The sequence below is a fragment of the Hyperolius riggenbachi genome, chromosome 8 (genome assembly GCF_040937935.1).
Source record: "Hyperolius riggenbachi isolate aHypRig1 chromosome 8, aHypRig1.pri, whole genome shotgun sequence".
In the NCBI taxonomy this organism is placed as follows: Eukaryota; Metazoa; Chordata; class Amphibia; order Anura; family Hyperoliidae; genus Hyperolius; species Hyperolius riggenbachi.
Genome location: NC_090653.1, coordinates 280,280,969 through 280,425,147, shown reverse-complemented (window position 1 = coordinate 280,425,147; position 144,179 = coordinate 280,280,969). Strand labels below are relative to the sequence as shown.

The following is a 144,179-nucleotide window of genomic DNA, read 5'->3' as shown; positions in this document are numbered from 1 at the left end:
AGGTCCAATTCCAGAGTCAGTCCACCCGAAACCGACCTCATCAGAAACAGAAGCCACCGAAACATGCCCATCAGTACTACCAGTCTCAGTATAACACCCATCAGGACTGTGAACGCCAGAGAAGAAGCCATCGACACCCTCCAGACAATACCCACCACCTTCCAAGGAGCATCCGAAAATACCAAACCTGCCACAATACCTGTTCGAAGTGTCCCTTACAACACAAAAGCCACCGTTGATCTTTTCCAGGGGACCAAGCAAAATTTCTCCCGGAATCTCCCAGAACCTTTTGAAGCTCCACAGAGATCCCAAGAGGGCAGAACAATCACCAGGCTCACATGGAGAATTACCAAGAACCCCCATGGAACCAATGACAATTCCGGATTCAGAATTACGAGGACACCCATCAAGATCAAGACTTTCAGGGTCCACTTCTGGGCATGCAAGAAGGCAGGCTAAATCAGAACATGTCTCCACCGAGGAAGCATCTGAGTATGCTGGTAACCGAGGCACACTTGGGCTTTCTGGATCACAGAGCACACTGGGGTACACCAGCACAGGAGAAACCTCAGGACATGTCGGGGAACTGCCAACCTCAGAGTCCAGCACGAGGAAACCAAAACCAGGACCGGGCAGAGAATCATCACGAGCATTGGTCTCAAGCACTGGACTTTCAAAAGAAGACTCGGATTCAAATTCGGAAATTTCTATGACTGCAATATCATCATTGACTACACATGACTGAAGCTCCACCAGAGCTGAAAAGGTAGCCAGCAAGGCAGCAATGCCTACGGAAGAGGGCAACACCTCAGAAGGACTTGGGGGACAGGAGACATCTCCTACAAGTTCTGCACCCTTTGGGAGGAACTCGGGGACCTCCAGAACATCAAACAAGACCTCAGGAACATCATTTTTCAAGTTTTCTAGGAAGGATTCTGAACTATCCATGTTACAGGGCAAAACTGGAACTTTATTTTGTGGACAGGGCAGATGTCCCAGGAATGGTTCCACCATAACCTGAGACTGGATCTCATCATCATGAGGGGAATGTACAGGTATATTTACTGGAACACACACTGACTCCCTAACTTCATTCTCACTGTACCCAGAATTCTGTGTGGCAGTCAAACTAGCTCGTAACTCCAAAACTGCAGAAAAACAGGTAAAAATAGCAGCAATACCTAGATGAGCCTCTAGGGGCAGGGCAGGAGATATTGTACAAAGCAATATTGACTCATCCAGAGTACAGGGTGGAGAGTCAGAACTTCCCTCAGAGCAAGAAAGGGGCTCACAAACGTCAGTGTGAAAGGAAAACATGTTTTTGTTCATGGTACAGGGCAGGTTCAGAGAAAGCGTCTCTGAATAAGGCAAAGAGGGTTCAGCATCAGATTCGCAAAACCGAAGCGCTGTCTCACTCTTAGATTCGGCTAACAATGTCGAATCCGAGGAATCAGAACGCAAAACCTACGAATCAAAATTCACTTTAGGTTGTGAAACTGACGCTTCTATAGCGCAAACCTCCGCGATCTGCGGAGCAGCCTGCAAGGCATCTAGGACCGAAACGCTGGAGCAACTGTCTCCAGGCAACGGGCCCTTACAGGTGTGAACAGGGTGAGACAGAGACTCATTTGCAGAAGAAATGGCGACATCAACAGGATAAACTTTATTAGGCATAATAATTTTACTTTTGACGCTGCATAGTCGAGAAATTTTCCCCATAGCAGGGTCACAGACGGAAGATCTCAAAGATCTGTTTCTAAATGACAAAGGATCCCACACATCCTTGAGGAAACCGGCAGACTCATGCCGATCACAATCTGCAGGAACATCCGAGAAACAGGCATCAGATCGCACAGATTCAAACTGCACACTGTCAGGAGCGAATCCTTCAGGATTCGCACAGGAATCAACCACAGCGGCACACTCATTCATTTCAGATTGCACAAAGTCAAGACTCACATGCTTTACCCCAGAAAGGCAGGAACAATCATCCGACAAAGATGTCTCTTTATTGGAATCAATTGGTTGGTGTGTGTGCAACTCATCCAAAATCGTTTGCCATACATAGATCACCAGATCCACATCATCCTTGTCACATTCATCGGAATCAATCAGAAGGTACATAGAGTCAAGACAAGCATTCAAGACATCTTCGCTTTTTGCGATGTAAAAATCGCAAAAAGCTTTCCAATCCAAATCGAATTCCTTCAGCAAGGCCCCAACATCCCAGGAAGCAAATGGGGGTTCAAACAGGCCAGTATCCACATAATCTCCATAGGGTTGGAGTTCAGGAACAAGAACAGATTTTCTAACTACTTTAATGTAGTGTGCGATCCTACCTATAGCAGGATCCACATAAGCTTTGGATTGGGGCAAAAAAGCCGGAGACGGAACAACATCATTACAAACATCAATAGGGAGTTTTTTATTCCGATGCTTGCGTTTTTTAGTTTTTCTCTTTTTCGCCACTTTGCATGTCTGCTGTTTAAAACCTGAAGTGGCAACAGACACATTGAACTGATTGTCATACTGAAAGGTTTTGCATGGAAGGGAAAGATCAGCTGACTTATCAGCAGCTACACACTCAATCAGAGCAGGTGGTAAGCCAGGCAGTTTAAACCAGTGAGAGAATATCTCTGCAAGCAACTGATACAGATTACCATTCCAAGAATTGATTTTTAACAGATTATATGCCCAGGTGAACAAATCGTCTTTTAAGAGCACATAGGCAAACAGAAGAGCCGACGTAGACGGATCAGAAATCTGAAAGGTGGGATTCAGGCAAAACCTCACACATTCAGAAAGAAATTCCGCCTTGGTCTCTGAATTAAGCCTTTTAAAGCTCTTAAAGACACAGGACCCAAACTCGACAAAATCATACAAATCGGAATTTCCGTCTACACTGGGGTTTTGGGTTGGGCTGTTCATACCGTAACGATTGTGGAACTTTCCCCGTGATCAGCACACAACGCGAAACGCAGAACGCAATCGCAAGAGAGGCGATTGCGAATGAGAATGAGCAAAGGGACAGGTTGTATGTGTGTGCGCCAATCCAGTCGCCACCCCGCGACCGCACACACACAACAGCAGATATGAAATAGGAACGCGATCACGAGAGGTGCGATCGCCAGACGAGACACAAGGCAGATCAGGACAGAATACGAGGTTAGCAAAGGCACAGCAAATAATACAATGAGGAGATACGGAAAACAACAAACGCTAGCTAACCGCGAACACCGCACTCATTCGCAACAGTGCGTGCGGTTATGCGCGGTCTCCACGTGATAAGCACAATAGAGACAAGCACGCCTAACTAACCATTACCAGACAAACATGAAACAGAGGACGCGAGCGCTTGCTTAACGGTTACCTCACCGAGCCTCCAGCAAGCGTAGCAGACAGACACACGAAAACAGGGACAAGCGAGAGATAGGATCCACAGCACTAGCGAAAAGTGGCTAGCGCGATCCAAGTACAGAGTAGCAGGACAGAAGGATCCCCAGCGCTAGCGAAAAGTGGCTAGCGCGATCCCAGAAGACAGAACAGAAGGATCCCCAGCGCTAGCGAAAAGTAGCTAGTGCGATCCCAGGAGACAGAACAGAAGGATCCCCAGCGCTAGCGAAAAGTAGCTAGCGCGATCCCAGGAGACAGAACAGAAGAGATAGCTGGTAGCAACCGCTGCACCAGCTATACTCCAAGAACAGAGATCAGAACCATTTCCTGTCGACCACCATAGGGACAGGACAATGGCAACAGGCAAGACAAGACAGAACAGGCAATACAATCCTAACTGCACTAGGGAAATCTGCCTAGCGCAGATTCAGGAATTACTCTAAGCTGATGTTCAAACAGAGAGCAAGGCTGACACCCCACCAGGAGTGTTACATAGGACGAAATCCTTATGAACAGCGAAGCATTGTGGGAAAGACATAGTACTTATAGTACACACCTCCAATGAATGTGGCCAGGCAATTTGCATGACAACGTATGCAAATTCCTCTGCAAGCACAAGCTGCAAAACTGACAGAAGCTCTTCTTTCCAGAGTCCTGCAGCATGCAAACCTACACAATGATCAAAAGGCTGGCTGCCTGCACAGGGAGCTGAGCAAATCATCACACTGTGCAGTTGATAGCATCTCCCCTTTGCAGAGACATGGTCTAGCCCTCTTGGAGCTCAGTATTAGATACATTTTGTATCCAACACTGACGCCAAAACTGACGGAGGATTTTACAGCTGAGAGGAACAGCTGTGTGAGGAATCAAATTGCTCCTAGTACTTGCCCTAATGTGTGCCACAACATACAGCATTTAAAAATAAATGTATTTTTATATAGCTTTTAAAACTTGTGTTGGAGGTCAGTGATGCATGATACCACCTTTTTTATGAAGAAAAACATCAAGTGATTATGTGGTGATGTAGTAGTTATAAAAAAGGTATCAAAATAGTAAATTATCTTCATGAAAAGTGTTTGCATGAGAAGGTGTGTCCAAAATGGTTGTACGTTGGAAGTCTTCTTCTCCTCCTCCTCCTCCTCCTCCTCTTCCTTTTGTAATATTTTTTTTACTTCATTTGTGGAAATATTTTATTTTAATAACACCATAGTTATATTTGTGTTGCTGGCATAACAGTACTAGTGGCACATTGCAAGCCGCAGCGCCTTTTTCTGTGTACCCTGGCGGTGGTAAAACACAGACATCAGCAGGAGGAGGAAGTAGTTGCAGCTATTGTAGTGTGGTAATATCTGGTAGGAGAGTAAGTGGCAGCAGAAAATAGTTCTTCTTCTGTTCTCCCTGGCAGTGGTAGCAGCACACAGACAGCAGAAGCTCAATGCAGCTATAGGAGGAGGAGTAGTGTGTGTCAGGCAGTGTGATGTGACTGACATAATAGGCCCTGGTTCCTAGCGGTGGTACCAGGGCCGTAAATGAACATCATGAGGTTCCAGACAGCGGTCGTGAGGCCCACATTGTGTCCAATACACAATTGGGACAGCACAGTTTTCAACCCGGACACCTCTAAAATATTTTTTTTTTCAAAATAATGCAGCTATTTTTGAGCATAAATAGCTGGCAGTGGAGACACAGACAGCAGGAGGAAATACAACAGCAGGCAGCGTGAGGAGGATGAGTGCGTGGCAGTGGCAGCAGGCAGGCATACAGCGAGTGAGACATAGCTGGTGGCGCATGGGCAGCAGCACCTTGTAATGTGTTCCCTGGCAGTGGAAACATACAGACAGCAGCAGGAAATACAACAGCAGGCAGCGTGAGGAGGATGAGTGTGTGGCAGACTGGCAGCAGGCAAGAGGGCAGGCAGCGAGACATAATAGGCCCTGGGTCCTAGCGGAGGTACCAGGGCCATAAATGAACACCATGAGGTTCCAGACAGCAGTCGTGAAGCCCACATTGTGTCCAATACACAATTGGGACAGCACAGTTTTCAACCCGGACACCTCTAAAATAATTTAATATTTTTTTTTCAAAAGAATGCAGCTATTTTTGAGTGTAAATAGCTGGTGGCGTATGGGCAGCAGCACCTTTTAATGTGTTCCCTGGCAGTGGAGACACAGACAGCAGGAAGAAATACAGCAGCAGCAGCAGGTGTAATGTGTGTGTGCCACTTCATGTCCCCCTTTCGCCAACAACAGGGGCCAGGAATTCGCCTTCCACCCAAGCCTGGTTCATTTTGAGAAACGTCAGTCTGTCCACAGACTTGTGAGACAGACGAGATCGCTTCTCAGTGACGACTCCACCGGCTGCACTGAAGCAACGCTCTGCCATTACGCTGAAAGGGGGGCAGGAGAGCACTTCCAGGGCGTACTGCGCAAGCTCGCTCCATTTGACAGGTGCTTGCCCCAATACTCCATGGGATCAAAAGGGGCAACGCTGTCAAGCCCGCTGAAGGACCCCATGTAGTCAGCCACCATGCGGGTCAAGCGCTGTCTGTGACTGGAGAAGGATGCTGCTGCAGGCACCTCCTCTCAAGTCCCTGGCAGCTCTACACTCATGTAGAGCTCGTTGGTCAGAGACAGCAGGTCTGTGGTGCGCGTGCGCTTGCTGCTGGTGGATGCAGGCACCTGCTGCTGCCTCTGTGCTGGCTGGACAGTGGAGGTGGATGGCTGAGGGAAGGCTTCCTCCAAGCGCTCAACAAGGGACAGCTGCAAATCCCTCATTTGTTGTGCACAGTCTCCTCCTGCAGGCAGGAACTGGCTGAGCTTCCCCTTCAGACGTGGGTCCAGCATCATGCAGATCCAGATGTCCTCCCTCAGCTTCATCTGGATGACCCTTGGGTCCCTGCGCAGGCACCTCAGCATGTGCGCTGCCATTGGGAAGAGTCTGGCCACGTCTGCTGGCACATCATCGGCAGCCCCAGAGCCGACAGTGCTGTCCTCCTCATCCTCTGCCTCCTCCACCTCATCCTCTCTCCACCCCCGCACCACTCCAGCTGCGCTCTGCTGCTCCCCCTCATCAGCAGCAAGGTCAGGGACCTCCACCAACTCCAAACCTGCATACCACGCCCACTTCTGATCCTGCCTATGCCTGCGATGCTGATCCTTCTAGCAAGGCCCACAGACGCATCCTCCTCCTCCTCCTCAGAGCTGATGACATCCTCAGGATCTGCCACTCAGTCTCTGTCCTTCACCCTGTCATCATCATCCTCCCCCTCCGCAAACATGTCCTGCTGGGATGACCCCACAAACTCCCCTTCTGCATGCATGGGCTGAGGGACAGTCACCACTGTCTGACTGTCCAAAGCATCATCCCCCAAAGTGCCCATCAGCATTTCTTCCTCCTCCAATTCTGCCGCAACAGCACTCCATAGCCCTGCTGTGCTTGGGGATAACAAGAAGGTGCTGCTGAGTGAGAGGGTGCTGGTGTTGCCCGCTGGGGCTGGAGTACTGCACTCCTCCTCCTCCCCAGGCAGTGCTGGGTGGCTGCTGCTGCTCTTGCGAACAGGAGTGGTGGCGGGGGTGGAGGACTCAGTTCCAGAGCTAATGGGGGACTGCTCATCCACCATCAGTTCCACCACAGAGTCTGCGTCCTTCTCCTCAATAGGACGGCTACGACCTGGCGGTGGGAGGAACATCTGCGCCACACACTGCTGCTGTGTCTCTGCAGCGTGACTCCTAGCTGTTGGGTGGCCAAGGCGTCCACGGCCAGTGGCTAATGGCGGAATAGCCACTGGTGCAGACGCAGAACTGCACATGGTGGTGGTGGCGCGGCTGCCACGACCTCCTCTCTTGCTGATGCCCTTGCTGTCCCTGCCCAAACCGCGGCTGCCAGTGCCAGACATTGTATATTTTTTATTATACAAATGAAAAAAAAAAGTTAGGTATGTAAAGGCGGGTGGGACAAGTGGGGTACTTTAATGGGGTGGGACTGGTGGTGGTGGGTGTGTGAGGTGACGGACAGGTGTACTACTCTACAGCAGAGATCGGTGTAGCGCTAACGAGAGAGTGTGCAGTGCGCACACAAAGACCCTAGCTGACGCTGACTGACGGTGTCCCTATACACAGACTACAGTACAGTACAATTCAGCGAATACACAATACAAGTAATATAAACAATAGGACGGGTGTAGCACTAACGAGAGGGTGCGGACATCGCAAACGTGCACTGCGCACACAAAGACCCTAGGTAACGCGGTGACGGACGGTCCCTATACACAGACTAGAGTACACTACAGTACTAACTAAACAATAGAAGAATCTAGCTAAACAATAGAACAGGTGTGACTAGATTACAGAGAGCAGATACAGGACAGGTATATAGCAGTAAAGCTGGGCCTGCTAACCAGGGCTGTGGAGTCGGAGTCGTGGAGTCGGAGTCGTGGAGTCGGGCAATTTTGGGTGCCTGGAGTCGGAGTCGGGAAAAAATGCACCGACTCCGACTCCAACTCCTAATGAAATTGTAACTGTAATTAAAATAGAAAATATGATAAAATGTTCTATTTCTCAGATAATAGTCATTAAAAATAATGTATATATACAGTATATATACAGTAAAAGCTGTGCTTTGTCCACAAAAATGAAATAAACCAATCAAAATTAGTTACTTGTGCTGCTTCAATAAAGCAGTCCCCGTATTTTTAAGGTCAGATATACATATCTGATTGTGACTGTATATATGATGTGTACACAAGAATCTCTTATATATACGAAATAACATCTATGCTGTAAGAATAAAGCCTGATGTGTAGCCGTGTCACTAATAGAGATGGTCAACGAGATGGAAATAATTCTGCACTGATGCTGGTTTATGCAAATGTATGCACTCCCTTTGCTGATGAAATAAAATAATTTGATATGTTGTTAAAATTTGGTTTGGTGACTACAAATTAAAGGGTAACTGAGACGGATGAAAAGTAAAGTTTTATACATACCTGGGGCTTCCTCCAGCCCCCTTCAGGCTAATCAGTCCCTCGCTGTCCTCCACCACCCGAATCTTCTGCTATGAGTCCTGGTAATTCACCCAGTCAGCGCAGTCCGGCCGCATGCCGCTCCCACAGCCAGGAACATTCTGCACCTGCGCAATAGTGCTGCACAGGTGTAGTATGCTCCTGGCGGCGGAGTGTGTGCATGCGCACTACGCCTGACTGGCTCAAGTACCTGGACTCATAGCAGAAGATCCAGGTGGTGGAGGAGTACAACGAGGGACTGATTATCCTGAAGGCGGCTGGAGGAAGCCCCAGGTATGTATAAAACTTTAATTTCATCTGTCTCAGGTTTACTTTGTTACACAGTAGTACTATACTCTACATATGCACTCCCCACAGAGCTGCAGGCAGGGCCGGGCCGAGGCATAGGCTGGAGAGGCTCCAGCCTCAGGGTGCAGTGTAGGAGGGGGCGCACAATTCATTCTGCTGTCATTCCTAATTGTGTTTGAAGCAGAAATAAATAAGAGAAGGGGATACATAGCAGTGACTGCAAGCCAGATAACTAGATATTAAGGTGTTGGGGAGGTTGTGGGCCCTGGAGCACCTCTTAGTGTAATAGCAATCAGTGTGTGACAGCTGAAGTGGGAGGGATGGAGGGGCGCACTTTGGTGTCTCAGCCTTGGGTGCTGGAGGACCTTGTCCCGGCTCTGGCTGCAGGGAATCCACTGAGAATGCTGTGCACATTGAACACAGAGGTGTTGCCTGTTTACAATCTCCTCATTCCCCTGCAGAGTACCTGCACATCATTCTTACATGTACCCACACTTACATTGCCTAGGGCCTGATAGATGTTCTTTGTTCCGGTTTGTACCTTTTACAAGTACTCTTACCAAGGACTAGTTTTAGTCTAAAGGGAATAAATATAGTAGTCTACATATCCTTCTCACTTCAGTTGTCTTGTAAAATTCCTAAGCGTTGGCAGTTAAGAGACGAATTTCATGTTACAAACTTTTAATCAACAAAATTGTAATATGCAAATTAGAGGAGTCGGAGTCGTGGAGTCGGAGTCGGTGGAATCCTAAACTGAGGAGTCGGAGTCGGTGGATTTTTGGACCGACTCCACAGCCCTGCTGCTAACTACAAAATAGTACAATAATCTATCTAGCACAGAAGTAGTACAGTAGAGTAGGACAGGTGAGAGCACAGGTAACTAGAGACTAGAGCACAGAGCAGGGCAGGCTGCCTTGCCTAGGCACAGGGCCTAGCTGCTGCAGCTGCAGCAGCACCAGTGACAGTCTCCCTCCCTAGTCCCTAATAGTGTTGGGCGAACATCTAGATGTTCGGGTTCGGGCCGAACAGGCCGAACATGGCCGCGATGTTCGGTTGTTCGAGCCGAACTCCAAACATAATGGAAGTCAATAAGGACCCGAACTTTCGTGTTTTTTAAAGCCTCCTTACATGCTACATACCCCAAATTTACAGGGTATGTGCAGCTTGGGAGTGGGTACAAGAGGAAAAAAAATTTAGCAAAAAGAGCTTGTAGTTTTTGAGAAAATCGATTTTAAAGTTTCAAAGGGAAAACTGTCTTTTAAATGCGGGAAATGTCTGTTTTCTTTGCACAGGTAACATGCTTTTTGTCGGCATGCAGTCATAAATGTAATACAGATGAGAGGTTCCAGGAAAAGGGACCGGTAACGCTAACCCAGCAGCAGCACAAATGATGGAACAGGAGGAGGGCGGCGCAGGAGGAGAAGGCCACGCTTTGAGACACAACAACCCAGGCCTTGCATGCGAACAAGAAGCGTGTGGATAGCAATTTGCTTTTTGTCGGCATGCAGTCATAAATGTAATACAGATGAGAGGTTCCAGGAAAAGGGACCGGTAGCGCTAACCCAGCAGCAGCACACGTGATGGAACAAGAGGAGGCGCAGGAGGAGAAGGCCACGCTTTGAGACACAACAACCCAGGCCTTGCATGCGGACAAGAAGCGTGCGGATAGCAATTTGCTTTTTGTCGGCATGCAGTCATAAATGTAATACAGATGAGAGGTTCCAGGAAAAGGGACCGGCAATGCTAACCCAGCAGCACACGTGATGGAACAGGAGGAGGCGCAAGAGAAGAAGGCCACGCTTTGAGACACAACAACCCAGGCCTTGCATGAGGACAAGAAGCGTGCGGATAGCAATTTACTTTTTGTCGGCATGCAGTCATAAATGTAATACAGATGAGAGGTTCCAGGAAAAGGGACCGGTAACGCTAACCCAGCAGCAGCACACGTGATGGAACAGGAGGAGGGCAGCGCAGGAGGAGAAGGCCACGCTTTGAGACACAACAACCCAGGCCTTGCATGAGGACAAGAAGCGTGCGGATAGCAATTTGCTTTTTGTCGGCATGCAGTCATAAATGTAATACAGATAAGAGGTTCCAGGAAAAGGGACCGGTAGCGCTAACCCAGCAGCAGCACACGTGATGGAACAGGAGGAGGCGCAGGAGGAGAAGGCCACGCTTTGAGACACAACAACCCAGGCCTTGCATGCGGACAAGAAGCGTGCGGATAGCAATTTGCTTTTTGTCGGCATGCAGTCATAAATGTAATACAGATGAGAGGTTCCAAGAAAAGGGACCGGCAACGCTAACCCAGCAGCAGCACACGTGATGGAACAGGAGGAGGCGCAGGAGGAGAAGGCCACGCTTTGAGACACAACAACCCAGGCCTTGCATGCGGACAAGAAGCGTGCGGATAGCAATTTGCTTTTTGTCGGCATGCAGTCATAAATGTAATACAGATGAGAGGTTCCAGGAAAAGTGACCGGTAACGCTAACCCAGCAGCAGCACACGTGATGGAACAGGAGGAGGGCGGCGCAGGAGGAGAAGGCCACGCTTTGAGACACAACAACCCAGGCCTTGCATGCGGACAAGAAGCGTGCGGATAGCAATTTGCTTTTTGTCGGCATGCAGTCATAAATGTAATACAGATGAGAGGTTCAATAAACAGGGACCGGAAACGCTAACCCATCACAGATGTTCATTGTTCATGTTACTTGGTTGGGGTCCGGGAGTGTTGCGTAGTCGTTTCCAATCCAGGATTGATTCATTTTAATTTGAGTCAGACGGTCTGCATTTTCTGTGGAGAGGCGGATACGCCGATCTGTGACGATGCCTCCGGCAGCACTGAAACAGCGTTCCGACATAACGCTGGCTGCCGGGCAAGCCAGCACCTCTATTGCGTACATTGCCAGTTCGTGCCAGGTGTCTAGCTTCGATACCCAATAGTTGAAGGGTGCAGATGGATTGTTCAACACTGCTACGCCATCTGACATGTAGTCCTTGACCATCTTCTCCAGGCGATCGGTGTTGGAGGTGGATCTGCACGCTTGCTGTTCAGTGGGCTGCTGCTGCATGGGTGTCAGAAAATTTTCCCACTCCAAGGACACTGCCGATACCATTCCCTTTTGGGCACTAGCTGCGGCTTGTGTTGTTTGCTGCCCTCCTGGTCGTCCTGGGTTTGCGGAAGTCAGTCTGTCTGTGTACAACTGGCTAGAGGAGGGGGAGGATGTCAATCTCCTCTCTAAAGTCTCCACAAGGGCCTGCTGGTATTCTTCCATTTTGACCTGTCTGACTCTTTCTTCAAGCAGTTTTGGAACATTGTGTTTGTACCGTGGATCCAGAAGGGTATAAACCCAGTAATTGGTGTTGTCCAGAATGCACACAATGCGTGGGTCGCGTTCAATGCAGTCTAGCATGAATTGAGCCATGTGTGCCAGAGTCCTGCCAGAATCCTCATCATCCTCTTGTGAGCGTTGTGATAGTTGTTGTGATGCATCATAGTCGTCACCTTCTTCCTGGTCTGCTTCTGCTGACCATTCGCGCTGAATTGTGGAAGTCCAACGTGCACCGCTCTGGCCCTCGTCAGTGGTGGCATGAAATTCCTGCTCCAACTCCAGCTGTTCCTCCTCCTCTTCTTCGTCATAGCTGCTGGGGCCAGCGTTTCCTAAAGCAGATGGCCTGATGTTGGTATCATCACGCTGATCGTTTTCTCCTTCAGATTCCCCCAGTTGCATCATGACAGCTGTTTCCTTGATTTTCAACATTGACTTCTTCAGTAAACACAGCAGTGGTATGGTAATGCTGACTGAAGAGTTGTCACTGCTCACAAGCAACGTGGATTGCTCAAAATTTTGGAGGACTTGGCAGAGGTCCAACATGTTGGCCCAATCGGATCCACAGAAGCTTGGCAGCTGTCCGGATGCGGCTCGGTACTGCGCCGTCATGTACTGGACCACTGCACTCTTCTGCTCGCAAAAGTGGGCTAGCATGTGCAGCGTAGAATTCCAGCGCATAGGGACATCACACAGCAAGCGATGGTGGGGGAGATTGAAGCGCTCCTGCATCTTGGCGAGTGCCCCCGAAGCAGTACTGGAATTTCTGCAATGTTTGGCCACTCGTCGCACCTTCAACAGAAGATCGGCCACGCCTAGGTATGTCCTCAGGAACCGCTGAACTACTAGGTTCATCACGTGCGCCAGGCAAGGGATGTGTGTCAGCTTAGCCAACCTTAAAGCACGAATGAGATTACTCCCATTATCACACACAACCATGCCCGGTTTCAGGTCCAGCGGTGCCAGCCACAAATCCGTCTGTTCCTTTATTCCCCTCCAAATTTCCTCCCCTGTGTGCTGCTTATCCCCAAGGCAGATCAGCTTCAGCAAAGCTTGCTGATGCATGCCAACAGCTGTGCTGCACTGCTTCCACGATCCTACTGCTGCTGGGTTAGCGTTTCCGGATGAGGTACAGCTTTGAGATGCGTTGGAGGAGAAGGAGTCAGAGAGGTAGGTGCTGCTGTTGTTATCCAGTGGGAGGGACGGCGGTACAGCTGTTTGCGGCGTGGGCAACACCCGCGCCGTAGCAGGTGAGGAATCGCTGCCAGGCTCCACAAGGTTCACCCAGTGCGCGGTAAGGGAGATGTATCGACCCTGGCTGAACGCACTCGTCCAGGTGTCAGTGGTGAGGTGAACCTTGCAGGCAACGGCATTCTTCAAGCTTCGGGTTATTTTGCTGACCACGTGCTCATGCAACTCAGGCACTGCAGAGCGCGCAAAGTGGTAGCGGCTGGGAACCACGTAACGTGGAATGGCCACTGACATCATGCCCTTGAAGCTGTTTGTCTCCACCACTCGATATGGCAGCATTTCGCTGGCCAGAAGCTTGGCTATGCTGGCTGTTAGTGCCACGGCCCGGGGGTCATTTGCTGGCAATTTCCTCTTGCGCTCAAACATCTCCGAGACAGACAACTTAACCGTAGGGCTGCACACTGAAGGGCTGTTGGTTGTTGTGTTTGATGAAGACTGGGAGACTAAAGAGCACTATTCCGGAAAGTGACAGTGTCAGCGTCGTCTGATGTTTGTGAATGTTGTCGTGAACCACGCAATGGCTGGGCTACTGCTGCTGCTGAGGAGGGTCTGGTGGTGAGTCTGGTGACGCCAAGGGAGGCAGTGTTGCTGGTACCCTGTCCTGGCGCACACAGAGTGGGATGTTTGGATACCATGTGGCGGGTCATGCTGGTGGTGGAGAGGTTGTTAATATTTTTCCCCCTGCTCAGGCGAGTCTTGCACACCTTGCAAATCACCATGGTACCATCCTCACTGCAGTCTTCAAAGAGAGGCCAGACTTTGGAGCACCTGCCTTGCTGGCGATTTCTGTTTGCACCTCTTTTGCGTCTCACTTGAACTTCCACGCTTGTGGTGCCTGAAATTTCGCGCCGCCTACCTTGTGGCACAAGGCGAACTCGTGCAGCAGTGGGTTCTTCAACAGACTCATCTGTGCTGCTGCTACGACGGCGATGTTCTCCTTCACATACAAAATCTGGGTCTCTGTCAACATTGTCCATACCCTCCTCCTCTTCCATCTCCTCAAACTCGTCATATGTGATTGTGGGCCGCCGCCGTGGAGTAGAGCTCCCCAGAACAACCTCTGCGCAGCTCACTCCAACGTCGTCTTCCAGATCTTCTCGGCCGACCTCCTGCAATTGAAACCCCTCCTGCCCAACTTGCTCTGGGATTTGGGTTTCAAAGTCCTCGGACTCGCCTTGCATTTTAAGTGCGCGGTGCATTTCCCACACTAAATGGTTGTGAATCCGGGCACAAAATTTCTGGCTGTTCCATTGACCTTTGAAAGGTGGAAGTTTGTTGGGCTGGGAATAGCTCCTGCGAATACCCCATTGTGTCCTGAGGAAATTCTTCGGACTGGTTATTTGGCAGTTGTGTGCATGGTGTCGCTGCCGGTTGTGTCAGCTTTGTGCCCACTGGCTCCTTGTAACTGGCTGAGGACTCGGACCTCGTGCGTGATGTACTGGTGCTGCTTAACCCACTGCTGGACGCTTGAGAGGTCATCCAATTAATTATCTGGTCCTGTTCTTTTGGATTTGTGAGGGTTGATTTCCTGGACAACATGGGCGGTATTGAGTGGGTTTTCTTCGGTGCTCCACTGTGGCCTGTACGTGAACAATCAGGGGAAACACCTCTTCCCTTGCCCCTCCCTCTTTCACAGGATTTCTTCTTCATTTCACTTATCCTTAAAGTACACGCTGACTGGCAGCAGTACAGTGGCAGTACAGAAATGCTATACAGTAGCGGGTGAGCGGTGTTCTACTATTCCCAGCAGCGACACAGAGCACAATGCTATACAGTGGTGGGTGAGCGGTGTACTACTATTCCCAGCAGCGACACAGAGCACAATGCTATACAGTGGTGGGTAAGCAGTGTACTACTATTCCCAGCAGCGACACAGAGCACAATGCTATACAGTGGTGGGTGAGCAGTGTACTACTGTTCCCAGCAGAGACACAGAGTGGCAGTAAACACAATGCTATACAGTGGTGGCTGAGCGGTGTACTACTGTTCCCAGCAGCGACACAGAGCACAATGCTATACAGTGGTGGGTGAGCGGTGTACTACTGTTCCCAGCAGCGACACAGAGCACAATGCTATACAGTGGTGGGTGAGCGGTTTACTACTGTTCCCAGCAGAGACACAGAGTGGCAGTAAACACAATGCTATATAGTGTGGGTGAGCGGTGTACTACTGTTCCCAGCAGCGACACAGAGCACAATGCTATACAGTGGTGGGTGAGCGGTGTACTACTGTTCCCAGCAGAGGCACAGAGTGGCAGTAAACACAATGCTATACAGTGGTGGCTGAGCGGTGTACTACTGTTCCCAGCAACACAGAGCACAATGCTATACAGTGGTGGGTGAGCGGTGTACTACTGTTCCCAGCAGCGACACAGAGCACAATGCTATACAGTGGTGGCTGAGCAGTGTACTACTGTTCCCAGCAACACAGAGCACAATGCTATACAGTGGTGGGTGAGCGGTGTACTACTGTTCCCAGCAGAGACACAGAGTGGCAGTAAACACAATGCTATACAGTGGTGGCTGAGCGGTGTACTACTGTTCCCAGCAGCGACACAGAGCACAATGCTATACAGTGGTGGGTGGGTGAGCGGTGTACTACTGTTCCCAGCAGCGACACAGAGCACAATGCTATACAGTGGTGGGTGAGCGGTGTACTACTGTTCCCAGCAGAGACACAGAGTGGCAGTAAACACAATGCTATACAGTGGTGGCTGAGCGGTGTACTACTGTTCCCAGCAGCGGCACAGAGCACAATGCTATACAGTGGTGGGTGAGCGGTGTACTACTGTTCCCAGCAGAGACACAGAGTGGCAGTAAACACAATGCTATACAGTGGTGGCTGAGCGGTGTACTACTGTTCCCAGCAACACAGAGCACAATGCTATACAGTGGTGGGTGAGCGGTGTACTACTGTTCCCAGCAGCGACACAGAGCACAATGCTATACAGTGGTGGCTGAGCGGTGTACTACTGTTCCCAGCAACACAGAGCACAATGCTATACAGTGGTGGGTGAGCGGTGTACTACTGTTCCCAGCAGAGACACAGAGTGGCAGTAAACACAATGCTATACAGTGGTGGCTGAGCGGTGTACTACTGTTCCCAGCAGCGACACTGAGCACAATGCTATACAGTGGTGGATGAGCGGTGTACTACTGTTCCCAGCAGAGACACAGAGTGGCAGTAAACACAATACTATATAGTGTGGGTGAGCAGTGTACTACTGTTCCCAGCAGCGACACTGAGCACAATGCTATACAGTGGTGGGTGAGCGGTGTACTACTGTTCCCAGCAGAGACACAGAGTGACAGTAAACACAATGCTATATAGTGTGGGTGAGCGGTGTACTACTGTTCCCAGCAGCGACACAGAGCACAATGCTATACAGTGGTGGGTGAGCGGTGTACTACTGTTCCCAGCAGAGACACAGAGTGGCAGTAAACACAATGCTATACAGTGGTGGCTGAGCGGTGTACTACTGTTCCCAGCAACACAGAGCACAATGCTATACAGTGGTGGGTGAGCGGTGTACTACTGTTCCCAGCAGCGACACAGAGCACAATGCTATACAGTGGTGGCTGAGCGGTGTACTACTGTTCCCAGCAACACAGAGCACAATGCTATACAGTGGTGGGTGAGCAGTGTACTACTGTTTCCAGCAGAGACACAGAGTGGCAGTAAACACAATGCTATACAGTGGTGGCTGAGCGGTGTACTACTGTTCCCAGCAGCGACACAGAGCACAATGCTATACAGTGGTGGGTGGGTGAGCGGTGTACTACTGTTCCCAGCAGCGACACAGAGCACAATGCTATACAGTGGTGGGTGAGCGGTGTACTACTGTTCCCAGCAGAGACACAGAGTGGCAGTAAACACAATGCTATACAGTGGTGGCTGAGCGGTGTACTACTGTTCCCAGCAGCGACACAGAGCACAATGCTATACATTGGTGGGTGAGCGGTGTACTACTGTTCCCAGCAGAGACACAGAGTGGCAGTAAACACAATGCTATATAGTGTGGGTGAGCGGTGTACTACTGTTCCCAGCAGCGACACAGAGCACAATGCTATACAGTGGTGGGTGAGCGGTGTACTACTGTTCCCAGCAGAGACACAGAGTGGCAGTAAACACAATGCTATATAGTGTGGTTGAGCGGTGTACTACTGTTCCCAGCAGCAACACAGAGCACAATGCTATACAGTGGTGGGTGAGCGGTGTACTACTGTTCCCAGCACAGACACTGAGTGGCAGTAAACACAATGCTATACAGTGGTGGCTGAGCGGTGTACTACTGTTCCCAGCAACACAGAGCACAATGCTATACAGTGGTGGGTGAGCGGTGTACTACTGTTCCCAGCAGCGACACAGAGCACAATGCTATACAGTGGTGGCTGAGCGGTGTACTACTGTTCCCAGCAACACAGAGCACAATGCTATACAGTGGTGGGTGAGCGGTGTACTACTGTTCCCAGCAGAGACACAGAGTGGCAGTAAACACAATGCTATACAGTGTTGGCTGAGCGGTGTACTACTGTTCCCAGCAGCGACACAGAGCACAATGCTATACAGTGGTGGGTGAGCGGTGTACTACTGTTCCCAGCAGAGACACAGAGTGGCAGTAAACACAATGCTATATAGTGTGGGTGAGCGGTGTACTACTGTTCCCAGCAGCGACACAGAGCACAATGCTATACAGTGGTGGGTGAGCGGTGTACTACTGTTCCCAGCAGAGACACAGAGTGGCAGTAAACAGAATGCTATACAGTGGTGGCTGAGCGGTGTACTACTGTTCCCAGCAACACAGAGCACAATGCTATACAGTGGTGGGTGAGCGGTGTACTACTGTTCCCAGCAGAGACACAGAGTGGCAGTAAACACAATGCAATATAGTGTGGGTGAGCGGTGTACTACTGTTCCCAGCAGCGACACAGAGCACAATGCTATACAGTGGTGGGTGAGCGGTGTACTACTGTTACCAGCAGAGACACAGAGTGGCAGTAAACACAATGCTATATAGTGTGGTTGAGCGGTGTACTACTGTTCCCAGCAGCGACACAGAGCACAATGCTATACAGTGGTGGGTGAGCGGTGTACTACTGTTCCCAGCACAGACACAGAGTGGCAGTAAACACAATGCTATACAGTGGTGGCTGAGCGGTGTACTACTATTCCCAGCAACACAGAGCACAATGCTATACAGTGGTGGATGAGCGGTGTAGTACTGTTCCCAGCAGCGACACAGAGCACAATGCTATACAGTGGTGGCTGAGCGGTGTACTACTGTTCCCAGCAACACAGAGCACAATGCTATACAGTGGTGGGTGAGCGGTGTACTACTGTTCCCAGCAGAGACACAGAGTGGCAGTAAACACAATGCTATATAGTGTTGGCTGAGCGGTGTACTACTGTTCCCAGCAGCGACACAGAGCACAATGCTATACATTGGTGGGTGAGCGGTGTACTACTGTTCCCAGCAGAGACACAGAGTGGCAGTAAACACAATGCTATATAGTGTGGGTGAGCGGTGTACTACTGTTCCCAGCAGCAACCCAGAGCACAATGCTATACAGTGGTGGGTGAGCGGTGTACTACTGTTCCCAGCAGAGACACAGAGTGGCAGTAAACACAATGCTATATAGTGTGGGTGAGCGGTGTACTACTGTTCCCAGCAGCGACACAGAGCACAATGCTATACAGTGGTGGGTGAGCGGTGTACTACTGTTCCCAGCAGAGACACAGAGTGGCAGTAAACACAATGCTATACAGTGGTGGCTGAGCGGTGTACTACTGTTCCCAGCAACACAGAGCACAATGCTATACAGTGGTGGGTGAGCGGTGTACTACTGTTCCCAGCAGCGACACAGAGCACAATGCTATACAGTGGTGGCTGAGCGGTGTACTACTGTTCCCAGCAACACAGAGCACAATGCTATACAGTGGTGGGTGAGTGGTGTACTACTGTTCCCAGCAGAGACACAGAGTGGCAGTAAACACAATGCTATACAGTGGTGGCTGAGCGGTGTACTACTGTTCCCAGCAGCGACACAGAGCACAATGCTATACAGTGGTGGGTGTGGTGAGCGGTGTACTACTGTTCCCAGCAGCGACACAGAGCACAATGCTATACAGTGGTGGGTGAGCGGTGTACTACTGTTACCAGCAGAGACACAGAGTGGCAGTAAACACAATGCTATATAGTGTGGTTGAGCGGTGTACTACTGTTCCCAGCAGCGACACAGAGCACAATGCTATACAGTGGTGGGTGAGCGGTGTACTACTGTTCCCAGCACAGACACAGAGTGGCAGTAAACACAATGCTATACAGTGGTGGCTGAGCGGTGTACTACTATTCCCAGCAACACAGAGCACAATGCTATACAGTGGTGGATGAGCGGTGTAGTACTGTTCCCAGCAGCGACACAGAGCACAATGCTATACAGTGGTGGCTGAGCGGTGTACTACTGTTCCCAGCAACACAGAGCACAATGCTATACAGTGGTGGGTGAGCGGTGTACTACTGTTCCCAGCAGAGACACAGAGTGGCAGTAAACACAATGCTATATAGTGTTGGCTGAGCGGTGTACTACTGTTCCCAGCAGCGACACAGAGCACAATGCTATACATTGGTGGGTGAGCGGTGTACTACTGTTCCCAGCAGAGACACAGAGTGGCAGTAAACACAATGCTATATAGTGTGGGTGAGCGGTGTACTACTGTTCCCAGCAGCAACCCAGAGCACAATGCTATACAGTGGTGGGTGAGCGGTGTACTACTGTTCCCAGCAGAGACACAGAGTGGCAGTAAACACAATGCTATATAGTGTGGGTGAGCGGTGTACTACTGTTCCCAGCAGCGACACAGAGCACAATGCTATACAGTGGTGGGTGAGCGGTGTACTACTGTTCCCAGCAGAGACACAGAGTGGCAGTAAACACAATGCTATACAGTGGTGGCTGAGCGGTGTACTACTGTTCCCAGCAACACAGAGCACAATGCTATACAGTGGTGGGTGAGCGGTGTACTACTGTTCCCAGCAGCGACACAGAGCACAATGCTATACAGTGGTGGCTGAGCGGTGTACTACTGTTCCCAGCAACACAGAGCACAATGCTATACAGTGGTGGGTGAGTGGTGTACTACTGTTCCCAGCAGAGACACAGAGTGGCAGTAAACACAATGCTATACAGTGGTGGCTGAGCGGTGTACTACTGTTCCCAGCAGCGACACAGAGCACAATGCTATACAGTGGTGGGTGTGGTGAGCGGTGTACTACTGTTCCCAGCAGCGACACAGAGCACAATGCTATACAGTGGTGGGTGAGCGGTGTACTACTGTTCCCAGCAGAGACACAGAGTGGCAGTAAACACAATGCTATACAGTGGTGGCTGAGCGGTGTACTACTGTTCCCAGCAGCGACACAGAGCACAATGCTATACAGTGGTGGGTGAGCGGTGTACTACTGTTTCCAGCAGAGACACAGAGTGGCAGTAAACACAATGCTATACAGTGGAGACTGAGCGGTGTACTACTGTTCCCAGCAGCGACACAGAGCACAATGCTATACAGTGGTGGGTGAGCGGTGTACTACTGTTCCCAGCAGAGACACAGAGTGGCAGTAAACACAATGCTATACAGTGGAGGCTGAGCGGTGTACTACTATTCCCAGCAGCGACACAGAGCACAATGCTATACAGGGTGAGCGGTGTACTACTGTTCCCAGCAGAGACACAGAGTGGCAGTAAACACAATGCTATATAGTGTGGGTGAGCGGTGTACTACTGTTCCCAGCAGCGACACGACTGGGGGGACCCTGGCTAGCCTGGCTAGAGAGAGAACTACCCTGCCTGCCTACCCAAAGCTAAACCCACAGACAAATGGCGGAGAAATGACGTGGATCGGGTATTTATTCACCCGAACCACGTGACACATTCTGCCAATCAGAGCGCGTTCGGGTCCGAACCACGTGACCTGTTCGGCCAATCACAGCGCTAGCCGAACGTTCGGGGAGCGTTCGGCCATGCGCTCTTAGTTCGGCCATATGGCCAAACAGTTTGGCCGAACACCATCAGGTGTTCGGCCGAACTCGAACATCACCCGAACAGGGTGATGTTCTGCAGAACCCGAACAGTGGCGAACACTGTTCGCCCAACACTAGTCCCTAATCACACAAACTAAACTGCCTAAAATACAATCTATTTATAATACAAAGCAATACAGGTGAATATCAAGTGTTGGAGTGTAAAAACGCTTGGTGTATTGAACAATAAATGCACTACTTGCACAGACAAAAAGCACTGGAGCAGTCTCTCAGTACAGTCAGTCAGTAAGTCGCAAGCAGGACGAGTGAGGCAACATGGCGCCTGCTATTTATAGAGGGGGGCTTGGCCAGGCTCCACCTCTGTGATTGGCTGCAGTCAGAGGGCTGGGAGCCCTCTGATTCGCTTGTGAGGAGTCGAGGTGACGTGATGCTATCCGAGCGGATGACGCTATCCGAGCTCGGATAGCTAGGATATCTCCGGATAGCTGCTTGCTATCCGAGTGCGCTCGGATAGCACAGCCCGGATAGCTAATACTATTCGAGCTCAGTATTCGAGCTCGAATAGTGAAAAAAGAGCTAGGATATCCGTGTACCTCGGATATCCTAGCTCAGATGAGCATCACTGATGACAATTACATAAACATTAACTACTGTACACAAAAATATACATTACATTCAACAATTAAAAGTCTACATTTATGGAAGGGACAGTACCTCTTTGCAAAGCCTGACCCTCTTTTTACCTCCTTTTCCCTTCATTCCTGACTTTGTCCCTGTTTCTATGTACACATTTTTGATTATTCACATTAAAAAAAAATTGCAGCCTTCACAATCAACCACTATTTGTCAAGGACAACCACAGTGTCAGAGGTCATACAAGTGGATATAAAACAGTGTTTACCTCCTCACTACTAATATAAGCATCTACAGAAAGGAGGATTACAAGCAGATGAACTATTACAAGATAATACTGCAGAAGACGATGCCGCAAAAGGGGACCCTGTAGTCCAAGGGCCCCAATGTGCTCACTGTATCTACACCCCCTTTTGCTAACACACTCTATTTAATGGTAATACATTACAACCATTAACAATATATTTACCAGCTTACACAAACTACAAAGGGAAAAAACAAAAAACCTTGACACTTGCAGTACAGATGGAACTCAGGAGAACACATGTAATGTTTGGTGCATCTGTAGACATACTATATCCAAACATTTTACTTTGACGACAGGGAAAAGTAAACACACACACAATACACAACACATTTGATTAGCAAATATCAATAGGTAAAAAATTCAAAACCTGGTTTGACATAAACCCACACACAATTAACAACTACACTTACTTGCTCAATGGAAATCCAGTCGAAAACTAACTTTGATAAACAGTGGTTTTATAGGGGAAAAAACGCTTAAGCAGGTTAATCTGCATTCATTATTGCAAACACATGCATTTTTGCTTTGCGTGCACGCTTAATGCGCGCACCACGTTGTGCTGCGCGCGCATTTACTACTACGCGCAATAAATTACATGCTGATCGCGCGCAAATATCAGAACACGCGCTCTATCCTCTGATCGCGCTATATGCATCCATACCACGTGGTAACAATTTTAGCACTCCATGGGTACTATTTGCACGCGCAAACGACTTATGACATGCTAGACTACTTAGCACTATGGTGCTAACACTTAGCACGGTTTACTGAATCGAGCCCATAGTGTTATATTATAAATTAACTCATTACCTCCCACACTCCCAATTTATTTATTTTTTGTAATAAAAAGAAAAAAATTACAATAAAAAAAAAAACATAAATAGTTGCCTTAGGGACTGAACTCTTTAAATATTTATGTCAAGAGGGTATAACACTGTTACTTTATAAACTATGGGCTTGTAATTAGGGATGGACGCAAAACTGGAAAAAATGCACCTTTATTTCCAAATAAAATATTGGCGCCAAACATTGTAATAGGGACATAATTTAAACAGTGTAAAAACCGGGACAAATGGGCAAATACATTTCATGGGTTTTAATTACAGTAGCATGCATTATTTAAAAACTATAATGGCTGAAAACTGAAAAATAATGATTTTTTTCCCACATCTTTTCCTATTTTCCCATTAAAACACATTTAGAATAAAATAATTCTTGGCATAATGTCCCACCTAAAGAAAGCCTAATTAGTGGCGAAAAAAACAAGATATAGTTCATTTCATTGCGATAAGTAATGGTAAAGTTATAGACGAATGAATGGAAGGAGCGCTGAAAGGTGAAAATTGCTCTGGTGCTCAAGGGGTAAAACCCCTCAGTTGTGAAGTGGTTAACCACTTGCTGACCGTGTTACACCAATAGGCGTGGCCATGGCGGCAGCCCCAGGACCAGCTAATGCCGATTGGCGTAAAGTCCTGGGGCAGCAGTTTGCAGGAGATCGCGCGCGGGCTGCACGCGCATCTCCAGCTTGGTGGGCGGAGAGGAGCTCCGCCTTCAGTCTCCGTGCGGTGATTGCCGCTCAGAAGACTGTTACACGGCGAAACCGCCATGTATTTACATGTACAGTGCTGTGATCAGCAGCAGCGCTGTACTGGGGACAGCCGTGTGACGCGGCTGTCCCACTAGAGGACAAGAGAGCGATCGGCTCTCATAGGCAGAAGCCTATGACAGCCGATCGCCATGATTGGCTGGCTGGGAGGAGGGAGGGAGAGATACAATTTAAAGCAACAGGTATTTTTATAAAAAAAATAAAATATATTTGTTGAAAAAAATAAAATAAACATGGGGGGAGCGATCAGACCCCACCAACAGAGAGCTCTGTTGGTGGGGAGAAAAGGGGGGGGGGATCACTTGTGTGCTGTGTTGTGCGGCCCTGCAGCTTGGCCTTAAAGCTGCAGTGGCCTATTTTACTAAAAATGGCCTGGTCACTAGGGGGGTTTAGCACTGCGGTCCTCAAGAGGTTAAACATAAAATAAAACTGGAACGTCTAAAAAAGTCATTTTTAGGAGAAGGAAGATAGATACAATCATTTATTTTCACGTCGGGTGTCCTTTAAAAATAAATAAATATGGCAGCCTTCATATGCCTCTCACTTCAGTTGTCTTTTAACACAACGACAATGCAAGGCAATTTGGCATTGCGTTGCGGTGCGCTAGAAGTTCTCTATCTGCCGCTGACCTGCTACAAAGTCAACAGCACGTTACCATGGTAATGCAGTGGTGGCGGAATGCATGTAAGTCAGTGGGCGACACAGAAAATTTAAATACAGTGGGTTGCAAAAGTATTCGGCCCCCTTAAAGTTTTCCACATTTTGTCATATTACTGCTACAAACCTGAATCAATTTTATTGGAATTCCACATGAAAGACCAATACAAAGTGGTGTACACGTGAGAAGTGGAACGAAAATCATACATCATTCCAAACATTTTTTTTTACAAATAAATAACTGCAAAGTGGTGTGTGCATAATTATTCAGCCCCCCTTGTGCAGTCAGTTGCCTATAGACATTGCCTGATGAGTGCTAATGACTAAATAAAGTGCACCTGTGTGTAATCTAATGTCAGTACAAATACAGCTGCTCTGTGAGGGCCTCAGAGGTTGTCTAAGAGAATTTTGGGAGCAACAACACCGTGAAGTCCAAAGAACACACAAGACAGGTCAGGGATCAAGTTATTGAGAAATTTAAAACAGGCTTAGGCTACAAAAAGATTTTCAAAGACTTGAACATCCCACGGAGCACTGTTCAAGCGATCATTCAGAAATGGAAGGAGTATGGCACAACTGTAAACCTACCAAGACAAGGCCGTCCACCTAAACTCACAGGCCGAACAAGGAGAGCGCTGATCAGAAATGCAGTCAAGAGGCCCATGGTGACTCTGGACTGGGCGAGCTGCAGAGATCTACAGCTCAGGTGGGGGAATCTGTCCATAGGACAACTATTAGTCATGCACTGTACAAAGTTGGCCTTTATGGAAGAGTGGCAAGAAGAAAGCCATTGTTAAAAGAAAGTATAAGAAGTCCTGTTAGCAGTTTGCCACAAGCCATGTGGGGGACACAGCAAACATGTGGAAGAAGGTGCTCTGGTCAGATGAGACCAAAATGGAACTTTTTGGCCAAAAGGCAAAACGCTATGTGTGGCAGAAAACTAACATTGCACACAGGGCCGGGCCGAGGCATAGGCTGGAGAGGCTCCAGCCTCAGGGCGCAGTGTAGGAGGGGGCGCACAATTCATTCAGCTGTCATTCCTAATTGTGTATGAAGCAGAAAGAAATAAGTAAAGGGGATACATGGCAGTGACTGCAAGCCAGATAACTAGATATTAAGGTGTTGGCGAGGTTGTGGGCCCTGTGGCCCTCTTAGTCTAATAGCAATCAGTGTGTGACGGCTGGGGAGGGAGGGATGGAGGGGCGCACTTTGGTGTCTCAGCCTTGGGTGCTGAAGGACCTTGTCCCGTCTCTGATTGCACATCACTCTTAACACACCACCCCCACTGTCAAATATGGTGGTGGCATCAACATGCTCTGGGGGTGCTTCTCTTCAGCAGGGACAGGGAAGCTGGTCAGAGTTGATAGGAAGATGGATGGAGCCAAATACAGGGCAAACTTGGAAGAAAATCTCTTGGAGACTGCAAAAGACTTGAGACTGGGGCGGAGGTTCACCTTCCAGCAGGACAACGACCCTAAACATAAAGCCAAGGCAACAATGGAATGGTTTAAAACAAAACATATCTATGTGTTAGAACGGCCCAGCCAAAGTCCAGATCTAAATCCAATCGAGAATCTGTGGCAAGATCTGAAAACTGCTGTTCACAAATGCTGTCCATCTAATCTGACTGAGCTGGAGCTGTTTTGCAAAGAAGAATGGGCAAGGATTTCAGTTTTTAGATGTGCAAAGCTGGTAGAGACATACCCTAAAAGACTGGCAGCTGGAATTGCAACAAAAGGTGGTTCTACAAAGTATTGACTCAGGGGGGCTGAATAATTACGCACACTCCACTTTGCAGTTATTTATTTGTAAAAAAATGTTTGGAATGATGTATGATTTTCGATCCACTTCTCACATGTACACCGCTTTGTATTGGTCTTTCACGTGGAATTCCAATAAAATTGATGCATGTTTGTGGCAGTAATGTGACAAAATGTGGGAAACTTCAAGGGGGCCGAATACTTTTGCAAGCCACTGTATGGTGGCATGGCGGTGCGCATGCGCGGAACAATGCAAATACGATGAGGAAGCCAGGAATCCCAGTGATGTACTTCTAGTCCAGCAGGGAGTACATCTCTGGATGAGGGGCAGCGATTGGTGGTGAGGGGCCTGGAGGGGGGGGGGGGGGGTAAGGTGCTATGCATATGACCCTGTTTGCGCACTCTTTCATATGAATGAAGTTTTTAGCGTTGCGGTGCTTAAACAACATAAGGACATGTGCTGGTATCATATAATATTTCTGGCAGAATTATCCTAGCAAGGGTTAATGATAAACCCTTGCAGGAGTTTGACCTGGGTCATAGGTACCTCAATAACAGTGGTGTATAATTCACAGTGCTTGTACTTTGTAATACATTAAAGAACTATCAAACTGTAAACCCCACATTCCTATAGAGCTTTTAGCCAGCAACACTAGAAAGCTTATCAGAGGTCTCTCAGCACAGCCTGTGCGAAAAAATAGCTTTGTTTACCCAGCTGTATGTAACCATTTGTTGTGTCGGCATCAGGGGAGGGGGAAGCAGAGCTGTAATATGTAGCTGGGTTACACTTCTCCCTGGCTATAAACTGTTTACACACAGACAGGCACAGGTACAGAGCTGCAGGTGATAATTACTTACACACATTTGAAGCCGTATTTATAAACACCCAGGAGGTCAAATCATATGAACCCAACCGATGCTGACAGATAGGGTAAGACCGATGTAGAAAATAGTGAGGAGATTAAATTTTGCATACGCATAATTTTGCATTGTAATTTGCAAATACAATGCGAATTCGTAATGCATAATTTTCGGCAAATTTGTAATTAATTTTGCATTCATTCGTTATTTGGCATAGTAATTTAACATTCAGTTTTCGGCCATTATAGGTTTAAAATAATACATGCTACCCTACCATAATTAAAATCCACGTATTTTATTTGCCCATTTGTCCCGGTTATTACACAATTGAAATTATGTCCCTATCACAATGTATGGCGCCAATATTTTATTTGGAAATAAAGGTGCATTTTTTTGCATCCATCACTATTTACAAGCTTATAATTTAATACATTTTAGTAAAATACCTTCTTCCCATGCATATTAAAAAAGTTCAGCAGACCCTTAGGTAACTATTTATTTAATAGTCTTTATTATTTGTTATTTAAATTATTATTATATATTTTTTTCTTATTAAAAAAATGATTTGGGTATTTTTTGGAGGGGGGGGGGGGGGGGGTGTTACAGTTACTATTTGGCCACAAGTTAGCAACAGTCAAAAATTATTTTTTTTAGTCCTGTAAGCGAGCGCTCTTTCTTACAGGATGTGAATCTAGGATGGGAATTTTTTTTTTCTTCAGAAAGATTGTGGCCTTTCTAACGGGGACTAAAATCAATGAATGGGAACTGTGTTCCCATTCATTAACCTCTGGGCTAATGGGCGGCACCACAGGAGCGCACGGGCGCGTGCAAGATCAGGCACGTGAGTGCGCAGCAGCATTAGAGCAGCAGTTTAGACGTAGCAGCTACACCGAAAAGGCAAAAATGGTTAACAAAGTGTTTTCCATAGCCTAGTTCCACATAGGCTATACACGCAAAATTATTGTGCACTCCTCAACTCAGTGAAAAAAGATCTATTGGGATGGAGAAAAATAAAGCTCTCTATGACGGGGAGAACTAGCCTACTGAAAATGAACGTAATGCCAAGACTATTGTACATTTTCCAGACACTTTCCATCCCGGTCCCGGCAGGGTCTTTCTCCGATCTGAGAAGAGAATTCACAAGGTTTGTCTGGATTGACAAGCCCCTCAGAGTGAAATTTGCTCTTATGACTCTTAAACAAAAGCGCAAGGAGGATTAGCTCTACTAAACCCTTATTTATATTATATCTCTGCCATTAGAGATGGCTCGAACTTCAGATTTTGGGTTCGCGAACTGTGAACGTGCACTTACGCAAAAGTTTGAGTTTGCGTGAACCAGGTGAACCGCCATAGACTTCAATGGGCAGGTGAATTTTAAAACATACAGGGACTATTTCTGGCCACAAAAGTGATGGAACAGTTGTTTCAAGGGGTCTAACACCTGGAGGGGGTCATGGCAGAGTAATATACATGTAAAAAGTCCCTCGGAAAGTTACGTATTTGACGCAGAGTAGGGTTACAATCCCTAAAGGGCAGAAATTGCATTGCTAAATTGGAGGCATAAAGTGCTTTAAAACATCCTGCGTGTGTATACATCGATCCGGTAATGTACTGCTTCACACTGACAGACCAAACTCACTGTTTAATGCACCGCAAACAGCTGTTTGAGTTGTGACGGCTGTGCTGGACTGGTGCGCACGTTGGCGAGAATGCAGGCGATGGCGGTTTTCCAGCCCATATGGTCGGGCTGAGTTAGCTCAATGACAGAAGAACAGTGACTTGTGGTTTGCTTGCAATAGTTAGAAGAGTATAGAAGAACTACAAAGCCCAGCAACTGACTGGGAACTGTATGCAGTGTGTGTAACCCACACAGACAGATATCAATAACAGATACAGTTGCAAGCTAAGCACAGCTTATGATAGACAGTGTTCTCGCTTGCTTTCAATAGTTAGAAGAGTATAGTAGAACTACAAAGTCCAGCAACTGACTGTGGATTGTATGCAGTGTGTGTAACCCACACAATAAGATATCAATAACAGATACAGTAGCAAGCTAAGCACAGCTTATGATAGACAGCGTGCTGGGTTGCTTGCAATACAGATAGAAGCATATAGTCATATTAGTTAAACTACACAGCCCAGCAATGACTGTGGCCTGTATGCAGTGTGACCAGTGACACACATACACACACACACACACACACACACACACACACACACACACACACACACACACACACACACACACACACACACACACACGCACACACACACACATATACACACACACACACACACACCACACCACGCACACACACACACACACACACACACACACACACACACACACACACACACACAACAATATGAGCCCTCAAAAGTGCTTTTGATTTGGGGTGCTTTCAGTAATCAGCAATAAACAGAAGCGCCTGGCTAACTGTCCCTGTCTCTGTAGCTGCTGCACTAACTGTCTAAGGGTGAGTGCAGCCTGATTGGTTGCCATGTGTCTGCTGACTGTGATGTAGGGGGTCAAAGTTTAGCCCAATGACGAGGTATAGGGGGCAGATCAAACCGCAGCAAACGTGAACCCGCCGCGAACGTGAACAGCTGATGTTTGGGCCATCTCTAATTCTCTTATCGCAAACTCAATAGAAACATGGCAAGCTTACCAAAATGTACTTTCACAAGTTAGGTTAAAATGTGTTTGTGGATTCTAAAAATGTAATTTTTCGTAACTTGCAACAAGATTACCCAAGAAATTGTAATTACGAACCACAACTGTGCAAATTGCATATAAAATTGTGAAAACTAAATGGATCCTTATGAACAACTTTTCCTTAAAGGACAAGTATCGCAAAAAAATTGTAAAACTTAAAATGCATACATATTAATGTACATTTCTCCCAGAGGGAAATGCACTATAAATTACTTGTCCCGTGTGTTCCTGTCACTTACAGTAAGTAATGAAAATCTTCACAGATCTCACTGATTTTGGATTAGTCCGTCTCCTCGTGGAGGATTGTCAGTCATTTCTTTATTTAACCTGTAATCCATAGTTGTCCAGATAGGAGCTGTTGTGTTCTATCTAGACGCATATTTGCATCTAGTTTTGCCGCAGGGTAGGCACGCACAAGAGCGCGCCTGCCACTTGTTCCCTGCATTTTATGTGGCAGCGATTGGTGAAGGGGAACAAATGTTCCCCGAGCCAATCGCAGTGGTTGGCATGAGTGGACATGATCCCGATCAGAGGCCACGTCATTTTATAATATAGGAAGTAAAGTTAAATGTTAAAAAAAAAAAAATGAACACTTCTTGGTAACCCAGGATAGTGGTTTTAGCGCCATCTAGTGAAAAAGTAAAATTATTGTAAAAACACATTTTTAATATGAATTAATTAAATTAATCCCCCACAGTTATCAAACAGACTTGTTAAAAAAAAAGAATAAAAAAATAACAGTTTAAAAAAAATACATGCATAGTTGCCTTTAAATTTTGTGATAGCCTGGCAAATAAAATAAGTGGGTTATATTTATAGTAGCTTTGCTTATTTTAAAACTTTAGGGGATAGAATTGGAGAAATAGTGTATTTTTTATTTTTTCCCCTGTTTTTTCCTATAAAATGCATAGAAAATAAAGTAATTACTGAAAACAAGTATCGCCTGCAAAAAGCCAAATTTGTAGCAGAAAAAAACAAGCTATAGATCATTTAGGTGTGATAAGTAGTGATATTGTTATTGGCAAATGAATGGGAGAAGCACTGACAGGGGAAAATATTTTCCGTCCTTGAGGTGAAAACACCCATAGGCTGAAATAGTTAAAAGAGAACTTACTGAACTGCAGTTACTCAGTCAAACTGCCAAAATAACAAGTAGGGAATTTGGGTGACATACAGTAGCAAGAAAATGTATGTGAACCCTTTGGAATTATATTGATTTATGCACAAATTGGTCATAAAATGTGATCTGAACTTCATCTAAGTCACAACAATAGATAATCACAGTCTGCTTAAACTAATACCACACAAATAATTCAATATTTCCATGTTTTTATTGAACACACCATGTAAACATTCACAGTGCAAGTGGGAAAAGTATGTGGCCCCTTTAAATTAATAACTGCTTGCACCTCCATTGGCAGCAATAACTTCAACCAAACATTCCTGTAGTTGCAGATCAGATGTGCAAAGCGGTCAGGAGGAGTAATTTTTGACCATTCCTCTTTACAGAACTGTTTCAGTTCAGCATTATTCTTGGGATGTCTGGTGTAAATCGCTTTCTTGAGGTCATGTCCCAGCACCTCAATTGGGTTGAGGTCAGAGTCCTGACCTCAACCCAATTGAGATGCTGTGACATGACCTCATGAAGATGCTGTGACATGACTCCAGAAGGCGTATTTTCTTCTGTTTAAGCCATTCTGTTGTTGATTTACTTCTATGCTTTGGGTCGTTGTTCTGTTGCAACACCCATCTTCTGCTGAGCTTCAGCTGGTGGACAAATGGCCTTAAGTTCTCCTGCAAAATGTCTTGATAAACTTGGGAATTCATTTTTCCTATGATGATAGCAAAATTCCGTCCAGGCCCTGACGTAGCAAAGCAGCCCCAAACCATTATGCCCTCACCACCATACTTTACAGTTAGTCTGAGGTTTTGATATCGATGTGCTGTGTCTCTTTTTCTCCACACATAGGCCTCAATTCACTAAGCTTTATCAAAACACTTTATCGAACGTTTGATAATTTACCCCATGAGTACAATCTAATTTTGAATTCACTAAGGTGTTATAGATTTCTTGAATGGTTTATCGATAAAACATTCAATAGATCTATAACACCTTAGTGAATTCAAGATTATATTTTACTCATGAGGTAAATTATCAAACGTTTGATAAAGTGTTCGATAAAGCTTAGTGAATTGAGGCCATAGTGTTGTGTGTTTCTTCCAAACAACTCAACTTTGATTTCATCTGTCCACAGAATATTTTGCCAGTACTGCTGTGGAACATCCAGGTACTCTTTTGCAAACTTTTACATATCATAGATTCGCTAACATGGATGTTAGCATATGCCAGAGACTATTGTAAGTCGTTAGCTGACACTCTAGGATTGTTCTTCACCTCATTGAGCATTCTGTGCTGTGCTCTTGCAGTCATCTTTACAGGACGGCCACTCTTAGGGAGAGTAGCAGCAGTGCTGAACTTTCTCCATTTATAGACAATTTGTCTTACCATGGACTGATGAACTGCAAGGCTTTTGGAGATACTTTTATAACCCTTTCCAGCTTTATGCAAGTCAACAATTCTTAATCGTAGGTCTTCTGAGAGCTCTTTTGTGCGGGGAATTATTCACATCAGGCAATGCTTCTTGGGAAAAGCAAACCCAAAACCGGTGTGTGTTTTTATAGGACAGGGCAGCTGTAACCAACACCTCTAATCTCATCTCATTGACTGGACTCCAGCTGGCTGACGCCTCACTCCAATTAGCTCTTGGAGAGGTCATTAGTCTCGGGGTTCACATACCTTTTCCACCTACACTGTGAATGTTTACATGGTGTGATGAAGATCAGACCACATTTTATGACCAATTTGTGCAGAAATCCATATAATTCCAAAGGGTTCACATACTTTTTCTTGCTACTGTAAATGTATACAGCAAAGCCGGCATGCCTGAGGGGATAACAAAGACTGTTATTGTGTGTGTGTGTATGTGTGTGTGTGTGTGTGTGGGGGGGGGGGTTTGCCTTGCGGTAAGCCCGAGCTGAGCGGTAAGCTCGGGCTATGCCATGCAGGAGGATTTCTCAGGTCCTGCTGGGCCGTTTTTTTTTGGTACACGCAGCTAGCACTTTGCTAGCTGCGTGTACTGCCCGATTGCCATCGCTCCGCGCCGGTTTGCCGCTACCCGCCGTGCCACCCTCCTGACCCCATGCGCTGCCTGGCCAATCAGTGCCACACAGCGCTGAGGGGTGGATCGGGACTCCCTTTGACGTGACGTTGGTGATGTCATCCCGCCCGTCGCCATGGTGACGGGGTAAGCCCTAATGGAAATCTCGTTCAGAACGGGATTTCCAGACGGACTTGATCGCCAGAGGCGATTGAAGAGGGTAGGGGGATGCCGCTGCACAGCAGCTGTCATGTAGCTAGCGCTAGGCTAGCTACATGATTAAAAAAAACTAAATTAAAAAAATAGTGCTGTTCTGCCCCCTGACAGTTTTAATTAACCGCCAGGAGGGTTAAAATACAGATTTAGCCTGCAGCGACGCCCTATAGCTCCTAGCGGCTTCCGGCATCCGTCCACAGCTCCTGGTGGGTCACGCGGGTCAGGTGACATGGCGGGAGGTGTGGACGCTCGGTGGGTATTCTATCCTTCCCCGGCAGGTGGAGGAGCTTGTGCTCAAGCAGCCGGCAAGCACATGTATCCAGCATCAGGCAATCCCAACCGGTGCTGTAATAAGGAGAGGAAAAGTGTCTTTCTCACGTTAGAGAAATACCTCAGTATTTGTTTTATAGTCAACAAACCACTAGCGGCACAATTCCAGATGGATATAACACCATTAGCAATATATCACAGATAGTAGAAAACATCATAGTTTGTGCAGTTGGTGACCCTCCTGTTCATGTCCTTTACGGAATACTTCCAATAGAAGCAGCAGTTTCGTAGTGAGGATCATTGATTTTTTTTTCACAAGGTGAATAACAGTTTCCTCAGCAGAGGAAAGATCTAATAATAGGCTGTAATAACACGCCTGCAACTTCAGGTCTCAGGTGTCGTTCATCAAATCTGAGGGCGGAGAGCCACCACACCTGTCCTCATCTCCAGCTGAGAGACCAGCAGGTCCCTCATCATTGTCAGCACAGCAAGAACCTGCTGGGTCCTTCAGTGTACTCAGCACAGCCAGAACCTGCTGGACTCTTCATTCTACTCAGCACAGCCAGAACCTGCTGGGTCCTTCAGTGTACTCAGCACAGCCAGAACCTGCTGGACTTTTCATTTTACTCAGCACAACCAGAACCTGCTGGTTCCGTCAGTGTACTCAGCACAACCAGAACCTGCTGGACTCTTCATTCTACTCAGCACAGCCAGAACCTGCTGGGTCCTTCAGTGTACTCAGCACAGCCAGAACCTGCTGGGTCCTTCAGTGTACTCAGCACAGCCAGAACCTACTGGACCCTCCACTTTTGCAAACACTATCAGAACTTGCGGAATGCTTTATTGTTGCCAACACAGCCAGAACCTGCTGGAACGTTTGTTGTAGTATGCATAGCCAGAAGCAGAAGGACCCTTTATTGTAATCTGCATAGCCAGAACCTGATGGACCCTTTGTTGTAGTCTATACAGCCAGAACCTGCTGGACCCTTTATTGTAGCCAGTATAGCCAGAACCTGATGGAACCTTGATTGTAGTCAGTATAGCCAGAACATGATGGACCCTTTGTTGTAGTCAGTATAGCCAGAACCTGATGGACCCTTCGTTGTAGTCAGCACAACCAGAACCTGTGGAATCCGAGCTAAAGATCAGCCCTGAAAAAATGTACCTGGAGAGATGTGAGTACATTGAATAAAATGCACAACTGTACAAGGCCATTTGGTAAATAACATAAATGGAACAACTAGGGACACTTTAAAGGGAATGTATGGCAATTTATTTAAATAGTTATATTTTCGGTTAAGTACCAGATTAATGGTAGGTTCACTCACTGCATGTTTTGTAGATAGTTAAGGTTCTTTACAAAAAACATAAGATAACATATGATAACGGCAAATGGCATCTCTGGCCCCTTAAAGGACAACCGAGGTGACATGTGACATGATAAGCTAGACGTGTATGTACAGTGCCAAGCCCTCAAATAACTAGGCTGTGTTCCTTTTTTTCTTTCTCTGCCTGAAAGGGTTAAACATCAGGTATGCAAGTGACAGTCTCTGTCTGGGTCAGACTGGGTCAGACTATAGCATCACCCTCACTGATAAGTAATTACAGCTATAACATACTTTCCAGTCAGTAAATTGCTTCCTGCGGCAGGAAATAAATAAAAAAGGTCAATAATTCATAGATTTTAGCTCTGACATTCTTCAGTGAAGGTGTCATTGAGCAGAGACAATGAAACAGTAATAACTTAAAAACTATATTTAACTATAAAATAAAATTGGGGGATGTCAAAAAAAAAAAGTCATCTTTAGGAGGAGGAGGATACATATACATTTTCTCATCAGTTTATTTTCACCTCGGATGTCCTTTAAAGTGCCTTCCTGGAACTGGTTAAAGTGATGATGGGGACTTGTCTACTAAAGAGTAATATTTTTAAAGGTACCCTGGCTCAAAACGTACACAAAGCCAGTGGATGCACTCTGCACCTAAACACCACCCCCCCCCCAAAAAAAAAAATTCTGGGGTAGACCGCCAGTAGAATCCTTGGGCCTGATTCACAAAGCGGTGCAAACTGTTAGCACGCTGGTGAAGTGCCCCTTATCACGCCTAAACTCAGTTTAGGCATGATAAATTTAGCCATGATAAGTTTAGGCATGATAAGTTTAGGCATGATAGGTTTAGGCGTGATAAGTTTAGGCGTGATAAGTTTAGGCATGATAAGTTTAGGCATGATAAGTTTAGGCATGATAAGTTTAGGCGTGATAAGTTTAGGCGTGATAAGTTTAGGCATGAAAGTTTAGGCGTGATAAGTTTAGGCGTGATAAGTTTAGGTGTGATAAGTTTAGGCATGATGACTATAGCACCAACTGCGTTAGCACCGCAGTACACAGCTGATCAAAAGTTTTGCGCCAGCAAAGTCTGGTGCGCGAAACGTCGCATAGAGTTTAATGGCACTGCTTTGCGCGCGAGACTTTGTGATCTAAACTTATCACGCCTAAACTTATCACGCCTAAACTTATCACACCTAAACTTATCATGCCTAACCTTATCACGCCTAAACTTATCACGCCTAAACTTATCATGCCTAACCTTATCATGCCTAAACTTATCATGCCTAAACTGAGTTTAGGCATGATAAAATGGTTATCATGCCTAAAGTCTAACTGGGTTATCACTGCTTTGTGAATTGAGCCCCTTGTGTGTGTACTGCATTTACTATATCAAACATTGCAATGAAATGGTAGTCTATGCAGTCAGGCTGATAACTAACGGGGCTTGGCAGATATCAGAGGAAAATTTAAGAGGTCCTCCGCTAAAACCTCACAGGGTACAGCTAAAATGGGAAGGGGTACTCCAAAAGAATTCCAGTGATCCCTTTTTTCACCTCCCCCTTGTCTACCACAACGTTAAACACCAGTTTCTCTATTCACCACATGTTCCAAACAGATTCAAAATATTCCATTAGCGATGATCGTAATCAGCTAACTAGAATTACGCAAATTTACGCATACATTTTCACAATTACGCATACACCTAATTACAAATTCATAATTCAATTGACTTTGTGTAATCATTCGTAATTGCGCATTAATTTATGCGTAATTTACGCGTAATTCATGCCGACTTTGGTGGTGAATAGCAAAGCTCCCTACACATGCCATTGCTACCAAAAATGCCACATATGTTAAAGAGAAAAGTGGGTACAAGTCAAAAAAATAATTTTTTCAAAAAGACCTTAAGCATTTTGAGAAAATGGAATTTAAAAATGCAAAAAAAAAAAATGGTTTTTAAACCTAGAAAAATAACAGTTTAAAAACCATTTCTTTGTAGTTTTAAAATCGATTTTCTCAAAAACTACAAGGTCTTTTTAAACAATTCTTTTTGTAATGTGTACCCACTAATCTCCTTAATATATGTAGCAGTTTTGGTAGCAATGGCATGTCTTGGAGCTTTGCTATTCACCGCCATATTTGGCATGAAATTATGCATAAATTACTTTTTGCGTAATTAAGAAAGGGAACGATTAACTACGAAATTGGTTACACTATTCCCCCGAACTTTCATATTACAATTACGATGCGTAATTACGCATGGACGTAATTTCTGCTCATCACTATATTCCATTATAAGGCCCCTTTCACACTTAACTCTAGCACAGGGCACAAGGAAAACAGAGAGAAAAGCATTTTTAGAGAGTTTAGCCTGTCTAATCCCCCCTCATCTGTAAGTAACCACAAGTGTAGTTTGTTCTCACAGCTGTGTCAACACAGAAATTTGGCAGTCCTTGGCAGACACAGCTAATAGGTACACACAGGATGTTAACCCTTTCTCTGCTTCCATGAAAGCAGGAAGTAGACACACTGAAGATTTGTGTCAGACACAGGATGTGTCATGCGGAATTGCGATTTTACCTTTGTTGCACATCTACAGTTTTTCAATGGCATCATATTGAAATTGCATTTTTGTGGGAATATTTTTGGTGTTTTTGAAAGGGCAGTGTCGCATTTATTTGCATACAAAGTTCAAATTGCATGTACTGAAAGTAAATGCAAACGCATAAAATTTGCAGTCGGAATGTAACAATTTTCCCGCGAATGTAAAGTTAATTGCATTAAATTTCATGTAAATTGAGCTTTTCTAGTAGGCACAAAAATCGCATTGTGAAAATCGCATACACAACGCACACAAACAAATTAAATCTCAACCGACAAAATTGCAAAACAGAATAAAAAACGTGGCTGAGCTTTTCCACTCATCCCTGCAATTCCTGGCTGCTTTTTCTCTTTTCCGATTCTGTATTTTGCCATTATTCTTTTAGTTGTGAGGGTTTTTATGCAAATATTCAGAATGCAAATTTTTCATGCATACCAATGAAGGTAATTTACATGAAAATGTATATAATTAACTTAATATTTGCATGCGCATTCCTCATTGCTAGTTCATCATTCCCATTGGCTTGTGTTTTTTGCATTGTTAATTCGCAGTTCCCATTGGCTTATACTTAATTAACATCACGTTTGCATGCATATTTCACCATTGCTAATTTGCAGTTTCCATTGGCTTGAATTGGTATGCAAATCAATGTCCGTCGCAAAAGAAAGTGCATGCTGGGTGATTTTTTTGCAAAAAAATTGCCATTGACTTGCATTGGATGTGTGGCAAACACAAATTCATAAGAAGGAAACACTTTGACCGATTTCTACGACACTTGGTATATAGAGCCCTTACTACCTGGAAAGATGTTTTATGCGGGTCTCACACCCCCTCTGAACACCTGGGAGGAACCACAAACAGACAATCAGATTTCACCCATTAACGTCAATGGGAAAATTTAAAAGGCTGCCATTCTCACAGTAAGCCCCCAAACTTGGCACAGTTGGTCACTTGGTGGCCAAGGTTAAAATTTCAGGGAAAGCGGGCGGAGCATAAAATAGCCAATCCGTTTTCAGCCATTCATTTTACATGGGAAAATGTAAACTGCAGCCATTTTAGACTATTAAATGAAGATCCTTTTCTTGCCAGGGTTCTCAAACTTGGCACACTTTCCATCTGGGTGATTGATTGGGATTAATATTCAGGAAAGTGGTAGAAGTCACAAACAGCCAATCAGATTTCTTTGATTGATAAACTGCTTCCATGTTCACATTATTGATGCCAAGGACCTCAAAGCTCACAAACTTGGTCATTGAGTGACTGTGTGTCAAGGTTACAAAAAGTGGGTAGAGCCAACAACAACCAATTTTTTCCCTTGGAAAATGTAAACTGCAGCCATTCTTACACTATTAATGGCAGAGTTTTCAACCTTGGCACTCTTGGTCACTGAGTGACAGGAATTAATATTTAGGAAACTGGGTGGAGCTTACAACAGCCAATGAAAATTCACCTATTGATTTTCAAGGGGAATATTTAAATTGCTGCTATTTTTACACTGTTAATAGCAGAGGCCTCAAACCTGGTACAGTCGGTCATTGGATGGCTGGGATTCAAATTCAGAAAAGGGGGCAGAGCCACAAACAGTTTGATTGATAAACTGCTTACATTCCCACATTAATGATACCAAGGACCCTAAAGCTCAAAAACTTGGCCATTGAGTGACTGTCTGTCAAGTTATGAAAAAGTGGCAAAATACATATTTAGCACAGGGCTGTCAAACTCAAATACAAAGTGGGCCGAAAGTGTGCTCTGGGATCAAGTCGCAGGCCAACCTCAATGTCTAGTGGCCACCTCTCTCCCTTATAAAGTTCCTTGGTGTTTAGTGGTCCTCCCTCCCCTATACAATTCCCTGATGTTTAGTTGTCCTCTCTCTGCCTCCCCTATACAGTTTTCTCGTGTCCAGTGGCCCCTCCTTACCCTATACAGTTTCCTGGTGCCTAGTGGCCTCTCCCTCTCCAATACAGTTCCCTGGTATCTAGTGCTTTCCCCTTCCCCATTTGGCTTTCCAGGTGATCTAGGGCTTCACCTCCAATATAGCTTTTCTGGTGGTCTAGTCTAGAGTAGGCCAAGCAAAATGCAAAGTGGGAAAACCAAGGCTAAATCTGATGGCTCTGAGGGCCAGATTTGGCCCACGGGCCGGAGTTTGACATGTATGCTCTAGCAATGCCGGGTCTGCAGCTAGTACTTCGTATTTTCCAAATTCTATGCTTAGCTAGCATGAGAAATATTTTACTAGAGTCAACAAAGTTTTTCTTGTGATGGAGAAAATCTCATGCGTAAACCACTTACGTGAGTAATGTTTTGTGTAGTCCCACGAAGGTGTGAGGGTGGGTCATTGATCACTTACTCAGCAGCGAGACAAAGGAAAACAGGCATTGTGCTTTAGTTTATGCTTCAGCAGATAGCGGGTTTGTGCATGAATCCTAATTTTTTAGAATGCACACACCCTAGAGATATTTATAGACAGACACAGATATAAATAAATGCAAGTAATCCCATCCTTTCAGGAGAAGCTACTACAGTAATTAAAAGAGAGACAATATTTGGGGGAACCGCGTTTCAGATTTTTGTGGGTACATTTTACATACCTGTTTATACATTTCTCTGTCCAGGGTGGGTGCGCTAGGAAACCAAAAGGTTAATTCACAAAGCATCGATATGCTTTAACGCATGGATTCATGCAAGTTATGCTAAAGCAACGTGGATGCGTAACAGTTTATTTTTTACGTTTGTAAAGTCTTTCCGCTCAAAACCTAAAGGACTGATAAGGTGATCCAAAAAAATCTAGTTTTACTTACCTGGGCCTCTTCCAGCCCCTTCAAGTCAGGTGTGTCCCTCACTCCTCCGGTCTTCGCTGGCAGCCTCTGAAGTGTGCCAACCCCCGAATGAGGGTCTGCGCAGTACACTCCCGATGACGTGGGCGCATATGCAAAAGATGCCGACCCTTCCGGGGGTTGGCGATCCTAAGAAGCAAAAGCTCAAGGTTAGTAAAACTAGATTGTTTTTGGTCATCTCGTGAGTCCTTTACAGGCACCACAACAACATATAGTAGAATTTAATATATTTTTCAGGACCCCCCCCTACCTCCGTCGAAGCCTAACCCTAATCACCACCCCATGCCTAGACCTAACCACTTCCCTTCCAATGCCTAACCCTCTCCCCGCTGATGTCTAACCCTAACCACCTCCCCACTGGTGCCTAACCCTAACCACCTTCCCATCAATGTCTAAACCTAACCACCTACCCTCAGATGTCTAAGCCTAACCACCTCCCCGCCGAAGCCTAACCCTAACCACCACCCCATGTCTAGCCCTAATCACCTCCTCACCAAAGTCTAACCCTAACCATCTCCCCTCCAATGTCTAACCCTAACCACCTTCCCACCAATGCCTAACCCTAACCACCTCCCCGCTAATGTCTAACCCTTAGGGTTAGGCACCGGCGGGAGGTGGTTAACCACTTCTCTGCCGATGCCTAACCCTAACAACCTCCCCGCCGGTGCCTAACCCCAACCATCTCCCCGCCGATGTCTAACCCTAACCACCTCCAGCCAATGCCTAACCCTAACCACTTCTCCGCCGGTGCCTAACCCTAACCAAACCCCTCAGAGATGCCTGGCTTTAAAAGACTCCCTCCCCCTGTGACGAACATTACGGAAAGTCGTGCGCAATCGCCGGCGACTTGCGTAATGGTCCAGCCCATTACTGTCAGTCCTGTGCAGATTAAAACAAATGTCTTTCTTTTCCCTCTCTTCTCTTAAAAACAAAGTACAGTAACTTCCCCCCATGTCCTGTGAGGCCAGCAAGGAATTTCACACGTGGCTCGACCTCCTAGGTAGAGCCATGTGCTGCACAGCTCATGTCCCAGAAACTAGATCCAACCACTAAGATAAGAGATTCCCTCCAAACTCGTAGACTCAAACAAAGGAAACTTTATTGTATCTATTTCAAAATAGGCTTGTCAGAGAAAGACAAAAATTACATTTTCGGATACCCATAAGCCAGTTCTGTAATTCCACCGAATTACAATTTTCCAACTGTCAGGAGTCAGTAGGGAAACTGCTTTATTCAGCCTACGTAGAGCGAATGCGATAGAATAGGCATGTGTAGCCTCATTTGATACAGGGTCGCAGGCCGCTTATGAATATACCCTCGGATTTGCGATGCGCCAATCTGGGGCGGAGTCACACAGATTATTAATAAATGCTACATTTTCTTGCTCTGAGTCTGGGGGTGGTAACCTTGCTGCCAGGAGATAACCCCGCCTTCCCTCCACCTAGTTTGGAGGTAACCCAGCCCCAATTCTAAGATTGTATAAATCTGGGGCCAGCAGACCCGCCTTGTCCTTCATAATTTAATCTGCTAAAGAAGAGCTTGGAGCATGCGTTCCACAGAGGGACCGACACATGCATTTTTCCAAGGACTCTTAAAGCTCGTTTAAACTGGACTCTTTCTTCATTCTCCAAATGGACTGCTCAGCCGCAACTAAGTAAGAACTTTCTAATTTTATCCCTTTTATTTTTAGCTATGTGTCTACGTGTTAATCTGTGTAAATGTATGTAATGCAACTTTGTTATAAAAACGTTTAAAAATCGTTATGGTTACAATCTGTTCTGAATATACACAATCGTACCTATTCTCCTGAAACCACTACCGTGTTTAATAGAAGTGTACCTTTATAACCCGTATGCGAGAACCCGGCCCAGATACAAAGATCTGACCCAGGTTCCTGCATACTGCTAAGGGTTAATAGAGCGTTCTCGAAGTACTAGTATAATTACAGTAGCGGGCTGTGTAACCCGCTTGGTGGCAGATCTTTGAATTGTATGTGTGTGGTGAATCCTTTGGCGTCCGAACGCCCCTCCACTAGTCAGTTCATCAAATTGCGAAGTCAGGTTACCCTCTGTGATGAGCAAAATGACAGTGTCAGAGGATTTCTGACACTGATCGATTGACCCCATCTGCAGATCGGCCTTGTGGTCTGTGACACCCCCCACTGATGCCTAACCTTAACTGCCCACTCCAATGCCAAGCTGTCTATATACGTACCGCATAAAACAAAATATGGGGCTCTGCAGAAGTTTGGGCACCACCATAGGCCCCATAGACAATTACAGCTATGGGGAGAAATTTGGGTGGCGGATGTGCTCGATAAAATAGCTGGCACTGGGCCCTCCCGCTATGCAAATTGAGGCTACAGCGGCTCCTCCTTATAGACGTCATAAAAAAAGAACGAAGTGTGGGTGGTTAATGAGATGCAAATAATCTCGAGCTGATGCAGAGTTAGACAAAATTTTCTATGAACATTAATGCAGCATTCAAATAGTCCAATCAAATTCTACATCTTTAGAATTAGATTCTGTCCATTTTTCATTCTGCATAATTCTCCATCAATCACGGAATGACTTGGATCCTATTAACCATCCTGTGAGGTGTATACTTCATTCCTGTGGCCGCCCCCGTTCCTGGTAGCTGTAGCTTGTGACAGTGGGACAGATGAAGGATGGTTATTATGAGGGGTGGCTCCAGGATTTTTTTTATTGCGGGTGCTTTGCAGGTGCTGGATTCACTGGTGGGGTAGATGCTGAAATAGGTGTGCCCATGCACTGGAAAGTGAGCGTGGTAGTGAATCTCATGATAGGAAACTGACTGATGACGAAGAAGAAACGGAAGCTTCGGGGCAGGAGGCGAGCAGAGAGGTGAGTGACTCTCTCTCACTGGGCTGGCTGCTGCTAATCCTCTCTGCTTTATCTGCCGGGCTGCTGGGGGTTCTATAGCACCGTGTGTGATTATTACATGATCTGTGCAGCTGACTCTCACTCGCTGATGCAGATTGTTACGTACTGTCTCTAGAGACGTCTTCCTGAACCAGCGGGAAATGCTGCAAGTCTCTCGCACCTGTGCTCCTCTCTGCTGGGAATGCCGAGGTCCGAGCTGCAGTGCCTGAGTCATACCATACATGTGCTCCTCTCTGCTGGGAACGCCGAGGTCCAAGCTGCAGTACCTGAGTCATATCATACCTGTGTGCCTCTCTGCTGGGAACGCTGAGGCTTGAGCTCCAGTACCTGAGTCATATCATACCTGTGCTCCTCTCTGCTGAGAACGCCGAGGTCCGAGCTGCAGTACCTGAGTCATATCATACCTGTCTGCCTCTCTGCTGGGAATGCCAATGTCCGAGCTGCAGTGCCTGAGTCATACCATACATGTGCTCCTCTCTGCTGGGAACGCCGAGGTCCAAGCTGCAGTACCTGAGTCATATCATACCTGTGTGCCTCTCTGCTGGGAACGCTGAGGCTTGAGCTCCAGTACCTGAGTCATATCATACCTGTGCTCCTCTCTGCTGAGAACGCCGAGGTCCGAGCTGCAGTACCTGAGTCATATCATACCTGTGCTCCTCTCTGCTGGGAACGCTGAGGTCCGAGCTGCAGTGCCTGAGTCATATCATACATGTGCTCCTCTCTGCTGGGAATGCCAAGGTCCGAGCTGCAGTGCCTGAGTCATATCATACCTGTGTGCCTCTCTGCTGGGAACGCTGAGGTCCGACCTGCAGTACCTGAGTCATATCATACCTGTGTGCCTCTCTGCTGGGAACGCTGAGGCTTGAGCTCCAGTACCTGAGTCATATTATACCTGTTCTCCTCTCTGCTGGGAACGCCGAGGTCCGAGCTGCAGTACCTGAGTCATATCATACCTGTGCTCCTCTTTGCTGGGAACGCCGAGGTCCGAGCTGCAGTACCTGAGTCATATCATACCTGTGCTCCTCTCTGCTGGGAACGCCGAGGTCCGAGCTGCAGTACCTGAGTCATATCATTCCTGTGCTCCTCTCTGCTGGGAACGCCGAGGTCTGAGCTGCAGTACCTGAGTCATATTATACCTGTTCTCCTCTCTGCTGGGAACGCCGAGGTCCGAGCTGCAGTACCTGAGTCATATCATACCTGTGCTCCTCTCTGCTGGGAACGCCGAGGTCCGAGCTGCAGTACCTGAGTCATATCATACCTGTGCTCCTCTCTGCTGGGAACGCCGAGGTCCGAGCTGCAGTACCTGAGTCATATCATTCCTGTGCTCCTCTCTGCTGGGAACGCCGAGGTCTGAGCTGCAGTACCTGAGTCATATCATACCTGTGCTCCTCTCTTCTGGGAACGCCGAGGTCCGAGCTGCAGTACCTGAGTCATATCATACCTGTGCTCCGCTCTGCTGGGAATGCCGAGGTCCAAGCTGCAGTACCTGAGTCATATCATACTCCTCTCTGCTGAAAATGCCGAGACGTCTTCCTGTACCAGCGGGAAATGCTGCAAGTCTCTCGCACCTGTGCTTCTCTCTGCTGGGAACGCTGAGGTCCGAGCTGCAGTGCCGGAGTCATATCATACATCTGCTCCTCTCTGCTGGGAATGCCGAGGTCCGAGCTGCAGTGCCTGAGTCATATCATACCTGTATGCCTCTCTGCTGGGAACACTGAGGTCCGAACTGCAGTACCTGAGTCATATCATACCTGTGTGCCTCTCTGCTGGGAACGCTGAGGCTTGAGCTCCAGTACCTGAGTCATATTATACCTGTGCTCCTCTTTGCTGGGAACGCGGAGGTCTGAGCTGCAGTACCTGAGTCATATCATACCTGTGCTCCTCTCTGCTGGGAACACTGAGGTCCGAACTGCAGTACCTGAGTCATATCATACCTGTGTGCCTCTCTGCTGGGAACGGTGAGGCTTGAGCTCCAGTACCTGAGTCATATTATACCTGTGCTCCTCTCTGCTGGGAACGCCGAGGTCCGAGCTGCAGTACCTGAGTCATATCATACCTGTGCTCCTCTCTGCTGGGAACGCCGAGGTCTGAGCTGCAGTACCTTAGTCATATCATCATGCTGCTGCATCTGCTGAACATTCCCGGCAAACAGTATGGAAGCCCAGCGCCATGGAAGAGTTAAGAGAGGAACTGTAACCCAGGAGTGACCGTCATACCAATCAGTAGCTGATACCCCCTTTCCCACAAGAGATCTTTCCCTTTTCTCGAGTAGATCACCAGGAAGGTCTGTATGGCTGATATTGTGGCAAAACCCCACCCACAGTGTGAGGTCATGACCATGGTTCTGACAGTTTCCTGTCTGTGAACCTCATTGCATTGTGGGAAATAATGGCTTTCTCCAACTGACAAGCAAGCAGTATTTCCCTCTGTGTATATGTATAAATATTAAAAAAACAACCTTTTAGCCTATTTATCGTATTGTTAGGGGGTGTGGTTATAGATAATGGCAGTTGGTGCTGTCTAGTTTTTTTTTCTGTCTGCCAGTAGTAAAGGTGATGACCTGCAGGCTCATTGTGGATCCAAGAATATGAACAAATGACATGGTGAATATCACCAATTTCTTGATCTCCCTTCTATTTTTTTAACTTCTCACTTTGCATTGATTTATTTTTCCCCCCTTTTTGCTACACTTCCTCTTACAACTTTTTTCCCCTCCCTTCCTCTGAAACAAGGCCTTTGCCCTCCAGAGTAGGCATTATATGACCACACTTGTTATGGGTGGGGGTGGGTCATGGAGGCCGGACTTGATATATGGGAAGCGGGAAAAAAGGGTGCAGGCAGCTAGTGGACAAAAAGGGCGCCGCCATTCACTCTCATAATAAATAATGTTTAATGGGCGCCGAGCAGGAAAAAAGGGCTCCGGAGATAAATAACGTTTACAAACGGCGCCCGGAGATTTTTAATGATTTATAACTGTGCTTGTGGTGATTTACGTTTATAAAATGCACCCGTGCCGAATAACGTTTATAAAAATACTAAACATATTTATCTTATTTAACTAATTAAAACATTATTTAAAGTTTTATCCCTTACTGTTTGTAAAACATTATTATTCACAAAATAAAGCGATCAGTACGTAACGTAAATTGCAATATATTTTTTGCAGCCACAATTAGTAAAACATTATTATCCTCATAATAAAGCGATCAGTAAGGGGGGTCTTAGGTTTAGGCACCACCAGGGGGGGTCGTAGGGTTAGGCACCACCAGGGGGGGTCGTAGGTTTAGGCAGGGCCGGCGCTACCATTAAGGCAAAGTAGGCAGCTGCCCCAGGGCCCCAGAGCTTGTAGGGGCCCCCAGTAGCTACAAGAGGAAAAAAAAAAAATTCAAATCGGCCTTATAGTTTTTGAGAAAATCGATTTTAAAGTTTCAAAGGAAAAAAAAATACACATTTAAAAACCTGCCGACTTTAATGGTTAATAGCAAATCCACCTTAAATGCTAGAAACCCTAAATTTGCAGGATATGTTAAGGAGATCATTAGGAATAAGAGGAAAAAACAATTTTTCAAAAAGACCTTATAGTTTTTAAATGCGGTAAATGTTACTTTTAGTAGCAAACCTAACGGTAGTGTAATTTTACATGCATCAAACGAAAGCGCAATAAATTTCCTGACGGGGTTTCCAGGGGGTCCATACGCAGCCGCAGCGCTTTGGCCAGGGATCGCTATACAGCCGCAATATGGCTGTATGAAGATCCCTGGCATTTTTTCCTATTTTCCCAATTTTTTTTTTATGTTTAGAGTGTGGGATTTTTTTTTTTTTTTTAAATTATTTTAATTTTTTTTAAATTATGTGCGGTCCCTCCTCCTGAAACTTTTTAACCCCTTGTCCCCCATGCAGGCTGGGATAGCCAGAATGTGGAGCTCCGACCGATTGGGACTTCACACCCTGACTATACCAGCTGCAAAAAAGGTCCCCTAATGCCGATTTTTGTTCCGGGGTATATGTTGGGGGGGCCCCCCAGGTTTATTTTGCCCTGGGGCCCCATTGTTGCTTAAACCGGCCCTGGGTTTAGGCACCACCAGGGGGGTCTTAGGTTTAGGCACCACCAGGGGGGTCTTAGGGTTAGGCACCACCAGGGGGGTCTTAGGATTAGGCACCACCAGGGGGGTCTGAGGTTTAGGCACCACCAGGGGGGTCTTAGGTTTAGGCACCACCAGAGGGGTCTTAGGTTTAGGCACCACCAGGGGGGTCTTAGGTTTAGGCACCACCAGGGGGGTCTTAGGTTTAGGCACCACCAGGGGGGTCTTAGGTTTAGACACTTAGGTTTAGGCACCACCAGGGGGGTCTTAGGGTTAGGCACCACCAGGGGGGTCTTAGGGTTAGGCACCACCAGAGGGGTCTAGGAGTTAGGGATAGGTACAGGGAGGGTTCTGTGTGAGAGTAGGCTTAGGTATAGTTTTAGTAAAATTTTAGTAATACTTACTAATGTTTTACAACACTTATTACGAACGTAGTTATATTTATATCATCGTTATAAAGAATATTTTCAGATTTTATTATAAGAACAAACCATAAATGAAGGTTATTCAGAATAATAAATAATTACAACAATTAAACATATATTATCGTTTTTTTAATAAACGTAATTATAAGTTTTACTTTTGAAACAGGGAAGATTAACGTTTTCACAATTGCCGATTTCATAAACATTATTTAATGATTTATAATTTTGTAAAACATTATTTGTAAACGAAATATAGCACACTATTTTTATAAACGCTATTAATGATTAATTATTAATTAGCGTTTACACCCCGCGCCCTTTTTGTCCAGGCGCCCTTTTTGTACGTACGCTGCTATATGAGCCCTGGTAGACGTGCCCCCTGGCCTAGGTGGTCACAATTAAAGGGGTTCTTTCGCGAATGAGGAAAAAAATAAAAAGTGGTTTATGCACAAACTATTAAACATCCTTCTAAAATAGTGTAAAAAGTTTTTTTTTTAAAATGAATGGTGTCATCAATACAACATGTAATGTAAATAGTGACGGATGACGGCTGGGAGGCTAATCCATTTGTTAGGGGTGTTTTTTTTTTTTTTACTTTCTTTTCACAAACATAACTCCTGCCTAAGTAGTTTTCAGTGGTATAACCCACTTCTAGCAGGAATCGCTGTTATAGCCCTAATGGCTGAGCTCTGCTGAGCTGCTGAATATGTGTTTACATTGTTGCCAGGCAACCAGAGGCCTTGCAGAGACTCATTTGTGAAAAAGAGTCATAAGCTGCTGGGAAAATGAATCAGTCCCATCTACACCATATGATTCTTTGTCAGATTCGATTCAATTTGATTTGATTCATTGATTTGATTTGATTCAATCTGACATGTCCGATTCATGATTCGTTTCAATTTGAATCGAATTGAATCGAATCATGAATCGGACATGTCAGATTGACTCAAATCAATGAATCAAATCAAAATGAGATTTTCAGAAAATCAGCAGAGCTCAGCTATTAGGGCTATAACCAGGGGCGTAGCAATAGGGGGTGCAGAGGTAGCGACCGCACCGGGGCCCTTGGGCCAGTGGGGCCCCGAAGGGTCCACCCTCTATCACAGTGTTAGCTCTCTATTGGTCCTGTGCTGGTAATAATCACTTCTATAGATGTTTTGAATAGTAGTAATCCTTAACACACTGTTCCCAATCCCCTTCTTGCACTTCTGACACTGTGGTTGTCCTTGGCAAGTTTTGGTGCGCTGTATCAATTGCTATGTATAAAGTTCTTGGGGGGGCCCCATGTAAAACCTGCACCAGGGCCCACAGCTCCTTAGCTACGCCACTGGCTATAACTGTGATTCCTGCTAGAAGTGGGTTATACCACTGAAAACTACTTAGGCAGGAGTTATGTTTGTGAAAAGAAAGTAAAAAAAAAACACCCCTAACAAATGGATTAGCCTCCCAGTCCTTCATAGTCACTGTTTACATTACATGTTATATTGATGAAACCATTCATTTAAAAAAACAAAAACAAAAAAACCTTTTTACACTATTTTAGAAGGATGTTTAATAGTTTATGCATTAACCACTTTTTATTTTTTTTCTTCATTCGCGGAAGAACCCCTTTAAGGGCAAAGATGGGTTAGGATGAAATTGGGCCCTAGGCAAGGTAGTAGCTGTGGCTCCTCCTTATGGTTCTAAAATGGTTTTAAAATGAGACAAAGGTTAGAGAAAGTGGCAGTTGGGCCCACTGACACCCACCGGGCCCCAGGAACCTGCCAAGGCTGCCTTGTGAATGATCCTGCTATGATGAAGGGAGAGAACAGAGTGTATGACGGTGGAGGGGGTCCTCATCATTGTTTTGCTGTGAGACCCCTCATTTGTACATACGCCACTTCTAACTACAACTCTTCTTTGTAGCCATGCACCTGGCAGCCAATCACCATGCTGCTCATGATACCTGTCACATGACAAGAGCCACATGGTGATTGGCTGCACAGTGCAAAGCTACACAGAAGCGGGGTGTGAAGAGAACCTGTCCTGCCGCTGGAAGAAGGTAATGTATAATTCTCAGCTGCTCTGAATTTCCGGGGCTCTCCGGCACCCAAATTTCCTGCTTCCGTCAGTGGGGTCTCTACCTCACCGCACTAGTATGAGGAGGGGATGCGTCAATCAGCAGAGGGTGGGGCCAGTGTCAGTAGGTTTGATGGAGTGCCGCCCCATGTTTCACATGCGCCAACCTAATTATGCAGCGTGGTCCCGGAGGGGATCAGAGTGTCGGAGTCTGTGCCGGACTAGATCCAGCGTTGGTACAGGCAGGAGGGAGCCCAAATGCACCCGCACATTATTTATATCACGTGGCACAGCGGGGAGTGTGGGGCTGGATTTAGTCGGAGGGGCTGCTGCCATGATGGGCTAGGTCTGGTGTCGCCAGCTCTAGCGGTTGAACAATGGTGGCTCCAGCTTCAAATTTGGGGGGTACAAAGGGTGATGGCTGGCTGGTGAGGCCCATTTGGGTGATCAAAAGTGCTGTTTGTTTGGCGAGCTTTAGATAGTTTTTGCCTGACTCAGGTGATAAAATTAAGGCTAACTAGTTCCGCAATGATAGGAACCAAATGTAAACCATCACAAAGAAAACTTGGAGGCTTTTGAGCAGAACAAATTGTCCAAATGATGGTGCTATTATTGAAGAAAAGTTACCTGCTGATTTACTTGGCTAGTTGGCTGGCATGCTTAATCCTAATGCCTGGTACACACAATGAGATTTTTTGGCAGATTTACAGCCAGATAGATTATTTCCAACATGTCCGATCTGACTTCCGAACGATTGTCCGTTCACTTCTATGGAAAATCGATTGTTCACTGTACGCTGCTGGAGCCTGGAAACAGCTAATGGTATGTTACTGAGCAGATGGGGCACTCAGAGGGGCACAGTGATTTCCAGGGGCAGAGCCGGCCTTTGGGGGGGGGGGGGGCAAGTGGGGCAATCGCCCCAGGCACACCGATAATGTAATATTCACTGGCACTGGCTGCGGGCCGGCGATGGCCGATCGCTCACTCACCTGAATGCCCATGAGGCTTCCTGTATGTGGAGCGCATTGGCATCCGGACGGTGCGCAGCATGTTCCTGGGCTGCTGGGTGCGCTCTGCGAGTGACGTCACGAATGACGTCTTGCGCATGTGCAGAGAGCGCTCCCAGAGGGACGGCGGCCCGACCTGAAAAGACGACCCGACAGAGCCTCTGTCTGCAGCAGCCTGCCGCCGGACATATTGCAGATGAGATACCGGTCCGGTAGGATTATGAGGGACACACAGACAGGGGCTATTTAGTAAATTTGGTCGGGGCACTGGGCCTGGGGGAGCAATAATTCCCTGCAAATTCTGCAATGAAAGTGCAAAGAAGTGCAGTGTTCATTGCAGCACTGCACTTGTTTGCACTTTCATTGCAGAATTTGCAGGGAATTGCTTATAAAATCACATAGAACATACTGTGCACTGACTGAGCGTACTGCATTATTAGCAGTGAATGTTATCCATTCCTCTCAGTGTAACAAAGTAATACATATATTATATATGTTACTTAATTATAAATCCACTTCAAATAATATGGAAATTTGTAGGTTCATGTTTCACAAAAGTGAAAAATTCACATTGTTGTTGTACCTTTTTGTCTTTCAATGATTTTTGCCTCTCACTTCTCGTGATACTTAAATTACAGTGACCAGATTTTTCTTGGCTCAACCTGGGACGGAGGTGGTGTGTGTGTGGGTGGGTGGGGGTGGGGGGGTGGGTAGCACGCTGCACCAAAATATGGGCGTGCCCGAAAATGGACGTGTCCATGACATGGTGTGGATGGAGTGAACTGTAATGTAACTCTGAGGCAGTGGCCAGAGTTTCCTCCCAAAACACAGACAGGCAAAGTGACCCTAAAGGTAATTAGGCAATGTTCCCCAAACACATAAGAAAAAGCAGTGTTCCCACAATGATGTGGTGAAATGGGAGATTTGCATCATGGATGTCAGTCCACGACATGACATGACTGTTTAGTCTGTAAAGTGCTGCAGAAGATGCAAGTGCTACATAAATACATAATAATGATATGGCGGGACATTAGACTTTGACTATGGCTGGGATTGGATTGTAAGCTCCACCAAGGACATGACTACATTCTCTGTCAAGTGCTGCCTTAGATCAGTGGTGCTCACCGCCAGGTCATGATCACGCTTACGCGTGGATTCACGACCATTTTGACGCATTCCGCCTCGGACACGCTAAGCCGTGAATAGATTTTCAACCACGAAAATCTACTTCGGCTTCGCGTGAATGCGGACAGAAATCCGCATTCACGCTCGTGAAACCCGGGGCTGAAGTCGTGGTTTGCGGAAATGCGTCAAACTATGCGGAAGTGACACATTGCAGGCCAATCAGAGTGCCCCAGCCAGGCCCTAGCAACCAATCACAGGAGGGGAGCTATGCCCTCCCCTCCTGAATATAAAGCGGCGGCCATGATGGAAAAGCTCTGTCCTTGTTAGACTGTGGTGCTGAGAAGATTATCTCCAGGCCATTGTTGTTTGAGCAAGTGCATTTATTGTGTTAAAAACAAAGCGTTTTTTTTTGCTAACACTGTTCTTATACTGTACACAATTAGCTAGTCAGTGAGTGATTGCTGTAGTTAGTTGTAGTCAGTGTAGTGTAGTGGGAGTGTGGGAGTCTAGTGATTATTTAACTGTGTGTAGTGCTGTGCAGGCAGGTTCAGTGCTGCAGTGTAGTGGGAGTGGGGATTATCTGTGTGTAGAGTGCAGGCAGGGAGGTTAGTGCAGCTGCAGTGTTCACTTGTATATTCCAGTGACAGTTATATACTTGTACTATTTGCAGGCAGCCAGTCACACCACCGGCGCCGCCACTCTCTGCCAGCGCTGTTCATTCATTCTGTCAGTGACCTTGTGCCGTGCCCAGTGCCCACTGCTCGCTCGCTCGCTGGCATATGAGCATCTCGTTACACAGTGTGACATCCTTGTGTGCCCACTGCATCCTTCAGTGACCTAGTTGTATATCCAGTGCCCACTGCTGTGCCCACTGCATCCTTCAGTGACCTTGTACTGTGGCCACTGCATCCTTCAGTGACCTAGTTGTATATCCAGTGCCCACTGCTGTGCCCACTGCATCCTTCAGTGACCTTGTACTGTGGCCACTGCATCCTTCAGTGACCTTGTACTGTGCCCACTGCATCCTTCAGTGACCTTGTACTGTGGCCACTGCATCCTTCAGTGACCTAGTTGTATATCCAGTGCCCACTGCTGTGCCCACTGCATCCTTCAGTGACCTTGTACTGTGGCCACTGCATCCTTCAGTGACCTAGTTGTATATCCAGTGCCCACTGCTGTGCCCACTGCATCCTTCAGTGACCTTGTACTGTGGCCACTGCATCCTTCAGTGACCTAGTTGTATATCCAGTGCCCACTGCTGTGCCCACTGCATCCTTCAGTGACCTTGTACTGTGGCCACTGCATCCTTCAGTGACCTTGTACTGTGCCCACTGCATCCTTCAGTGACCTTGTACTGTGCCCACTGCATCCTTCAGTGACCTAGTTGTATATCCAGTGCCCACTGCTGTGCCCACTGCATCCTTCAGTGACCTTGTACTGTGGCCACTGCATCCTTCAGTGACCTTGTACTGTGCCCACTGCATCCAGTGATTCATTACTAGCAACATGTCTGGCAGGGTTTCGCGGGGCGAGAGGAAAGGGAGTTCAATTGCCTCAGCCACTTCTGGGACTGCTCCATGTCCAGGGAGAGGACGCCCAGCTGTACGTGGTCGTGATGCAGCAGAAAAGGGGGCAGCAAAGCCTTGGCCGAGTCAGCGGACGCCATTGTCCAAATATTTTAAAGTTTCTGGTCCCCGTGTGGTGGTTGAGCAAATGGAACCTGACGTACTCATGGACATCATGACTTCCTCTCAGACCTCTACTGTGAGCACCACTCTAAGCAGTAGCAGCAGCAGCCAACATCCCACGCTTGTTGTGACATCCACCCCAGCACCCACTGGTCAGCAGCCCTCCCAGGATGACAGCGTTCTGTCCCTCAGTCCGGCATCTGGGAACCTGCTGATGCAAGAAGCACAGGACTTACTGGGGACTGATGTGGCAGAGATTGAGATCGGGCCACAATTAGTGTTGGGCGAACAGTGTTCGCCACTGTTCGGGTTCTGCAGAACATCACCCTGTTCGGGTGATGTTCGGGTTCGGCCGAACACCTGATGGTGTTCGGCCAAACTGTTCGGCCATATGGCCGAACTAAGAGCGCATGGCCGAACGTTACCCGAACGTTCGGCTAGCGCTGTGATTGGCCGAACGGGTCACGTGTAGTGTTGGGCGAACATCTAGATGTTCGGGTTCGGGCCGAACATGGCCGAACTCCGAACATAATGGAAGTCAATGGGGACCCGAACTTTCGTGCTTTGTAAAGCCTCCTTACATGCTACATACCCAAAATTTACAGGGTATGTGCACCTTGGGAGTGGGTACAAGAGGAAAAAAATTTTTAGCAAAAAGAGCTTATAGTTTTTGAGAAAATCGATTTTAAAGTTTCAAAGGGAAAACTGTCTTTTAAATGCGGGAAATGTCTGTTTTCTTTGCACAGGTAACATGCTTTTTGTCGGCATGCAGTCATAAATGTAATACATATAAGAGGTTCCAGGAAAAGGGACCGGTAACGCTAACCCAGCAGCAGCACACGTGATGGAACAAGAGGAGGGTGGCGCAGGAGGAGAAGGCCACGCTTTGAGACACAACAACCCAGGCCTTGCATGAGGACAAGAAGCGTGCGGATAGCAATTTGCATTTTGTCGCCATGCAGTCATAAATGTAATACAGATGAGAGGTTCAATAAACAGGGACCGGAAACGCTAACCCATCACAGATGTTCATTGTTCATGTTACTTGGTTGGGGTCCGGGAGTGTTGCGTAGTCGTTTCCAATCCAGGATTGATTCATTTTAATTTGAGTCAGACGGTCTGCATTTTCTGTGGAGAGGCGGATACGCCGCCGATCTGTGACGATGCCTCCGGCAGCACTGAAACAGCGTTCCGACATAACGCTGGCTGCCGGGCAAGCCAGCACCTCTATTGCGTACATTGCCAGTTTGTGCCAGGTGTCTAGCTTCGATACCCAATAGTTGAAGGGTGCAGATGGATTGTTCAACACAGCTACGCCATCTGACATGTAGTCCTTGACCATCTTCTCCAGGCGATCGGTGTTGGAGGTGGATCTGCACGCTTGCTGTTCTGTGTGCTGCTGCATGGGTGTCAGAAAATTTTCCCACTCCAAGGACACTGCCGATACCATTCCCTTTTGGGCACTAGCTGCAGCTTGTGTTGTTTGCTGCCCTCCTGGTCGTCCTGGGTTTGCGGAAGTCAGTCTGTCGGCGTACAACTGGCTAGAGGAGGGGGAGGATGTCAATCTCCTCTCTAAAGTCTCCACAAGGGCCTGCTGGTATTCTTCCATTTTGACCTGTCTGGCTCTTTCTTCAAGCAGTTTTGGAACATTGTGTTTGTACCGTGGATCCAGAAGGGTATAAACCCAGTAATTGGTGTTGTCCAGAATGCGCACAATGCGTGGGTCGCGTTCAATGCAGTCCTAGGCCGAAGAGGTCATAGCCTAGGGTCACAAAACCTGTTTATTGGGCAATTTCAATGGTGGCGAGTCTGACGTACATAAATCGCAGCAATGGCCGTTAGCAACGTCTGAATCTCACGAAATGTCTCATGCAGGTAGAAGACATATTGTTAGACTTGGGCTCCAAAGATGGGTTCCCTACATCTCTGCAAACCAGAGTTACAGGGCTCCAAATTTGGTAAAATCCCCCATAGGCTTTCATTGGGCCTCCTATTTACAGTTCCAAAATTTCACATCTTTTCAAAGGGCAATTACTCAGCAGTGGCAAATTTTCTAGCATTGTAGGGACCCTTAGGGGGAACATGACTGGTGAGTTTCGGGCCCCTAGACCAAAGAGGTCATAGCCTAGGGTCACAAAAACCTGTTTATTGGGGCTATTTCAATGGTAGTGATGGTGACGTACATAAATCGCAGCAATGGCCGTTAGCAAAGTCTGAATCTCACGGAATGTCTCATGCAGTTAGAAGACATATTGTTAGACTTGGATTCCAAAGATGGGGTCCCTACATCTCTGCAAACCAGAGTTACAGGGGTCCAAAATTGGTAAAACCCCCATAGGATTTCATTGGCTCCCTATTTCACTTTCCAAAATCTCACATCTTTTCAAAGGGCAATGGCTCAGCAGTACCAAATTTTCTAGCATTGTAGGGACCCTTAGGGGGAACATGACTGGTGAGTTTCGGGCCCCTAGGCCGAAGAGGTCATAGCCTAGGGTCACAAAAACCTGTTTATTGGGGCTATTTCAATGGTAGTGATGGTGACGTACATAAATCGCAGCAATGGCCGTTAGCAAAGTCTGAATCTCACGAAATGTCTCATGCAGGTAGAAGACATATTGTTAGACTTGGATTCCAAAGATGGGGTCCCTACATCTCTGCAAACCAGAGTTACAGGGGTCCAAAATTGGTAAAATCCCCCATAGGATTTCATTGGCTCCCTATTTCACTTTCCAAAATCTCACATCTTTTCAAAGGGCGATGGCTCAGCAGTACCAAATTTTCTAGCATTGTAGGGACCCTTAGGGGGAACATGACTGGTGAGTTTCGGGCCCCTAGGCCGAAGAGGTCATAGCCTAGGGTCACAAAAACCTGTTTATTGGGGCTATTTCAATGGTAGTGATGGTGACGTACATAAATCGCAGCAATGGCCGTTAGCAAAGTCTGAATCTCACGAAATGTCTCATGCAGGTAGAAGACATATTGTTAGACTTGGATTCCAAAGATGGGGTCCCTACATCTCTGCAAACCAGAGTTACAGGGGTCCAAAATTGGTAAAATCCCCCATAGGATTTCATTGGCTCCCTATTTCACTTTCCAAAATCTCACATCTTTTCAAAGGGCAATGGCTCAGCAGTACCAAATTTTCTAGCATTGTAGGGACCCTTAGGGGGATCATGACTGGTGAGTTTTGCCACTGCTGAGCCATTGCCCTTTGAAATGGTGTGAGATTTTGGAACGGTAAATAGGAGGCCCAATGAAAGCCTATCGGGGATTTTACCAATTTTGGACCCCTGTAACTCTGGTTTGCAGAGATGTAGGGACCCCATCTTTGGAATCTAAGTCTAACAATATGTCTTCTACCTGCATGAGACATTTCGTGAGATTCAGACGTTGCTAACGGCCATGGCTGAGGTTTATGTACGCCACCATCACTACCATTGAAATAGCCCAAATAAACAGGTTTTTGTGACCCTAGGCTATGACCTCTTCGGCCTAGGGGCCCGAAACTCACCAGTCATGTTCCCCCTAAGGGTCCCTACAATGCTAGAAAATTTGGTACTGCTGAGCCATTGCCCTTTGAAAAGATGTGAGATTTTGGAAAGTGAAATAGGGAGCCAATGAAATCCTATGGGGGATTTTACCAATTTTGGACCCCTGTAACTCTGGTTTGCAGAGATGTAGGGACCCCATCTTTGGAATCCAAGTCTAACAATATGTCTTCTACCTGCATGAGACATTTCGTGAGATTCAGACTTTGCTAACGGCCATGGCTGCGATTTATGTACGTCACCATCACTACCATTGAAATAGCCCCAATAAACAGGTTTTTGTGACCCTAGGCTATGACCTCTTCGGCCTAGGGGCCCGAAACTCACCAGTCATGTTCCCCCTAAGGGTCCCTACAATGCTAGAAAATTTGGTACTGCTGAGCCATTGCCCTTTGAAAAGATGTGAGATTTTGGAAAGTGAAATAGGGAGCCAATGAAATCCTATGGGGGATTTTACCAATTTTGGACCCCTGTAACTCTGGTTTGCAGAGATGTAGGGACCCCATCTTTGGAATCCAAGTCTAACAATATGTCTTCTACCTGCATGAGACATTTCGTGAGATTCAGACTTTGCTAACGGCCATTGCTGCGATTTATGTACGTCACCATCACTACCATTGAAATAGCCCCAATAAACAGGTTTTTGTGACCCTAGGCTATGACCTCTTCGGCCTAGGGGCCCGAAACTCACCAGTCATGTTCCCCCTAAGGGTCCCTACAATGCTAGAAAATTTGGTACTGCTGAGCCATTGCCCTTTGAAAAGATGTGAGATTTTGGAAAGTGAAATAGGGAGCCAATGAAATCCTATGGGGGATTTTACCAATTTTGGACCCCTGTAACTCTGGTTTGCAGAGATGTAGGGACCCCATCTTTGGAATCCAAGTCTAACAATATGTCTTCTACCTGCATGAGACATTTCGTGAGATTCAGACTTTGCTAACGGCCATTGCTGCGATTTATGTACGTCACCATCACTACCATTGAAATAGCCCCAATAAACAGGTTTTTGTGACCCTAGGCTATGACCTCTTTGGCCTAGGGGCCCGAAACTCACCAGTCATGTTCCCCCTAAGGGTCCCTACAATGCTAGAAAATTTGCCACTGCTGAGTAATTGCCCTTTGAAAAGATGTGAGATTTTGGAACTGTAAATAGGAGGCCCAATGAAAGCCTATGGGGGATTTTACCAAATTTGGAGCCCTGTAACTCTGGTTTGCAGAGATGTAGGGAACCCATCTTTGGAGCCCAAGTCTAACAATATGTCTTCTACCTGCATGAGACATTTCATGAGATTCAGACGTTGCTAACGGCCATTGCTGCGATTTATGTACGTCAGACTCGCCACCATTGAAATTGCCCAATAAACAGGTTTTGTGACCCTAGGCTATGACCTCTTCGGCCTAGGAATGCATTGAACGCGACCCACGCATTGTGCGCATTCTGGACAACACCAATTACTGGGTTTATACCCTTCTGGATCCACGGTACAAACACAATGTTCCAAAACTGCTTGAAGAAAGAGCCAGACAGGTCAAAATGGAAGAATACCAGCAGGCCCTTGTGGAGACTTTAGAGAGGAGATTGACATCCTCCCCCTCCTCTAGCCAGTTGTACGCCGACAGACTGACTTCCGCAAACCCAGGACGACCAGGAGGGCAGCAAACAACACAAGCCGCAGCTAGTGCCCAAAAGGGAATGGTATCGGCAGTGTCCTTGGAGTGGGAAAATTTTCTGACACCCATGCAGCAGCACACAGAACAGCAAGCGTGCAGATCCACCTCCAACACCGATCGCCTGGAGAAGATGGTCAAGGACTACATGTCAGATGGCGTAGCTGTGTTGAACAATCCATCTGCACCCTTCAACTATTGGGTATCGAAGCTAGACACCTGGCACAAACTGGCAATGTACGCAATAGAGGTGCTGGCTTGCCCGGCAGCCAGCGTTATGTCGGAACGCTGTTTCAGTGCTGCCGGAGGCATCGTCACAGATCGGCGGCGTATCCGCCTCTCCACAGAAAATGCAGACCGTCTGACTCAAATTAAAATGAATCAATCCTGGATTGGAAACGACTACGCAACACTCCCGGACCCCAACCAAGTAACATGAACAATGAACATCTGTGATGGGTTAGCGTTTCCGGTCCCTGTTTATTGAACCTCTCATCTGTATTACATTTATGACTGCATGGCGACAAAATGCAAATTGCTATCCGCACGCTTCTTGTCCTCATGCAAGGCCTGGGTTGTTGTGTCTCAAAGCGTGGCCTTCTCCTCCTGCGCCACCCTCCTCTTGTTCCATCACGTGTGCTGCTGCTGGGTTAGCGTTACCGGTCCCTTTTCCTGGAACCTCTTATATGTATTACATTTATGACTGCATGCCGACAAAAAGCATGTTACCTGTGCAAAGAAAACAGACATTTCCCGCATTTAAAAGACAGTTTTCCCTTTGAAACTTTAAAATCGATTTTCTCAAAAACTATAAGCTCTTTTTGCTAAATTTTTTTTTCCTCTTGTACCCACTCCCAAGGTGCACATACCCTGTAAATTTGGGGTATGTAGCATGTAAGGAGGCTTTACAAAGCACAAAAGTTCGGGTCCCCATTGACTTCCATTATGTTCGGAGTTCGGGTCGAACACCCGAACATCGTGGCCATGTTCGGCCTGTTCGGCCCGAACCCGAACATCTAGATGTTCGCCCAACACTAGCCACAATCACAAGCGTTGTTGAGTTCTGGTGATGAAGAAGAGGGGTCTGTGTCTGGGGATGTAGGGACAGAAGAGGAGGCGGGGGAGTCAGAGGAAGAGCTGGATTATGATGATGCTGCTGATGATGACGTTGTGGACCCTAACTATGTGCAGCCTGCTGAGTCCGTGGAAGAATGGTCAGAGCAGGATGACGAGTCACCTCGGCCTAGGCAAGGATATCGCCATATGTCAGGCAGGGGCAGGGGCATTGGCAGCAGTGGGCGTGGAGGAAGTAGACAGGACACTGCTTCAGCCGGCACCACCACCATGCAACCCCCGGCAACTACTACCACACATTGCTCCGCTGCACCCTCTGCTAGTGGGGGCCGCAGTAAATTAAAGTCACCAGTGTGGGATTGCTTTGAGGAATGTACTGATGACAAAAGGTATGCGGTGTGCAGGTTATGCAGCAAAAGATTGAGCCGTGGGAAAAGTCTGAGCAAGATGGGTACCTCATCCCTCCAGGGCCACCTGAGAAGCCGCCACTGCCGCGAGTATGCGGACTTTAAGAGGAAGCAGGCACTGCTGGCAGGGGTTCCTGAGAGCAGAAGGCCCACCAGCGCAGCAGCATCATCCCTCCCTCAGGGTCGTGAATCCCCCACAGCAGCAGCAGCAGTAGTAGCACGCAAGCGCTCTTCCACCTCGGCTGCTCAGGACACAGACATTGAGGCTGGCAGCCAGTGTTCGTCTCTCTCCTCTGTCTCCCCTGCATCCCAGCGTCGTCAGACCCTGCTGAGCGACACCTTTCAGGGTCTGACCAAGCCTCTGCCTCCAAGCCACAGGCGGATCCGCAAACTAAATGGCTTGCTGGCCCGGGCCATGGCATCACAGCTGCTTCCCTACTCCCTGGTGCAGGAGGGGAGCGCCATGCGGACGCTGCTCCAATTTGGCATCCCCGAGTGGCAAGTCCCCAGTCGCCACTATTTCAGCAGGAGCGCGATCCCAGCACTCCACAAGTTTGCGGTGGAAAACGTGGCCCGTTCCCTGGACTACTCTGTGGGCAAGCGGGTCCACGTGACCATGGACTCGTGGAGTAGCAGATTTGGGACAGGTCGCTACCTGTCCTTTACGGCCCACTGGGTGACACTGATGGAAGGGAGGGAGGACAAGAGCGCATCAGCCCAGCTAGTGGTGCCACCACGCGGGATCAGGGGGGATGCAGAAGGGTCCTGTCACGACACTCCCTCAGCACCCGGAAAGCAAGCCCGCCTCGGCAGCAGCAGCGCCAAGCCTCGGCACTGCCAAGCCCTTTTAAAATTGGTGACCCTGGGGAAGGAGAGGCTTACGGCCACCAACGTCCTGGCCGCCCTCAGGAAGCAGGAGCGGAGGTGGCTGACCCCCAGAGGCCTGGAAGTGGGGTATGTGGCAGCCGATAACGGGGCCAACCTGGTGGCAGCAGTGCAGCAGGGAAACCTCCAGCACATCCCCTGCTTGGCCCACGTGCTCAATCTTGTGGTGCAGCGCTTCTTGCGCACCTACCAGGGGATGAGCGAGCTGCTGCAGGATGCCCGGGCGGTGGTACGCTTTTTCCGCCTGTCAGCCACTGCCTCTGCACTCTTGTCCACCTTACAGCAGCAGTATGGAAGGCCCCAACACCGGCTGATCATCGACATGCCAGTTCGCTGGAATTCGACTCTGGCCATGTTGGAGCGGCTGTGTCAGCACAGGCTGGCTCTTAGGGCCTACATGCTAGACCCAAGTGTCCCCAGCAACCAGCAAGTCCCCATGATTACTGCCACTCAGTGGACACTGATGCAGCAAGTATGCCTGGTGCTGAGTCCCTTCCTGGAGGCAACCAAGATGGTCAGTGAGGAGCGGGCCTCTGTGTGCCAGTGGGTGCCCTTGGTTTGTCTACTGGAGCAGGCAATGGACAATTTAATTGAGCGTAGGGATGAAGCCCTGAGGCAGTTGGAAGAACAGGAGCAGATGGCAGCACAGTCCAGCTCAGAGGAGGGCTCACAGCAGGTAGTGGAAGAGTTGGAGGTCCCTAACCTGAATGAGGAGGAGGAGGAGGAGCAGAGTGCAGCAGGCGTTGTACGTGGATGGCGGTTTGAGGAGGACAACGACATGGCACAGGAAGAGGACAGGCATGCGTTATGGGACAATGGCGAGGACGAGGAAGATCTTGCTGGCAGGGCCCACTTGTTTCCCATGGCTGTGCACATGTTGCGCTGCCTTCGCAGGGACCCCCGGGTGATCCAGATGCGTTCAAGGGAGGACATCTGGATTACCTTGATGCTTGATCCCCGTCTGAAGGGGAAGCTGGGAGACTTAATGACGCCATCCACCACCGAGCAACGCACAAGGGAGTTGAAGGAGGCCCTTGTGCGCAGACTACTGGAAGCATTCCCCCAGCCTTCCACCCCCACTGTAACTGCTCTGCCAAGCCAGCAAGAGGTGCCTGCCATTGCCACTAGCAGCACAACAACAACCACCAGCAGCAGCAGCAGCAACTGGCGCCCCGGAGACCTGAAGAGCCTAAGCAAGAGCCTGTATGCAGTGCAGCAGCCCAGAACAGAGGTGCCCGCCACAGCATCCACCACCAACCAGCACAAGCAACGACTGACCACCATGGTGTCTGACTATATGGGGTCATCCAGCGGGCTCAATGACACCGACAGCCCCGTGGACCCCTTGGAGTACTGGGTCAAGAGACTGGACATCTGGAGCGAGCTTTCCCAGTACGCCCTGGAACTCCTATCCTGCCCTCCTTCCAGTGTCCTCTCAGAGAGATGCTTTAGTGCGGCCGGTGGCGTGGTCACAGAGAAGCGCTCTCGGCTCTCCCACGCCTCTGTGGACAAACTCACCTTCCTGAAAATCAACCAGGCTTGGGTGGAAGGTGAGTTCCTGGCCCCTATTGTCGGACACAGGGGGACATGAAGTGGCTGCTGCATGTGCTGTTGTTAACTATGCCTGCCTTTATAAAGACATTTACTACCTGCCTAGTGCCTACCTTGGTTAATTTTTTGGTGTTATGGTACTACTACCAGTAAGTTGCCATGGTCCTCCTTCTGAGCTGCTGAACTGACCGCCCGCTTTGTCCTCCTGACTCAGTCGCTACTACACTCTGCATTCACACTGCCCGGGTCGCCGGGTGCATTTAATTTTTTGGCCAGCACTATGACGCTGTGCTACTACTACTGTGCTGCTGCTGCTGAACTGACCGCCCGCTTTGTCCTCCTGACTCAGTCGCTACTACACTCTGCGTTCACACTGCCCGGGTCGCCGGGTGCATTTAATTTTTTGGCCAGCACTATGACGCTGTGCTACTACTACTGTGCTGCTGCTGCTGCTGAACTGACCGCCCGCTTTGTCCTCCTGACTCAGTCGCTACTACACTCTGCGTTCACACTGCCCGGGTCGCCGGGTGCATTTAATTTTTTGGCCAGCACTATGACGCTGTGCTACTACTACTGTGCTGCTGCTGCTGAACTGACCGCCCGCTTTGTCCTCCTGACTCAGTCGCTACTACACTCTGCGTTCACACTGCCCGGGTCACCGGGTGCATTTAATTTTTTGGCCAGCACTATGACGCTGTGCTACTACTACTGTGCTGCTGCTGCTGAACTGACCGCCCGCTTTGTCCTCCTGACTCAGTCGCTACTACACTCTGCGTTCACACTGCCCGGGTCACCGGGTGCATTTAATTTTTTGGCCAGCACTATGACGCTGTGCTACTACTACTGTGCTGCTGCTGCTGAACTGACCGCCCGCTTTGTCCTCCTGCCTCATTCGCTACTACACTCAGCGTTCACACTGCCCGGGTCGCCGGGTGCATTTAATTTTTTGGCCAGCACTATGACGCTGTGCTACTACTACTGTGCTGCTGCTGCTGAACTGACGGCCCGCTTTGTCCTCCTGACTCAGTCGCTACTACACTTTGCGTTCACACTGCCCGGGTCGCCGGGTGCATTTAATTTTTTGGCCAGCACTATGACGCTGTGCTACTACTACTGTGCTGCTGCTGCTGAACTGACCGCCCGCTTTGTCCTCCTGACTCAGTCGCTACTACACTCTGCGTTCACACTGCCCGGGTCGCCGGGTGCATTTAATTTTTTGGCCAGCACTATGACGCTGTGCTACTACTACTGTGCTGCTGCTGCTGCTGAACTGACCGCCCGCTTTGTCCTCCTGACTCAGTCGCTACTACACTCTGCGTTCACACTGCCCGGGTCGCCGGGTGCATTTAATTTTTTGGCCAGCACTATGACGCTGTGCTACTACTACTGTGCTGCTGCTGCTGAACTGACCGCCCGCTTTGTCCTCCTGACTCAGTCGCTACTACACTCTGCGTTCACACTGCCCGGGTCACCGGGTGCATTTAATTTTTTGGCCAGCACTATGACGCTGTGCTACTACTACTGTGCTGCTGCTGCTGAACTGACCGCCCGCTTTGTCCTCCTGACTCAGTCGCTACTACACTCTGCGTTCACACTGCCCGGGTCACCGGGTGCATTTAATTTTTTGGCCAGCACTATGACGCTGTGCTACTACTACTGTGCTGCTGCTGCTGAACTGACCGCCCGCTTTGTCCTCCTGCCTCATTCGCTACTACACTCAGCGTTCACACTGCCCGGGTCGCCGGGTGCATTTAATTTTTTGGCCAGCACTATTACGCTGTGCTACTACTACTGTGCTGCTGCTGCTGAACTGACCGCCCGCTTTGTCCTCCTGACTCAGTCGCTACTACACTCTGCGTTCACACTGCCCGGGTCACCGGGTGCATTTAATTTTTTGGCCAGCACTATGACGCTGTGCTGCTACTACTACCACCAGTATGTTGCCGTGGTCCTTCTGTGCTGCTGAACTGACCGCCCGCATAGTCCTTCTCCTGACTCAGTCGCTACCACCACTGCACTCTGCGTTCACACTGCCCGTGTCCACTGACAACTCTGCTGCGATGTCATTGCTAATTGCTGCAAAAAAACAAAAAAAAAATTACAAAAACCTCTCTGGAGCCTTTTTGCCGTCAGCCACTCATCCTCCTCCAGCGGTACCTTCGCCGCCAAGTGCCATTGGAACTCGCCTTCACCTCTTTGACTGCTTAACGCGTATATCCCTTTTTAAAACCACTTATTACCAATTAATAGCCCCATTTAAAGTGTTGATTTCACTTTAAAATCCATTTTCTCTAGAAAAAATTTTTTGGGGGGAATTTTTCATGTTGAAGTTATGTTGCCCCTTATCACCTCGATAATCCATGCTATTTGGGGGACTGTAGCATGTATGGGGGCTTTGTTATTAACGTTAAAAGAAAATCCGCCTCCGGGCGTGAATCCGCGCGTGATTACGCCATTCACGGGAAAAAATCCGCGTGGTTGCGTGGACGCGGACGAAAATCCGCATGCGGCGGGGCCGAATGCGGATTTTTTTTTGCAACCACGCGGATTTCCGAATTCGTGGATGAGGCACATCCGAGCATCCCTGCCTTAGATGCCAGTGCTATATAAATCTATATATATAAAATCGGATGTATGTATGTATGTGTGTATGTGCCGCGATCACGCGAAAACGGCTTGACCGATTTGAACGAAACTTGGTACACAGATCCCTTACTACCTGGGATGATAGGTTCTGGGGGTCTCGCGGCCCCCCTGCACACCTGGGCGGAGCTACAAACAGCAAATCAGATTTCACCCATTCATGTCAATGGAAAAAATGGAAAAGGCTGCCATTCTCACACTAATCAAGCCAGAGTCCCCACACTTGGCACAGTTGGTCACTTGGTGACTGAGGTTACAAATCCAGGAAAAGTGGGTGGAGCATAAAACAGCCAATCAAATTTCAGCCGTTCATTTTTAATGGCAAAATGTAAACTGCAGCCATTCTTAGACTGTAAATTGCAGGGTTTTCAAACTTGGCACACTTGGTCACTGGGTGAAAAAGAATAAGATTCAGGAAAGTGGGTGGAGCATACAACAGCCAATCAAAATTCACCTATTGATTTTCAAGGAGAATATTTTAACTGCTGCCATTCTTACACTGTTTATGGCAGAGGCTTCAAACTTGCTACAGTCGGTCATTGGGAGACTGGGGTCCAAATTCACTAAAGTGGCGGGACCACAAACAGCCAATCAGATTTCTTTGCTTAATAAACTGCTTCCATTCACACATTTTTGATGCCAGGAACCTGAAAGCTCACAAACTTGGTCATTGAGTGACTGTGTGTCAAGGTTACAAAAAGTGGGCGGAGCCAAAAACAAAATTCACTGGTCAAATATAAACTGCAGCCATTCTTACACTGTCAATGGCAAAGTTCTCAAACTTTGTACAGTTGGTCACTGGGTGCCTGGAATTAATATTTAAGAAAATGGGTGGAGCCTACAACAGCCAATCAAAATTCACCTGTTGATTTTCAAAGGTAATATTTAAATTGCTGCCACTCTTAAACTGTTAATAGCAGATGCCTCAAACCTGGTACAGTTGGTCACTGGGTGACTGGGGTTCAAATTCAGAAAGGGGTGGAGCCACCAAACAGCCAATCAGATTTGATTAATTTCAATGGGAATATACAAATGGTTGATACCAAGGACACCAAAGGTCATAAACTTGGTAATTGAGTAACTATATGTCAAGGTTAGAAAAAGTGGGCGGCGCCAACAACTACATTTTTAACATGGGAAAATATAAACTGCTACCATTCTTACACTGTTAATGGCAGGGTTCCCAAACTTGGCACAGTTGGTCACTGGGTGACTTACTGGGATTCATATTTAGAAAGTGGGTGGAGGCTACAACAGCCAATCAAAATTCACCTGTTGATTTTTCAAGGGGAATATTTACATTGCTACCATTCTCACACTGTTAATGGCAGAGGCTTCAAACCTGATACAGTCAGTCATTTGGTGACTGGGGTCCAAATTTACTAAAGGGGTGGAGCCACAAACTTCCAATCAGATTTGTTAGATTGATTTCAGCCATTCTGTTATTGGCAGGGTTCTCAAACTTGACACAGTTGGTCACTGGATGACTGGGATTAATATTCAGGAAAGTGGGTGGAGCCTACAACAGCCAATCAAAATTCACCTATTGATTTTTAAGGGGAATATTGAAACTGCTGCCATTCTTACACTGTGGCAGAGGCCTCAAACATGATGCATTCGGTCATTAAAGAGTAACTGTTAGGCATAATATGTTAAATCTATTCTCTCTTTTAGCCTATTACATACACAAAAAGGATTGTAATAAGGCAATGCAAAAACTTAAAATCCTTCTTACTTTTTTTCCTGGGAGGTTTTTCTCTCCCCATGCCTGCAGGACGCAAGCCGCAGAACAGAAATGACAGGCAGGCTGATTGGCTGAAGCCTCTGTCAATCACCGCTCTGCTCTGCGATTGGCCGCCTGCTCTCCCCTTGTCTGCAGCGGTGTAGCCGCTGTAAGAGCGCACGGAGGGGGGCTAGAGGCTATCTCCTCTCACTGTCCTCTGCCCCCCTCCTCCAGTGTGATGTCCGCGCCCCCCTTCTGCCCTTCTGCCGCCCGCCGCCGCCGCATTATCCTTCTTCCCCGCACAGAACTTTGGGGAAGGATAAAGGCAGCGCACAGACTCCAGGAATAATGTTCCCAGGCGCTGCAGTTCCCCCCATACTCTCTGCACTGCCGCCGGTGGTAGTGCAGAGAGTATAGGGGGGAACTGCAGCGCTTGGATCTATTGTTAGGCGAGTCTTTGCCAGCTGCAGCTTTTCCTCCCCGCTGTGCTGGGGATAAGTGCGGGGAGGAGGGGGGTGCGGGGAGGGGGAAGAATATACCCGAAGGAATCAAGATGGCCCCTGCCATGAAAAGGATGACCCTTTATTTGTACTATCAAATTATATTGAAGGAAACCGAGGACAGTGCAATACATCAGTTATGTAAGTAGAGGAAGTATTTATCTACTTACATATGTGTTTACTTTGATGGGCATGTTTTTGCTAATAGTGCCTCTTTAAGTGACTGGGGTTCAAATTCACTAAAGGGGCGGAGCCACAAACAGCTAATCAGTTTTCTTTGCTGGATAAACTGCTTCTTTTCACAGTCTTTGAGTGACTGTGTGTCAAGGTTACAAAACTGGGTGGAGTCAAAAACAGATTTCCCTGGGAAAATGTAAACTGCAGCCTCTCTTCACTGTTAATGGCAGGGTTCTCAAACTTTGCACAGTTGGTTACTAGGTGACTGGGATAATTATTCAGATAATTGGATGGAGCCGAAAAAAGCCAATCAATATTCACCTGTTGATTTTCAAGGGGATATTAAAATTGCTGCCATTCTTGCACTGTTAATGACACAAGCCTCAAACCTGGTACAGTTGGTCATTGGGTGACTGGGGTTCAAATTCAGAAAAGGGGGCGGAGCCACACACAGCCAATCAGATTTGTTTTTATTGATGCAATGGACCCGAAAGCTCACAACCTTGATCATTGAGTAACTGTGTATTTAAGTTACAAAACGTGGGCAGAGCCAAAAACAAATTTCACCTGGAAAATATCAACTGCAGGCCTTCTTATACTGTTAATGGCAGGGTTTTCAAATTTTGTCCAAATGGTCACTGGGTGACTGAGATTAACGTTCAGGGAAGTGGGTGGAGCCTATAATATCAAAATTCACCTGTTGATTTTCAAGGTGAATTTTAAATTGCTGCCATTTTTACACTGTTAATAGCAGATGCCTCAAACCTGCTACAGTTGGTCAATGGGTGATTGGGGTTTAAATGCTGGAGAGGGGAGGAGTCACAAGCCGCCAGTCTGATTTATTTAATTTTTATGGAATATACAAATTATTGGTCATTGGGTGTTTGTGTGTTAGGGTTTGAAAAAGTGGGTGGAGCTGACACCAGCCAAATACATACCCGGGCAACGTCGGGTCATCAGCTAGTACATAATAATATCGTAGGATATTAGACTATGACTATGGTGGGATTAGATTGTGCATGCAATCTGCAGAAGCTGCTGATGCTACAGTATTAGCATACCATTTAATAATCATAAGCCCACAAAATGCTAAATGCTGCAACAATAACCCCAAAGTAACAAATGCAGTCTAAATGACCATCAAATTATAACTGCAGCAACTGTTAACTCTGACACAGGAACTGCAATAACCGTTACCTCTGACACATGAAATGCATCAGAAAACGATTACTCAGACTCCGCAAATGGTAAGTGAGGCAAACATTACCTCATGCAGCTACAGAGTCTCACGGCAGGGACACCTAGCTGCCAAAAGTGGGACATAACCTGGGACACATTGCAGCCTGGGACAGGGGACCCTGAACCTGGGACGTGTCCCAGGTAAAATGGGACGTCTGGTCAGTGTACTTAAAGTGACTCCGAGCTCAGACTAAAAATAAAATTTGAACTTACCCGGGGCTTTCTCCATCCCAGCCCTGGTCGGGACGTCCCACGCCGGCCTCCTGGTTCTTCTCCCCGCGGTCCCCCGGGCGACACTGGCGAGTGTCGGGCCTTCTCCTTCCCTATACGTCACGAATGACGTCACACGCCGGCCGCCACGCGTCATGACGGCGGCCGGCGTGACAGCACGGCGCATGCGCGGTTTAATTGCACATGCGCCGTGCTGTCACGCCGGCCGCCGTCATGACGCGTGGCGGCCGGCATGTGACGTCATTCGTGACGTATACGGAAGGAGAAGGCCCGACACTCGCCAGTGTCGCCCGGGGGACCGGCCTGTCCGCGCTATGCGGACAGCCGCCGGGAGAAGAGCCAGGAGGCCGGCGTGGGACGTCCCGACCAGGGCTGGGATGGAGAAAGCCCCGGGTAAGTTCAAATTTTATTTTTAGTCTGAGCTCGGAGTCACTTTAAATGTGTCATCCGGCAATGTTTAATAAAATAAACGCTACTTACCGGGGGCTTCCTCCAACCCCAAGTTCCCAGCACGTCCCTCGCCGCAGCTCTCCCCGCAGCCGTTCGCCGCAGCTCCGTACCGGTACCTGGCGATGACGTCAGGGTGACCTCCAGGTCGGCCTGTACTGCGCCTGTGCAAGCGGCGCTGTCAATCACCGCCACGTGGGCCGGAGCGGACTGTAAGGCGTACTGAATTAAAGGCGGACAAGCCCATGAAGGTGGTGAAACGGTATATGGCCTACACTTATGGCTCTATGCCCCGCATGTGACACTCGCCCCAGGCCCCACATACTCTAAGGCCGCCTCTGCCCGGGGGGGGGGGGGGGGGGGGCAGTGCCCCAGTGTAACACCACCACTATCTAGCGGCAGCCATATTTATCTTTGTCAGACTATGTCCGACATTGGAGCTGAAGAGGAATGCACCGATGTCAGATATAGTACGACTCCAACACAGAACTGGAAAGGGTTAAGAATGTGCTTGTTTTTTTTATAGCTTTCCAGGCAAACTAAACATTACACCTATTAAAAAACCTCTATTGTACAACCAGCTGAGTTATGGTGCTTTCTGTATCTATTAAAAGCCTGCAGTCTGGCCTTTTGTTGGATGAGGGAGAGGCCTGTTACCCTTTCCCCTATTCTTTCCATTATCTGTTACCACAGAATGGAAATCCCATTTATCTCATATAGGTTCCTCTTCTGTGTTATTTCAGGGGTTGTTTGACCTTTTCCAGACCGCATGAAAGAGACCGCTGCGGGTGACGTAATTACTGATACTGTGTATTCAAGTGCGCCAGGTGTAGCTCTCAGTATCTACTCTTATTCTGTATGTATGGAGGCTGCACAGTATGACTTCTCTTGTCCTGTATGCCGGGTGTAATTCTCAGTATCTACTCTTATTCTGTATGTATGGAGGCTGCACAGTATGACTTCTCTTGTGCTGTATGCCGGGTGTAATTCTCAGTATCTGCTCTTATCCTGTATGTATGGAGGCTGCACAGTATGGCTTCTCTTGTCCTGTATGCCCGGTGTAATTCTCAGTATCTGCTCTTATTCTGTATGTATGGAGGCTGCACAGTATGACTGCTCTTGTGCTGTATGCCGGGTGTAATTCTCAGTATCTGCTCTTATCCTGTTTGTATGGAGGCTGCACAGTATGGCTTCTCTTGTCCTGTATGCCGGGTGTAATTCTCAGTATCTGCTCTTATTCTCTATGTATGGGGCTGCACAGTATGACTTCTCTTGTCCTGTATGCCGGGTGTAATTCTCAGTATCTGCTGTTATTCTGTATGTATGGAGGCTGCACAGTATAGCTTCTCTTGTCCTGTATGCCAGGTGTAGCTCTCAGTATCTGCTCTTATTCTGGATGTATCTTCTCAGTATCTGCTCTCGTTCTGTATGTATGGAGGCTGCACAGTATGACTTCTCCTGTATGCCGGGTGTATTTCTCAGTATCTGCTCTTATCCTGTATGTATGTAGGGTGCACAGTATGACTTCTCTTGTCCTGTATGCTGGGTGTAATTCTCAGTATCTGCTCTTATTCTGTATGTATGGAGGCTGCACAGTATTACTTCTCTTGTCCTGTATGCCTGCCGGGTGTAATTCTCAGTATCTGCTCATATTCTGTATGTATGGAGGCTGCACAGTATGACTTCTCCTGTATGTCGGGTGTACTTCTCAGTATCTGTTCTTATTCTGTATGTATGGAGGCTGCACAGTATGGCTTCTCTTGTCCTGTATGCTGGGTGTAAATCTCAGTATCTGCTCTTATTCTGTATGTATGGAGGCTGTACAGTATGACTTCTCTTGTCCTGTATGCCGGATGTAATTCTCAGTATCTGCTCTTATCCTGTATGTATGGAGGCTGCACAGTATGGCTTCTCTTGTCATGTATGCCGGGTGTAATTCTCAGTATCAGCTCTCGTCCTGTATGTAGGGAGGCTGCACAGTATGACTTCTCTTGTCCTGTATGCCGGATGTAATTCTCAGTATCTGCTGTCATTCTGTATGTATGGAGGCTGCACAGTATGGCTTCTCTTGTCCTGTATGCTGGGTGTAATTCTCAGTATCTGCTGTCATTCTGTATGTATGGAGGCTGCACAGTATGGCTTCTCTTGTCCTGTATGCCGGGTGTAATTCTCAGTATCTGCTCTTATTCTGTATGTGTGGAGGCTGCACAGTATGGCTTCTCTTGTCCTGTATGCTGGGTGTAGTTCTCAGTATCTGCTCTTATTCTGTATGTATGGAGGCTGCACAGTATAGCTTCTCTTGTCCTGTATGCCGGGTGTAATTCTCAGTATCTGCTCCTATTCTGTATGTATGGGGGCTGCACAGTATGACTTCTCTTGTCCTGTATGCCGGGTGTAATTCTCAGTATCTGCTCTTATCCTGTATGTATGGGGCTGCACAGTATGGCTTCTCTTGTCATGTATGCTGGGTGTAGTTCTCAGTATCTGCTCTTATTCTGTATGTATGGAGGCTGCACAGTATGGCTTCTCTTGTCCTGTATGCCGGATGTAATTCTCAGTATCTGCTCTTATTCTGTATGTATGGAGGCTGCACAGTATGGCTTCTCTTGTCCTGTATGCCGGGTGTAATTCTCAGTATCTGCTCTTATCCTGTATGTATGGGGCTGCACAGTATGGCTTCTCTTGTCCTGTATGCCGGGTGTAGTTCTCAGTATCTGCTCTTATTCTGTATGTATGGAGGCTGCACAGTATGGCTTCTCTTGTCCTGTATGCCGGATGTAATTCTCAGTATCTGCTCTTATTCTGTATGTATGGAGGCTGCACAGTATGGCTTCTCTTGTCCTGTATGCCGGGTGTAATTCTCAGCATCTGCTCTTATTCTGTATGCATGGAGGGTGCACAGTATGGCTTCTCTTGTCCTGTATGCCGGGTGTAATTCTCAGTATCTGCTCCTATTCTGTATGTATGGGGGCTGCACAGTATGACTTCTCTTGTCCTGTATGCCGGGTTTAATTCTCAGTATCTGCTCTTATTCTGTATGTATGGAGGCTGCACAGTATGGCTTCTCTTGTCCTGTATGCTGGGTGTAATTCTCAGTATCAGCTCTCGTCCTGTATGTAGGAAGGCTGCACAGTATGACTTCTCTTGTCCTGTATGCTGGGTGTAATTCTCAGTATCTGCTCTTATCCTGTATGTATGGAGGCTGCACAGTATGGCTTCTCTTGTCCTGTATGCTGGGTGTAATTCTCAGTATCAGCTCTCGTCCTGTATGTATGGAGGCTGCACAGTATGGCTTCTCTTGTCCTGTATGCTGGGTGTAATTCTCAGTATCTGCTCTTATCCTGTATGTATGGAGGCTGCACAGTATGGCTTCTCTTGTCCTGTATGCCGGGTGTAATTCTCAGTATCTGCTCTTATCCTGTATGTATGGAGGATGCACAGTATCACTTCTCTTGTCCTGTATGCTGGGTGTAATTCTCAGTATCTGCTCTTATGCTGTATGTATGGAGGCTGCACAGTATGGCTTCTCTTGTCCTGTATGCTGGGTGTAATTCTCAGTATCTGCTCTGATCCTGTATGTATGGAGGCTGCACAGTATGACTTCTCTTGTCCTGTATGTAGGGAGGCTGCACAGTATGGCTTCTCTTGTCCTGTATGCTGGGTGTAATTCTCAGTATCTGCTCTTATGCTGTATGTATGGAGGCTGCACAGTATGGCTTCTCTTGTCCTGTATGCTGGGTGTAATTCTCAGTATCAGCTCTCGTCCTGTATGTAGGGAGGCTGCACAGTATGACTTCTCTTGTCCTGTATGCCGGATGTAATTCTCAGTATCTGCTGTCATTCTGTATGTATGGAGGCTGCACAGTATGGCTTCTCTTGTCCTGTATGTATGGAGGCTGCACAGTATGGCTTCTCTTGTCCTGTATGCCGGGTGTAATTCTCAGTATCTGCTCTTATTCTGTATGGATGGAGGCTGCACAGTATGGCTTCTCTTGTCCTGTATGTATGGAGACCTTTATGAGAGTCCTACATGAGGGTTGGAACCCACTAGAGCGATTTTTTGAGCGTTTGGGGAGCGCTTTGAATCGCTATCGCTTTCCCTAAACGCTCTGCCAATGTAAATAAATGCAACAAATTCCACAGTAGCGAATTGCGATTAACAAAATCATAATCGCAGGACATGCAGCATTTTGAAAGCGTTTGCGCTTCAATGTAATGTACTGAAGCGCTGGCAAATCGCTCATGAATCGCTACACATAGTGATTTAAGTGCTATTGCAAACTGTAAATAAAATTATGATACATTGAAAGGACCAATCAGAATTAAAATCACTAATCGCTACACAATCGCTGGGAAAAAGCTTACACTTTGTAAAATCGATCCCAAAAGCGCCGGAAAACGCTCATGAAATCGCTTACAAATCGCTTATTAAAAATGCTAGAGATTGTACTAGCAATTTGCGATTTGTAGTGGGTTCCAGGCCTGAGAGGTGTAAGGCCTAAGACTAGGGATGATCCATGAGATGCAAATATTTCCGAGTTCATGCAGGATTATGTACATTTTTATGCAAATATATGCTGCTTGAAAATGGACCAATCAATTTAAAGTAAACCTGAGATGATAAAAGGAAGTGTGATGGGGGAGCAAGTGCGGCCGACCTGCGTCTGTGCCGAATGGCCAAATTGCTGGGACCCATAGCGGAAGATGCATGCGGTGGAGGAAGACAGCGAGGGACCGATTAGCCTGAAGGGGTCCGGAGTAGAAATGGCCCGAACCTCCGATTTTCGGTTTGCGAACCGGGTTCGCGAACTTCCGCAAAAGGTTCAATTCGCGCGAACTTTCGCGAACCGCAATAGACTTCAATGGGGATGCAAACTAACTAGAAACATTTATGCTGGCCACAAAAGTGATGGAAAAGATGTTTCAAGGGGTCTAACACCTGGAGGGGGCATGGCGGAGTGGGATACACGCCCAAAGTCCCGGAGAAAAATCTGGATGTGACGCAAAGCAGCGTTTTAAGGGCAGAAATCACATTGAATGCTAAATTGCAGGCCTAAAGTGCTTTCAAACATCTTGCATGTGTATACATCAAACAGGGAGTGTAATTAGAGTACTGCTTCACACTGACACACCAAACTCACTGTGTAACGCACCGCAAACAGCTGTTTGCATAGTGACGGCCGTGCTGGACTGGTGCGCACCATGACGAGAGTGCAGGCCGTGGTGGTTTTCAAGCCCATATGGTTGCCGGGCTGTGGTAGCTCAATGATAGAGCAACAGTGACCGTCCAGCTGATCAAATTTGGTCTGTCCACAATGAAGCAACGACCTTATTATCTTCTTGTATGCAGGTAGGTATAGGTAGGTGCCCCAGTATAGGTAGGTAGGCATAGGTAGGTTCCCCAGTAGTTAGCTAGGCATAGGTAGGTGCCCCAGTATAGGTAGGTAGGCATAGGTAGGTGCCCCAGTAGTTAGCTAGGCATAGGTAGGAGACCCAGTATAGGTAGATAGGCATAGGTAGGAGTCCCAGTATAGGTAGGTAGGCATAGGTATGTGCCCCAGTAGTTATCTAGGCATAGGTAGGAGTCCCAGTATAGGTAGATAGGCATAGGTAGGAGTCCCAGTATAGGTAGGTAGGCATAGGTAGGTGTCCCAGTATAGGTAGGTAGGCATAGGTAGGTGTCCCAGTAGTTAGCTAGGCATAGGTAGGAGTCCCAGTATAGGTAGATAGGCATAGGTAGGAGTCCCAGTATAGGTAGGTAGGCATAGGTAGGTGCCTCAGTAGTTAGCTAGGCATAGGTAGGTGCCCCAGTACACACACACACCAAACTCACTGTGTAACACACCGTAAGCAGCTGTTTGCATAGTGACGGCCGTGCTGGACTGGTGCGCACCATGACGAGAGTGCAGGCCGTGGTGGTTTTCAAGCCCATATGGTTGCCGGGCTGTGGTAGCTCAATGATAGAGCAACAGTGACCGTCCAGCTGATCAAATTTGGTCTGTCCACAATGAAGCAACGACCTTATTATCTTCTTGTATGCAGGTAGGTATAGGTAGGTGCCCAGGTGTATAGGTAGGTAGGCATAGGTAGGTGCCCCAGTAGTTAGCTAGGCATAGGTAGGAGTCCCAGTATAGGTAGATAGGCATAGGTAGGAGTCCCAGTATAGGTAGGTAGGCATAGGTAGGTGCCTCAGTAGTTAGCTAGGCATAGGTAGGTGCCCCAGTATAGGTAGGTAGGCATAGGTAGGTGCCCCAGTAGTTAGCTAGGCATAGGTAGGAGTCCCAGTATAGGTAGGTAGGCATAGGTAGATGTCCCAGTATAGGTAGATAGGCATAGGTAGGTGCCCCAGTAGTTAGCTAGGCATAGGTAGGTGCCCCAGTATAGGTAGGTAGGCATAGGTAGGTGCCCCAGTAGTTAGCTAGGCATAGGTAGAAGTCCCAGTATAGGTAGATAGGTATATGTAGGAGTCCCAGTATAGGTAGGTAGGCATAGGTAGGTGTCCCAGTATAGGTAGATAGGCATAGGTAGGTGCCCCAGTAGTTAGCTAGGCATAGGTAGGAGTCCCAGTATAGGTAGATAGGCATAGGTAGGAGTCCCAGTATAGGTAGGTAGGCATAGGTAGGTGTCCCAGTAGTTAGCTAGGCATAGGTAGGAGTCCCAGTATAGGTAGGTAGGCATAGGTAGGTGTCCCAGTATAGGTAGATAGGCATAGGTAGAAGTCCCAGTTGAGGTAGGTAGGTATAGGTAGGTGCCCCAGTAGTTAGCTAGGCATAGGTAGGAGTCCCAGTATAGGTAGATAGGCATAGGTAGGTGCCCCAGTAGTTAGCTAGGCATAGGTAGGAGTCCCAGTATAGGTAGATAGGCATAGGTAGGAGTCCCAGTATAGGTAGGTAGGCATAGGTAGGTGCCTCAGTAGTTAGCTAGGCATAGGTAGGTGCCCCAGTATAGGTAGGTAGGCATAAGTAGGTGCCCCAGTAGTTAGCTAGGCATAGGTAGGAGTCCCAGTATAGGTAGGTAGGCATAGGTAGGTGTCCCAGTATAGGTAGATAGTCATAGGTAGAAGTCCCAGTTGAGGTAGGTAGGTATAGGTAGGTGCCCCAGTAGTTAGCTAGGCATAGGTAGGAGTCCCAGTATAGGTAGATAGGCATAGGTAGGAGTCCCAGTATAGGTAGGTAGGCTTAGGTAGGTGCCCCAGTAGTTAGCTAGGCATAGGTAGGAGTCCCAGTATAGGTAGATAGGCATAGGTAGGAGTCCCAGTATAGGTAGGTAGGCATAGGTAGGTGCCCTAGTATAGGTAGGTAGGTCGGGTCTGGCTGGCACAGTAATAGCAATTACCAAGGTCCAGCTGCAACAGATAGGGCTGTATAATGCAGTGTCAGTGGGCAACACAAAAAAAAAAAACACATCAGGAGAACATTAGCTCTCAAAAGAGCTGTTGAGGGGTGCTATTTTAGCAATAACAATCAGCCAGGAGCAAGTTAACAAGCCTACAACAGCCTAACTAATCTTTCCCTATGAGAGTCTGCCAGAAGCTGTCCCTTCACTAATTACTGCAGGTACACGAGTGAGTGTAATGGCTGGCGCTGCCTGCCTTTTATAAGGGGGGGGGGGGGGGGAAGTGGCTCCAGGAGGGAGTGTAGCCTGATTGGCTACAATGTGCCTGCTGTAGAGGGTCAAAGCTGACCCTAATGGCGCACTGTGGGGGCGAACCGAACTTCCGCGAAAGGTCGCCTTCGCTGGCGAAAGCGAACCACCGAAAGTTCGCCTGGAACCGTTTGCCGGCTAACAGTTCGGGCCATTTCTAGTCTGGAGCCCCAGGTATGTGTATATATATATATATATATATATATATATATATATATATATATATATATATATATATATACAAACTTTTTTTTATCAACTCTGGTACACTTTAAATCTTGGTGGAACTTGATTGGTGCATTTTCAAGCTGCATGTATTTTCATTAAAAAATGACCTATTCCTGCATGGACTCAGAAATATTTGCATCTCATTGATCATACCTATGTGAGACCCACTAGAGACTTGCCCGAAGACACCTTACTTTTTTACTTGAGCTGGGATTTGAACCCTGATCAAAGGCTCAAATCCCACATCAACAGCAACAGCCTTACCCAGGGCCGCACCTAGACTCCTGAGGCAAACTTGTGAGGATGCGCCCCCTGCCGCCGCTCATCCCCCCACTCGCCAACCAATCGGAGACCGAAGCGTAGCGTCCACTGCTCTGTTTCCCTCCCTGCTTGTCGTATCACGTCCTCTGCTTGGTCTATTGCAGCAGGGCTGCAACAAAACGGCCGCCGATGTCTGCAAATGCGCTGGTGGGCATTTTCTTGTAGCTCTGCTGTAATAGACGGAGCGGAGGACACGATATGACAAGAAGGGAAGGAAACAGAGTGGGGGATGCAGCGAAACATACCCAGGACTGCCATGTCTGGGTGGCCTTTCTTCCAGATGGGCGGCGGTAAGGCGGTCGGTGGCAGGCCAGGTGCACTCTTCTCTTCATGGCGCCACCCCCACACTTCTGCCACCTGAGGAAGCTGCGTCACCCTGCGTCATGGGTGGGATGGCCCTGACCTTACCAGTATGCTATCCAGCTGACCCGTGAGGAGATGGACTAGTCTAAAACCTGCTCACATGGCCCTGACCTTACCAGTATGCTATCCAGCTGACCCGTGAGGAGATGGACTAGTCTAAAACCTGCTCACATAATACCACCCACAAACACATCAAACACAGCTTGAATTTTTTTCTTTAATAAATAAATGAACGATCCTAACATTATAGTCCCTTTCAGGGGCAAGCCCAGGATTTTCAAGGTGGGGGATTCCTTAAAGGTTTCCCAACCAACCACGCACAATGCAATATAATAATATGGTAGGGCATCATCCTGGGTACACATAATGCAATTTCCCGTCCGACTGACAGGATCTGACGATTATTCCCTAAATGTCCAATCTGCTCCCGATCGACAACGGAATCGATCAGGAGCAGTTTGGATACAGATAATAATGAGGACGGCTGACATTGGTAATGAATGGGAAAGTGAAGCATGTTAAGTTCCCCAGAGCTGCTCCATGCTCTGTACACATGCTGCTGCTCCATGCTCTGTACACACACTGCTGCTCCATGCTCTGCACACATGCTGCTGCTCCATGCTCTGTACACACACTGCTGCTCCATCCAAAGTCAACTGTAGCAGGGAAAGAAAGTGGGCAGTGCTGTGAGCTGCAGGATACCTGCAGATACTCTGGTGACTTAACTTGTGCCTGTCCCCAGACACTGCAGCAGCCCTGATCTGAGGGGGGATTCTGGGCAGCTGTAATCCCCCCCTGCATTTGCCTATGCCTTTGTTTGATATTTTCCCATCATCATCTATTTTTATATCTTGTATGAAATAGGAAGACTCCTTTGTATTCCATGGAATTGAAATCGGAAATTGGCATTTTGGATCGTAATTCGGAAAACGGAAATCTGAAATTGTAATTCCATGAAATCCGATTTACCACAACTCGGTAATTTTAGCTCAGTCACAGGACTCAGAAGTATTGGACCAATCAGAGGATGCAGAATTTTTATGCAAAAATCGGATCACTGCAGTAATTTTACATCAATCACAGGACTGATTTTCCGTTTTTCCGATTTTCTCTTTTTTCTTTTTCCCGACCCCTGAAAGTGTCCATAGATGTCCCAGCGCAGTTGTAATAGATGGAGGTAGGGGGTGCGTCCTTGTTCTGTGGGGCGGTGGAAGATCTGCAGTTGTTTAACTGGAGTGAAAGATGGATGTTTGAAATTTGAGATATGTTTTCTGTCCTTCCAGATGACAAGAGATGGAGAAAGAAGCCGTTTTTCCTTTTAATCTGTCTGCTGCTCATCCTGCTGTGCTCACTTATCTGGTAAGATAACACCTCCAAACATCACATCCCTGCAAGGGACAATTACCACCATGTCCTGGTCCCGAGGGTTGCCTCAATGGTTGATGGACTTTATTGTTAGTGGCCACCATGTGCTGGTCCTGAGGGTTGCCCCAATGGTTGATGGACTTTGTTGTTAGCGACCACCATGTCCAGGTCCCGAGGGTTGCCCCAATGGTTGATGGACATTGTTGTTAGTGACCACCATGTCCTGGTCCCGAGGGTTGCCCCAATGGTTGATGGACTTTGTTGTTAGTGACCACCAGATCCTGGTCCCTAGGGTTGCCCCAATCAGTGACCATGAAAATAGGATGGAAAACCCTGCAGTGTGGAGTGGACTGGATGGGATAGTACTGGATGGAGGGGCAGGGACCAAGGTGACAAACTGTGGACTGGACTGGCAATGAATAAGATGACAGCCTACAGACTGGCAGGGACCAGAATGACTGCACACTGGACATGTAGGGACCAGGATGACAGTTTGCAGACTAGACTGGCATAGACCAAGATGACAGATGGGAGATTTGACTGGCAAGGTCCAGTATGAAAGACTTTGTACTGGAGAGCCAGGGGCCAAGATGACAGACAGTTTATTGTAGATATATCACGCATCTTTATGCCGAATGGTAAGTGCTGAAACTTCATCACGATAAAAGGTCAGGGTTAGAGGAGTTGTCAGGGTCACATTGGAGTCTATGGGCTGCTGTTTCCATAATTCTGTCTGTTCCCACACACAGTATTGTCACATGCTTGCATGGAAAGTCCCTACAACTCTGGGGACATGTAAAAGATATTTTTTTTAAACACATGGCTTCTTAGGATACACTATGACAGTTTTAACTGGCAAATGTTTAAATCCTGATGGGAACGTCTGATTATTGCGTTCATGAGTTCATTATAGATTTATAAAGACTTCTGGAGAACAGTGATAAATGCTTTCTGGGTTGCAAAACTATTTCTATAGTGTTGGGACTCTACCAGTCCCAGTGGCGGACACAGCCAGCAGTGGGCCCCTGTGCAAAATAGTAATTGTGGGCCCCCTATGACCGGCAAAATATGGGCGTGGCTACAACCTGCGGCGCGCAAAGCGCGCCGCAGCAAAAAATTGTGGATAGAGCCGCGGCAAAAAAATGGGCGTGGCAATGACCGGATGAGGGCGGAGCTAACTGTAACTTAAAGCGAACATGGGGTGAGGGTTTATTTCCTTTTAAACAATACTAGTTGCCTGGCGGCCCTGCTGATCTATTTGGCTGCTGAATTACACCAGCAACAAGCATGCAGCTAATCTTCTCAGTTCTGACAATATTGTCAGAAACCCCTGACCTGCTGCATGCTTGTTCAGGGTCTATGGTTGAAAGAATAAGAGGCAGAGGACCAGCACGGCAGCCAGGCAACTGGTATTGCTTAAAAGGAGAGAAATATGGCAGCCTCAATATTATTCTCACCTCAGGTTCCCTTGAAAAGTGCAACGCAAAGACAGTGGGCCCAAGTTTTGGTGACCCTTTCCCCAGAAAATTCACATAATTGTGCAGGTTTTCTCAAGAAAATACACATATATGCCCAGAAAATACGTGCAATCATGTCGGCAGATATGCCCAGAAAATACGTGCAATCATGTCGGCAGATATGCCCAGAAAATACGTGCAATCAAGTCGGCAGATATGCCCAGAAAATACGTGCAATCAAGTCGGCAGATATGCCCAGAAAATACGTGCAAACAAGTCGGCAGATATGCCCAGAAAATACATGCAATCAAGTCGGCAGATATGCCCAGAAAATACGTGCAAACAAGTCGGCAGATATGCCCAGAAAATACGTGCAATCATGTCGGCAGATATGCCCAGAAAATACATGCAATCATGTGGCAGACCTGCCCAGAACATACACCTGCTAATATAAATAAAACAAAAACATTTACTCACCTGCAGCAGCAGACCTCCTGTCCCAGCCTCCATCCGGCGCGCAGCTCCCATGGGTGGTTGGGTGGATAGGTAGCCTAGTGGGTGGGTGAGTGGGTGGGTGGGTTGGTAGCCTGGTGGGTGGGTGGGTAGGTAGCCTGGTGGGTAGGTAGCCTGGTGGGTGGGTGGGTAGGTAGCCTGGTGGGTGGGTAACTAGCCCGGTAGGTAGGTAGGTAGCCCGGTGGGTGGGTAGGTAGGTAGCCTGGTGGGTGGGTGGGTGGGTAGGTAGGTAGGTAGCCTGGTGGGTGGGTTGGTAACTAGCCCGGTAGGTAGCCGGGTGGGTGGTTAGGTAGGTAGCCTGGTGGGTGGGTAGGTAGGTAGCCTGGTGGGTGGGTTGGTAACTAGCCCGGTAGGTAGCCGGGTGGGTGGTTAGGTAGGTAGCCGGGTGGGTGGTTAGGTAGGTAGCCGGGTGGGTGGTTAGGTAGGTAGCCTGGTGGGTGCGTGGGTAGCCGGGTGGGTGGGTAGGTAGCCTGGTGGGTGGGTTGGTAACTAGCCCGGTAGGTAGCCGGGTGGGTGGTTAGGTAGGTAGCCGGGTGGGTGGTTAGGTAGGTAGCCGGGTGGGTAGGTAGGTAGGAAGCCTGGTGGGTGTGTAGCCGGGTGGGTGGGTAGGTAGGTAGCCGGGTGGGTAGGTAGGAAGCCTGGTGGGTGGGTAGGTAGCCGGGTGGGTAGGTAGGTAGCCGGGTGGGTAGGTAGGAAGCCTGGTGGGTGGGTAGGTAGTCTGGTGGGTGGGTAGGTAGGTAGCTTGGTGGGTGGGTAGGTAGCCTGGTGGGTGGGTTGGTAACTAGCCTGGTAGGTAGCCGGGTGGGTGGTTAGGTAGGTAGCCGGGTGGGTGGTTAGGTAGGTAGCCGGGTGAGTAGGTAGGTAGGAAGCCTGGTGGGTGGGTAGCCTGGTGGGTGGGTAGGTAGGTAGCCGGGTGGGTGGTTAGGTAGGTAGCCGGGTGGGTAGGTAGGAAGCCTGGTGGGTGGGTAGGTAGCCGGGTGGGTAGGTAGGAAGCCTGGTGGGTGGGTAGGTAGCCTGGTGGGTGGGTAGGTAGGTAGCCTGGTGGGTGGGTAGGTAGCCTGGTGGGTGGGTTGGTAACTAGCCCGGTAGGTAGCCGGGTGGGTGGTTAGGTAGGTAGCCGGGTGGGTGGTTAGGTAGGTAGCCGGGTGGGTAGGTAGGTAGGTAGCCTGGTGGGTGGGTGGGTAGCCGGGTGGGTGGGTAGGTAGCCTGGTGGGTGGGTTGGTAACTAGCCCGGTAGGTAGCCGGGTGGGTGGTTAGGTAGGTAGCCGGGTGGGTGGTTAGGTAGGTAGCCGGGTGGGTGGTTAGGTAGGTAGCCGGGTGGGTAGGTAGGTAGGTAGCCGGGTGGGTAGGTAGCCGGGTGGGTAGGTGGGTAGGTAGCCGGGTGGGTGGTTAGGTAGTTGGGTGGGTGGTTAGGTAGGAAGCCTGGTGGTTAGGTAGGTAGCCGGGTGGGTAGGTAGCCGGGTGGGTGGTTAGGTAGTTGGGTGGGTGGTTAGGTAGGAAGCCTGGTGGGTGGGTAGGTAGCCGGGTGGGTAGGTAGGTAGGTAGGAAGCCTGGTGGGTGGTTAGGTAGTCGGGTGGGTAGGTAGGAAGCCTGGTGGGTGGGTAGGTAGGTAGCCGGGTGGGTAGGTGGTTAGGTAGCCGGTTGGGTAGCTATCCGGGTGGGGGGCCCGACTCCTATCCTCCCTCCCTCCCTCACCTCGGGGGGCCCCCTCCCGATATGCGCGGCGGGAGAGCGAGCGAGCAGCAAATGCAGGAAGTCTTCAGGGCTCTCCAGGCATCCGCTAGAGGCCCAGCCGCTGAGTCTCCAATATGTCTCCAACTGGAGACATATTGGAGACTAAGCGGCTGGGCCTCTAGCGGATGCCTGGAGAGCCCTGAAGACTTCCTGCATTTGCTGCTCGCTCGCTCTCCCGCCGCGCATATCGGGAGGGGGGCCCCCCGAGGTGAGGGAGGGAGGGAGGATAGGAGTCGGGGGGCCCCCCGGGGAATAAAATAATAAAAAAAAAATACTTAATGGGCCCCTGAAGAAAACGGAACTTCAGGGGCCCTCGTGCGGCGGCATGGCCTGCACGGCCGTATGTCCGCCACTGACCAGTCCACTGTCAGGCAGATCGTGTACAAATGGAGGCAATTCAATGGCTTTGCAGCTGTCCACAGGGGTGATCAATCAACAAAGACCACTCTGGACGACACCAGAGACCCCATGAGGGTAACATCTAAAGAACCAATGGCCTCTCTTGCATTGGTTAATGTCATTGTTCATGAGTCACTCATGAAGATAATAGTCACCATGACACCAATGGAAGATGTGGGGCTTCCTAGAGTGGCTATTGGTCTTCACAAGACTGTCACATAATGGTAGGGTTGCTCGTAATCGAAATTATGAGTAGCACTTACTGGCTGCGGGAGGGGGGGGGGATAACTTACCCATGACGCTGCCTATAGCCGATGTACTCCACTCGCATGCCACATCACTCCCATGCTTCCTCCTTCAACCCGGAAAAGGGTACGATTAATTTTGATTATGAGCAACCCTAGATGAGGGTCAGTAGGCGACTAATCCTAGTGGGCAAATAAAGGTCAATGGGCCTCTAAACCTAGTGGGCAGTGGACTACCTTTGCTGAGCTTGAACACCAGGTCACGACCCTTCGAGGTTAGCCTCACTGATAAGAAGAAACGGACAGTGAACCCTTCAGTGTGGAGAGGGTAAGACTTGGAATAGAATGAGGGGATTATTAACTGACAGAGGAAGGACTGGTGGAGGGCAGGAATGGACTGAAAGTGATTAATCAAGGTTATGAACAAGAGTGAGGGCAACAGGTCGAGGACTGAACAGGCACGCTAGTAGGGCAAGGTTGCAGATAACAGACTAGGGTCTGGACTAACAGACTGGTAGGACAAAGTTCACTGTAACAGACTGTGGCCTGGTCTGAGGGGCTAGCAGCACAAGGTCAGCTGTAACTGGCTGTGGTCTAGTATGACAGGTTGGTAGGAGAGGACCAAGGGAAGTAGGGCACTGCCTCTGACCCAGGAGACCTGGGCTCCCTAACACTACAGGCTGGTCTACTGAGCGCGCCCTTAGTAGCTGAAGCTTTGAAATGCTTTGAGTCTGGCAGGAGGAAAGTGCTGTACAAATGTTGGAATTATTCTTTTTTATTAACAAAGGTACAGCATCACAGGGGCACAACTGCAAATCATGGGGCCTCCCAGCAAAACAGCAGTAAATATCATAAAAAGGTTCGACAGCCTCAAAAAACGCAGTCTTCTGCTGATAGTACGATTGTTGAGATGATAACTGTAGGGGACCTAAATCTTCAGTGCAGTACCAGGCGGTGTATTTGAAGGGTTCAACAATACGATGGATTTCATCTTGGGAGAAGACCAGTAGTATAAAAGGTTTCCATTTTTTGAAGAAGCGTTTGCCCCCTTTCTCCTTATGAAGAAGAGCATCATATCTATCCATGGTATAGAGAGTAAACATTTCCTCCGTTACATCTTGGATGGTAGTAGGAGTACTAGGATAGATTCATCTATTAAAGATGGCTTTGCGTGCAGCAGCAAGGGTGACATGCAAGATGTCAGGTCTTTTGGGGGTTTTGGAAGAACCAGATGGTGGCGGAATAGTAGCATGGAACAGATATAACACTAGGGGCCTGATTCACAAAGCGGTGCTAACAGTTAGCACGCTGGTGAAAAGCCCTTTATCACACCTAGGGCTTGATTCACAAAGCGGTGCAAAGTGTTTGCACGCCTGTGAAAAGCCCCTTATCACGCCTAAACTCACTTTAGGCATGATAAGAAGCAACTCGCGCGAATTTTCCGCGCGCAAAGTTTTGCGCGCGCAACCGCGCACGCGCGCAGCGTCCCCGCTTCGCGCGAAGCTCCCATTAAGCCCTATGGGACTTTGCGCGGAAACTTCGCGCGAGTTAGAGCAAAAATCGGTGTCTTTTAGGCGTGATAACTGGGTTATCACCGCTTTGTGAATCGAGCCCGATAAGTTTAAGCACCAACTGGGTTAGCACCGCAGTGCACAGCTGATCAAAAGTTTTGCGCTATCAAAGTCTGGTGTACTTCGCATAGAGTTTAATGGCGCTGCTTTGCGTGCGGGACTTTGCGCGTGATCTAAACGTATCTAAACTTATCACGCCTAAACTTATCACACCTAAACTTATCACGCCTAAACTTATCACGCCTAGGGCTCGATTCACAAAGCGGTGATAACTCAGTTATCACGCCTAAAAGACTTTAGGCGTGATAACCTTTGCACCACTGAGTTATCACCGATTTTTGCTCTAACTCGCGCGAAGTCCCATAGGGCTTAATGGGAGCTTCGCGCGAAGCGGGGACGCTGCGCGCGCGTGCGCAAAACTTTGGGCGCGGAAAATTCGCGCGAGTTGCTTCTTATCATGCCTAAAGTGAGTTTAGGCGTGATAAGGGGCTTTTCACTGGCGTGCTAACTGTTAGCACCGCTTTGTGAATCAGGCCCCTAGGGCTCGATTCACAAAGCGGTGATAACTCAGTTATCACGCCTAAAAGACTTTAGGCGTGATAACCTTTGCACCAGCAAAGTTATCACCGCTTTGTGCTCTAACTCGCGCGAAGTTTCCGCGCGTACGTGCGCGCGCAAAGTCCCATAGGGCTTAATGGGAGCTTCGCGCAAAGCTTTGCGCGCGGAAAATTCGCGCGAGTTTCTTCTTATCATGCCTAAACTGAGTTTAGGCGTGATAAAGGGGTTTTCACAGGCGTGCAAAGTGTTTGCACCGCTTTGTGAATCAAGCCCCTAGGGCTCGATTCACAAAGCGGTGCTAACCCAGTTAGAGACTTTGGGCTTGATTCACAAAGCGGTGCAAAGTGTTTGCACGCCAGTGAAAAGCCCCTTATCACGCCTAAACTCACTTTAGGCATGATAAGAAGCAACTCGCGCGAATTTTCCGCGCAACAGCGCACGCGTGCGCGCAGCGTCCCCGCTTCGCGCGAAACTCCCATTAAGCCCTATGGGACTTTGCGCGCGCACGTACGCGCGGAAACTTCGCGCGAGTTAGAGCAAAAATCGGTGATAACTCAGTGGTGCAAAGGTTATCACGCCTAAAGTCTTTTAGGCGTGATAACTGAGTTATCACCGCTTTGTGAATCAAGCCCTTTAGGCGTGATAACCATTGCACCATGCTGGTGAAAAGCCAGTTTAGGGGCTCGATTCACAAAGCGGTGATAACCCAGTTATCACGCCTAAAAGACTTTAGGCGTGATACCCTTTGCACCACTGAGTTATCACCGATTTTTGCTCTAACTCGCGTGAAGTCCCATAGGGCTCAATGGGAGCTTCGCGCGAAGCGGGGACGCTGCGCGCGCGCGTGCGCGGTTGCGCGCGGAAAATTCGCGCGAGTTGCTTCTTATCATGCCTAAAGTGAGTTTAGGCGTGATAAGGGGCTTTTCACTGGCGTGCAAACACTTTGCACCGCTTTGTGAATCGAGCCCATCACACCTAAACTTATCATGCCTAAACTGAGTTTAGGCGTGATAAAGGGCTTTTCACCAGGGTGCTAACTGTTAGCACCGCTTTGTGAATCAGGCCCCTAAAAGGCCTGATTCACAAAGCGGTGCTAACAGTTAGCACGCTAGTGAAAAGCCCTTTATCACGCCTAAACTCTGTTTAGGCATGATAAGTTTAGGTGTGATAAATTTAGGTGTGATAAGTTTAGGCATGATAACTTTAGGTGTGATAAGTTTTTAGGCGTGATAAGTTTACGCGCCAACTGGGTTAGCACCGCAGTGCACAGCTGATCAAAAGTTTTGCGCTAGCAAAGTCTGGTGCACTTTGCATAGAGTTTAATGGCGCTGCTTTGCGTGCGGGACTTTGGCCTCGATTCACAAAGCGGTGATAACCCAGTTATCACGCCTAAAAGACTTTAGGCGTGATGACCTTTTCACCACTGAGTTATCACCGATTTTTCCTGCTCTTCGCGCGAAGTTACCGCGCGTAAGCGCGTTCGTGCGTACGCGCGTGAGAGCGCGCGCAAAGTCCCATAGGGCTCAATGGGAGCTTCGCGCGAAGCGTCGGGTGTTGCGTGCGCACTTACGCGCGTACGCGCGGCAACTTCGCGCGAGTTTCTTCTTATCATGCCTAAAGTGACTTTAGGCGTGATAAGGGCCTTTTCACCATGGTGCTAACACTTTGCACCGCTTTGTGAATCGAGCCCTTTGTGCGCGATCTAAACTTATCTAAACTTATCATGCCTAAAATTATCATGCCTAAACTTAGCATGCCTAAACATAGCATGCCTAAACTTATCATGCCTAAACTGAGTTTAGGCATGATAAAAATGGTTATCACGCCTAAAGTCTTTAACTGGGTTATCACCGCTTTGTGAATCGAGCCCTAGATCTTTATTATGATGACCACATTTCAATCATGTAAGGAACCAAGAGACCTGATCCTAGAACCTGGCTATCTTGGGACACTACAAGCAAACAGTTTATCAGCACCATGGAAATAGAACATATGATCACTGCCGAGAATGAACAATGTCCAAAGTCCACAAAATTAGTATTAAGAAGTCAGCGCAGATGAAAGAGGAATAAATACAGTTAATAAAACTTCTCCAACCTCACAACCTCACATGGCCTCGTGGCCAACCATCACTAGAAAAGAGTAAGAGGGGCTTACCAGCTGCCAACAACACACATTATAAGGTTGTACTGTATGTCTCGCATTCAGTGGTAATCCTAATGAATCTCAAGCAGATATGGATTCCACCACTCCCTAGCCCAACTAGAGTGTAAAAGACCCGCAGGGGACCACGACTCAGCTAGAGCAGCCTCTAGGCGATAGTTGGAAAATCCTGAGGTCTTAGGTACCAAGTCCTGAACATGTCGTAGCATACATGCTAAATTATAGTGTCATATGTTAGGTAAGGCAAGGCCACCCAGGCTCTTAGGAAGTTGTAATCTACTGAGCTTGATTCTGGGCCATTTATTCCTCCATAGGAAGTTGGAGGTCGCTATATTTAGAAGCTGTATGTCAGTGTGTTTCAACAAGAGGAGGCAGAACCTGCAGGGGATAAATTAACCTCCTGAATGTGACTATCTTGATTAGAGCTGCTCACCTGATAGGTTGATGGGCAAATTGGTCCAGGCCCGTAGTTGGGCTATGAGTTTTTGGATAAGCGGGGCAATATTAAGGTTATAAAGGGAATGAGGTTCTTTCCCTACTAAGATTCCCAAATTAGTGATGGGGCCTTTAGTTATTTTGGCACCTAGGAAGTCAGCAGGAGGGACATCCAAATCAGGTGAACGGTGTAGGAAGTACAACAGTTTGCATATATGCCTCTCTCTTGTCAAGGGACCAAAAGTAATGGGACAGAATAATAATCATTAATCAAACTTTCACTTTTTAATACTTGGTTGCAAATCCTTTGCAGTCAATTACAGTCTGAAGTCTGGAACGCATAGACATCACCAGACGCTGGGTTTCATCCTTGGTGAGGCTTTGCCAGACCTCTACTGCAGTTGTCTTCAGTTCCTGCTTGTTCTTGTGACATTATCCCTTCAGTTTTGTCTTCAGCAAGTGAAATGCATGCTCAATCAGATTCATGTCAGGTGATTGACTTGGCCATTGCATAACATTCCACTTTCCCTTCAAAAACTCTTTGGTTGCTTTAGCATTATGCTTTGGGTCATTGTCCATCTGCACTGTGAAGCGCCGTCCAATGAGTTCTGAAGCATTTGGCTGAATATGAGCAGATAATATTGCCCGAAACACTTCTTAATTCATCCTGCTACTTTTGTCAGCTGTCACATGATCAATAAATACAAGAGAACCAGTTCCATTGGCAGCCATACATGCCCACACCATGACACTACCACCACCATGCTTCACTGATGAGGTGGTATGCTTAGGATCATGAGTAGTTCCTTTCCATCTATTTTCTTCCCATCCCTCTTATACAAGTTCATGTCCCAATATTTATGGACCTGACTGTATGACACGGCCTCTAAGGACCGCCTTGGCAGTATCCCAGTAGAGAGGAGGAATTCATTTATGGGGGGCATTATCATCACAGTACTCCAACCACCAAAAGTGCGTAAGTAAATGGGATTCTTCATCACTATATAAACAGGTAGGGGACCTCCATATAAAATCAGGGCCTCTGTGAGTTTGTTCAGATGGAGTGATTGATGTAAGGGCATGGTTGGATATAACAAGATCTTGTATAGTGGCTGAACTTAGTCTAGGGATTAGGGACGGATCAAAAGATAGTCTATCAGAATCAGAATCATTAATTTCGCCAAGTACAACGCGGGGGTTGTACCCGGAATTATTTTTGGCACATACAGGGTCGGTGATGGTACGGTAACAGCAGAATCATAGACATACAAAGGTCGTTTCAGAGATATACAAGCCAATATGTAACTGTAGAAAAAGAAAGATGAATTCCGGGCACCTTCCGTCCAGTGTTATTTATTGTAGCAAATGATGACAGACATCCATCTAGGTACCACAAACAATGACTACCTCATTCTGATGGTGTTCAAAGGTGATGGTCGGGTGGAGGTGGAGGAGCCAGGGCACAAGGTGGGACAGGCGACGGCCGTTTCGCGTCTCTACAGACGCTTGGTCACGCAGCGTACCACTTTACTGGGCGCTCCGCAAACTTCCGGTATATCACGGGGGTAAGCCCCGCCTCTTCCGGAATCCGCGTGCGCCGTATGTGATTGGAGGGAGAGGGTGGATGAAGTCAGGAGGCGTGTGTGCATACGGCTGAAACTGCCGATCCCAGGGTGCTCAGCGCGCAACCCTGCCCAAAGGGGCTGGGTGCGCGGAAAGGCTACGCCCATCAGGCTGGGACTTATGGACACGCAAGGCTGCGTGCCGAAAACACGCCCGCCGTGTCCATACATCAGCCTTGGCGTAAATGGTGGCCATGGTAACGCATGTTACAACCACCAAGCCTACTTGGCACGGGAGGGAGGCGTGTGTTCACATCTCCCCTACCTGTAAATGACCAGCAGTAACACAGGGGGGACACCATTCCAGTCCACCCCAGGTCGCCAGCTGCACAGTACCTCCTGTCCTCAACCATCCTCCTAGGTGTTATTGTGACATATGTGACATAAAACCTAACAAATTTGGAAAACAGACATACAGCAGAACATACTTAAACCAAAAATTGGTATATACCTACAACTCTAGGAATAACATATACTGATAAGGAAACGCACAGATCCTATTCCTGGGACCTTACTGGAATTGGGAGGGACAGAACAAATAGAAAATGCCAAAATTGACAAATGTCATTATCAAAACTACGGACAATCACCATTTGGGACATCATCAACATTAAATTAATACAAAACACAATTCTTCATCTTCATCATTGAATACGGCGACCTCAAGGGTCTAACATACAAGCCAGTTCAATTTTGTCATTCAGGCCCGTTGGGCCCAATGCATCAGTCCGTAATATGATACGTGTTTCCCTTCTGAGGAGTAATTTATCTCTGTCGCCCCCCCTTGTTGGAATTTCCACCTTCTCGAGCACCGCAAAGGTGCTCGAGAAGGTGGAAATTCCAACAAGGGGGGGCGACAGAGATAAATTACTCCTCAGAAGGGAAACACGTATCATATTACGGACTGATGCATTGGGCCCAACGGGCCTGAATGACAAAATTGAACTGGCTTGTATGTTAGACCCTTGAGGTCGCCGTATTCAATGATGAAGATGAAGAATTGTGTTTTGTATTAATTTAATGTTGATGATGTCCCAAATGGTGATTGTCCGTAGTTTTGATAATGACATTTGTCAATTTTGGCATTTTCTATTTGTTCTGTCCCTCCCAATTCCAGTAAGGTCCCAGGAATAGGATCTGTGCGTTTCCTTATCAGTATATGTTATTCCTAGAGTTGTAGGTATATACCAATTTTTGGTTTAAGTATGTTCTGCTGTATGTCTGTTTTCCAAATTTGTTAGGTTTTATGTCACATATGTCACAATAACACCTAGGAGGATGGTTGAGGACAGGAGGTACTGTGCAGCTGGCGACCAGGGGTGGACTGGAATGGTGTCCCCCCTGTGTTACTGCTGGTCATTTACAGGTAGGGGAGATGTGAACACACGCCTCCCTCCCGTGCCAAGTAGGCTTGGTGGTTGTAACATGCGTTACCATGGCCACCATTTACGCCAAGGCTGATGTATGGACACGGCGGGCGTGTTTTCGGCACGCAGCCTTGCGTGTCCATAAGTCCCAGCCTGATGGGCGTAGCCTTTCCGCGCACCCAGCCCCTTTGGGCAGGGTTGCGCGCTGAGCACCCTGGGATCGGCAGTTTCAGCCGTATGCACACACGCCTCCTGACTTCATCCACCCTCTCCCTCCAATCACATACGGCGCACGCGGATTCCGGAAGAGGCGGGGCTTACCCCCGTGATATACCGGAAGTTTGCGGAGCGCCCAGTAAAGTGGTACGCAGCGTGACCAAGCGTCTGTAGAGACGCGAAACGGCCGTCGCCTGTCCCACCTTGTGCCCTGGCTCCTCCACCTCCACCCGACCATCACCTTTGAACACCATCAGAATGAGGTAGTCATTGTTTGTGGTACCTAGATGGATGTCTGTCATCATTTGCTACAATAAATAACACTGGACGGAAGGTGCCCGGAATTCATCTTTCTTTTTCTACAGTTACATATTGTATTGGTGCTTTTTTCCTTTCAACACCGCAGAGCACACGTCCCAGCAATTGACAGAGGCGACCACAGATGGTACGGTGAGAATTTAGTGCTTTTTTATTCACTCACACAATCCTGCTCACGCAATAGGGAGTGCCACTCCTGGGTCCCCTTTTGCTCTCTCTACAGAGATATACAAGCCGTCATATTACAAGATTTACACGTTGCAAATTATACAAAACGTAAGCTAGATGGGTCCGTCTGAGTGCTATGTCGAGCGGAGCAGCCTGCTGCACTCTGTGCGGCGCTCACTGCTCTGCAGCAATAACAGACACCCCACCGCATGTCTTGGAAAATGCAGGTGGTGAGAGAAAAGGAGAAAAGAAGAAAAGGAGCGACAGTAGACAGTGAGAAAGAAAGCAGTGGAAGGTAAGACCCCCTGAGATTGCCATGCAACCTAGTCCATTTAAAGAGTAACTGTCAGGCTGCAGAAGCTAATTTAAACCTCTATTCTCCTGTGTTAAACAGTTTAGAAGGAAGCCCAAAAGCAATTAGTGAAGATAAAAATCTCAGTTACCTTTGATGTGTGCTTATCAGCAAGGCTGTTATTCTTAAGAAGACGCAAGCCGCATACCATACTGCAAAGCATTCTGGGGCTCTCCCCTCGGCTGCTAATGAGACGTTACAGCAGCTTGTAATCGCGTAGCACTGATAAATCTCGGGCAGAGTACACTGCAGGTGTCAGCTATTGTTCCTAGCCACATGGCTCATTAATATTCACTGCACACTGTGTTATTTAGTGCCAGCTTATCTGTGATCAGGAAGCAGGCAGGACATGACGACACATTTGACAGAAAAACATGGAGCCTGCCATGAGCTGTCAGGAGCATCTATCTCTGCATATACTATATACAAATTCTGTGAAATCCAAACGTGGACAGTGAAATGCATATGTAATGTAAGTACAGCCAATCTTTAGCTACTGATATATGTGTTTATTTTCTCTGAGACCTTATACCTAACAGCTCCTCTTTAAATGTCTGGCAGGCTGTGACGGATCTGCAGCTGCTACTCAGGCACTGTGTGGTAAAGTGCCAGTAGGTGCCAGTTCGGTGGATTATTTAAGCCTGGCAGACCCCGTGGAGACCGGTGGAAGGTGGCAGACCCCGTGGGAACCAGGTGGAAGGTGGCGGTACTAGGTTGTTGGAGCAGGGCCCGGCAGCCGGTGGTAGCACTAGGTTGTTGGAGCAGGCCCGGCAGCCGGTGGACCAGGCTAGCCTCAGCAAAAAGTTCCTCTGTCTGTGGAGGGCCTGGATGCTTTCTGTGGAGGCCCCACATAAGGTGAAGCAGTTCCTGGGCCTATGGTCACGGCCACGTGGGGATGATGTACCTTTTGGCCAGCCTGGTGGTGCAGTGCAGAACTTCTGGCCCTATGTTGTGCCTGTGGAGGCTCTGGCAGTGGTGGAGGTGAGACTCCGATGGAAGCACACTGGCAGCGGAGGTCATGCTGGGCTGCTTACAGGCAAGGTTAGGGACCAGGGCTGCGCGAGGATCAGCAGCCTACCGTGCCTGTTGTTAGGGCAGACACTGATCCTGGTCTGGTGGAGAGCTCCCTGTGCGCTGGTCACGCGGATGTCGACAGAAGCAGCACACCGGGGCAGTGGCCGAGAGCCGGCGTGGTTGCTGCAGGGACACCCTCCCACGTGGTGCATCGGAGTCCTAGGAGCCGGAGCGGTAAAAATGTCTCCAGTGTGCGCGGTGGCTCAGCCAGCTGTAGAGAGGAGACCCGGACAGTGGCGATAGTGTGGCAGCGGTGGAGGGCCACTGAGGGCAGTGCCGTGCAGTTGCGGCAGATGGTATGCCACCGGTGGGCAGATGCAGCCCAGTTCCTGGAGGGAACCGACACTCAGGTCCTCAGCAGAATGGGGGCCCGGGGTCCCAGCACCGAGAAGTCCAGATCCATCATGGGGGCGGTGCGTCACATGGGCCATCAGCTGCGACCTCCCACATGAGGAGCCGGTCCTCACAACCAGCGCTGGGGAGCCGCAGCCCGGAGAGCCAGAGCACCGGTCGACGATCCAACGGTGTAGGGGAGCTGGCAGGAGCTCGTGCAGTGATCCATGGCCGGGGGCCCCCACAGAGAAGAGGTAAAAGGAGAAGTTACAGCTGGAGCCCTGTGGCCGTGGCTACCCGCTCAGGCACCATCTTTGATATTTTTTTTTATCCTTGGAAAGGATTGATGGGGAGGGGAATAAAATGTATATTCCCTACAGTAGGGATGTGAATAGTGCCACGTATCATGCAATAATAAGAGAGAGGCGAAAGCAGAGAGGTTGGTGCGTTTGAGATTAAGATGGGCAGGTCTGGAGGCCCCACATTTCCTATCTTCCAAAGCATGCATTACTTCATTAAAATCCCCTCTCACTATTACATTAGGGTTGGTTTCTGCCAACAAGTGAGTGCTAATGTCCTGAAAAAAGCAGCTTGCGGACCACACAGATTATATATAGTAATAGAAACTCCACCTGATAGCGACACATCTGCCCTCCTTATTAGTAAAGATCGGCTTAATTGTACCCTTAAAGAGAATCTGTACTCTAATATTCTTACAATAAAAAGCATACCATTCTATTCATTATGTTCTCCTGGGCCCCTCTGTGCTGTTTCTGCCACTCTCTGCTGCAATCCTGGCTTGTAATTAACAGTTTTAGGCAGTGTTTACAAGCAAACTAACCAGCTTGTAATAGGCTCACATAAACAGAGTGTGTGAGTCATACAGAGTGTGCAGGGGCCCTGCAGAGGGTGTGTATCGCTTCTATCCAATCACAAGCAGCCCTGCACATTCCACACAATCAAGCTTTAGCCCGACAGACACATTTATTACAGAGACAGTGCAATTAGGAAAGGCTGCAGTAAGCCAGAGCACATTAGAACAGGCATAGGAACTTATAGGATAGAAGAAATAAGACTGAAAAATTTGTTACAGAGTCTCTTTAAAGTGGAACTGAAGTATGCTAAAACAAATACGAGTTTCACTTACCTGGGGCTTCTGCCAACCCCCTGCAGCCGAACTGTGTTCACAAAGTTTTCAAATGATCCTCCGTTCCCCCGCCACATGGAGGATCGTATGGTAGCATTACGGGCACAGGCAGGCTGCAGGGGGCTGGCAGAAGCCCCAGGAAAGTGAAACTCTTTAACCTTTTCGGGACCGGCCACCTACCCCCCCTTAAGGACCAGGCATTTTGCGCGGGAAGGGGGTGCGCGCATTTGGGGGGGGGGTCAGGCGGCCGGATCCCGTCTGTGGCTGCCTGGATTTGTGTCCCCCCATGGTGGCCTGGGCCCCCCCTTCTGCCAGCAGCCTTCACTTACCTTCCAGGCTCCAGCGATGAGCCGCATGGGACCCTCTTCTCCAACCGGCATCTCCATTCTGTTTGACGATCAGTTCCGGGTCGCCGCTTGATGACGTCATCAAGCCGGGACCCGGCGCTGACGTCAGACGGAGCGGAGATGCCGGCCAGAGCGGAGGGGGGCGCCAATCGTCGCGGGAACGGCAGGGAGGTGAGTGGATCCTCTTCTTTCCCCCCCTGCCGCCGCAGCTGTCAAACTGATCACTACGATCCGACGGCGATTGTAGTGATCATGTGATCAGCAGCCATACGCGATGGCTGCTGATCACTCGGGGGAGATGTCGGCTGTCATATGACAGCTTAATCTCCCCCTCCGGGTGCGCACGATCGCGTCGGGAGCGGAAACTGCGGGCCGGCGTAGATCCTACGCCGCATCAGGCTAGAACAGCCACAAGTGCGGCGTAGGATCTCACAGAGGCGGTCCCGAAAAGGTTAAGGCGTCTACTGACAAATATTAAAACACCGGCTTTTATATTGAGTGAGGGAGAGCCCAAGCAATGAGTCACCCATTTCTTTTTCACAAATTGGATCTCTTTGTAGCCCAGATTTGTCTCATGCGGGAGAGCGATGTCTGTCTTAAACTTAAGGGCTTCAAGGTGTCTAAGCACCAGGGCCCGTATGCAATTCACTTTTTCTCCTGAGTTTTCTCCTAGGTTATATTTTCATGCCTTGTTATAATATGCCTTTTAAACCACCAGCAAGCAAGAAAATGCGCACAATCATTTTTCTAGTACTTTTTCACCAACTTCTGGGTACTTTTTCATTTGTAAAATGTTTTAAAGTTATTCTGAAGAGAATATGAAAATGATCACCTGGGAGATAACTCAGGTGAAAAAGTGAATTGCATATTTTAACTAGGGATCGTAACTAGAGATGGCTCGAACGGTTCGCCCGCGAACAGTTCCAGGCGAACTTTAGGTGGTTCGCGTTCACCAGCGAAGGCAAACTTTTGCGGAAGTTCGATTCGCCCCCATAATGCTTCATTAAGAACAACTTTGACCCTCTACATCACAGTCAGCAGGCACATTGTCGCCAATCAGACTACACTCACTCCTGGAGCCCCACCCCCCCTTATAAAAGGCAAGGTTCTCCTGCCATTTTACTCACTCGTCTGCCTACAGTAATTAGTTAAGGGACAGCTGCTGACTCTGCTAGAGAAAGCTTAGTTAGGCTCTTGTAGGCTTGTTAGCTTGCTCCTTCCTCCCTCCTCCTCCGGAGGGTCTTGTCTTCCAGGGAATTGTAGGATTTCAAAAGCCAGCTTACATACCTTGGTCTGGAATTGAACCCAGGTCTTAGCGCTTGGTTGGTCAGCCCTCTTCATCACTACACCACCACCAACACTACATTCTGAAGCCAGCCTAGCATGTACCATTATGATATATCCAAGAGAAAAATGAGCTTGCTTAGGGATTTGTAGGATTTCAAAAGCCAACTCACATGCATTGGGCAGGAATCGAATCCAGGCCTACCGCGTGGTAGGCTGCTATCCTAACCATTATACCACCAACACAACACACTACAATTCTACATGCTAAAGCCAGCCTAGCATGTACCATTATGATATATCCAAGAGAAAAATGAGCTTGCTTAGGGATTTGTAGGATTTCAAAAGCCAACTCACATGCATTGGCCAGGAATTGAACCCAGGCCTACCGCGTGGTAGGCTGCTATCCTAACCATTGTACCACCAACACTACATGCTGAAACTTCTTGGAGCAGACTTACTTCCTACCTCCAAAAGACACACATACTGTACATCCCCATAAAATCATTCAAAAGCAACTGCGTGTACAGTCTTTGTGGTGCCAATGTCTCCCCCCCAGGGGCCACGCCTAACAAGCACTATCGTAAAAAAAGAAAAGTAAATGAAAAACTGCATATAAACAATCAATTAGACCCAGTGAGAGAGCAATAACCCCAATAAAACGTTCCCGGCTGAACCAGTCTAGAGATGAAAGTTAGCCTGGACATGGCGATCACTTACCAGGAACAAGAGCTAGAACAAGAACAAGTACTTGAGGATCTCTTTGGTTGGAGATCTCAAATTAAAATTAGTTTTCTCAAGCAGCAACAGAGAAAATAGAATGGGTCTTCAGTTCACTTCTTCCCTGTAATGCACAAGCTTCTTTGCTTCTGAAAGCCTTTAGGAACAGGCCACAGCAAGATGGCAGACCATGGTGTATAGAAGATCAGTCAGGAAATCCTCTGGGATATTGTTGTCGGGGAAGTGGCATTCCAGACAGGGGAAGGGAATTTTGAGAAGAGATACTTGTCTGCATCCTTCGGATGTTTGAACACTTGGAATTTGCCATCATCCCCTAGTATCTTGAGAGTGGCAGGGTAGATGAGTGAGAATTTGATTTGCTTCAGGGCTGAAAAGGAGCATGCTTTAGATAAAGCTTGGTGCCTCTGTGTAACTTCATAAGAAGAGTCATTAACCTCCCTGGCATTTAATTTCCTTGCAATTTTTGCACCAAGGTGGTACAATTTTTTTTAAGGGTTTCTGTGACGGAACCGCTTGCTAGACCCTGACCCGGGCCACTCCGTCAAGTCAACGCTTCCAGAACCTCAGGAACCAACTCAGCTGCAGGACAGTACTGGAATAAACCTATGCATTTGGCAGAACCAATGTCATTAATTAAGCAAGCCCGCACAGAAGCAAGAGACAGCACTCTGAAATTCTGTGATCCCAAACAGTAACTAACTTTAGTTACTAACAAACAAAAACTATTTATACACAGAGCCCCCACCTTTGGGAAGGATTGCCCATCCCAACCATGTGGTACTCACTATACAAGGTTAAACAGTTTATCTTATCTACGTAACACAATTAGGTCCAGCACCTGGAATACACTGCTGTACACATTATGCTGGGCATACACGGGAGTTGTGCAGCCTGATGGCTCGATTGATAATATCCGACAGGTCCGATGACCTGCCGGATAGATTCTCTGCTCGATCCCCGCCGGCAGACAATAGCGGGGAATCGAGCGGCTGATAAAGAGCGCCGGCGGGGACGCGGCTAATCGGCCGCTGGATCGCCCCGTGTATGGCCAGCATTACAATGGCTCCCCACAGAGATAATTAAATCAGGTGATGATATTCCTGGACCGATAGTCTTTTGAAGACACACTGTCTCTCAAGGTGTTAAATGTCTCCAGCCATGTGGGCACCATCCAAGGGCCTGTGACCTCATAGGGCAAGACACAGAATGAAGTCTAGAATTATTCAAACCCCCAGTCTGTAATCATCCCATGTTTACCATACATTGGAGTGTTGGTGGTTCTGTAGGCTGATCTGGGTTAAGCGCCACATGACAGTTTCTTTACATTGTAAGCATTTTTGCTGACTGCTAGCAAGTTGTGATCTTGAAAGCTGTTCACAAGCATGAAAATTTATTTTTTACTTTATTTTTTTGCTGCTATGGATAGTAGTGCTGCCAATGGCTTTTTTTTTTCCTTACACTTAGAATTTTTATATTGGATCCAATACAAAAAAATTGAATCTGCCGCCTGATGTGATGACAAAGTGTGCACCCAACACAAGGGGGCGCATGCAGCATCATCAGAGGGACACTCCGCGGGACGTGATCGCCGGGGGACAGATGAAGAAAGAAAAAGAGAGTCACGCTCATTCATACCACTAGGCAGGTTTAATAGCTTAAATGGATGTTTTTTGGAATAGAAGAGGCTGCGTCAGTGACTTAATGGCTCGCAATAGTTTAACTTTAGCATTATAATCCAAATAGCGAGCCATAATAAGCCAGGGGGTGGGGGGCTTTAGCGATATCTGCTTGGGGGTGTGGGGGCACTCTGTAAGCACGTTCCACCAGAAAGTCTCCAGTGCGATTCAGGAGCTTTTTTCACAGAACTCAGGAATTGCGCTCAGGCGGCAGGTTTCAGGGAGGCCCACAGCTCTGAGGTTATTTCGCCTCACCCTTTTTTTCTAAATTCTCAATGTGTGTGTGATAGACAGTAATTTTGTTTGGTGCAAGGGCAAACCCAAGATTTCCAAGGGGGGGATTCCTGAAAGGTCTTCCTCAGCCACGCACAATACAGTATAACAATATGGTAGGATATCATGCTGGGTAAACATAATGCAATTTCCCATCCGACTGACTGAATCAGATGATTATTTCCTAAATGTCCAATCTACTCCCGATTGTTAACGGGATCGATCAGGAGCAGTTTGGATACTTGCAGCTCCCCCTATGCTCCTATACAGCATGCTGGTACAGGGAGAAAGCTGGAGTTGTGAAGAGCAAACACTGAGTGCAGAGCCAGGACAGGTCCTCCAGCACCCAAGGCTGAGACACCAGAGTGCGCCCCTCCATCCCTCCCACCCCAGCCGTCACACACTAATTGCTATTAGACTAAGAGGCCCCTCCCCCATCCCTCCCACCCCAGCCGTCACACACTGATTGCTATTACACTAAGAGGCCCCTCCCCATCCCTCCCACCCCAGCCGTCACACACTGATTGCTATTAGACTAAAAGGCGCCCCAGGGCCCCCAACACCTTAATCTCTAGTTATCTGGCTCTTGCAGTCACTGCCATGAATCCCCTTTTCCTATTTCTCTCTGCTTCAAACACAATAGGGGAATGATAGCTGAATGAGTTGTGCTCCCCTCCTACACTGTGCCCTCAGGCTGGAGTCTCTCTCGCCTCTGCCTCGCCCTGCGCCCCTCCTACACTGTGCCCTGAGGCTGGAGCCTCTCTCGCCTCTGCCTCTGCCCCACCTCCTACACTGCGCCCTGCAGCTGGAGCCTCTCTCGCCTCTGCCTCGGCCCGGCCATGACTGAGTGCTGTGCTTAGCTAGGGTTTCAATGAATAGGGTTTCTGTTCTTATACTCAGCCCTTCAATGTGTTTTTCCTGTATATATCCCTGCACACAGTCCCAGGATATATTGACGCACATTGCATTGTGGATAATGTGATAAATGAGTTGTACTTGTGCTCAGGTGGTGTTTTTGTGCTTTCAGGTACACGCTTAAACATAAACGCTGGGATGCAAGCATGGCCTTCCTCTGCGACATGCAGTGAGTAGTCCTGTTGTGGGAGTTTTGTTTAATGACTGTATGCGATCCTGGGCAAATCAGGATAAAAGGGAGCAGGAGCTCTTAGTGAAAAAAGGGTGCCACCATAGACGCCATTATAAAAGCTGTGATTTCCTGGCGCTGAAAATGACTTTCTTTGCTGCAAATCTCGTCTTTTATAATGAACGCAATTTGCGGCAAAGTAGATAAATTTCAGCACTTGATAGAATCATCGAGGCATACGGATGTGCAAATTACGGCATTACATAGCGAGCATAGTGCCACAATTTGCATATCCGTATGCCCCTTGGTGCCCAATAGAAATGTTCGCCAAAATGTACCTTCTTTGCCGCAAATCGTGGCTTTGCAGTGGGGGAAGGTTAAGGTTGGGGGTGGTTGAGGGTTAGTCGGGGGGTTAAGTGTTAGGCATAGTTAGATGGAGATCTGTTTCTTTAGGAAAGGACTTATACAAAAAACTATAATGCAATCTTGTAGTACAAAATATTCTTTAGAAAACTTTATTGACACCTATAGAAAAAAAATCTATATAAAAAGTTCTTTGGATCCACAGAATCAGTCTTTCACCTCGAAGGGTTCTTAAAAATAATGAAAATGTATTTCATTTTTATATGGGAAGGTGTATAATAGGGTATTTGGATGTGGTTTTACTTTTTGGCCACAAGATGGAGATACAGAGTTAGTGTGTTCTAAAAATAGAAACAGAACCAAGTGTTTGTATTTGTTTATATTTGTGTAAATACAGGGATGTAGATACTGTGCTGGGGGAGGTGAAAAGGTTAAGCAAATAATTATACATCCAAGAAGAAATATAGAACTGACAAAAACTGTGGTCTGGCGTGGCTTGATGTATGGTTGTAGCTTTAAAGGCGTACGTTTAAAGGCCTTTAATGCTACAACCATTCATCAAGCCAAGCCAGACCACAGTATTTTTCAGTTCTATATTTCTTCTTGGATGTCTAATTATTTGCTTAAAGTGAGTGTCCAAGGTATTTAAAAAAAAGGATCCACTTACCTGGGGCTTCCTCCAGCTTGTGGCAACCGTCCTGTGCCCTCGCCGCAGCTCCGGAGGCTCCTGGTCTTCTCCCCTGGCACAGGCGCAGAACTACGGTGCCTATGCAGTACTGTCCTGATGATGTCGGCCGGACCACGTGACCCGCGCCGTGGAGTGCAGAAGACGCCGACCCGGAACCCGACCTGGCGAGGTCGGCTGCGCCAGGGGAGAAGACCGGGAACCTCCGGAGCTGCGCACAGGACGGCTGCCACGGGTTGAAGGAAGCCCCAGGTAAGTGGATCTTTTTTTTTTTTTAAATACCTTGGACGTTTCCTTTAAAGACTGATTCTGTGGATCCAAAGAACTTTTTATATAGATTTTTTTCTATATGTGTCAATAAATTTTTCTAAAGAATATTTTGTAGTACAAGATTGCATTATAGTTTTTTTGTATAAGTCCTTTCCTAAAGAAATAGATGTTGAAGTGGGTAAGGTGGACCACCTGTTAAAAATGACTGTGTTTTTGCCCTTCACCGTATAAAGAGTGGCACCCGAATATAGACCTGTAATAGTTAGAGGGAGGCCTTAGGGTTAGGCATCGGAAGAGGGTGCTCTTAGGGTTAGGCATCAGTAGAGGGAGGTCTTAGGGGGTTAGGCATCAGTAGAGGAAGGTGATAGGGTTAGACATTGGTAGAGGGAGGTCTTAGGGTTAGCCATCGGTAGAGGGAGGGTTCTGTGTGAGAGTAGGGTTAAGTTATAGTAAAATATCGGTAAAGATTACTGTTGGAATTAAGTAGTGGGGCTGTGGTTGGAGGAATCAACGTGGGAAAGAGGCAGAAGGGCTGTTAGTGGGGCTGTGGCTGGAGGAGCTTGTGTGGGGCGGAGGTAGAAGGGCTGTTAGCAGAGCTGTGTCTGTCTAGATGAGCTTGTGTAAGCCAGAAGCAGAAAGGCTGTTAATGGGGCTGTGGCTGGAGGAGCTTGTGTGCGCCAGTGGCAGATGGGATGTTAGTAGGGCTGTGGCTGGAGGAGTCCATGTGAAGGAGGCAGAAGGGCTGTTCGCTGGGCTGTGGCCAGAGGAGTCAGTTGGGGAAGTAGACATGTGGGCTGTTAGTGGGCCTGTGGCTGGAGGAGTCCATGTGAGCCAGAGACAGAAGGGCTGTTAGTGGGCCTGTGGCAGGAGGAGTCCATGTGGGCCAGAGACAGAAGGGCTGTAAGTGGGGATGCGGCTGGAGGAGTCCATGTGGGCCAGAGACAGAAGGGCTGTTAGTGGGGCTGTGGCTGGAGGAGTCCATGTGGGCCAGAGACAGAAGGGGTGTTAGTGGGCCTGTGGCTGGAGGAGTCCATGTGAGCCAGAGACAGAAGGGGTGTAAGTGGGCCTGTGGCTGGAGGAGCCCATGTAGGCCAGAGACAGAAGGGGTGTTAGTGGGGCTGTGGCTATAGGAGTCCATGTGGGCCAGAGACAGAAGGGGTGTTAGTGGGCCTGTGGCTGGAGGAGTCCATGTAGGCCAGAGACAGAAGGGGTGTTAGTGGGGCTGTGGCTGGAGGAGTCCATGTGGGCCAGAGACAGAAGGGGTGTTAGTGGGCCTGTGGCTGGAGGAGCCCATGTAGGCCAGAGACAGAAGGGGTGTTAGTGGGGCTGTGGCTGGAGGAGTCCATGTAGGCCAGAGACAGAAGGGGTGTTAGTAGGGCTGTGGCTGGAGGAGTCAACATGTGAAGGAGGCAGAAGGGCTGTTCGCTGGGCTGTGGCCAGAGGAGTCAGTTGGGGAAGTAGACATGAGGGCTGTTAGTGGGGCTGTGGCTGGATGAGTCAATGTGGGCCAGAGGTAGAAGGGCCATTAGTGGGCCTGTGGCTGGAGGAGTCCATGTGGGCCAGAGACAGAAGGGCTGTTAGTGGGGATGTGGCTGGAGGAGTCCATGTGGGCCAGAGACAGAAGGGCTGTTAGTGGGGCTGTGGCTGGAGGAGTCCATGTGGGCCAGAGACTGAAGGGGTGTTAGTGGGCCTGTGGCTGGAGGAGTCCATGTAGGCCAGAGACAGAAGGGGTGTTAGTGGGGCTGTGGCTGGAGGAGTCCATGTGGGCCAGAGACAGAAGGGGTGTTAGTGGGCCTGTGGCTGGAGGAGTCCACGTGGGCCAGAGACAGAAGGGCTGTTAGTGGGCCTGTGGCAGGAGGAGTCCATGTGGGCCAGAGACAGAAGGGCTGTTAGTGGGGCTGTGGCTGGAGGAGTCCATGTGGGCCAGAGACAGAAGGGCTGTTAGTGGGCCTGTGGCAGGAGGAGTCCATGTGGGCCAGAGACAGAAGGGCTGTTAGTGGGGCTGTGGCCAGAGGAGTCCATGTGGGCCAGAGACAGAAGGGCTGTTAGTGGGCCTGTGGCTGGAGGAGTCCATGTGGGCCAGAGACAGAAGGGCTGTTAGTGGGGCTGTGGCTGGAGGAATCCATGTGGGCCAGAGACAGAAGGGGTGTTAGTGGGCCTGTGGCTGGAGGAGTCCATGTGGACCAGAGACAGAAGGGGTGTTAGTGGGCCTGTGGCTGGAGGAGTCCATGTGGGCCAGAGACAGAAGGGGTGTTAGTGGGCCTGTGGCAGGAGGAGTCCATGTGGGCCAGAGACAGAAGGGCAGTTAGTGGGGCTGTGGCTGGAGGAGTCCATGTGGGCCAGAGACAGAAGGGCTGTTAGTGGGCCTGTGGCTGGAGGAGTCCATGTGGGCCAGAGACAGAAGGGCTGTAAGTGGGGCTGTGGCTGGAGGAGTCCATGTGGGCCAGAGACAGAAGGGGTGTTAGTGGGCCTGTGGCTGGAGGAGTCCATGTGGGCCAGAGACAGAAGGGGTGTTAGTGGGCCTGTGGCTGGAGGAGTCCATGTGGGCCAGAGACAGAAGGGGTGTTAGTGGGGCTGTGACTGGAGGAGAGTTAATGTCATAAAAGGTGTATATGTAGGAGTGTGACTAAAGGACTGTATTTGGAAATGTCACAGAAAGTGTGTATAGGAGAACATCACTGGAGGGCACATTCTGGAGTGTGGCCAAAGAACTGTATTTGGGAGTGTTACAGGAGGATTGTTTGTGAGATTTTTGCCAGTGGACTTGAAGAACAACATGGGAATGAGATAACTTATCACCTTAAAAAAAAACACACAGAGACACAGGGAGCCCAAGTGTTGTAGTGAGGGTGGATGAATTATTAGAGGACATGAAAGAACTATGGTACTTACAATAACGGGTTACAATGAGGGCAACCAACCAAGAAGGCAAGTGGATAAAAACCTCAGGATCTTTTTAGGATGGTCTCTCTCTTGGAAAAATAAGGACTCTAGCTGAAGCAGGGGGCCACACCTCCCAACAGGACTATAACAGAACAAGTAGGGGAAAGATGCGACCAGATCAGGATAAAACTAGGTTAAAACCAATAAAATAAAATGGAAGAGGTGGCTTATCTCAAAAACTGACACTTATAACGGTGTAAGAATACAATTATTTTTTAGACAGTGGCGACGCGTTTCGTGGGCTCATCCCACTTCATCAGGCCAAGTTTTCATGCCAAAACAATAGTGTAGTCAAACTTTTAGCACCTCAAATCTCCGCTACATCATTATTTTATCCCAATCTGGGTACCTCATTCCCCCACTTGTTCTATTTGGAAGTGTTGCCCTTCAGTGGACAGGCTGAAGAAGATCTCTGAACTGGGTATAGTGGGGACTAGATACTGACAGTCAAGAATTAATAAACAATAACAAGTAATGATATGTTAGGCTAATGAATGATGCCACTTTTATTGTGTTCTCTATACTCTTTATATGCAGGGTCGGGCGCAAAAATTTCACCAACACCAACCAGGTGGACCTTCTGAGGGATGTTTTCCTACAAAGGTGATCTTTTACCTCTTCATACAGGGGGTAGTAACTGTAATGGCTATTTTTATTGGCTGAAATCACAAAGATTGTGAATGATGTATTTGAAATGATAACATTTTCCCCACTTGTATATTATCAGAAATGCTGTAAATGAGATAGAAGAACGTCATGGATTCCATCCATGTTCTTTCACGCTTGACCTCTGTGGCTGGAACCCCATCTGGTGTGAGGAAAGCTCTGGGGTGGCTAGTGACCATGGTGGACTTTATGGACCAAGCAGTTCTCATGGTGGTTAGGAATCATTCTAATGCTGGGAATACACCATGAGATATTTTGAGATGGTTCAATAGATAATTTCCAACAGGTCTAAACTTATTTTTGATTGATCGATTTCTCATAGAAGTGAATAGAAATTAATAAGATAATTGATTTGAAAATTGATTGGACAGTAAATCTGCTGAAAAATCTCATTGTTTATTCCCAGCATTACACCAGTGTATCATTGTAACCTCAACAAGCCCAAAGACAACATGCGTTCTGAGGGCCATCCACTTTTTAGTCAGCTACAACAAATACAACATCTCATCTCCACATGCAGCACATACATTGAGTTTTATTGCTAGTGAGTTTGGTGCAAGTGGTAGCCGATAATATGTAATTTCTGTAATTTTATATTACCATTGTTATACTATTTAAAGCGCAAACCTTGTGTCAAACTCCTGCCCTGTCCTAATCTATCCTTTCACTCTAACCCTCCTACTCGGTTTTTGAAAAAAATGTTTTTTAATTGTTCTCTACAAAATTTCAAATTTTCATGTAATTACACGTTATTGCAAAATTACGTAACATAACCACGGATACATGTGAAATGAATTATGAATTTGGCAGAAATTTTGCATTACGATTTCGCATCATAAATTGGTCGAGTGTTGCACCGTGTTAGCCATCAGTAAAAACAAGCAGTTTTGAATCAGGATGATACCATTTATTGGCTAACTTAGAAAAAGGTGTAAGCTTTCGGCTATGAAGCCTTGATCAGACTGATTCCTGTATACTGACAAAATTTAGAACACAACTTATATACTCTGGACATTAAAAAGGAGATAAATTGTTCTGCAATAAAAGTCTTTGAATGCCTTAATTACAACAGCAAAAAGATACCACAGGGATGCTAGCTAAATTGGTTTTGTCAGTATAGAGGAGTCTGACAAAGGCTTCATAGCCGAAAGCTTACTCCTTTTCTTCTAAGTTAGAAGTCACAGGCAGGCTGCGCACGCATCTCCTGCTTGAGGGGCGGAGCGATCGCCGTTCCGGAGACTGTTACACGTGAAACCACCGTGTGTAAATCAGTACAGCGCTGCAATCAGCAACAGCGCTGTCCCGTTGGGGGACTTAGAAGCGATCAGCTGTGATAGGCTGGCGGGGGGAGGCAGGGAGGGAGGGAGGGGAAATCTTTAAAGAAATACGTATTAAAAAAATAAACAAAAATATTTGTAAAAAAATAAAATTAACATGGGGGGAGCGATCAGACCCCCCCAACAGAAAGCTCTGTTGGTGGGGAGAAAAGGGGGGGGGGGGGGGGAATAACTTGTGTGCTGTGTTGTGCGGCCCTGCAGCTTGGCCTTAAAGCTGCAGTGGCCAATTTTACATAAAATGGCCTGGTTGGTCACTAGGGGGGTTTAACACTGCAGTCCTCAAGAGGTTAAAATAACCTTTCAGCACTCTGAATTAGAAAAAGTACCAAAAAGTTGGTGAAAAACTTCTGTCTAAATTATTCTCAGTATTTTCTCGGGTGCTGGTGGCTTTAACCACCTTAGCGGTATGGACGAGCTCAGCTCGTCCATTACCGCCAGAGGGTGCCGCTCAGGCCCTGCGAGGCCGATTTTGATCAAATAAAGAGCAGCACACGCAGCCGGCACTTTGCCAGCCGCGTGTGCTGCCCGATCGCCGCCGCTCAGCGGCGAAAGAGGGTCCCCCCAGCCGCCTGAGCCCTGCGCAGCCGGAACAAATAGTTCCGGCCAGCGCTAAGGGCTGGATCGGAGGCGGCTGACGTCAGGACGTCGGCTGACGTCCATGACGTCACTCCGCTCGTCGCCATGGCGACAGGAGAAGCCAAACACGGAAGGCCGCTCATTGCGGCCTTCCGTGTTACTTTTGGCTGCCGGAGGCGATCAGAAGAACGCCTCCGGAGCGTCATCTAGTGGGCTTTCATGCAGCCAACTTTCAGTTGGCTGCATGAAATAGGTTTTTTTTTATTTAAAAAAAACCCTCATGCAGCTGCCCTGGCAATCTTAATAGAACGCCAGGGTGGTTAAAGGCTTTATATTGATAAGGTGGGAAAATATCACCTAGGAGAAAACGTAGGAGCAAAAGTGAATTGAATAAGAGCCTATAGGGGGCCACTAACCATACAATTGATCGTTTATGAATGATCCGTCATGAAAGACCAGAAGTGAATGTTTGGAACCACTAACGGAGAAAAATCTCCTAACCAATCCAATCAGATGAATGAAACCAATTTTTGGCAAAATGTATCGTTAGTGGCCAGTGCCACCTTAAAGAGACTCTGAAGTCTCAAAAAAACGTCTTTTTATTTCATAAATATGTTTAATATGTTATCCCTAACTAAACCTCTGCATCCCCGCCGCTCTAAACTATCTAAATTCCCCCTAACCCCCCCCTCCCTCTCCCCCGCAAAATCCACGACTTTCTTGGTCGTGAATTTTGCTGCCCTAAGCGCTTCCGTGTGAGGCAGAGCTATGAGCTGCAGCCCTGCCTCACACGTGTCTATCAGCGGCGGATCTCCGCCTCTCCCCCGCCCCTCTCAGTGAAGGAAGACTGAGAGGGGTGGGGAGAGGCGGCGATCTGGCGCTGACAGACGCGTGTGAGGCAGAGCTGCGGCTCACATCCCTGTCTCACACGGAAGCGCTGCCCGGATTGCCCCCCGTGGAGTTTGGGGGGGATTTAGATAGTTTACAGCGGCGAGAATGCGGCGGTTTAGTTAGGGATAACATAAGAACCATATTTTTGAAATAAAAAGACTTTTTAAGTCCAGTGTCCAGGTACAGCACCCAGTTCTGCTGCCTTCAAATATACCAGTAATTTATAAATGAATATTGTAAAAAATAAGTAATTTTATTCATTGAGTTACAATGAATGCGGGTGTAATTGTCCACAGAAGATAACCAACACGTAGATATCGCTCAATGCACCTGATAACACCTAGCATAGAACACAGATTACCATATTTTTCGGACTATAAGACGCTTCTGACCATAAGACACACCCAGGTTTAAAGGACAAAAACCAGGGGAAAATGTATACTAAACTTGGTGCATTGATGGTGAAGGGGCATCTTGTGGATTATGACCCCTTTGTACCTTGTGCCTCCTTGTACCTTTTGTGTCTCCCTGTGTCCTTCTCTGTCTCCCTTGTGTCCTCCTGTGTCCCCCTTGTGTCCTCCTGTGTCCCCCTTGAGTCTGCCATTGTCCTCCTTGTGTCCTCCTCTATGCCCCTTCGTGTCCCCGTGTCCTCTGTTTGTCCCCGTGTCCTCCTCTGCATGGGCACAGTACAGGGAGTCCCCGACATTGCAGCGGGCTGGAGGTTCGTATTGGCAGGCGTTCACAAGTCAGGAACTCCCTGCATTTGGACTATAAGATGCAGTGACTCCCCCCCCCCACACACACACACACTTTTGGGGGAGAAAAGGTGAGTCTTATAGTCCAAAAAATACAGTAAATTTTTATTTTTTACGCCTTCAAATTTTTGTGAAGACACAATGGTGCTTTGATGCACATAACTGCAGTAATGTTGCTGTGTGCAGACAGTGTACGGTAATATTACTGTTACTACCTACCAGTACCACCAGCTGGTTACCGTGAGTTATGCTATTAGTGTGACCCTTGCAACTCAAATAACATGAGCATTGCTAGGGTAAGGCCATTAGGTGCTATATACAGAGTCATCATTCTGATTCTGATACACTCTTATAAAACCGTTTAGGTGAAACATGTTGGTCCTTTCCTGGTTCTTCTCCCTTTCATGCAGCAGGATTGTACTTACAGTATTTGTACTTGAAGGATACCTTAGCACTAGCTTAAATTCAACAATTATCCCTAATGTGTGTTTGGGGAGCTGTGTGGATCCTTACTGCACCTCCCATGCCCTGACATCTCTCTCCGTTCTCTGATAAAAATCCAATTCCTCCTCTTCCTGGTCGGCACGGTCGGTGACCTCTGACCCAGATATACGATGTTACGATGGGGCACCTTGTGACCGGGATTCCCGGTGAGGACATATTACGTAAGTGAATTCGCGTGGCACCATAGCAGACATACTGCGCAAGCACAGCTCAGTATGTCCGGGGTTGGAGCTCACCGACCATGTCGACCAGGAAGAGGAGGAGTTGGATTATTACCGGAGAACGGAGGGAGATCCCGGGGCATGGGAGGTGTGGTTAGGATCAGCACTGCTTTCCATTGACACATTAAGCGTCCTTTTTGAATTTAATTTAGTGCTAAAGTATCCTGTAAAGTAAGTGTAGGGATGTTACAATGTCACGTTTTCATAAAAATCCTCAAAAGTATGTAAAAGCAACTGTCACTGAATAAATTAAAGCTACTCAAAAAGGTTGGGTGAGCCAACAGATAGCAATGATTCTGTTAGTTATAGTGAAAGTCTTTTTATACATTTTTACCTTATACAGTACAGTACTTTGCATTGAATATTTTCTGTAAATGTGTTTGGATTGTTGAACAAAACATCTGAGTCTCAGGTTCCATACTCATTTGGGGCTTCCTCCAGCCCACTTGAGGCTTCTTGGTCCCTCGCAGTCTCTCCGGGCCAATCCTGTCCCCCGCTGGATGGCCCAGTACTGTGGCCGAGTCGTGCTTCAGAACAACTGCCAAGGCGCAGAATGGTCCAGGTGAGGGAGTGGGATGGAGGACCGTGCACGGCAGGGCCACGCACATGTGACGATGAGTGACTAGGCCAGATTACTGGTTATCCATCTGGGGACATGAGCGGCCTGGAGAGACAGCGAGGGACTGAGTGGCCTCAAGTGGGCTGGAGGAGGCCCCAGGTGAGTATAAAACCTGAGATGTAGTTCATCTGAGTTGCACTTTAATCCTTATGGGGATATAAGAGTGCTTTGGATTACAAGCATGTTCCTGGAATGAATTACCATATATACTCGAATACAAGTCAACCTCATGTATAAGTCGACTCCAATATTTGACCCTCTTAAGCTGGAATTGTTTATTGACCTAAGTATAAGTCTATAATTCCCAAACTAAGCAGCGCTCCAGAACCCAATTAGCTAAAAGTCAAACAGAACCTAGTGAAAGTCCACCATAAGCAGCAAAAGTCCCTCTGCCTGTGGCCTGTTGGATTTCCCGGTTTCCACTGTTTGAACTCCGCTCAGGTTCAACACGTCATATAGAAAAGGAATAAAGAAAGAGAAGGACCAATGGTGTCAATCCGTTTGGCTGTTTAAATTCACCACCACCTTTTCCCTTATTGCAATAACCGTGTTCTCCTTTAATACTATTACACCTTCTGTGAGCACCTCGACACACCCCCACCGTGTCTGCACCCACCCAATAAGCCTCCTTAATTCTCCGGAGGTAGGATTTATAGCATGTGGGGGATATATAAGCAGACTCCAATATTCCAGCTCCAATCGATACCACTACGACTAAAAAGAATCTATATAGTGTAAAGCCATTTTTTCATAAAACGTTAAAAAATCAGACCGCACTCACAATTGGTTGACTTGGGAATAGCGCATATAACATCGTTGGGTCCCCGGGTGACCACTCTGTCAATAGCCGCCTTGAATCCCCACGTCTCCGATTTCCTGGTCTGCTACTTCCGCATCTGCCGACAGCTTCTAGCGTAGCTTGCAATAAGGGAAAAGGTGGTGGTGAATTTAAACAGCCAAACGGATTTACACCATTGGACCTTCTCTTTCTTTATCCCTTTTCTATATGACGTGTTGAACCTGAGCTGAGTTCAAGCAGTGGAAACCGGGAAATCCAACAGGCCACAGGCGGAGGGACTTTTGCTGCTTATGGTGGACTTTCACCAGGTTCTGTTTGACTTTTAGCTAATTGGGTTCTGGAGCGCTGCTTAGTTTGGGAATTATATATGGTACTATCATACATCAGATGGTTTAAAAGCGTGCACTACGTATATGAAAAGTGTTTAGTGTTATACCTTCCATAAGCGCAATTGTTTTGTTTCCTGAATTCTAAGTATAAGTCTACCCAGCAAAGTTAATGGCTGCACTTGGGGACCAAAAAGAATTAACAGTTGCATTTGTGGACCAGGTTAAAGGCTGCACTGCATACAGTATTGCAGCCATTAACCCCTCCTGTCCCTTAAGTGAAGCCAATAACTCCTTCATGCACCCAAGAGAAGCAATTATTCACGTCCCCCTACTGCAGCCCAGTATTTCCCCCTGACCGTTCCCTTGTTAATTGTTGTGGCCAGGACTTTTAGACCTGTGTTTTCTTGGCTTTTCTTTTATCAAGAAAGTGTCAATTACTACTGGGTAAATTGCTGCAAATGGGAATGTCACTAATAGTACACACATTACTCACTGTACTCAGTGTTGCCCGTGACTCGTGTATAAGTCCACCCCTATACATTTATTTAGTCAGACCTACATTTCTAGACTTATACTCGAGTATATATGTCCATTTCATGCTGCATTTAGACGAGGGACTGAAGAAATAATGAGTAAAGACTTTTGCAGGTGAAAATATATTATTATTATCATAATCAGTCTTTTATATATATTTTCCTCTTTTGTGGTATAATATTGTACAATGTAGGAAACACATACAGCGGTGATAAAAGTCGTAAGTGTAACAAAGACTAATACACAACATGTTTAGCACAACGTACAGCAATTACATAAGACAACAGAGAACCCAGCCCTTGCAAACGTAAAACTTAAAGCTTGTATAAATAGTTGTCTCATGTCAGCACCTGGCTTTAGATTATGAACACCCAATTAAGTAGTGATGTGACCGTGTCAATGGAAGGGCGAAGCGTGGATAATATGGATAATACCCTCCCTGTGTCACCTTATTTACAAACTCAGCGTTCCATTTTCGAGGCCCAACCTGAGATATATTTGTTTAATGCACTCATTATGATGATGATCCAGAATGTGATGGCGTGACTATCAATACATTTTGATTTAATTTGCTGCTCATGATATAATAAGGCACCCCTTGTAAATAAGTCCTAACACACACACACACACACTCTTTGAAAAGCGATTTTCTGAGCGCTTTCCGGGGCAAAGAGTTCACTTCCTGACAAACATTGCTACACAAAAGCGCTTAGAAAAAAACATTTTTCTAGGCGTAAATCACTCTGAAAACACTTAGAAATCGCTTTCAAAATCACTCAGTAAATTGCTTAGGGCTTGCGATAGCTCTGGCAATTTATAATGTGAACAAGGCCTAAGAGCGATTGGCAATGCAAGCAAAAATGTTTGTGAAATTTTGACTTGATATACAAGCAACGTCTTAATATACAAGCAATAAATAAATAAATACATGTGTCATGTCAGCACAATTGAGCCGATAGTTCTTCTCCCTTTGGCGCTGCAGGATTGTACTTAATCTGAGTTTAGAGACTGTGCAAAGTCACATTTCTATGAAATCCTCAAAAGTATCTATAATTAGAGATGGCCCAAATAGTTTGCCGGCACTATTCAGCGAAGATCAGGTATTCGTGCTCACCACGAGTGGCCAGCACATGGCGCTATTAGACCCGCCCCCATACATTATCAATGGGCTAAACTTTGACCCCTTACATATATATATGTGTGTGTGTGTATGTTAGGCCTTATTTACAGGGAATGTCTTATTATCCATGAGCATTAAATAAAAATACACATTTATTCAAATATAGTCACGCCATCACATTCTGGATAATCGTCATAACGAGTGCATAAAATTGGCGCAAGGAAAAATGGGCGACCGTTTTTGTTCATAAAATTATTGTTTAATATCTATTGATGTTCTAGGTTTTTAAAGTGTAAATAGTGTCAATTATCATAATAAATTATTGGTACATATTAACAACATTTTTCTATAACGTAACCTAACCCTACTCTCACACAGAACCCCCCCCCCTGATGTTTAACCCTAAAACCCCCCTTCCTAACACCTAACCCTAAACCCCCCCCTTCCTGATGCCTAACCCTAAAATCCCTCCTTTTTGATGCCTAACCCAAAAATCCCCCTTCCTGACACCTAACCCAAAAATCCCCCTTCCTGACACCTAACCCTAAACCCCCCTTCCTAACCTTATAATGTTCCAAATGATACATTTCAAAATGATAATTTTCAAAAATGAATAATTTGTAAATACAAAACATTAAAAGACGTCAAAAACGATAAAGTTCTAATTTTCAAAACGCTAGAAAAATTAAAAAACTATAATGTAATTTTGAAAACAATAATTATCGCATGCCCAAATTTCTGCTTTGGGTGCTTGATAGCTGATATATGCATTGCTACTCGGAGGGGGAATAGTATTTAACGCTGACGGGGTGTTTAGTGGCAGCAGGGTGAGCTGTCATTCGGCTCCCCCTGCGCCCAACTCACCGACGGCCGTACAACACGTACGTCTTTGAGAACCTAACTACCATGCTAAATCTTAGGATGCTTTGAAGGGGTTCTTATCTTTAACCTGCCTGGCGTTCTATTAAGATCGCCAGGCAGGCTGCGGGAGGGTTTTTTTTTAATAAAAAAAAAACTATTTCATGCAGCCAACTGAAAGTTGGCTGCATGAAAGCCCACTAGAGGGCGCTCCGGAGGCGATCTTCCGATCGCCTCCGGCGCCCAGAATAAACAAGGAAGGCCGCAATGAGCGGCCTTCCTTGTTTTGCTTATATCGTCGCCATAGCGACGAGCGGAGTGACGTCATCGACGTCAGCCGACGTCCTGACGTCAGCCGCCTCCGATCCAGCCCTTAGCGCTGGCCGGAACTTTTTGTTCCGGCTGCGCAGGGCTCAGGCGGCTAGGGGGGCCCTCTTTCGCCGCTGCTCGCGGCGAATCGCCGCAGAGCGGCGGCGATCAGGCAGCACACGCGGCTGGCAAAGTGCCGGCTGCGTGTGCTGCTTTTTATTTCAGCCAAATCGGCCCAGCAGGGCCTGAGCGGCAGGCTCCGGCGGTACTGGACGAGCTGAGCTCGTCCAGACCGCCCAGCAGGTTAAAGATACAAAGCTGCTCCCAACAAGTTATAGATGGGGTGGGGTGGGGGGGGGTCACAAGCAGAGACGTAACAATAGGGGAACAGGCTCTGCAGTCACAAAGGGCTCTGGGTTATTGGGGTCCCCAACTTCTACCCTCCCTTTCTCTGATACAGGGCCCCTCTCCAGAGCCAGTGGAGAACCAAATTCTGACTTTTGAAGCAGAATTTCGCAATTTTGAGTTGAAATTAGGAATTCATGGAATTCCTGCACAAAAATTCTGAAAGTTGTGTGAAATTCCTGTAATGTGCACATTTAACATTTTTTTTTTTGCAGATGAAAATTCTAAGCAAAAAAGCGACGATTCTAAGTGAACTATGAAAATAGTTTTGCGAATTTGCACTTACCATAATTATTGTTACGGCTAGTGTGGAAATATTTTCACCATAAGTTACAATTTCGCTGTTTTTGCAATGCTGATTCAGGATCTGCAAAATTTGTTAGGAATTCCATGCAAATTTTTGGAACGCCGCAGCAATTCCAACCACCCCTAATTGGGTGGAAGGCGGTGGGGGAATCAGTTTTCCAGGGCAGCTTCATGGTTTGTAGTTATACCAAGAGTTCTGTTGAAAGATGTGCCCCAGTGGCTCATGTGCAATTAACATAACTTTTTCTCCTGAGTTTTCTCCTAGGAGATAATTACCATCTTTAAAAAACTTTTCAGGATTTTGTCAGTTGAAAAAAGGACCCAAAGGTGGGGGGAAAACTACTATCAAAATTATTTTGTGTATTCTCTTGCTTGCTGGTGGTTTAAAACCTCCCTGGCATTCTGATTCCCGCGGCCGTGCGGCCGTAGAAGGTTTTTTTTTACCCTATTTTTTTCTATCATGTAGCTAGCCTAGTGCTAGCTACATGATTCCCCCCTCCCTGCGGCGTCCCCCCAGCATCTCCGATCGCCACCGGCGCCCATGTACAACAGGAAATCCCGTTCTGAAAGGGATTTCCTGTATGGGCTTCCCCCGTCGCCATGGTGACGATCGTAATGACGTCATTGACGTCGTGACGTCAGGTCAGGGGGAGTCCCGATCCACCCCACAGCGCAGCCTGGCGGTGAATGGCCAGGCTGCGCACGGGGTCTGCGGGGGGGGGGCTTCTTTTGCGGCGGGTAGCGGCGCATCAGCGGCGATCGGAAACAAACACACAGCTAGCAAAAGTGCTAGCTGCGTGTTTGAAATAAAAATTGTCCAAATCGGTCCACCATGGCCTCAGCAGTGCCCTGTGGCGTTACTGGACGAGCTGAGCTCGTCCGTAACGCCCAGGAGGTTAAAAATCATTTTATGACAAGGTGTAAAAATATCACCCAGGAGAAAATAAAGGAGAGAAAGTGAATTGCATATGGCCCATTGTGTCTATTGTGTCATATTTGGTACCAAAGTCATCCACTGGTTTTCTAACTCATGTCAACTCTCTACCATCTTCTTTACAGAATGCAGTATGAACAGCCACAGACTATGAAGCCCCCGTAAGTATTTTTGCTCAACAGGATTATTTTTAAGTAGCATTCTCAAATCCTGGCTACAGACCGTTAGAAGCTGCTTTTATCATATCGCCGACTACCTGAATATTATCAATTGAAATGGCCATTGAGTTGCCAATTTATTCGGTTTGCAGGCAAATTTAATCCAAACAGTATACAACTTGGACTCAGGCTCCTACTCCACAGGCATTGGTTAAGGGAGTCATTAGGGTTAGATATTGGTTGGGGGTCAGTTAGAGTTAGGCATCGGTGTGGAGGGGACAGGCATTGGTTGGAAGCTCAGTTAGGGTTAGGTATTGGGAGGGGGGGAGGGGGCTTCGCTTAAAGGATATCCGAGTTGAAAATTGACTTATGAGTTAATCAATTGTATCTATCCTCCTTCTTCTAAAAATTACTTTTTTTAGTTATCCCACAGTTTTATTTTATATTTAAATCTACTTTTTACGTTTTTACTGTTTCATTGCCTCTTCTCAATGACACATTCATTGAAGTATGCCAGAGCTAAAATCTGTGAACCATTGACCTTTTTTATCTCTTTCCTACTCTCAGAAGCCATTTACTTCCAGGAAAGTGTTATATGCCTGCAATTCCTTATCATTGAGGGTTACGTTATAGTCCACCCCGGTCCCTGACCTAGACAGAAACTGTCACTTGCATACCTGATTTTTAACTCTTTCAGGCAGAGAAATAAAAAAAGGAACACAGCCTAGTTATTTGTGTGCTAGGCACTGTACATACACATCTCGTCATGTCACATGTTACCTTGGAGGTCCCATCAATGGGGGGTGGAGGGGTTGGTTAAGGTTAGGCACACATAGAGGAAGTGTTTGAGTGAAAATTAGGTTCAGGTTAGGCGAAAGTAGAATGTCTGTATAAATTACAGATATTTTACTATCGTAATTACATGGAGCCTAATATCGGTAATTGTACCAAAATTCTACTGGCGGCGGTTATCTCAGATCCCCACATTTCCTTGCCCCTCATTGTCATATGTGCCTCCTATCTCCTCTCCCCTTGTGTCACTCTCCTGCGGTGCCCCTATGTCATCACATGGGAGATGTAGGCACCAGAGGAGATACCAGGGACAATACTGATATTGCCAGCGATGCACCCTGGGTACTGACGCAGCGAGTCTCTCCAGAGAAGGATTATAGGTCAGGATTATAATGACGCTGCACAAGGCAACAACAATATGCAGTAACTCTGCTAATGAGTTCCAGGAAACACAACCTGTCCTTACATCATGCGATGCACTAAAAAACTAGCAGGTGGCGCTAGTTCTCAAAAAATGTAATTTACTCAAAACGTCCATTACAGTTCGTTGATATGAACCCTTTTACAAAATCGGACTCTCCAAAGAATGTACACATTAGTACAAAATGAAAAGCATATATTAATCAAAATATTGTGTAACTACAATCGCATTTTGGAGAGACAGTGTACTTCCTAAAATCCCTTCCTTAGCACCATAATTATTATGATTTGGAATTTATATAGCACTGACATATTCAGCAGCGCTGTACTTGTCACTTAACTGTCCCTCAGAGGAGCTCACAATCTAATCCCTAGCATAGTCATATGTCTATGTATGTATCGTGTAGTATATGTATTGTAGTCTAGGGCCAATTTAGGGGAAGCCAATTAACTTATCTGTATGTTTTTGGTATGCTGAAGGAACCAGAGTGCCCAGAGAAAACCCACACAGACACGAGGAGAGCATACAAACTCTGTGCAGATAGTGCCCTGGCTGGGATTCAAATCGGGAAACGAGCAGTGTTGATCGGATACCTCATTATCCTATTCGAGTTTGGTCGAATTCGGATAGTAAACTATCCGAATTCACTCGAAGTTCGATATTCGATTTAATCAAATATCCGATTCGAACTCGGATATGCGACGTCACTATCCGAGTCTGTATTTGAGTAAAATATTTGAGCTTGCCTTAAATAGCTTTTAAAACTTGTATTGGAGGTCAATGATGCATGAAACCACCTTTTTTTATGAAGAAAAACATCAAGTGATTATGTGGTGATGTAGTAGTTATAAAAAAGGTATCAAAAATAGTAAATTAACTTCATGAACTACTACTACTACTACTTCTCCTTCTTCTCCTCCTCCTCCTCCTCCTTCTCCTTTTCTTCCTCCTCCTCCTCCTCCTCCTTCTCCTCCTCCTCCTCCTCCTTCTCCTTCTCCTCTTCCTTCTCCTTCTTCTCTTCCTTCTCCTCTTCCGTCTCCTTCTCCTCTTCCTTCTCCTCCTCCTCTTCCTTCTCCTCTTCCTTTTTTCCTTTTCCTTTTGCTTTTCCTTCTCCTTCTCCTTTCCCTTCTCCTTCTCCTCTTCCTTCTCCTTCTCCTCTTCCTTCTCCTCTTCCTCTTTCTCTTCCTTTTCCTTCTTCTTCTCCTTCTCCTTTCTTCTTCTCCTTCTTTCTTCTTCTCCTTCTCCTTTCTTCTTCTCCTTCTCCTTTCTTCTTCTCCTTCTCCTTTCTTCTTCTCCTTCTTTCTTCTTCTCCTTCTCCTTTCTTCTTCTCCTTCTCCTTTCTTCTTCTCCTTCTCCTTTCTTCTTCTCCTTTTCCTTTCTTCTTCTCCTTCTCCTTTCTTCTTCTTCTTTCTTCATTCTTCTTCTCTATCATTATATTATGTGTCTTGGTTTTCCTTTCTTTTGTAATATTTTTTTTTACTTCATTTGTGGAAATATTTTATTTTAATAACATCATAGTTATATTTGTGTTGATGGCATAATAGGTAGTGGCACATTGCAAGCCACAGCGCCTTTTTCTGTGTACCCTGGCGGTGGTAAAACACAGACATCAGCAGGAGGAGGAAGTAGTTGCAGCTATTGTAGTGTGGTAATAGCTGGTAGGAGAGTGGGTGGCAGCAGAAAATAGTTCTTCTTCTGTTCTTCCTGGCAGTGGTAGCAGCACACAGACAACAGAAGCTCAATGCAGCTACAGGAGGAGGAGTAGTGTGAGTCAGGCAGTGTGATGTGACTGACATAATAGGCCCTGGGTCCTAGCGGTGGTACCAGGGCCGTAAATAAACACCATGAGGTTCCAGACAGCGGTCGTGAAGCCCACATTGTGTCCAATACACAATTGAGACAGCACAGTTTTCAAACCGAACACCTCTAAAATAATTTAATTATTGTTTTGTTTTTTTTCAAAATAATGCAGCTATTTGTGAGCGTAAATAGCTGGTGGCGCATGGGCAGCAGCACCTTATAATGTGTTCCCTGGCAGTGGAAACATACAGACAGCAGGAGGAAATACAGCAGCAGGCAGCGTGAGGAGGATGAGTGTGTGGCAGATTGGCAGCAGGCAGCAGGCAGGAGGGCAGGCAGCGAGACATAATAGGCCCTGGGTCCTAGCGGTGGTATCAGGGCCGTAAATAAACACCATGAGGTTCCAGACAGCGGTCGTGAAGCCCACATTGTGTCCAATACACAATTGAGACAGCACAGTTTTCAACCCGGAAACCTCTAAAATAATTTAATTATTGTTTTTTTTTTTCAAAATAATGCAGCTATTTGTGAGCGTAAATAGCTGGTGGCGCATGAGCAGCAGCACCTTGTAATGTGTTCCCTGGCAGTGGAAACATACAGACAGCAGGAGGAAATACAGCAGCAGGCAGCGTGAGGAGGATGAGTGTGTGGCAGACTGGCAGCAGGCAGCAGGCAGGAGGGCAGGCAGCGAGACATAATAGGCCCTGGGTCCTAGCGGTGGTTCCAGGGCCGTAAATAAACACCATGAGGTTCCAGACAGCAGTCGTGAAGCCCACATTGTGTCCAATACACAATTGGGACAGCACAGTTTTCAACCCGGACACCTCTAAAATAATAACACAAAATTATTACAATTTTTTTTTCAGAAATGCAGCTATTTTTGAGCGTAAATAGCTGGTGGCGCATGGGCAGCAGCACTTTTTAATGTGTTCCCTGGCAGTGGAGACACAGACAGCAGGAAGAAATACAGCAGCAGCAGCAGGTGTAATGTGTGTGTGCCACTTCATGTCCCCCTCTCGCCGACAACAGGGGCCAGGAATTCGCCTTCCACCCAAGCCTGGTTCATTTTGAGAAACGTCAGTCTGTCCACAGACTTGTGAGACAGACGAGATCGCTTCTCAGTGACGACTCCACTGGCTGCACTGAAGCAACGCTCTGACAGTACGCTGGAAGGGGGCAGGAGAGCACTTCCAGGGCGTACTGCGCAAGCTCGCTCCAGATCGGCAGGTGCTTGACCCAATACTCCATGGGATCAACAGGGGCAACGCTGTCAAGCCCGCTGAAGGACCCCATGTAGTCAGCCACCATGCGGGTCAAGCGCTGTCTGTGACTGGAGAAGGATGCTGCTGCAGGCACCTCCTCTCTAGCCCCTGGCAGCTGTACACTCATGTAGAGCTTGTTGGTCAGAGACAGCAGGTCTGTGGTGCGCGTGCGCTTGCTGCTGGTGGATGCAGGCACCTGCTGCTGCCTCTGTGCTGGCTGGACAGTGGGGGTGGATGGCTGAGGGAAGGCTTCCTCCAAGCGCTCAACAAGGGACAGCTGCAAATCCCTCATTTGTTGCGCACGGTCTCCTCCTGCAGGCAGGAACTGGCTGAGCTTCCCCTTCAGACGTGGGTCCAGCATCATGCAGATCCAGATGTCCTCCCTCTGCTTCATCTGGATGACCCTTGGGTCCTTGCTCAGGCACCTCAGCATGTGCGCTGCCATTGGGAAGAGTCTGGCCACATCTGCTGGCACATCATCGGCAGCCCCAGAGCCGACAGTGCTGTCCTCCTCATCCTCTGCCTCCTACACCTCATCCTCTCTCCACTAGTGTTGGGCGAACAGTGTTCGCCACTGTTCGGGTTCTGCAGAACATCACCCTGTTCGGGTGATGTTCGCGTTCGGCCGAACACCTGGTGGTGTTCGGCCAAACTGTTCGGGTTCGCCCGAACGGCTCATTGCCTGGCCGAACAGGGCCCCTGTTCGGCACGAACAGGGCCCTGTTCGCCCGAATACTGGCCCCCTATGGGGTCGCAGGCATAAGGGGGGAGCATGCCCCGATCGCGGGGGGGGTCGGAAATTCCCCCCACCCCCTCCGCTAGCGCTCCCCCCTCTGCCCGCTTCCCCATTCAAAAGTTAGGAAGTGAAACTGTACCTGTGCGGCCGGTAGTGGGTGACTGGCAGTGGGCGGCACTATGGAGAGACTGAGGAGGAGGAGGAGTCCGGAGAGTGACGCGTTGAGGGAGGCCGGGCAGTGGGCGGATCAGCAGTAGTACGGTACTACTGCTGATCCGCCCACTGCCCGGCCTCCCTCAACGCGTCACTCTCCGGACTCCTCCTCCTCCTCAGTCTCTCCATAGTGCCGCCCACTGCCAGTCACCCACTACCGGCCGCACAGGTACAGTTTCACTTCCTAACTTTTGAATGGGGAAGCGGGCAGAGGGGGGAGCGCTAGCGGAGGGGGTGGGGGGAATTTCCGACCCCCCCCGCGATCGGGGCATGCTCCCCCCTTATGCCTGCGACCCCATAGGGCCCCCAAAAGCGGGATGTTCGGGGAGTTCGGGGTTCGGCCCGAACATGCCGAACATTGCGGCCATGTTCGGCGAACTTTCCCGAACCCGAACATCCAGGTGTTCGCCCAACACTACTCTCCACCCCCGCACCACTCCAGCTGCACTCTGCTGCTCCCCCTCATCAGCAGCAAGGTCAGGGACCTCCACCAACTCCAAGCCCTCCTCCTCAGAAGTGGCCTGTGAAGCTGCCTGCAGCTCCTGCTGGTCCAAGGCTGCCGCTCCCTCTTCCAGCAGTGCATACAGGGCCCTGTCCAGCACACACACCATGGGGACCCACTCGCACACCATTGCATGGTCCCTGTTTACCATGTTGGTGGCCTGCAGGAAGGGTGCCAGCACTGAGCACACCTGCTGCATGTGCCCCCAGTCCTCCGTGGAGATGATGGATGGGAGGTTGCTGGCGGCACGCCCAGTTGCAGTGATGGCGGCAACTGTTGCTCGTGCAGCGTACTGGCTGACAGCCTGCCTCTGTTCAACCAGACGCTCCAACATCGCCAGGGTGGAGTTCCAGCGAGTTGGAACATCGATCATGAGCCAGTGCTGTGGCAGGTGCAGCTCCTTCTGCACCTCTTCCAGGCTCGCTACGGCTGCACCCGAAATGACGCACAACCTTCCTTGCCGCCTCAAGGAGTCGGTCCATCCCCTGGTAGGTCCGCAGGAACTTTTGGACTACCAGGTTCAGGACGTGCGCCAGGCAGGGGATGTGGGTCAGGTCTCCCCTGCTGATTGCAGCAACCAGGTTTGCCCCATTGTCGGACACCACCTCTCTTGACTCTGAGGCCTCTGGGGGTCAGCCAATTCTTCTCCTGCTCTCGGAGTTTGGCCAGGACATGGTTCGCCGTCAGTTTGGTCTTCCCCAGGCTGACCAATTCCAGCAGTGCTTGGCAGTGGCGGGGCTTCACGCTGCTGGTGAGGCGGGGGTTTGGGCTGGTGTGCCGGAGGATGGAAGCGGATCAGAGGAACCTGCTGCAATTCCGCTGACCCTGCATGGTGGCACCACCCACTGCGTTGTTGCTGCTGCTCTGACAGTGCCCGATGCTGCTCCCCCCTCCTCACCCCCTTCCACCAAGCTGACCCAATGCACGGTGAAGGACAGATAGCGGCCTGTCCCAAACTGGCTGCTCCACGAGTCCATGGTGATGTGGACCCGTTGACCCACCGCGTGATCCAGCCCTCACCCGACATTGGCCATCACAGAGCGGTGAAGTGCAGGGATGGCCGTGCGTGCAAAAAATGTCGGCTGGGGATTGGCCAATCGGGGGCTGCACACATCAGGAGCACACGCATGTCGCTCCCCTCCTGCACAAGGGAATAAGGCAGCAGTTGGGAGCACATGGCCCGTGCCAGCAAGCCGTTCAGCTGATGCACGCGATGGCTGGTGTGAGGCAGAACCCTGACCACCCCCTGGAAGATGTCGCTGAGCAGGGTCTGGCGACGCCTTTTGCTGGCACAGGAATCACTGGAGGGAGCAGAGGAGGCCACTGAGGACTGGCTGCCAGAACAGGCCTCAGTGTCGGCGGCAGGAGTTGCAGAGGGAGCAGGAGCAGTGCGTTTCTGACGCACTCCTGCTGCTGCTGCTGGAGGAGGTGGAGGAGGGCGGGTGGCTGCTGCCGACGACTTTGCAGTGGTGGCGGGTCTGCCACTGCCACTGCCAGCTTCCTTCAACTTCATGAACTCCTCATGCTCATGAAAGTGTTTCCCTGCCAGATGGTTCACCAGAGAGGTGGTGCCGTACGCAGAGGGCTCCTTCCCTCTGCTGAGCTGCTGGCGGCACTGGTTGCAGGTGGCATACTTGCAATCCACATATGGCAGGGTGAAAAAATTCCAAATTGGGGAGGTGAAGTTTCCCCTTAGGCTCGAAGGTGCTGCTGCCGCTGGTCTCCCTGCGGTGGATGGGGGGGGGGGGGGGGGTTCTTGGTGAGGCTGGTGGCACTGGCAGAACTCTCCGGATCAGCACGCTGTGTGGCCTGCATACCACGCCCACTTCTGATCCTGCCTATGTCTGCGATGCTGATCCTTCTAGCAAGGCCCGCAGACGCATCCTCCTCCTCCTCCTCCTCAGAGCTGATGACATCCCCAGGATCTGCCACCCAGTCTCTGTCCTTCACCCTGTCATTATCATCCTCCCCCTCCGCAAGCATGTCCTGCTGGGATGACCCCACAAACTCCCCTTCTGCATGCATGGGCTGATGGACACTCACCACTGTCTGACTGTCTAAAGCATCATCCCCCAAAGTGCCCATCAGCATTACTTCCTCCTCCAATTCTGCCGCAACAGCACTCCATACGCTCGCTGTGCTTGGGGATAAGAAGATGCTGAGCGACAGGGTGCTGGTGTTGCCCGCTGGGGCTGGAGAACTGCACTCCTCCTCCCCAGGCAGTGCTGGGCGGCTGCTGCTGCTCTTCGCGAACAGGAGTGGTGGCGGGGGTGGAGGACTCGGTTCCAGAGCTAATGGTGGCCTGCTCATCCACCATCAGTTCCACCACAGAGTCTGCGTCCTTCTCCTCAATAGAACGGCTACGACCTGGCGGTGGGAGGAACATCTGCGCCACACGCTGCTGCTGTGTCTCTGCAGCGTGACTCCCAGCTGTTGGGCGGCCAAGGCGTCCACGGCCAGTGGCTAATGGCGGAATAGCCACTGGTGCAGACGCAGAACTGCACATGGTGGTGGTGGTGACGGGGCTGCCACGACTTCCTCTCTTGCCGATGCCCTTGCTGCCCTTGCTGCCCCTGCCCAAACTGCGGCTGCCAGTGCCAGACATTGTATATTGTTAAGATTATACAAATGAAAAAAAAAAAGTTATGTATGTAAAGGCGGGTGGGACAAGTGGGGTACTTTAATGGGGTGGGACTGGTGGTGGTGGGTGTGTGAGGTGACGGACAGGTGTACTCTACAGCAGAGATCGGTGTAGCGATAACGAGAGAGTGCGCAGTGCGCACACAAAGACCCTAGCAGACGCTGACTGACGGTGTCCCTATACACAGACTACAGTACAGTACAATTCAGCAAATACACAATACAAGTAATATAAACAATAGGACGGGTGTAGCACTAACGAGAGGGTGCGGACAGCGCAGACGTGCACTGCGCACACAAAGACCCTAGGTAACGCGGTGACGGGCGGTCCTTATACACAGACTAGAGTACACTACAGTACTAACTAAACAATAGAAGAATCTAGCTAAACAATAGAACAGGTGTGACTAGATTACAGAGAGCAGATACAGGACAGGTATAGCAGTAAAGCTGGGCCTTGCTAACTACAAAATAGTACAATAATCTATCTAACACAGAAGTAGTACAGGAGTAGAGTAGGATAGGTTAGAGCACAGGTAACTAGAGACTAGAGCACAGAGCAGGGCAGGCTGCCTTGCCTAGGCACAGGGCCTAGCTTCTGCAGCTGCAGCAGCACCAGTGACAGTCTCCCTCCCTAGTCCCTAATCACATAAACTAAACTGCCTAAAATACTATCTACCGTATCTACAATACAAAGCAATACAGGTGAAATATCAAGTGTTGGAGTGTAAAAACGCTTGGTGTATTGAACAATAAATGCACTTGCACGGACAAAAAGCACTGGAGCAATCCCCTCAGTACAGTCAGTCAGTAAGTCACAAGCAGGACGAGTGAGGCAACCTGGCGCCCACTATTTATAGAGGGGGGCTTGGCCAGGCTCCCCCTCTGTGATTGGCTGCAGTCAGAGGGCTGGGAGCCCTCTGATTCGCTTGTGAGGACTGGAGGTGACGTCACCCGCTGATGACGCTATCCGAGCTCCGTATTCGAGCTCGGATAGCTCAGATATCTCCGGATAGCTGATTGCTATCCGAATGCGCTCGGATAGCACAGCCCGGATAGCTAATATTATTCGAGCGCGAATAGTGAAAAAAGAGCTAGGATATCCGAGTATCTCGGATATCCTAGCTCGGATGAGCATCACTGGAAACGAGTGAAACAATACACTTTGCACCTGGGAGACACGGACCAGGGGTCTATTGGTCGTCACAATATTATACGCCGTTACTGTTGCACACACGATCAAGCCTTTGCAACCAAAATTTTCCTGACATTCCTGATCAATCCATTCAACTGATTCCAGCCACAAATTGATTGGAAGTTCGACAGAGCAGCCATATTGCAACGTCAATAAAATAATTGAATAAGAAAGTTGATAGGTCCAAAATATTGTGTAGAGTATTTTCTTGCTTGCTGGTGCCTTAAAAGGCATTTTATTGATAAGGTGTGAAAAAAAAACACCTAAGAGAGAGCCTAAGGTGGCCATACATCTCTTGACTTGGTCGCCTGATTGACCATCCTATTCAATAATTATTATTGAATTGGATGGAAATCGGTGCCGCCAAGAGCATGTCTGATTGACGGTGCAACCAATTTTGGGCCGAAATCAGTTGCATGTATTGACTGGACACGCTGCAAGATTGTGGTTGATCGGGTGTGCAGTGATAACGGCGTCGGTAAGCAATATCAGGACGAGTGACTAACGCAATGAAAACCCTGGTGCTGCCCCCTTAGTGTATAAATGTGCCCCCCGTGTTTATTCATACATTACCTGTCTTTTGTTATCCATCACGCGGTGCCCGTCTGTCTTCTGAATCCCCTGCTCTTCCGTGAGCGGTATATATGCCACTGGCGTGGCACGTGTGACATCACACACACGCCACGTGCTATACGCCGGTGGTGTTTATAGCGCTAATGGAAGAGCAAGGGTTTGTGAAGACAGCTGGGCACTGTGCGGTGGCCAACAGTGGACAGGTAATATATAAATACACTCACGAGGGGCACATTTTTACACTAGGGGGCAGTGGTGAGTGCGGTGGGCTCGGCCGATTCCCGAGAGATTTCATGCTGAAATTGATTGGGAATTGGCCCTTCGGGGTATGGGCAGCTGACAGATCTCTTTCTAATCAGATTGGATCAGAGAGAGATTTGTCTCGTGGTGGAATCTGCCCATCATCGATAGATATATAAGGCACCTTTAGGAGATAAAGTAAATTGAATGAGGGGCATCCTGTCAAACGCTGTAGCGAGAGAAAGAAAATACATGCAAAGAGGACCTGTGGCAACAATTCAGCATAGAACAGGTCTTATAGATCATTCCTGGAATCTCTGGATGATTGTTGAACACTGGTCATGGAAGAATGCATGGCTAATGGTGCCCATACATGGTAATTTTTTTTCATTTTTTTGGGATTAGATAAATTCGTTCCATTATCCCGTTAGATCGAACAAATCCCATAGTTGTTTTCGAGGTGCCTTACATGAACGTTCGATTAGGCTGAAAATCCGGGGAAAATGATGGAATATGTCAAATTCAAATTGAGAAAAAAGATCGAGAGAAAAAATAAAGTATTCGATCTAATGGTTTATTCGATCGGAAGTGACATTTTTTTCAACCGGAATCTCTTTTTTTTCAGCTCGAGCTGTATTTTACCTGATGTTGTTACCTTATGTTGTGACACCCAACATTAACAGTAATGAAAAATATATTTTCTTTCAGTACAAACCTGCCTGTACTCTAGGCATCTTCTACATCTTTTTCACGACATACAACATGGCACCTGTATAAACAGATAATATATCGTACATTGCAACATGCAGCAGACAAACCTAACAGCACTGGCGTAACAATAGGGCCTGCAGCCCCTGCACCCGCGGGGGGGGGGCCCGGCCCCCCTCCTGGGGCCCGCTCGGGGCCGTTTTGTGGGGGTTGGAGGGGACGCAGCATGAGGGGAAAGCCATGCAGCAATTCGGCGGGGAGGGGGGAAGGTCCCCCCCCCTCACCTCGGGGCTCTCCCCTCTGCGCTCCCCTCCGCCTTAAATCTAAGTCCGGGCAGAGTCTGGGCAGCGGCGGGCAATCTTCGGGTGATCCGGATAGTAGTTATCCGGATGACACCCAGTACTGCTGTGCTGTGCGGGCTGGGCGGAGGATCAAGCTTACCCTTCTGACGTCTTCTCCGGCCGTCCCTCGGCGCCTCCCACGATGCGTTCCACTCGGCGCTCATGTGACTTCAAACACTTCCTCCTTCCGGGTTGAAGGAGGAAGTGTTTGAAGTCACGTGACAGGAATTGTTACAATCATTCACAAAAGTATGTACACCACTGGCAGAACTAGGGTGCCATAGAGGCCACATAGAAAGACTCTGAACACGCACAGAGACATTCCAAAAGGAAAATAAGTGAACACAAAGAAAACATAAGCTGTCACAGAAAGAGAGAGAGAGAGACAAAGCACACACTAATAAACACAGATCGGCCAAAAACAGATATACATTAAAAACGTATAGCGACACACACAGCAGACAGAAACAGAGAGTACAAGAGAATCCACATAAAAGAACCAGAGGGGGGAAAACAAAGACGTCCACAGGATAAAAAGAGATAGAACCAGAAGGGGAAAATAGAGACTACAAGGGAACCCATTGAGAGACATGGGATAAAAGAAGACACACAGAGGTGGAGAGTCTGGAAACAGAGATTTTTTTCCCCATAATAAGCCTTTCTATAAAAAATATTTCTTTGCTGTACAAACACACCATTTTTAGAAAAAAACAAACCAAATAGAAAAAAACAACAACACTACAATGATTACAACAAAGAAATGAGCATTAAATCTTCAATCATGTTATTTGTAACAATACAAATAAAGATAAAACAATGTTGAAACATTTCTAACAACTTAAATCTGAAAGATCTTTTCATATAATTTAACAGACATGATACAATTACAACACACAATCATCAAAATTTTTCCATCATGTCCGATCAGAATTTCTCGAAAAATGGGATAACTGTTCGAATTTCTTGTTTGAAAAAAAAATATATATTTTCGACTTTCATTCGATTCGATCGTTTAGATAGAAAATCGAACATATTTATTGTACCGTGTATGGGCACCATAAGCCCTTCCTTATGCCACGCTTCAGCTCAGCATAACTCATGCAGGGCCGATTTTGCTGCCTGAGGCAAACTTGTGAGAATGCGCCCCCCGCCCCCCCTTTCGAATGATCGCACAGCACCCGACAATTTACTCTGCTTCATTTACAGTGGACCTGAAGAGATAAAAAAAGTGTTTCACTTACCTAGCCCCCTGCAACCAACCTGTGCCCGCGAAGTTACCAAACGATCCTCGGTTCCCCCGCTGTGGCGCGGGCACAGGATGGCTGCAGGGGGCTGGCAGAAGCCCCAGGTAAGTGAAACTCTTTTATTTCTTTTATTTTTTACTTTTTTTTAATTTCCTCAGGTCCACTTTAATGTTATCACATGACATGCTGCAGCTCAACACAATAGCACACTGGCTGGCTGTGAGTCTGTGACAAACAAACTGCTCACCCTCGGCCACTCCATTCCTCCTCAGTCAGGACAGCAGTGCCACCTCCTCCCTTCTGCTGTGCAAGTCACATGAAACACTGCTGCTCTCCTGCCTCCCCCCTCCTCACTCACTGTCAGACTCCTCACACAGCACAACAAGCTGCATTTCCCCCAATGATGACCTCTTCACTTCGCTCTCCTCTCGCTTCTCCTTATATGATACAAACAATCGCGCTACAGTCTCACAGTCCTTTTAGATGAAGACGACCTCCAGGGCTCCCCCAGATCAGTCCATCCAAATCCACTGTGTTATCACTTTAAGAGATAGAAAAAGAGTTCCATAGCGTAATACTGTAAAGCTCAGATCATATCCTTCACCAACAATATACACCAGGTGGATTCCTCTCCCCTTTTACTGGTCACCAAGTGAGTATAAGGCTCCCCCCCGAATAGCCCGCTCTCACCCAGTAAACCTCTTCACTAAGAGGTATGCATAAACGCTCAGAGGGGGTCACATTAGTTAACTTTGCATCCAGGGAGGGGGTCAGTTACAGACCTCAATAATCCAACCACTAGGACTCAAATGAATTTAAAATAGTGAAGTACAGTTTAATAAATATATAGGCCAGCGGTATTGCTCTTACAGAATGTCGGAAGTTTATGCGCATATAACAAGTTGTGTTCCCGGGACACCGCTCTCAATGCCTCCACCTCCGCTCGTTCATAGCAAGTCAAGCCACACTGCCGCAAATGGATCCCTCTCCTCGCTCCTTTCAGGCTCCACCCTACGCGTTTCGACCCGGAAGTCTCATCAGGGGCACTCTCCTTATGCTGGGCATACACGGCGCTTTTATGCGGCGGAATCGAGCCGGCGGCTCGATGCCAGAGCATCCCCACCCACGCGTGCGGATCGATTCCCGCTCGTCCCTGTGGGCACTTCCTTATCTGCGCTTCGTTTCTTCCTTTGTCCGCCCGTGGGGATCGAGCGCGGTATCGATCCGGCGCGGTGATTGGACACGTTGGATGTTATCAATCGAGCCTTAAACGGCTCGATTGATAATATAAACTGAGCCGTGTATGCCTAGCTTTAGTGTAAACACAGTACAAAATGCTGCTGCTGTAATCTCTGCACACAATGCAAATGTTTCACCTCCATTCATGAGAGAACTGACCCTGAACTCAAGTCAGACAATTTGACAGGTTTACAACCAGTTACTCAACATTCAAGGTTCTATCTAATAAAGGTGTTCCAATAAAAGATTTATTGCTTTGTGTCTTTCAAGAAAATAAATGAGTGTGTCAGCGCCGATCACTACAGAAACAAGAGCCTGTATCTATTGAATTATAGCCAACTACTACCTAGCCGCTCAGTTAGCCTCATTAGCAGTCGTTAATGCAGACCAGTCAGCACCACTTTGGGTAGGCTTAGAAACACAGCTTCTTAAACCACTGTCCTTGCCAGGTATCATGTGGGCAAGAAAGTACCCCAAACATTTGATCACCAAATTATCTCCAGTTACCTTCCACTCACTAAAAATTTGGGACTCAGTTAGATTTAAATATAATTTACAGGCACCGGTCTCGTGCATGACAAATATTTTCCATAATCCTGAATTTATACAAGGGCAACGATCAGCTGATTTCCACTGGTGGATAGCAAGGGGCCTCACTAGGGTGGGCAAATTTATGTCCGCCTTTAAATTGATTTCACAGTCCCAATTTTCGAGAGAGCATGGGGTCCCTGTAGAAGAGCAAGCCAGAATGTTTCAAATCTTTAAATTCCTGCAATCACTTGATAAAGATCAAGAAGTACTTATATATGTACCATTTGAGGTCCGTTGTAAAAATGCCCCAATGGACAGTGGTTTAATTTCGGAAGCTATATGCAATAATTTCTCAGCCTAACTCAGAACCAAAACTGAAAGCTCAATTGGACTGGGAGGCAGACTGCAATATCACTTTAACTGATGAAAGATGGGCTCATTGCTGCTCAATTTTGACTAAGAACGCATTATTTTATTCCTCTATAGAGACAACCTTAAGCTCTTCCACAGAACTTATTATACACCATCTAAGATGCATATATTCTACCGCTCACATACTGACCTATGCTTCAGGGAATGTGGTCAAAGAGGCGACTTATTCCATATTTGGTGGAGTTGCCCCAAAGCCACACTTTTCTGGAAAAGTATCTGGAATAAACTTAAATTAATCCTGGGAAGGGACTTTCCGTTAGATCCTACAATAATGTTACTGGGAAACAGACCAGGTGGCACACCCTCAACACAACATAAGTTTATCCAGTATACGGCAGCTCAGGCTAAAAAACACTTAGCTGCACAATGGAAGAAGCCCACCCTTCAACCCGAATTAGTATTTGTAGCTCTTAACCAAACTATGTTGTCAGAGCATATCAGGGCTAAACTACTGGATAGGCTGGAGCCTTTCTTCAATATTTGGTCATCATGGATAGACTGGCAAGATAACTTGGGCCTTTCCTACACGCTCCATTCATTTTGATCCTCTCTATGAGTATATGATTCTTACATAATGGAGAATGCTGGGCCTGGAGTGGGCACTCTTTAAATAATATCGGTTTTATCTATCGGGCGTTAGTCTCTGATATATGTTCTGCTGTACACCATTCCCTCCTTCCCCATCCCCATTTCCTCCTTCTCTCTTATTACTCCATATAACTACATGCACCACTGGCATGTTGTGGTATCCCCACTCGTGGTGCAGACCTTCTGGCCTTAATAGAGTGCCCCTTCCTTTTCCCTTACCTCCTCCCCTACCCCATTTTATATTGATACTTCTAGGCATAGTAAGATAAAAGATGCTAGGTGTTTATGTTTATATAGGATGGAAAAGCCCTCCATGGTTTATACTTTTCCCCAATATCTTACACTATTACAATTGTAGGCGTTGGTAGAGCTTTCCTTCATTATGCATGTAAAAGATAAGTTATCTCAAGTGTTACCCTCATGCGTGAGGAAATTGCTAATGTTTGAATGTAAAATAATTCTCAATAAACACCCTTGAAACAAATTATCTCTTTATGGAGGTGATTTACAAAGCAAGCCTTATGCCTGGTACACACCATGCAATTTCCTGTCAGACAGATGGGTCAAATCGATAGTTTTTCCAATCTGGTTGCCGATCACGTTTATGATCAATTTTGTACAGAAGTGATTGGAAAACCGATCAGTAAAAGGATTGGAAATCAGATCGGACCTGTTGGAAATTATTGATTTGACAAATCGATCTGAACGGAAATTGCATGGTGTGTACCAGGTAGTGGTGCTCATCACGAGCTCGTGATCAGGTTTTTTCTGATCATGAGGTCGTAATCAGCATTAGTGATCGGCTTGGATCACGAATGCCGATCACAAATGCACTCGTGATTGCACTCGTGATCACGAGTCAATTCGTAAGTGGGCGGAGTTGAATTGGTGATCACTCGAATATGTTATTGGGGGTATCTGAGCACCTCTGGTACCAGGCATAAGAAACCCAATATTAACAAGGGTAATTCTATCATTGGGACCCAGAGCCTTCCCTCTCCTTAGGTAAGTATCTGGCTTTTTTTTTTTCATCTCTATTCCCGTTGGCTTTAAAACTCTTTTTAGGACAAATTGTAAAAATATCACCTAGGAGAAATCTCAGGAGAAAAAGTGCACATGGTCCCTGGTGTCAATCCCCGTTACATTATTGTTATCTACAAGATCTGCATTATATATTGTATTCAATTATTGTCAATGGCCCGGATTTACCTCACAGGAGCCTTTAGGCGCAGGTGTCCTGGCACCTTAGACTCCGCCCTCCCTGAGCCTACAAACCCCCCCGCTGTCACTTCTCCCTTACTTCCCTTGCCCATCATAGGTAGCAACAGGTGCCCCTTAATGTTAGATAACCAGAGGTACCCTCAGTATTAAGTAGCTAGAGGTTCCCCCAAGTATTAGGTAGCCAGAGGAACCTCAGTATTAAGTAACTAGAAGTGCCCCTGACTGAAGGGAGATCTTGTCAGTGAAATTCCAAGAACAAGGTGGGTAACCTCTCATTTACACTCTCATCAGGACTCTGCATAGGGAAGGAGGGAGGGTGGCGCTAAGGGAGGGGATTGAGCTGCCTTTGCATCATCAGACGTCTGTAGGCACGTGCCTACAGTGCCTTATGGTAACTCCGGCCCTGCCTGACAATTGTCATCTCTATACTGCTTTCTCTTACAGGAGGATGGACGTGCTGATGATCACACCTTGGTTTGCACCCATTGTTTGGAATGGCACCTATAACATCGACATACTTAATGCACAATTCCACCAAAGAAACGCCCACATCGGACTTACTGTATTTGCTGTTAAGAAGTAAGTTTGAGGCAAACGAAAGTTGATCAAAAACAGTTTATTGGGCTAAGCATATTTTTTTTCCAATAATAACTTTTTTATTGAAAGAGTATAAAAGGTTAACACAGAGGCCGTCGGCCATGCTACAGACTTCCTGGAGTTTCTCCAATAATTCCCTGATGAATCGGGACTGTGCCCGCGAAACGTGTTGCAAAGTGGAGCTTTCAATAAATGTTATTTTTTATATAAAATAACGAATCCCTGTCTAATTTCTTGAGGGAAGTAAGTCCAACGCTTCCCCTTTTTTAAACGGTTTTTAAAAGTTTTTGTCCTCCTTTGGCGCCTCTGTTCAAAATGTTCAAACATTGTCCAGTCCACCCTTGGTGGAGGGGTGTTACCCTTTTTTCTTCCTATCTACAGAGAGCAACTTCTTAAACCTGAGTGGGGTCAGGTAACAATTCTCTCCACCTGCAAGTACAGTGGTTGCCTGTGTGGCTAACCAATGTTTGTGAGTATATTTTCACATTCTATGTTCAATATATTGTGAATCTCGAAGGTACTATACAACATTGGGCTCTCTGCTTTATCCTTTTTTGTTTTACAAGTATAGAAGATTAACAAACAGTGCAAAAATCATAAAAAGACATGAAAGGACAATGCAATGGAAAAACTGGGTGACAAGAAACAAACAGTAGGCATAAAATATGTGAGGTCAGTCCACGCCGCTGAGAGGCCAGGTGTGGTTACAAATGGAATGGTTTGTTGCTACATTCAACAGGTAAGGTATAGTCAAACAGATATGGTTTTGAAACTTACACAAAGGCCCACTTGCAATTCACTTTTTCTCCAGAGTTTTCTCCTTGGTGATATTTTCCCACCTTTTCATAAAACGCCTTTTAACCATTTCAGCCCACGGGTATTTTTCACCTTACGGACGAGAGAAATTTTCCCCTTTCAGCGCTCCTCCCTTTCATTCCACAATAACTTTACCACTACTTATCACAAACAAAAGTTTGCTTTCTTAAAACAGAAAGAATTTGCGATAATTCAGGTTGGAGTGAGCTTGAGATGTCTCCCAGAGCATCACTGCTGAATATATGCAAATTAACCATTATTACACTTAGAAGCTAAACACACCTCCAGAACCGCTGGAATGCAATGATGTGTCAGCTTGTTAATTTGTACAGAGCCATAATAATCCAACATGCATACAGACTGTTTCGGATTGTTTGATCCTCATCAGTGCATGGCATGGATTAATTTAGCTCTATGGAGTAGGGCTTGTAAATCCGAGAGGCACAGACTAACCAGCAAGCTCATGGTGACCCAGAACTCATTGGGGTGTGTAAGGGACTACAATGGTCCTAAAAGCCCCCTTACTAAAGTGCTAAAAAAACCAAAAGTTTTTTTCTCGGTGTTACAAGCCCTACTCCATAGAGCCAAATTAATCCATGCCATGCACTGATGAGGATAAAACAATCCGAAACAGTCTGTATGCATGTTGGATTATTATGGCTCTGTACAAATTAACAAGCTGACACATCATTGCATTCCAGCGGTTCTGGAGGTGTGTTTAGCTTCTAAGGGTAACAATGGTTAATTTGCATATATTCAGCAGTGATGCACTGGGAGACATCTCTGTTTTAAGAAAGAAAACTTTTGTTTTTCTTAGCATCTTAGTAAGGGGGCTTTTAGGATCATTGTAGCCCCCCTACACACTCCAATGAGTTCTGTTTCACCATGAGCTTGCTGGTTAGTCTGTACTTATCACCAAGAAATTATCTACACCTTGTTTTTTCCGCCACCAATTAGGCTTTCTTTGGGTGGTACATTATGTTAAGAATTATTTTATTCTAAATGCATTTTGACGGAAATAATATGAAAAAAATGGAAAAAAATCATTATTTCTCAGTTTTCAGCCATTATAGTTTTAAAATAATACATGCTATGTAATTAAAATCCACACATTTTATTTGCCCATTTGTCCGGGTTATTGCAATGTTAAAATTATATCCCTAGTATACTGTATGGTGACAATATTTTATTTGGAAATAAAGGTACATTTTTTCAGTTTCACATCCATCGCTAATTTTTAGCCCATAGATTTATAATAATATTGCCCTCTTGACATACATTTTTTTTTAATTCCCTAATGTCTGTAGATGTAATTTTACTATTTGGCCACAAGATGTCCCCACTGAGCAAAATTCTATGTAGTGTACAACTACGCTACATAGGATACAATGTGTTGCTACATTGTAAGTAGGGAGGTGACGTAAGGCTTCAATGGAAGCCTGCAATCACAGTTCCTGTGGGGAGATTGTTCCCATTCATAAATCTAATGATCGACAGTGGAAACCGGTGGAAATCATGGCGGGAGATAGCACGGCCACTGTATTTAAAGAATAAACACTGTTTTTGAACAAAAACAGTGTTTATTTTCAGCGGACATGCTCGGATTGGCACAGGGGACTTTTGTCTCTTGCAGCCAATCCCCCCTGCACTCGGAAACATTGCGATCGCGGGCATCTGCCCGTATGATCGCCCGCACGGCCCCCCAAGCTGCAAGGACGTGCTCTAGCAGCTGCCGCTGCGGACGTGAAGCTCACGTCCGTGTGGCATACATGGTTAACCACTTCTGTGCCAGGGCTTTTTTTGCTGATCGGTGCTGCGTGGGCTCTCCAGCCCGCAGCACCGATCAGATAGCAGCCAGGGCGATCAGACTTCCCCCCTTTTTTCCCCACTAGGGGGATGTCCTGCTGGGGAGGTCTGATCGCCGCCGGCTGTTTGCGCTTGCGGGGGGGGGGGGCTCTTCAAAACCCCCCTCCCCTTTCTGGCCTCCTTCCCCTTCCCTCCCGGCGCAGGACGGATTTCCGTCCTGCGCCTAATGGGATAGGCTTCAGCCTATCAGATGCCGGTGATCCCCGGCCAATCAGAGGCCGGGGATCGCCGATCTCATCTACGGCGCTGCTGCGCAGCAGCGCCGTATATATGTAAACCGCTGGGAAGATCTTCCCCGTGTGTTTACATTTACCCTGCGAGCCGCGATCGGAGGCTCGCAGGGTGTTCACGGAGACACCATCCGTGAACTGACATGGAACGGCCACTCATACGAGCGGCCGTTTCCATGGAATCCACTTCAGGATTCAGAGGCGTACTTAAGCGTACGCAGAATCCTGAAGTGGTTAAACCACCAGCAAGCAAGAAAATACTCAAAATATTTTTGATAGTATTTTGACACCAACTTTTAGGAGCTTTTTAAAGAGAATCTGTATTGTTAAAATCGCACAAAAGTAAACATACCAGTGCGTTAGGGGACATCTCCTATTACCCTCTGTCACAATTTCGCCGCTCCCCGCCGCATTAAAAGTGGTTAAAAACAGTTTTAAAAAGTTTGTTTATAAACAAACAAAATGGCCACCAAAACAGGAAGTAGGTTGATGTACAGTATGTCCACACATAGAAAATACATCCATACACAAGCAGGCTGTGTACACCCTTCCTTTTGAATCTCAAGAGATCATTTGTGTGTTTCTTTCCCCCTGCAGTTCTCATGCACTGAAGTTTCAGGCTGCTCGTTTCTTCCTGCAAACAGCTTTGCCCTTGTCTATTTCCTCAGTATGTGAAAGCCCAGCCAGCTCCGAGGATGATTTATCCAGCTTGTAAAAGATAAGAGATGAAGCTGCCCTAATGTAAATAATAGACAGGCAGTGTGCATAGAGGGGCCAGAAGGGGGGAGATGCATCACAGAACCACAACACTGAAGAACTTGGCAGCCTTCCAGACACAGGCTGACAAGTCTGACAGGGGAAAGATACATTGATTTATTACAGAGACTGTGATAGTAGAAAGTGCTGCAGTAAGCCAGAACACATTAGAATAGCTTTTGGAACTATGATAAAAAACAGGATGCAATTTTTGTTACGGAGTCTCTTTAAATTGTAAAATGCTTATTTTATGTTATTTTAAAGAGAGTATGAAAATTATCTCCTAGGAGATAATCCAGGAGAAAAAGTTAATTGCATATTGGCCAAAGAGTGAAACAGTCCAATCAATCAGAAAGGAGGAGAGAGAGAAAGATAATGAGGGAAGAGGAGGAAGAACAGGAAGAAGAAAGAAAGACAAGGAACAGGAAGAGAGAGAGAGAAGGGGGGAAGGGAAACGAAAAGAAGAGAAAAAGGAGAAGAGTCTCAGGAACGTGAAGTGCATATAAAACCTTCTGGATTACAGAAAGGTCCAGGGTGGGTAGGCAAGCCAGGAATAACCAACATATAAGTAAGTGGCAGTCAAACAATATAATGATATGTATTCTGGGGTGACACTGTCATTTAGGGAAGCCCAGGAAGAAGAAAGGAGAAGGAAATGCAGAGATTGTTGGGCCTAAAGGAGTACTGTAGGGGGGTAGGGGGAAAAAAAACTCTGATTCACTTCTGGAATTTCCAACTTTAAAGTCGGAAAACCACTGCGCCTGCGCGGCCGTGTCCTCACTCCCGCAGACGTCACCAGGAGCGTACTGTGCAGGTGCAGACCATTCTAAGCCTGCGCAATACACTCCTGGTGACATCAGCAGGAGGGAGGGCGGGGCCACGCAGGCGCAGTGGCTTTCCGACTTTAAAGAGGAACTCCAGTGAAAATAATGTAATAAAAAAAGTGCTTCATTTTTACAATAATTATGTATACATGATTTAGTCAGTGTTTGCTCATTGTAAAATCTTTCCTCTCCCAGATTCACATTCTGACATGTATTACATGGTGACATTGTTACTGTGGGCAGATTATGTAGCTGGTCTGGCTTTAACAGACAGCTGTAAGCAGCTATTTCCTGTCTGAACATTGTTACATTGTGGCAGTTTGCCCAGAGTACCGTACGGTACCAGAGCCTCTTGTGGGAGGGGTTTCAGCACAAAATCAGTCATACAGCGCCCCCTGATGGTCTGTTTGTGAAAATCATTATTTTTCTCATGTAAAAGTGGGTATCAGCTACTGATTGGGATAAAGTTCAATTCTTGGTCGGAGTTTCTCTTTAAAGTCAGAAATTCCAGAAGTGAACCGGAGGCGGGGCCGGAGCATCGGTGAGTGGCTGCGCCAACACAGGATGTCTGCGGGGGACCGTTAGAAGCCCCAGGTAAGTTCAACTCTCCCCCCCCCCCCCACAGTGAGACATTTCAGCCGGATCTCTCCAGCCTAAGTATGTTGCTGTTCTAAACAACAGAGGGGTGGGGTCAATCAGGAGAGGTAGGTCCGTGCTGCATCAAGCATATTGTTTACCTGTTAAGAGTATTTTGGTCCTTAAAATGCTACACTATATTGGCCCACCTGGATTTCAGCTGTTGAACTCCAAGGAAAGTTGAGCATTTCGCCCTCTTTTTTGGGGGGGGGGGGGGGGGCGGAGGGGGGGGATTTGGAATTACTCTGTGCAGGAAGTGACATCATTGGGTACATACTTCTCCAGGAGAGTATTGGTATATCTAACAGTGTGTTTCCCGCAGGCTCTGCATCTGAGTAGAGCAACTGTTTATCTTGGCTTCCATGCATTTGCCTCATAATGCAGTTTATATTGAATGTGATTTTATACAGTGCTATATCCACCCACAGGGCCATTTCTGTCCACAGATTTACAGGCAAAGGCGTGGGGGTGCCCTTTAGTGTACAGTCTGCAATACTGCACCCTCTCTTTTAAAGGACATCTGGGGTGAAAATAAACAGATGAGAAAAACAATTGTATCTATCCTCCTTCTCCTAAAAATGACTCTTGTGTATATACCACAGTTTCATTTTATATTTTAATCTAGTTTTTTACCGTTTTATTGTCTCTTCTCAATGACAGCTTCATTGAAGTATGCCAGAGCTCAAATCTATCAATGAATAACCCTTTTTATCTCTTTCCTGCTCTCAGAAGCCATTTACTGGCAGGAAAGTGTTTTATGGCTGTCATTACTTATCAGTGAGGGTTATGCTATAGTCTGACCCAGTCCCGACCCAGACAGAAACTGTCACTTGCATACCTGATGTTTAACTCTTTCAGGCAGAGAAAGAAAAAAGGACCAAAGCCTAGTTGTGCTAGGCACTGTACATACACATAAAATATACACAAACACTGCACTAAAACAAAAGGTGCAACATTCGGTGGTGCGCTATTTAGAGATTTAACAGTTCGATGATATGACACAGCGCACATATGATAGTCCCACATGAGCCTCAGACCCAAGCTCTGCTAGTCCATTGTATTACTTGAGACACAGCTGTGGTTCGTGAGGCAGATAGCCTTTGCAGTGCGTACCACCACCACACCCTTAAAATGGGACACTCGCCGCTAAGTATTGACCCACTGTCAGATTGGGTCCACAGTGCTTGCAGGGGTATCAAGGCCTCCCTCTGCCTACTACTACTACTATTATGCAGCTTCACATCAGAAAGCAAATGAAAACAAACCAATTGGCTCCATAGTGTAAAACAGTCTTAAAATGTATTAAGAATTATGCTAAAACACTCACATGCTAAAGATGTTGTATCAAGGCTCAGAGTTTTTAGGGGCTCAACCCTGATTGTGGGCCGTCCGGGAGGCTCTCAGCAATACTGTCTCGCTGGCCTCCGGCTATCGCATGCCACGCCGACCTCACTTCCACCTTCTGCGTTTCATGTACACGCGTCCCGGCCATACCGGTTTTGTCACTTCCTGTGACTCATCAGGGGCTGCGTGTCAAGTAATACAATGGACTAGCAGAGCTTGGGTCTGAGGATCATGTGGGACTATCATATGTGCGCTGTGTCATATAATTGAACTGTACATACACATGTCTATATCATCATTTCACATGTCACTTCGGTTGTCCTTTAATGAAAGCCTGCAGTGCGCCAGCACAATATTTTCCAGTCTCCCCATAATGTATTCCAGGTTCATGTGCGGATAAGAGGGGATGCTGGTGCTCAAATGAACCTATAGAGCAAAGCTTCTTCAAAATGTTGCTATAGGGCCCATTGATTTGTAGATATTCTTCTGATCACAACAGTAAGATTACAGAGACATAGATATGAAGAACATGCAGAACCATACATAGACTTGTAGATACCTCTGCACCAGGCATGTCCAAAGTCCGGCCCAGGGGCCAAATGCAGCCTGCCAAGCCATTTTTAGAAGCCCCCAAAATCTCTTTGCAGTTGTTAATTCCATGCTGCCTGCAGGCCGTAGATGCAGTGCCGCATGGACAGGCCAGCAGCTGTAACAGCCACTGATTAGCAGCAGCCACTGTGCAAATGCACGTGGTATATGGGTTGGCCTAATATGGCCCTTGGCCTAAAATGTTTGGCCACCCCTGCAAACTCCTTCTTTAACTTGCAGATCTCCCAAGCTATCCCACCAGCTTCTAGAATCCTTCTTAGACTCATGGACCTCCATGCCCTCTTTACCCCCAACTTCAATGCATCATGTTCACCATTGTTCCTTTATTCCTGACCTTGTGTGTTTTGTGAATTCTCTTTCAGGTATACTATGTTTGTTCAAACTTTTATAGACTCTGCTGAACAATTCTTCATGGTTGGACACAAAGTGACCTATTATGTATTCACTGACCGAGTCAGCGACATTCCGGCCTTGACTCTGCGTGATGGCAGGAAGCTAGTAACGCTGGAGGTGCCTAGCTACCAGCGTTGGCAAGACGTGTCCATGCGACGGATGGAGATGATTCGTGACCAGTCCCGTCAGAAATTCATACATGAGGTGGATTACCTTGTGTGTGTGGACGTTGACATGAAATTTACCGATGATGTTGGGGTGGAGATTTTAAGTGACGTGTTTGGGACGTTACATCCTGGCTTCTATGGAACTGCAAGACAACACTTTACATATGAGAGAAGACCAGAGTCAACGGCCTATATTCCTTCAGACGAAGGGGACTTTTACTATGCGGGAGGATATTTTGGAGGTACTGTAGAAGAGGTTTATAAGTTAACCAGTTATTGTCATGATGCCATCATAAAAGACAAAGAAAACCACCTTGAAGCCAGATGGCAGGACGAGAGCTATTTGAACAAATATTTCGTTTATCACAAACCTACGAAAATTCTCTCGCCAGAATATCTGTGGGACAATAATTATGGGGTTCCAGGTGTCCTCAAGAGAAGAAGATTTGTAGCTGTTCCAAAAAACCATAATGCTGTGCGAAACTGATGAGCATTGTGGGATGTTTCGTAGGTAGCTGGACCCATTGTTTTCTCATTGATTCCTACTGATGTGAATATATTTTTCCAAGAGGACTAAGTGACAACCCAACAACCTGCAATTGAAGAGAAATCGAGAGCCCAATATGGTGGTAGTATGTCAAGACAGATTGAATAATTGAGACAGTGAGATGGTAATACTCACAAACATGGGTTACCGCTCAGGTAACCACTCAATAGGCAGGTCCTCACTCAGGATTAAGAAGTCGCTCTCTGTAGATAGGAGAAAAAGGGTAGATCACCCTTCCACCTGGGGTGGACTTGAATATACTGGTAGGTGAACAGAGGCGCCAGTAGAATAAAAGTACATAAAATTTTTAAAGATTGCTGAGAGGAAGTGGTGGACTTGCCTCCATTAAAGCAGACACCAAGGACTGTGATTAAATAAATAAATACACATTTGTTGAAGATACCCCAAGGGGGTATCTTCAATAAATGTGTATTTATTTAATCACAGTCCTTGGTGTCTGCTTTAACGGAGGCAAGACCACCACTTCCTCCCAGAATTTTTTTAAAATTTTATGTACTTTTATTCTAATGGCGCCTCTGTTCACCTACCAGTATAAACCCAACAACCTGGTTGGTGTTGATAAAAATGCTACAGAAGAAATACTCTGTGCTTGTTGTGTTGTAACACAGAAGCCACACAGGCAACAATATGAATGAGCAATAACAAAGCTATGTTACCATTACCCGTGTAGAGTAAAGCCTGTACACATGCATGAGGGTTCTCAGTCAAGGTGGCCATTTGGGGCCTTGTCTGCCGAGAATCTAGCCTGTCTACAGCCTCCCCAATGCATTGGCGAGAGTGCTGGATCATCTTGGCCGAATGACTTGCTCGCCTCCTTACCCTTTCCATTGGAAGTCACTCCATTAAGTGCCGCCCTATTGTCCTCCCCTGTAGTCTTACGATGTGTTTGTACATCACTTGGCCCCACTTGTGGGCAACCTCCCCACCTCCCCATCAATGTCTGCTGCCGGGGCTCCCGCACTGCCAGACCCCTCAGATGGCCTCCCCCTGATTGCTTCCCCCATAAAAGTTTGCTCCTGGGGCCCCCGCACTGCCGGACCCCCCATGTTCTGTAATTCAGCTTCCTTGCAATATCTCACCTGTCCTGGCGGCAGCTCTGTTCCATTCTCCACCTTTAGCCCCGTTGCCTGTGCCTTCTCCATCCAGCGCAGGTTATTTGCACATAACATGCGCCAGATGGAGAAGATGCAGGCATGTGTAAATAACATACGCCAGCATAGAGAAGAGGCAGGTAGTGTGGCTGAAAACAGAGATCCAGATGGAGCCGCCAATGGGACAGATGAGATATTGCAAGACAACTGAATTGCTGAACATGTCAGAGCCACTGAGAGCAGTCAGAGGGAGGCCCCCTGGGGTTTTTGGCAGCGCAGGGGCCCCGGAAATGGACTTTGATGGGCGGGGAGTAGTCAGGGGGAGGCCACCTGGGGGTCCGGCAGTGTGGGGGCCTCTGTAGAGCTCTGGGCCCTGGGCAATTGCCCCTTTGCCTCAGTGGCAGCGCCGGCCTTGCTTGTCCTTGAAGTGCTGAGTGACCATGGGATCAAGTCCTGATCTCTGGAGGCAACATTCTTTGTGCATGTGTACGAACCTTAACCATTTCAGCCCGCTGGGATTTTTCACCTTATGCATCAGAGCAATTTTCACCTCCCATTCATTTGCTAATAACTTTATCACTACTTATCACAATTTATTGATCTATATCTTGTTTTTTCCACCACTAATTAGGCTTTCTTTGCGTAGTACATTTTGCTAAGAATTATTTTTTTATAAATGCATTTTAACAGGATTAATAAGAAAAAAATTGAAAAAAATCATTATTTCTCAGTTTTTGGCCATTATAGCTTTAAAATAATCCATGCTACCATAATTAAAACCTATGTATTTTATTTGCCCGTTTATCTCAGTTATGACACCATTTAAATTTTGTCCCTATCACAATGTATGGCGCCAATATTTTATTTGGAAATAAAGGTGCATTTTTTCCGTTTTGCGTCCATCACTATTTACAAGCTTATAATTCACAAAATGTTCGTAGTATACCCCCTTCAAATGCATATTTAAAAAGTTCAGACCCTTAGGTTACTATTTATGTTTTTTTTTTAATTGTAATTTTTTTTTTCCATTAAAATTTTTATTTGGGTAATATTTTGGTGTGAGAAATAAACAGTTAATTTTTAATGTTATTATATGTGTAAATTGTAATGCAAAAAATATCTAGATGTAGTTTTACTATTTGGCCACAAGATGGCCACCTTGAGTTTTTTTTTTCCTCCTTGTGCTGCTCGCTAACTGGAAGCACAAGGAGGATGCGGAAAATTGTACGTGCAGAAAGACTGAAGTCTCTTGTAAGAGCGCTTCGGTTTTTCTGCTGGGGACACGGATCGGTGATCGGGAACCATGTTCCCGTTCACTGATCCCAGGGGGCTACCGGGGGACAGCATGGGGGCACGGGGTGGGAGCGCGCCACC

General features: G+C 47.5%; 1 protein-coding gene across 1 annotated transcript; it reads left to right on the top strand.

Annotated features, from left to right (window-relative positions):
- Nucleotides 1–33,999: 33,999 nt before the first annotated feature.
- LOC137528584 (histo-blood group ABO system transferase-like) lies at nt 34,000–141,998 on the top strand. The gene is made up of 7 exons (XM_068249925.1): nt 34,000–34,679; nt 79,490–79,565; nt 100,592–100,648; nt 105,447–105,512; nt 116,198–116,233; nt 133,353–133,487; nt 140,949–141,998. Exons 1-7 carry the CDS (start codon nt 34,664–34,666, stop codon nt 141,631–141,633), a joined length of 1,071 nt encoding a protein of 356 aa, XP_068106026.1. The 5' UTR covers nt 34,000–34,663; the 3' UTR covers nt 141,634–141,998.
- Nucleotides 141,999–144,179: the final 2,181 nt, after the last annotated feature.

Excerpts from the sequence above, each read along its gene's own strand:
- LOC137528584 (XM_068249925.1), top strand. Across the intron at positions 100,649-105,446 it reads GCCTTCCTCTGCGACATGCA|GGTCGGGCGCAAAAATTTCA; the intron begins GTGAGTAGTCCT and ends CTTTATATGCAG. Across the intron at positions 116,234-133,352 it reads CCACAGACTATGAAGCCCCC|GAGGATGGACGTGCTGATGA; the intron begins GTAAGTATTTTT and ends TTTCTCTTACAG.